The following is a 144,179-nucleotide window of genomic DNA, read 5'->3' as shown; positions in this document are numbered from 1 at the left end:
TATTTAAAATTATGACCTCCACTAATCGGTGCAGGACCCCACACATCTGAATGAACTAAGGAAAAAGGAGATTCAACCCTAGTATTATGAGGTTTAAAAGATTGCCTATGACTTTTTGCTAAAATGCAAGTTTCACACTCAATCTTTTTATTTAAAGGGAAAAGTGTTGGAAACAAAATATGCAAATAACTAACTGAGGGATGCCCCAATCTTCTATGCCACAACCATGCTTTTCTTTCACTGGTTCCATGGGCAAGCATGACAGTCCCACTTTCAGCAACTTCATCAACATAATACAGTCCTCCTTTCTCAGTGTCACGCCCAATGATCCGTCCCGTCCTGATATCCTGTAACAAACAGAAGGTTGGATGCATGAGAACTGAGCAATTAAGTTCTTTTGTCACATGACTTATTGATAGAAGTTTGTGAGATAAAGATGGAACATAAAGACAATTAGTTAAATTGATGTTTGGAGAAATCGTAACAGATCCTCCATTCATAACTTCCATTCTCCCTTTATTAGCAGCTTTAATATGGGTCTTTCTAGGTTTTGAAAAAATTTTAAAATCTGATAGATCGTAGGTCATAGTGTCGGTTGCACCACAATCAAAAATCCAAGACCCATTTGTTTCAGAGTGATCGGATTGGGCCATGAACCCATTTGCTATTAACTTCGGCCCAATTGTCTTTCTTGGCCCAACAGTCGATCCATTAGGGTTTTTTATAAAAACATTTTTATTTTTTGTATACAAAGGTTGTTTTGGAAACTTATCTAACACTTGTTTCCTGATTATATTGTGTAGCTGTGTGTGTGAGAGAGAAAAGCCTCCCTCCTTACCTTCCACCACCGAATAGCCACCCCCATCTATGACTTCAGCCGCCGCTACCCCACTGAATCCCTTCTCCGTCTTTCGGCCATCGCTGCTGCTACCTTCTTTGGTGGGGTTAGCTCGAGCGGTAGAGGTCTTGTTTCTTTCCGATGGGTTGTATCGACGACTTTTCTTGTTTTCCGTCCACCATGGTGGATAACCGACTAGTCGGAAACACTGGTCTTTGGTATGTCTTTCCATACCACATTCATCACATGTGAGATCTGATTTATCATCTTTAATCATGTGTTTTTGTTTATCATTGGACCGATTGAATCGCTTGGTGGCAAGCCCAAACCCGTTTTCTTCTTTCACCATCAGTCCGGTGGCGATACTTTGTGCTCCTTCGACATCAGCGACGGTTGCTCCCAAAATCTTTTGGTGAGCAGCCTCTTTTCGTATGGTAGCATATGCAACTTCCGCCGCCGGAAGTGGGTCGGTTCTAAGAATCTCCCTTTTTGTTGATTCAAACTTCCGATCTAATCCGTTCAAAAATTGGAATAATTTTTGTTCGGATCGAATCCTATTATAGGTTCTGATATCTTCAGGACATGTCATCGGGTTTGGGTCCTGTCGATCGATCTCGCCCCAGACTCCTTGTAATGTGATCCAGAAGTCTTCAAGTGACTTGTCGCTTTGCTTGAGTTCGTTGGCCTTGATGTGCAAATTAAATGCTTGTAGTTTATCTTTTCCGCTGCTGTAGGTAATTACTAAAGCATCCCACAGTTCTTTTGCGGTGGAAAATTCGGTAAGATTCCCGGCTATCATTGGTTCTATGTTTTGAATGAGCCACGAGAATACGATCAGGTCATCTTGTTCCCATGACTCATATTGTTCACTTGTTGAATTTTCTGGTGGTTTTTCGGTTAAGTGTGTCAAAAGTTGTTTTGATCGGCCTCCTATGGCAACCCAAATCATACGGGTCCATAAGGAGTAATTAGTACTATTTAATTTTAAATTGATTTGAAGATTGTCGGTTAATTTTGGATGTTGAGATTGATGTTGTTCTGTAAAAGGTGTGCCAATTGTAATGCCAAATCGTTACCCGAGCCGCCGGTCTCATCGGCCATGGTGGCTTAGGTATTGATTTAGGTGATATAAATTGAAAGAGGGATTTAAGGGTAGATGATGAAGCCCATTGAGGGCTTTGATACCATGTCAATTGATAGAGTTGGAAAAATATATATATTTTCTTAATATAGATGACATACACGAGCCCTATATTTATACAAGAAAAGAAAACATTTTTTGGTAACATAGGTTAAACTAAGACCGACTCTAATTCTTGGACTCGGACCCTTCCTGGACCGATACACTGTTGAGGCCTTGATCTTGTATAATTGGGAGGTGATGATACTAATTCTGATCCCACATATTCTAACATGTTTTTTAAACTATTTGTCATATCTGCAAATCAATGGTTCAAATGGGCCAAACTGGTTTGAACTTGTTCAAATGATTCAAATGGGCTACTAAATCAATTAAAGTACAACTATTTGTTAAATATTCAACTTTCATAATGTCTTTTTCTGATCCAAAAAATGTTTTTGATTGAGGGACAACTAAGAATGACCCATCTCTACTCGGTTTGACCTCTGTTTTAGTTATTGTAAACACAAACTTGTTTTTAGTTATTACTCACAATGTAACTTATTTAATTTCCTTGTTTCTATTATCCTCCAATATCAATAAACTAAAACAGGATTGAGACTTTTTTTAAACAACACATGACACATTATTTGAACGACATGTGTCATATTTAGTCTAAATCTAATCAAATTCCTAATACATGGATACCTTAATTAATTAATTAATAGATAAAATTAAAATTACGAGATACCTCATTAGATTCGATCTCTTATTGATCTCCTACTGCAATACTAATTGTTTCTCAATATAAACATGTCACAAATTTAAACAAGTTCGAGACTATATCTTTATACACCTTTTGTATATATTTTAGACATTTGTGTTTTTATGTGATAAATACCATTGTTTATTATTCTTACTTTCCCTATGCTCCTATTCCAAACGATGTTTTTCCCTGATAATCATATATTTTAGTTGCGATTTATATGATTTTTTCATGTTGTAATGTAGTTTCTATGAATATATGTTTAACTTTGTTTTCTGTAACTTCCCATTATTGTTTTTATGAATGTTGTTTTTTCTTGATGTTCATTATGTTTTACTATCTTATATATAAGATAAGATGCACAATCATCCAAATTACGGCAACTATCCATAACTACAAATTGTAAAATTACATACATATATTGACTTTAATATACTAATAATAAGGTAAACTATGATATGTTCATCCAATCTAAAATCTGGTTTTTTCCATATTGACATCAATTAATCCTTTTCTCACTTACTATTTTTGTTCTCCTAGTTTTTTTTTTTTTTAAAATTGGTGTATTATTAGTATGCATCTTATCAAGTTTTTTAAAAAACCAAAACAAATTACTGAAAAATGCATATTAATACAAACCGTGCATCGCGCACGGGTATTAAAACCAGTATATATATATATATATTGGGAACTTGGTGCTTGTATCATTTAATCACGGCTATAAGTCTGGAGGCCTTAAGCGACCGCCTAATCTATACATACCGTAGAGCCGGCTCTAGTATAGCGGTATAGCCATATTATACCATTGTCTTATATATATATATATATATATGTGTGTGTGTGTGTGTGTGTATTTTTTTTTTTTTTTTTTTTGTATAATTTAGGTTGTCCCCGATTATATCCTTTCTTGGCTTTTCTTTATGTTGAAGCAATATGCATGTTTTTGACAATAAATTTAGCTAAGTCGTGACCAAAATCTTTTTGGGAAACATAGTGTACAAGTCGGTTTACAGATTAATCTAGACGCCCCCTCCACTATTTAATAAATGACCCAACCGTTGTTGTTGAACAAGTCATGAACGCGTGGGCCGACGTTTCTTGACAAGTCGGATTGATCAATGATCAAACACTTACACTCAGTTTAGCATAATCGACCATTATAACTTGGTGAAATTGGAGTTGGAGCTAATGTGACCATGAAAAGGCTTAGAACCCCTTTTCGCACGCAATTTATCATTACCTAACAATAATCCTAAAAATTAATATCAATTTACACATTTGTTTTTCAACCTAGGAACCGTTGAGAGTTCCTCTCCGACTTCTCTCTTAGACGTAGATCCGAGATCGAAGTCTGATGTCTTTTCTTTCAACTTAAGCTTTACTTTTCTATCGAGACTATATTTTTCAAGAGTAAATCTCTACGCCGGAGATCATCTTGGAAGCAGTTTCTCTACCTTGGTGTAGGGTAAGGCTCTCAACATCATTGCTCTTCCAAAACCGGTTGTTGCTAGATTGGGTACCATCGTTGCTGTTTTTGAACCTAAGAGAATCTATTTATATTTGAGTAACATTTCCTATATTTATAGGCGTGGATTATTAATAGAAATTTTATTACAGTCTTAAGTTTCAACACAGTTATACCTGTAAGTTTAAAAATAAAAGTAAAATTAAAAATTTTTAAAAAACAACGGAAAAAAAAGGCAAATTGACGAAATGACTGCTAATATATTAAATTCAATTATTTAATGATATAGATTAGGATTCTCTCATATTAGATTTTATCATTTTAGTCAAAATAAACAAATTAGAAAAACTTATGTTGTGATAAAACGAAGAAAAAAAGAAGTCCATAGGCAATCAAAGATGGGAGCCCAGTGACCCAGTCTCAAGTGATACCCTGTGGCCTGTGGCTGTGATCCTATATTCCATAACTCCACATTTCCATCTCCAAAATCTGTAAACATGAATATAAAAGAATATTAAAAAAAAAAAAAAAAAAGAAAAGAAAAGCACAGGGCGGTGAGTTCCACGTCTCAATTCCAAATGGGCCCCACATTCATCACACCAATCTCCACACCCATTCGTTATTCATTCATAAACTCAAACACCAAACAAATACCATATTCTACTCCACACACTCTCCCTCCCACCTATACATACAAGTTACGACACATATATATACAAATCTTAATCATAATCACATCACAATATATAATAAATAAATACATACATACATATATAAAACCCACCCTCTATCCTTCCCATTATTATTATTATTATTTCCTCCTAACTTCCTATACATCATACCATGATTCATGACACCACCAACACCACCAACACCACCGATGAATGGGTCAAATCCGCAATGGATGACACCCATTTGGTAGTCAACCTTTTAGTCAAACTCCGTCATCAATCTAATTCTTCTTCTTCTGTCACGTCAGCGTCACATAACCTTCAACGTTGGTCGACCCGCCAACGTCGTACAAAACAACAAAATGTTCTTATTTCAACAAACGGTGATAAAACACCGCCACCTAGAGCTAGCCCCACTACTCCTTTATCATCTTACAGTAGCGACGGCGGTGGCGGTGGTGGTGGATGTACGGAAGAATCTAGCTTGCCAAATCTTGACCGCGGTGGTATTTCAAGATCTAAGGTTTGTAATTATATATATAAACTTTATAGATATAGATATAAATATTTATCATGCGGTGGCGCGAGGCGGATTCTTATTGCTATACCTTTTTTTTTGTTTTAGGATTTTTGTCAGATGAAACACAACCACTTGTGTGTTACTTTACCGGTTTTTTTGGTTTTCTGTTTTTTTACTACTTTACCCTTGTCCCATGCATACCTTAGGAATAGTTTAATAATAATAATAATATACATCCAAGGTCATAATTTTATGTACAAATTTATACTTATATTCATAAATAAAAGTATTAATAATATAATAATACTAAAATTATAATTTTTGTAAATTGACAGTTGTCCTTGTACATTAATTGACCAACGAATAGAAGATAGTATTTGAGTTCAAAGGACAAAATCGTCAAAGTATTTTTTTTCCTCCAGAAATTAAAATATCTACACCTACAAATAATAATTATAAAATATATTTTATAGTTATTGTTGAGATAGATAACGCTAAGCTAAAACTTTTATGGTTCAAAAAGTATCATCACAAGTTGCAATATGAGCTAAAATTTGCGATACACAAATTAATATATAACCAAAAACGTTGTAACAAGCTAGATCTTTTTGGTAATTATTATCTTACAATTATTTTCATCAATGATTAGATATTTAGATTATCTTTACTATTATATTTTTTTCTAGGTTTTTATAAAAACCCATAAGTAACTTTTCATAAATTAATAATTTATTTTAATAAGTGACTTCCCTTTGGACCTTGGAGTATGAATCACAAACCAGACGACTTTCCACGTTTTTCATTTTAAGCAATTTCCAAAATTACCCTTTATGTCAAAGGGCATTTTGGTAACTTGCCCAATGTGTTGGTTAGTTCATAAACTCATGACTCGTGTACCCCATCTGTCAAAGTCAATATCCATCTAGATTTTAGTTGAAAAAGACCAAATGCCACTCTCATCAAACATACTATCTTTCATTTTTCTTTTGTCAAAAGAATATTGAGTCAAGGCTATTTGTGTAATTTGGAAATGGGTCACATACAAGTTCTATAAATGGCGTGTATTCGTGGCATGTTTGGTGCGAGTAGTTGTGCACTTTATTGGGTGTGTTTTTGGAAAAATATGGGTTTTGATCCTGTGTGTTGCGGCATTGGGAATTGTGTGCAACTTATCTACTTGTCCATTTTTATTTTGTCAAGTTTAAAAAAGAAAAAACAAAGTCCATGTGATAGGAGTTGAGTATTACGGAGTATTTAATTTGAAAATGTTATACAGTATTTGTCAAAGTTAAAAGTAAAGTTATAACTAATTAAATTGAAGATAATTGCAGTTTATTAAAAAGAATATAAAATTAAAGAAATGATTAATTCCCCTAATAATCCTGATACCATTACCATAAGACAAGTGTATTCCATTAATTTTATCTCCTAATATCATCTATTGATTTTGTCTAATATCTCACTAATTTTATCTCCTAATATCATCTATTGATTTTGTCAAATATCTCAATCATATTATTAGGTGGTTTTGTTATAAGGATTGATCATTTCCTATAAAATTATTTAGACAAATATGAGAATATGAGGTTATAATTTATTTACTTAATGCATAATAAAATTGATGCGGGATGATATAATTATCCCATGAAAACAAATGTCAAAACGTAACTTTAGAATGCATGGATGGATGATATCCCTTTCTTGGATATTATATGTTTGGCATGGATATTTTCTAATGTTTATAGATTATCCAGTTGCCTTCTTTTTAGTATCTTAATAATTAATTAGTTTTAACTTTATATGAAACTGACATTTTATTAATTTATTTGTTCATGAGCTATTTGATTGCACTGCATAAAAAATTGTTATATATATTCAAGATACAAAGCTTTTGTTACATGTATTAGTAAACTATATATATAAACTTTGGGACTATGTTTATAATTGTTCATTTTTATTTTATATATATATTTGCAGTAGTGAATTATATTTAATACCTAGTTTTTTGTGTATATTTTAACAAATTATACATAATATAAAGATGTAAAAATTATTATTAAGTGTCTTTTTGCATTTTACTATAATGTTTGCATTGTGCTCGATATTTAGACTGGTGGGTTACGCTAGAATTTACCCTTTTATGACAATAGATTGGTCCCCATGCCAGTCAAATAAATGGTTCATGAATGACAAGGTTTTTTGTTATCTTTCTATTTTAGAAAAAACAATACTTATATAAAAAGTGTCCTTTTGGGACACATAAATGATACACTTGTTTCATTTGAACTTGTGGTGACATATGCCTAGTTAAAGACTATTTTCAATTTTGATTATTATAAATACAATTTTTCTGCTACTATATATATACTTTAAAGATTACATTCATTTGTTAATTACATGTAGAAAATAGTACATTAATATTTAAACTAATAATATACATGTCGGTATGTTCTAGGTTTATTATATACAACATTCAACATTGACTGTATTTTAAGTATAATCCTAAAGACTATAAAATCAAATCCTGAACATTATGTTTACAAATCTTAAAAGATACAGATTATATAACAATATTCTTTGAAAGATACATTATTGAGTATTTTGTAAATATCTTATTTGTTAAGTATATGTATATGCATAAGTTTTAATCTTTACTGAAATGAATAATAGTCTTCATATCATACTTTTAAATTAAAATTTAAAAAAAAAAAAAGATTATTATTTTTATCATAGTCGCCGCATTTTTCACATATTGAAAATTGTTGTTCTATATCTTTTAAGAGGAAGAACTTCAGAGTTTGAGATATTAGTTCAAATTTTGGTCCTAATTAAAAATAAACATAAAGTTTTTTTTTTATAAAAAAAATGAAATTGGATATATAAAAGCGTATGCGTGTCATAAAAAAAAAAAAGACAAAATTAATAGAATGAAATGAAGAAGAAGAAAGAAACAAATAAAGGACACAATATAAATTGGTGTCATTTGTTGAAACTTTTTGACTCTGGTATTGAGCTACACAACTACACATTGGTTTCTACGTGTACAAGACAAATAATATATCACTTTTCAAACAAGACAAACATTTTGCATGTTGTAGGGTATCCTTATCATCTATCTATCGACGAAATCGAAGATTAAGTGATTAACGCTTTTTCAATTCTTGAGTATTACTATATCATAAAGTATTCGAATAATAAAACATATGTGTTTGTCAGTCTTATTATTTACTTCATGCTAGACGAAATATTAAACAGGGTCTTAATTAATTACTTACATAAACAATGATAATATTAGTATTAGTTACAAATGAACTAAATAATCAAGAATTACAATTGTTTACGTTTTTGTTGTCGTATTTTCAGGTTATTATAGGGCCAAACAAAACAACCCCGACTAAGAGACCAAGAAAGAAGAGGGTAATTCTTTTTATTGATGTGCTGAATGTTTTAAATAGAAACTATTGGTAGCCTAGCTTGTTAATTTATATGATTTTGTCGGGTTATTTCCAGACGCTAGCTGAACTCAAAGAAGACGAGACAACATTATTGAAGGAAAGAAAGCAACTTAAACGAGTACGTAGTATTCTATAATACGAGTTGATTTTGATTTACTTGTGGTCTGTTGGGTATACACATATCTTATACACATGTTGTGTTTCAAATTTTAGAAGAAAAAAGTAAGGGGTTGTTTGGTTCACTGAATTTGAAGGAATTTGGTGGAAAGGAATTTGGAATAGATTAATATGGGAAATTCCGAATTCTTTTTCACCAAATTACTTTTTAATTTGGTGAATCAAACAACCCCTAATTAAGAGTATATTTTAGTGCATGAGTATCTTGTGGTATGCATAATGATAACAGAAATTTTGGACCTGCAATGCTTGCATACATATTGATATTATCTTGCTTAATTTGCAATGCAGCAACTAGCAACTCTACAAGCGACATGTCAGAAACAAAGAGAAGAAAATGCAAGTCTCAAGAAGATGAAGGTAACATTGTAATATAAATACGTACCCTTTGAAATGGATAAAGGTTTGATCATAAATTCATAATGACATACAACACATTTCCATGGTTAAGAAAATTGGTTACATATATGGATAGTCATTCCTATAATGTGTATTGTATGATTGATCACATATAGAAAATTAGATCTTTATACACACTAATTAGGAAAAGCAAATCTTTTGACTCGGATGTATCTGGTCTAAATGAGGTATCCAGTTATCCGTGACCGTTTATGAACCTTCTCCTGGCCACCTTCAAATTTGTATCTAGCGAGATTTGATCTTAGGAACTAAAGAGTTCTTAGATGTTAACCATTAGTTTGCAATCAGTTACTTATAACAAATTAGATGTGGACATAAAAATAGATAAAACAAAAAAGTAGTTGTTCTACTTCTTAGCTAACTTAGGCTTCTTGTCCAACAAAATCCTTTTAAGGCCTTATTATAGGGTAGATATATGCAATTTTGACCCATTTACTTATAATGGGTTAAATTTATAGTATGTATTTATTTTTATTTTCCAACGGGTCAAAATGACTTTTACGTATTCATAGTACCTATATCTAAACACGAATTGGTCAATTTCTCTAAATAAGTCAAATAGGTTGATAGTCACCTGCTCACCAATGTGTACTACCAGGCATCCAGTCACCCTGACCTAAACTATACCAAAAATGGCCCTTTTTGATTCATTACCCGACCCTTCCACTGTGGCAGCTATTCTATAATGAAATAAGTGAGTCAACCTACATATAAAGTTGCATATATATGTGATAGAGTCTAAAATACTTTAGTAAAGACTAAACATGGAGTCATTATACATTTATACTGCATACTTAGTATGAATCATGAGTATGCCTAAATGAATACTCTTAATAATTATAAGTTGTATTTTGGTTTCAGAATGATCTGCAATCAAAAGAATTAGTTGTTCCTGAGGTAAAAGATTGTATGGAAGGAAAAGAAGCTCGTGGGTTCGTGCTCCCTGATCTCAATTTTCCCGCTGGTGAAGATGATTGTTAAAGTAGGCATAGAATAACTGCAGATGAGTATATCGTCAACAAAAGAAAATAAGTTCTAACGTTGATGCGTAGGTCAAGTGTAAGTAGTGGAAAAGACTTCTCGTCCGTATGGTTCCTTAAGCTAATAGAGGATGATAGTGTAGAAAGCGTTTTAACAGATTCAATCTTATATTCTTTGTCGCAGTTCTACTATAGCTCGGTGAATAATCTCTTCTTCCGGGCATTTGTTACTTACTTTTCCTTTATGTTGAATAGAGTTGTGTTACATGTTGTGCCTGCTTATATTTATGCTATACAAGAAAATATGGATAATTTTAGTATCCATTTACTCCATTTTTTGATTTGTTGGTATCTCACTTGGAAATCTAACAATTCATTAACAAAGTCTTATAAACAATATATGATATGATTATGTAGTTTCATGATCTAATTATAGAAATCACTCAAATTCATATTCCAATTTGGTATGTGTATCATTTGATGGCAATTGGTGTTCTGTTTTGATCTTAAAATGTCTTCCGAATCTCCTTTTTTACATCTGGATGCGTTTTAAGGTTTTGATATTTGGTTGCCAAAAACAGAGGCATAAGGTTGACATTAGGCAATGCTATGCATCTAAAAAAAAAAGAAATACAAAAACAATATGCAATCTCGTATAAAGAAACGAGACGTAAAGAGTCTTACTTCTATACGAGAGTACAGAGACTATTTTTAGAGAATAAAAGTGAAGCACATAAAAAACCAATACAAAAACAATATCCAATCTCGTATAAAAAAACGAGACGTAAAGAGTCTTAATTCTACCGAGAGTTCAGAACCTATTTCTAGAAAATAAAAAATGATTGTAAACTTAAAGTAACTAACTTGAGTTAAGATAGTTGTTTGCTTACACTGTAAACTGAATAACATGTAGCACCAGTGGTCTAGTGGTAGAATAGTACCCTGCCACGGTACAGACCCGGGTTCGATTCCCGGCTGGTGCATTGGGTTTTTTCAATTCTAAAATTTTATCGTAAAAAACAACATGGGATATTCAAATTCAGAGATTTTTTTTTGTACTTCAAAACTTAGTCTAGTTTTTATTTTATCATCTACAAACTCGACTTATATGTTATATGGCAAACAACAAGAAAAACGATTCTTTCCTCAAAATAATTCATTTGCTTATTTAAGTACTTTTTACTTCTGCTATTATATTAAAGCTAACATATATTGTGAATAACATATAGATCGATACAATTATATCAACATGCATGGATGACACAAAATTATTATTATCTTTTCCCTCCGTTTATTCTTTTTTACTTTTGCCCCATTTATTGTTACGAAACTTTGTTCAATTTCGTGCCTTCACAAAGTTTTTGTTGAGAATTGTTTATAGAAAATGCAATACCATATAAACATCCATTTTTATAGATTGTCTAATAATCTAACAAACATACATTTGAATAAATCCAAAAACAAACAAGGAATTATGTAAGACTATCTCCAATGGGGATGTTTTTGGACGCCCTTGGGTGCCTTTAGGTGCCTTTGGATATCCTTTGTGGTTGAAGCTTGTCCAAAACTAAAGATTTTTTGATGCATGCCCTTACCCAAGGACATGCCCTTAGGTGTCCTTACTTATATTTTTTTTGTTTTTAGTGGAGTTAAAGGATATGTAAGGATATGTAAAGATGTTTGTATGGTTGGAGATAAAATTATAGGATATTAAGGATTTATAAGAATGTGTAAGGATTTGTAAGGATATGATGTGGCAGTTCAAAGACGCCTAAAGACGTCCTTAGCATTGGAGATAGCCTAATAGCTCTTTCTTTCTTTTGAAGTACAACTTAACCAACATTCAAATCAAATAAACCTTAAGTTTAGTTTCTCATTCGCAACAACATTACTAATTAATTGTATTCACTCTCATTATCACTTCCTTACTAAACAACTGATCCATTGAGGTGACAACATTACACTTATTTGTACTACTTGTCTTCCTTTTTTTCGTGTCGGCTGAGGACGAGGAAGACGTCGACGTGAGCGGAAACAAGGATGGTATCTCGAAGTTAGTCTTTGCTTTAGCTCCTCTCAACCGTCTAGCTGCCGAGTCGTATGCACGTGCTGCTTCCTGTGCGGTATCAAAAGTTCCTAGCCAAAGTCGACACCGCCCTATCTTGTCGCGTATCTCCGCTGACCATCGTCCCCACGGCCTCTTCCTTACACCCCTGTAACTCTTCTCCACAACATCATCGTTCTTCAAAGGCGCTACAAATAATCAGATTTTACACCTTTAATATATTGTTTAACTTAAGTAAAAATCAAAATTTCTTGATACGCCACCAAATAGAAAAGAACACAAAAATAATTATTATTGATGTAAATTATAGATGCATTAATTGTACAAAAATTATTTCCGGCCCCTAATCTTTTAACATAATGTCCCCATATGTGAATAATATATGGAAAAGTAAAGGTGGTGTTGTTATGGATCTAAGTTGGGTGAAATCTCCTTCACATGCTAAATTTTTAATATATAAATATATAATGAATAAATAATGGGCCTCATGTTTTTTATGGATTAAAAAATCAAATAAAACAGTAGGTTTGTTTTCACTGAAGATCACCGTGCATTATAAAAATCATCGTGCATCAATTGTTTTGTGAATTTTCGTGGATCACTTCAACCATGATCTAAAGGTCAAGATCTTGTCTTACCTTGTTAAGTTTTACCTTAATACGTGTTTTACAATACCTAACCCCCTACTCATATAACTAGCTATAGCAATAGACAAACAAAAATGCAATAATAAATTCACAACAAAAATTTACAATAACTTGTTTTAGAAAGTTCAAAATTGTACTATATGTAATAATATAATTATTTTTTGTTGTTGATGTCAAATATTTTGTTTGTTAACTTATCATTGACCTATAAAAAAAAATTATCTCTACAAACCTTTAGATATATGAAAGACAAAAATATATCTTATAGATTAATTTGTCACGTGTAGTGAAATATGTACATGCATAGCTAGCTAGATGTATAATGAATAAAAAAAAAAACACGTACAATTAGCTATGTTGTTGTCGTGATCGCTCTGCTTGATGACATTGCACATAGTAGTTGCATTTTTTCCAAACAAGATATGTTCTCCCACGACGGCCGCGATGCCATCCAGGACCATTGGGCGATCGTACTCCGATATAACAACAGTTTCTGGAGATGGGGTGCCATAATTATTATTTGGATCTAAAACAAAAGAGTAGTAGTTGTTTTCAAACTTAAGAGGTTTCCTTAAGGTTTCGTTATAGAAAATGCGAGTGTTCATTATATATATTGTTTGGAATTTTTTTTGTTTGAATGAAAATGATGTTAATTAAGTTGGATTACATCAAACAGTAGTGTTTATATGTGATATCTTCTGTACTGTATAGTTGCGTTGCAGGAGGATCTAAAGGTGACGAATGCATTTGCATTGGATATAGTGATCGATTGTACTTGCCCTTTATTTATATATGTGGTTTGACCCGACCCGAAGTATCTTGAACAACCATTTAGTTATATCTAACCAAGAGTTTGGAATTCAATTCCTACGGGGTATATTACTACCCTCTAGCTAACTTAAAAAACTTGTATTGATTTGATGTGCTCGCCCTTTTGAAGAATATATAAATCATCAATATATTTTTTGTTTATTACTACACTCTAAAGTCTAAAATACTACGAGTACTTTGTATTTAACATTTTCAGCTATTAATAATTAATTTTTGACATATATATGGATTTGATCACTTATATGTGACAAATAGAAAAGACAGTTGATTTTGAACCTTTAGGATATGATATATCCCTACTATTTTACATTTCATATTAATACCCGATGTGTCTATTGAATACCTTTTAGGGCTTGTTTAATTACTCCGTATTTTTTAGTTTATTAAATGATCTTGGAATAACAAAATATATTTCTATATAAATATTGTTGGTAAAAATTAATCAAGGAATATTGTTATTTTCTTATGTGTTGAATAAAAGAAACATGATCACATCCGCTTCTTACAAAGCTCAAAAGTGGGCCGACGGCCGCTAATTCAAATTTGGTTAGTGGCATGATCGAGAATATCTCAATATTGTTCATCAAAGTATGGGGTATTGGGTGAGAAAGTTTAACGGGAACATGTGTTGTGCAATTTAGATAGACATGAGCCAATAAATTATTTGCGATGCGGCAATTTTAAATTTTATTTTTCATACTTATAAGAGTTACATTCGAAAATATTAAAAAATTGAACCTTAGCTCGATAATAGAAATATGACCCTCAAAGAATTACGTTCCCTACATCGGATGTAGCACTCATATTTAAAGAAAACCAGTTTTATTTTTAATAAATAAAGAACACGCGTGTCTAACAAGGTTCTATCAAATAAAAACGTATTCAATCATGAAATAATTAACTTATATATATAACTATTATATTATTATAATTAGTTGCTTGTGATAAATATACATAATAGTTTGAAAGAAAATAATTTTTTCACAAATAATTACACTATTAATATATACTACACATTTTTACATACCCAAACAAAAAAAGGTTTTTCTTTAACCTTTATTCATTCGGTATAACTAAAAATCAAAACAACTCAAGTTATTTATTCTTCTAATAAAGAGATCTATCTCAAAGCTAATGATTCGAAAATCAATCATTTCTAAAAAATAAGATTATTACTAGCAAGTCAGGGATAAGAGAAAAACCTAAGAATGAATCGGGTTTTCAGCATTTTGAAGTGGGGCAGCTGACCCCAATGTCCCCATAGTAACTCCGTCCATGAGTTTGTGTATGTTGGTACTAATGTGCACCGGGGATCAAGGTATCCCATCCGGTTAAACCTTTTTGCCAATAAAAAACATATTAAATGTGGTGACCTAATTGTTAAAATGATATTTTTATGACTTTCCAGTCAATTCATTCTTTACATACGAGAGATAGTGCCCGTGCATTGTGGCATATCTAATAAAAGAGCATGAAATTTTAAGAACACCCGTACAATTTTTATAATTTATCGATATACGATTTATAAGATAAAAGATTTTGAATTAAAGGAATAAAATAATTTATGGAGGAGAGAGAAAAAAATGAGTGGTTGAGATTTGATGAGAGAGAAAAATGAATGGTTGAAATTTAAGACTACGAGGAGTAGCCCGTTCCCACTCTCTTTTTTCGTGCGTAATGCCCGGAAACGCCCCCGGAACGCCCTATCTCGGTCCCGGGGGGAGTTTCGCCCTCTTAAATAGCGAGCCCCGTCCGATTTTGAACGCATCCGATGGCTTGTCTTTTTGTGGGCTTACTCCCGTTGACTGCCTTCCTTAAGCTAAAAAGATTTAATTGAATTATTATATATATATATATATATATGAACATGACAATAATTTTATTAAAAAGAATAGTTGGTTAATTTTGAAATATTTTTGAGAGTTGCAGGTCATTCACGAAGAAGACGACTGCTCCTAGTTTGTTAATGGGTATGTATTTAATGCAATTTTTCAATTTAGTCCCTGTACTTTCGTTTATATACAAAATAAATATTCAATTTTTAAAAAGTTTTATTTTAAATGCTATTTCCTTGGTATTTTTATTTTTAATATTTTATTTAAATTGTATTAAGTTTATATTTATTTAAAAAAATGTATTAAGTTTATATTTATTTAAAAAAATGTATTAAGTTTGTATTTATTTTAAAAAACGTATTAAGTTTTTTTATATATAATCTAAATAATATAAGTTTTATTTTATGTTTTATGTAACTTTTTTAGTGTGATGTGTTTTTTATTTAATAAAAAGTAGTATGTTTTATTTAGCTTATTTATAAATCATATTTTTTTTTAGAAAAAAAATAATAGGGAATGCCCCTAGAGACATTCCTCCACCCCTAGGGAATGGGGGGAATGCCGCTCATGATTAGGCTTGGACATGTGTCATGCAAGGAGTGGAGATAACCCTCCACTCCTCATAGTCTAAGGGTATTATATGTATATTAGGTAGAGATGTTTAAATTATTGAATAAAGAAGAATGGTAATTTAGGTAGTTTAATTACTTAATTGAGATTTAAAAAAAGAGCAAAATTTTTTTATAAGATAGTATTAGATAAGTTCTAAACAAAAACATCAGCTGAAATAAATTGTAAAAATGAGTCTAATAATTTTTTCTTACAACTTGATCATGACACATTGTGATTTTAAAGGATAAAATTATGATAAATAATTAGCGAATTATAATTATCACTAATCAAGTTATTAATAAGATTATTTGGTTGTTTCTTAAGAGTTATATATCATTTTCCTTTTAAATAGGTCAATTAGGTAAGTAATATGTAGTACGAAATTACTAATAGGTTGACAAAATTCATTCAAAAATGTAAGTAAGACAAGACAATTAAACTACTAGGCCGTATATTTATTGATCGGGTTAACGTCATGGTTACATAAGTTAAGAAAAGATTGTTTTGACAACTTGTTTTATTTAGAGCGAAAGACCACAAACTTAACCGATGGATGTGCAAGTTGAAGATGTGACCATTAGATCTAGATTATGGACCCAATTGCAAAACAATGCTTCTTTGATTCACGAGGTTCATGAGGTACTATATATATATATTTATATTTATATATGTATATCGCTAGCACGTACTGCCGTTGCATGGTAAAGGATCTTGTCCGTACACGAGCTGCACATCCATTAAATCTGATGGCGACTCAAATCTTTTTGAAGTATCTTTTTGTGACAAACCGTTGTTTCAGTCTCAGGGCTTTTACTGTGATCTTTTATTTTTCTAAAAACATCCCTGATATATAGTAATTTTCTAAAATATTTTCAACAAAGACTTATTACAAAAATGTTTTTTCTCTAATGATAAATACATTTTTAGTAAATACTCGTACAATTTAAAAAAAAAAAAACAAGTGTTTGTCTCCTTTAAAAACTCTAAATTTGTAAGCATAAAAAGTTTGTACTCTAATGGATTAAAGCAGCTTTTTTAAAAAGCTTTATGTAGAGATGCTCTAAGCACATCTTCAATCAGGTGATCAAGGACTATATATTGGGGCGACTTGATTAGCCTTTTAAGGGATGTCTTCAAGAGAAATAAGATCAAACTACCCATTATCAACCCTGTTAGATCAAGTAGTTAAAGTATTTGTTTCTTACCTATCGTTTCTAATATGATGCCTTTAGCTTGTTATCACTTTTAGGCGGTGTTTGGTATGATAGAATAAAAATAGAAGAAAGGAAATAAGAAACATTATTTCTCTTGTTTGGTTACACCGGAGAATGGAATCGAGAATGGAGAAGTGAGAATAGTTTACATTCTCTCCATTCTCTACAAAAATTGTAGAGAATAGGTGAGAATGATTTTTTTTAATGATACTATATGTGTTAATATTGATTGTTATTAAAAATTTGTATTTCTTTTGCATCCATTTTCTATTTGTACAAAACCACATAATTCATTCTAATTTCCAAATACTCATTATATTTCTTACTATTTTCATTCTCTATTACATTTCTTATGATTCTCTTTTACCAAACATTTCATAGTTGATTTATCTTTTTTTATTGAATTAAATTTTTTTTGTCTCATTTTCGTTAATTGGAATTTTTATTGTTTGTTGTTGTTTATACTTTACGCAAAGTATCTCTTTTATTTATACATTAAAATAAAATGTAATGTTTCAGAAATAATTTACGTCGTTGTTATTCTCATAAGCACATTATTATAACTCGATTTATCTAAGCTACCACATATCCAATAGAAAAAGAATGAGTTAAAAATCTAAATTTAATGAAAATTAAATTGGAACTGAAGCAAATTAACCAAATTGAACGTTTTCCGTTGATAAAAAGACGTGCGTGAAATAAATAAATTGATACAGTATTTTGTAGACAAAACTAATAATCTAGTTGGAAAGATATCGAAAACAGGACACGAAATCTAGAGAAGGGAAGTACGAAAATCTCCAGTTTTTTTTTTTTTTGAAAGTTACGAAAATCTCCAGTTAAGCAGAGGAACAGAAGACGCAAGATGACGCAAGCTTATTAGCATTTGCACTGCATACAAATCATTTGACATTTTCCTTCCAAAGAAAAAGAAAATTTTCTTTAATTTTTTGTTTCATTTTAGCCATACCCAATTGTATTTTTGTTACGCATAGAGGATATGAGAGACAATTTTACGATATCAGTGGTAAACACCCTTGCCTCTGGAAACAGAGGTCATGGGTTCGATCCTTATCCCATGCAAAGGTTGGAGGGTTTTTTCTACCATTTAGGTAGATACTGGAAGCAGCCTCTCTACTTTGGTAGAGGTAAGGTCTGCCTACATCTTAACCTCCCCCATACACCGTCGAGGTATTGGGGCTCAAAACCCGCAGAAGGCGACACTGGGCAGTTACTTACTTATTTTTTTTTGGAATATAAAGACTGCTCCCGACAAAGTTTCAGACTATTTTAAAGTAAAAAACAAATCTTTAAATTCTCTTTTAGAAGTTTTGTTCTTGTAGTGTTTCTTTATATATGTCCAAGTAACCAATGACTAAAATATACTCTTTAAAACAGATAAGATAGAAAAGTAAACGTAAGTAAGTACACACGGGTTTTGAATGTGAATGACGTCTTTAACGGTGTATGAGTGAGGTTGAAATGAAAACAATTTTATTTTAATTTTACCTAAGATAGAGAGGAAATAGTTGTACATATGTATAAGCGCCGTCCCAATGTATATATTTAGTATTTGAAAATCTAGTGAAAACATTCTTACATCTGTTCGTTCAAGGACGATTCAAACCGGTCATCTTGGGAGTACCAAAATGACTTAACTAATTGGATGTACAGATGAGGTTTTTTGAGTTACTTAGGAATTATGAGACATTTTATGCAACACATTTTTGGGGGTTTAACCTAGTATGTTTTTTTACAGTCGGCACTTCGACATTCCAAAGAGCAATAAAACCAATAAGCATATACTCTAAATAAGTCACCTTTTGGGTAACCACCACCATGTGAATATGTGATGTGAATGGCATACATAATAGTTGGGCCGACTAATATCACACAGATTAGTTTGGGCTTGTGTTGCCAAAGCCCAATTCAAAGTTTATTTTCGATTTACGAGAATGAAGGCTAAAGGTGTAGTGGGCTAGTTTTGTGAAGTATAACTTATTGTATTTTTCAATACCTAACTAAATGTATCAATGTATCATGTATGTATACATGTATTCTAGTACTTGTGCATATTCAAAGTATTGCCTTAGACGTAAGACGTTGTTAATAAACTAAGAAACTCTACGTGTTATGATTACATGTGAGTATTAATTATAATATGGAAAAAAAGAAAAAATAGAGCTATTTGAAACAACTTTCAAGTGGTGGGTATGAGTCAATACAATGTCACCATGGAACATCATTTTTTGTAATTTTCTTTTTGATCACGAGTTTTTCAGTAATCCTCACAGTTAATGTTTTAGAAATGATCTAGATTAGTTGTACTCGTATTTGGTATATCTAGATTTGAATTGTATTTGTAAGCGTCTTATTAGTTGCTCACTAAAACCAACTGTCTTGGATTAATGGTTGGAGCCATTGCCTTTGAAAACAGAGGTCATGGGTTCGAATCTTATGCCCAGCAAGGCTGGAGGTCCCTTTCTACCTTTGTTAGAACTTGGAAGCAGCTTTTCTACATTTGATAAGGGTAAGCCTGTCTACATATCAACCCCTCTCATACACCGTCAAAGACGGTATTGGAATCCAAAATCTGTGGAAGACAGCATTACGAGTTACTTTTTACTTTTTGTTAGTTGCTTACTCTAATAAAGTTTTGACGTTCTAAAAAAAACTATGTAATATTCAATTTAGTTCCGCAGTTCAACAAAAAGTAATATAAGAACTTCGTGTCAAACTGTTATATATATGGTCATCATTGTACATCATCAAGACAAGACAAGATCAAATCAACTGGTGTTGCTAAATCTTTTTGTTATGCTAATGGTTATGTACCAGTGCCAAGGGGCGAGTTATGTACTATGTTATATTTGGTTGGATATTTAGAGGGTATTTCCGATGGTTTATCTGCAATGGAAAGCAAGGGATACGGTTAAGTTATGTATTTTGGTGCTCTAAAGTCTAAACTCTAAATGGATGCTACAAGCAAATAAAGCATCAAGCATAAATTTTTTTGTACGGATGCTACTTTTTTCGAGCCACATGGTGCAAATACAACTTTGTGTTTGAAATTTGTAAAACTACAAAGATCGGTGTCTTAAACATCGGTTTTAAGTTTTTAGGTGCAAAGCCGGTGTCTTAGACACCGGTCTTAGTGGACGAGACAGTTTTCTGACCAAAGTCGGTGTCTTAGGCACCGGTCCTCCCTTTTCTACAACTAAAGCCGGTATCTTAGACATCAATCTTACCACGTGTAGAGTTCCTAGCCACGTATCTTTCTGATGAATTCATAAGCAACCTGAGTACCATTATTTGATTAGAAATGACAATGCTTTTGTATTCTTATGAATTCACAAGCTGCACTATATTTCATTATTATTTTGGATTCAAGTAACTCGCGATTTCAATACTTCACAATATATATGCATTTCATGCAAAGCAAATCTACCACCTTTTATACTCTTCAACATAATATTAAAACTTTCATATATTCAAACACATAAACTTTCGTATATTCAAATACATAAACAAACATTCACTCAACCATGGAAGCAAATTTTCAACCAAGATCCGAACCAATAAACAATGAGCTTTTATGGTTACAAGGCATACAAAAACATCGTTCATATGCTATTTTCAACAATGTTCAAGGAGTAGACGTGCCACTAAAAGCAAGAAGAGGTGATAGAAAGCTTTTGGATCACGTTAAAAACTTAAATGGAGAAATTAATCCAAATGTTTTTCGGTATATTAGAGATGTTGGTTTTGCGGGCCTATTTAAAACCAGGTTCCACTTCTTAGACCATGCTCTTATTAGAGCACTTGTCGAAAGATGACGTCCATAGACGCACACATTCCGCCTTCCCGTGGGTGAAGCGAAAATAACCTTACAATTTGTGGGGTTTACCTATTAACGGACCTGCTGTAATTTGCACATGGCAATCATTGGATACACTTCAGTGGATGTTATGTTGTCATGAATGGTTGGGTTTTGTTCCAAATGATTTAGATGTCAAAGGCGGTAATATAACATCCATTTTTTCATTTTTATAGATAATAGTCTTCTAATACAATATAATTGTTTTTAGGTAAAATTAAAATGACCACTTTAGTACGGCAATTGGATGAAAACTTAGAAAATACGGAAGAGGCTTATCAACAAAGGGCAAGAGTATATATTCTTGCCATGTTAGGAAGACATTTATTTGTTGATGGAGGCCAAAATGAGGTGTCTTTGAACTTTTTAGAGAATTTTGAAGACCTTAGTAGAGAAGGTCAAAAAAGTTGGGCTAGTTTTGTTCTTGCTTATTTGTACAGACAATTATGTACAGCAGCAGAAAACCATGAAACAAAAAGTATAGCGGGTGCTTTTGTGTTGCTGCAATATTGGGCATGGGTGAAAATGCCACACATTTCCCCATAAATTAGAAGCGGAGACAATTATAACTATACCAATTGTTATGCTTGCAGGTATATACTTATACTGATTGTTATGCTTGCAAGTATATAGTAGTTTCTGTTTTTTTTTTTTTTTTAAAAAATGCTAGTGTCTTAAAACCGGTGTCTAATTTTTGGAGAAATGTGTGGCATTCTCACCCATGCCCAGTATTGCAGCAACACCAAAACACCCGTTATACTCTTTGTTTCATGGTTTTCTGTCGCTGTACATAATCGTCTGTACAAATAAGCAAAAAACAACCGTACCCCAACTTTTTTGACCTTTTCTACTAAGGTCTTCAATATTCTCTAGGAAGTTCAAGTACACCTCATTTTGGCCTCCATCAACAAATAAATGCTCACCTAACATGACAAGAATATATACTCTTGCCCTTTGTTGATAAGCTTCTTCCGTATTTTCCAAGTTTTCTTCCAATTGCCGTACTAAAGCGGTCATTTTAATTTTACCTAAAAACATTTATATTGTGTTAAAAGACATATTCTTAATGTATTATCTATAAAAATGAAAAAATGGATGTTATATTACCGCCTTTGACATCTAAATCATTTGGAACAAAACCCAACCATTCATGACAATATAACATCCACTCAAGTGTATCCAATGATTGCCACGTGCCGGTTACAGTGGGTCCGTCAATAGGTAAACCCCACAAAACTTAAACATCTTGTAAGGTTATTGTCGCTTCACCCACGGGAAGGTGGAATGTGTGCGTCACTGGATGCCATCTTTCGACAAGTGTTGTAATAAGAGAATGGTCCAAGATGTGGAACTCGGTTTTAAATAAGCCCGCAAAACCAGCATCTCTAATATACCGAAAAACATTTGGATTAATTTCTCCATTTAAGTTTTTAACGTGATCCAAAAGCTTTCTATCACCTCTTCTTGCTTTAAGTGACACGTCTACTCCTTGAACATTGTTGAAAAAAGCATATGAATGACGTTTTTGTATGCCTTGTAACCATAAAAGTTCATTGTTTATTGGTTCGGATCTTGGTTGGAAATTTGCTTCCATGGTTGAGTGAATGTTTGTTTATGTGTTTGAACATATGAAAGTTTATGTGTTTGAATATATGAAAGTTTTAATATTATGTTGAAGAGTATAAATGGTGGTAGATTTACTTTGCATGAAATGCATATATATTGTGAAGTATGGAAATCACGAGTTACTTGAATCCAAAATATAGTGCAGCTTGTGATTTCATAAGAATACAAAAGCATTGTCATTTCTAATCAAATAATAGTACTCAGGTTGCTTGTGAATTCATTATAAAGATACGTGGCTGGGAACTCTATACGTGGTAAGACCGGTGTCTTAAGTTTTGGCAATAAGCAAAGCAAAATCAGAAACCCGGCCTCTAGGATACCGGCTTTAGTTGTAAAAAAGGGAGGGTCTAAGACACTGACTTTGGTCAGGAAGCTGCCACGTCCACTAAGACCGGTACACCTGCTTTGCACCTAAAAACTTGAAAGTGGAATCTAAGATACCGGTCTTTGTAGCTTTACAAATTTCAAACACAAAGTTCGTATATGCACCATATGGCTCGAAAAAAATAACATCCGTACAAAAAAATTCATCAAGCGTATATGGGAATAACTTGTAAGTGTTTGACTTTTATTTTTTAGAATTCCATCAATTAATTCTCAAGATGAGAAAACAACATGTAACACTTTCACTAGCGGTGCCAAAATGATTAGGGTATGAGTTGGCTAAAAGTGTGGTACATGTATCTTTGTTTGGTTTGGGTGACCAAAGTATTTTAGATCTTTATTTTCTAACTAGGTGATACATGGGCGTTGCCTCGAACTATTTTATCTCTCATTGATTTCTCATATATTATATACACCAAAAAAGATGGCAGAGTTACACGGAAGCCAAAGGTGGTCGTAGCAACCCTATAATGTGTATAAAGTTCTATATTTTCATTATTGTTTTTTAGTATTAGTTTAATTTAAAACTAACTGACCTCCCACCAAAAGATACATTTAAAATCTCATACGTTCATTCTAACTCAATTTTAGATTATTAATATATTTTATACACTAATTGACCTAAAATTATGTCTTTGCCACTAATAGAACTTGGGCAAATGGAATCATAATTATATATACCTAACATGATTATATACACATGTGCTGTGTGAACTAATCATTTATAAATAGTTGATGATAGAAAGTAGATTTATATCTATACTACTTTTATACTATATTATAAAATAAATAGTACTTAATTATTGTGGAATTGATCTAAAATAAGATGGTTTTTAATATGACCTCAAAAAATATACCAACGGAAACACATACTAATCTCATTAGGTTCCATGTATATGTTATAAATAGATTGAAAACCGACATATGTACTAAATTTTATACTCGTACTAAAAAAGAAATAGAACCAATTATTAAAATTTATGAAATTAAATTTTGGAAAAAAACATATAATTAAAAAACGAGATTAAATTTACACAATATATACAATACAAATATTGCTCATAATAATTTAAAATCTTGAATTGTCAAGCTTAATGGACCAATATATTTCAAAAATATCCAAAACACTTAAAAAACTTTCAATAAGTTGTTTTATAATAACAAAAGTTATTATATCAATTTATTTATTTTTTAGAGTTTGTTTACCTATTAAGTCACTATAAATTGTAGTTTGTTTACCTATTAAGTCATCGAAATATGTTTTCTATAGAAATTTAAGCTTAAAGTAAAATATATGAATGACAATTGATGTTAAATCCATCACAAGATATTGGCTTTACATGTGAAGAGAAATATTGCTTAGAATTATTCTAATTTTTTAAGATTATATAGAGACAATGGATATTTCTATAATGATATTATATTGTACAATAAATAGTACTAAAAGAATACTAAAATTTCTATAACTACAAATATTAATCAACTTTAAATTTTTCTAAGAACTAAATAAGGCAATGGATATTTTTTTTTAATGACCTTATATTGTAAAAAAAATAATGTTAAAAGAATATTAAAATTTTTTGACTAAAAATATTGCTTAGAATTGAAAAAATTGATTTTATGTTTTTATAAATCAATAATTTTTTTTGACTAAAAAGAACATATACATATTGAGATCTGAATTTACCAAAACCCATTAATAAACAAAAAAAAAGGAAATGGTTTTTTAGATAAAGAAAAGAAAAGCATACCTGGATGAAATCAACAACAATGATTATGGTAAAAAAAAAAAAATTCTTTGATAATACTCAATTTATGATTGAAAAATTATATATAATATTCATCTAATTTAAAAGTTGAGGTTATATCTTGTGTAATTCCAATATACCAACCTAGTATGGAATCCAAAATAAGGGTTCATTTATTCCCATTATAAAAAATATGTTTATAAAAAATATGTATATGTATGTCTTGTATTGATGTTACTAGTTAATCAGCCCGGCTTTAACCCGGACATTTTTAATAAAATTTTAAAAGCAATAAAAATCTAAAAACATTTATATAACTTTTGTTATTGATATATTATAACTCGGCTTGAAGATATTAAATTGATTAAAACAATAACTATATATATTAGTACCTATTGCATTAATAAAACATAAAAAGACATTTATGATATTATATAAAAAAGTATTTATTTTGTTTTCTACTAAAAGAATAATTTTGTAGACATCATAAATAAAATAAAACATTTTGAAAATAATTAATGAGCAATTTATCTTTAAAATTTTATTAATTAGATATGACATTATAAATAAAATAAAAACATTTTGAAAAAATTTGTAGACATGTCAGATCATAATTGTTTCTAAAAATAATTTAAAAAACAATCTTTCTTTATTATATATAAAGATTAATGAGTAATTAGTTTGTTTAATAGCTGTAGTTTTCCCAAAATGAAACAAAAGTCATCTTGGCTCAAGTGGCAAAGTACTACGTATTCAAATCGGGAGGTCGCGGGATGGCAATGAAGCATTATTTAGTCTTAGATATTAGATGACAACGATTAAATAGTTGATTATATTCTAGATTTGTTTTTTTTTATTGAACGAATTTTTTTTTAAAAAAAAAAAAAGACGTTTCATAAAATATAAAAGGAGCTACCTATAAGAGAAAGCCAATGGAAAAAGTACTTAACCAATAAATAGGATGAAATTTATAGAAAAAGTGCTTGGTATCAATAAAAAATATTGGTTATATAGGCAACAATGAATAATTGTAAATTGACAATGATATTTATTATGTGATGTTAAATATAATTCATAATATTGTTTCCATCTTAAAAGATTTTTAACACATTTAAATGAACGTAAAGTAGATTTCAATAATTTGGTTTTAAATTTTTTGAATATTTTGAATAATAGCATATTAGATTAATTAATACATATGTCTATAATCTATAATTTAAATATATATCTTTATTATAAATAATTTTAAAAAGATATAGAGATGCCATATAGACTATAATCATACATTGTTATAAGATAGGTTAGAGTTGTAGAGGCTCTAAAATCGTTCGGATTCCTATCGTTTTAATAATTATATATATACTAGGTTTTTTACCCGCACAATGTGCGGATATTAAAACATATTCACTAAAAGTTTTATACAAACATTTTTAATTACAAGTCATTTAATTATTATTGTATTTTTAATATCTTGTTTTTTCTTTTCAATAAACATGGAAAAAAATAAAACAAAAACAGAATATTTGATACATTAAGCAATCTAGTAGCATTTATATGAGGTAAAAAAATTTGTACATACATAAAAAGAAAGCAACAATTTGGTTGAAGAAGTAATGTCATATTTTTATTTATAAATGATTGATAACAAAAACTTGTTAGAAAAAAACAAAGTATTGTTTCAAACTAATTAGTAAACACTATTAGTTTTAACGCATGAGCTTAAAATCCTCACCGTATATATAGATTAACATAAAAAAAAAGAACATGTAGACGTCACACGCCTGGATAAATTGTATGAAATTGAATACATGTTACATATGTGAAATAAATATGTCCACTAACAAAAGTGATATTCAAAAACCTGTCACAAAAGATTTATCCCTTAACATCCTCAAACACATGTAACTAGAACAATACTCGTGCGTTGCTCGGGTTACATACTTACATTTATTAAATATATTTTTATTTTATTAATATACCTTAGTATAAGCATATATATTCAAAATAACAGTCCTTAGGATTTAGCCCAACTGGACATTTAATACCCTTTATGTTTTTCAGCCAAATGTTGGTCACGGGTTAAAACCTTTGAAAGGCGTATTGAGAAGTTTTTACCAATGATGTGGAGCATGGGGGTTTTCTCTAGCATTAGCTAGTTCCCTCCAGAAGGGTAGTAGGACTTCCACCGTTAGTCATACCGCCAGTCATGCCCTCGGATTGCCTATGCTGGTGACGTGGTCGATCTCTACCGGACAATGAAGAGGCATGCCGCTGAGTTCAATCAACACTACCGTTAAAAAAACATATATTATATATATATATATATATTCAAAATAACAAAAATGAAAAAGAAAATAAAATAGAACAAATAATCATAAAAAATAAATAAATATAATACTCGTATATTAAGTCGTCTAAACTCTAAAAAACAATGATTCCATTAGCGTTCTTCCCTTTCCACTATAGGATCACCACAACGTTTAAAAAGTTTCACCACATTTACATAGAATAAATAAATCTACGAACGGCGGTAAAGGATAGTATAAAAATGACAAGCCAAGTTGGTGCACGAACAAAGGGAATACAAATTCATTTCTTCCACATTTTATTCATTATTTATTATCTTCAACTAATTAAACACAAAATTAAACAAAAATACACACCCAATGAATAAAAAAAAATCTTGTATCCATGTAATAAGAAAAAAAACTGATTATTACAATGTTGACTTTATGGCAGTCAATGAAAGATAAAATAAAAAAATTGCTTTGTAAACACTTCGCTTGGGTATGGTTCGTCTGTTCGTCCTATATACTCATGTGTTTCCTGTTCGTGTATCATTTCACCATGGCAACAATTACTATACAACATGTCTACATGGTTAAAATTTGTACACGGAGGAAAGTATCGAGTAAAGAATTTAGGAAACAGATAGGCATAAAAACGGATATGTATATAGATGACACATATGACCGTATAACTTGAAACACGTACGTATCGATCTGTACATATAATAGGAGCATAACACGTACTTACATACCAATCAATAACATATGACTTGTATGTATATATTGACATGATATTTTTCTATAGTAATTAACTAGAAAAAATAAACTATATTTCATGAGCATCTAACAACATTTAGTTCAATTCTATTCAGGCGAAATATATATTTCAATCACTTATAAGCACAAAACAAACAGTATATATATGCAAAGACCTGCGGGACATTCATCCGTATAACCGTATTACGTCCACAATCTCCACCACGTCACCATCACCACCATCCTTCTCCTCCTCATCGACACCATCTTCCACCACCACCACCTCTCGTGCATTAACTACCAGTATCCATCACAACCTCCTCCATCCGTTAATCATCACCGCTACCCATAATGTTCCACCACCTCCTATGGTCCTATACCTTCACTATATATCCACCACATACTCCAACATTTCATCACTACTAACTACCACCAACAACCGTTCATCACCACCCTCCGCCATCACCACCTCAGAGAGACCATATCATCTACACCACCACTATTGAACAACTTCTGGCTAGCACTTTTATGTATGTCTACTTATAGCTTGGTATATATATAAATTTAACATCATTTCCATGCATGGAGTACTGTCTATCTTTTCTAATTTGGAGAGATTTTTATATATGTGAATTCAGCAAATTTTGGTATATGGTTGTTGTGGTTATGTTCAGAATTCTCATATATTGGATGTTTAAATATGTAGCACCCTTAATATATTTCTCACCCTAAACTCAAAAGATAAATTAGAAGAATTGTTAGCCAAAAGCAGAAACTATATAATGAATGAAACTAAATAGATGGCTAAAAAATAGGGGCAGTTGTTATTGTATCTTATCTTGCTTAATTCTTTATTCACGTTCACATTATCATGTTAGCTACCTATCCGTTTTAAATGGTGAGTTTATAAGGCTATGATTTAAAGACCTTTAGATCGGATGGATATAATTAAAAGAAAAGTTAACTAACCGGTGGCAATATATATATATACTAAGTCTTTTACTCGCACGATGTGCACGTGGTAAAAAAATTGAAAAAAAAGTAAAGATTGTAAATATTTTTAATATTAAAAACCCGTATAAAACATAAAAAGAAAATGGTTTCTCTACTTGAAATAAGAAAAATGATAAAAACATAAATTTTTGATAAATAAATACTTTTCAAATTTAAAAATATATGTTAAATTTATACCTGTTTTAGTTTTGGTATGAGATTTGATTATTTTTTTTTTAATGTACGTATTTTAATTTTGATATGGGATTTGATTTTGTTATTTTTTCTTATAATTATGTGTATATAAAGTTTTTTATTTAGTTTAATGTACTTGTAGAGAATCCTATGTATATCTAAAGTTAAACTATTATATTTTTAATTTTGTATATCTCTTATATAAATAAAAGAGAATTGTTTTTAGAAGATTTTTGTATGTGTCAAACTCACAATCTTTCTTACAAATGTTTTTAGAAATTATGACATCATATTTAAAATTATAATTTTAGCAACATTTTAGTTTTTTAAAAAATTAATCCATCTTAACACTATCTTAATTATTTTATTAAATTTTCATATAACTTTATAATTTACATTTAAGTCTTGATGAAACTTTAATAAATATAGACATTTTTCTATTTATTTCCAAGTAAAATGAATATTTTGAAGTTTAAAATATATAACTACATTTTTTTTTTACATGCTAGGTATCTTATATAAAATAAATAAATAGCTTGATTTAAGAAGTTTAAGTTAAAAAAATTATCATCAAATATATTAATGTTTATTGTCTAAGCACATCAAATATATTTAATACACAAAAGCTTAAAGATAGCTATATGTATTTGTTTATCAAAACTAAAAAATGTTGTAGTAAATAATCACATAGATATTTCAGAATAGACTCAATCCATTTCGTCGCAACTTCAGCAGGATGATCATATGCTTTTAAAAAACTATTATTAATATGTTCGGGTTGAACCCGGGTTAATTAGCTAGTTAGTCTGTATTTTAATATTTAAATTCTTTTTTGACATATATAAATATGATAAATATTGTAAAAAATTATGGAGATGACACATATGATGTAATCCTAGGTGGCAATGTTTTAAAAATAGGTTTAATTTTGAAGAGGGTTTTAAAATGCTAGGATTCTTACTCTTTTAATATAGATATATATATATATATATAATTATCAACGTGAATTGGATCAATTATTTGGAAAAAAAAAACAAAGCTTTTTTTTCTAAATCTACATAATAAAAAAAAAAATACATCAAACATAAAAAAATATATAATCAAAGTTTTGTGTTAATATAGTTGTCTCCAAAAAAATTATAAAACAAAAGAAGAGGTCAATTGAATAAAGAACATATAAAATGCAAAAAGTAAAAAATAAAACGTAAAAAGTAAAAGGTGAATAATCTGTTTCGTTTCGTAATTATAGTTTTAATATAAAAAATATTATTTAGTATATGTATTAAAAGATTTTATTTGTATAAGATTTGGTATTATCTTTCTCTATAAACATCGAATCTAGTAAAGTATTTGCAATTTTTTAATAATTTTTATTTAATAAATTTTCAAATTAATATGGAGATGCCACATAGGAGAAAGTCCTACATTGCAATATTTTAATATAGTTTTAAGATTGAAGAGGGCTTAGAATGCTTGTTTAACTACTCTTTTAATATGTATAATAGTTAATTAGCTCGGGTTTAACCCAGGTATTCTAAACAAGTTTCGTAAATACATGTCTATTATCATAATGAATCATAGAAAAACTCGTAAGGTAAAAATGTCTATATTTTTAATGGCAAGTTATCAATGTTGCTATAATAAAAAGAGAAGATTCAACCTTTACTACATCATAAAAAAAAAAGTTATTATACATTACGCTTATTTTACAATAGGTTTGATAGTTTTAAAAACTTTTAAATGATGGGACTAAAAATTAAAATTAATAGATATGTCATAATTAGTTAGATATACAATAAATAATTAATAAGAAAAAGTCTAATGATACCAAATAAGATTTTCTAAAAAAATATTGATGTCATCATAATCTTGTTTTATTTATATAAAAGAAAGATAGATATAGATATATATAGATATAGATATAGATATAAATATAGATAGATATGCATGTTTTTTTATAGAGAATATGTCACAAATGGTCCATTTGGTTTGTCACTTTAGCGTTTTGTCCCTTATGTTTTTTTTTCGTTGCTACTGGTCCCTGACTTTTTCGTTTTCGTTGCCAGAAGCCCCTAGCACTAACTTCTGTTATATTTCGCCGTTAAATCCCTCACGGGCATTTTGGTCTATTTTGTAACTGTAGGGACTATTTGTGATAAAAACTTTTTTTAATTAAAAATATACATATATGTAATCTGTATCTTGTATCCCTTTAATATATATCTTTATCCCTTTTCAGATCCTAATCCGCGTTGTCCCTTCCGACCAAATCCGCTATGGCGACAACCATCTCCAATCAGATTCATGACGACGACAACCATCCCCGACTTTTTTTTTGCTTATCACCACCGTTGTAAATCACCTATTCTATTCGAACCCCTATAAAATTATGGAACATATATATGGAACGTAACTTCACTTACAAAGAGAAAGAAAGATGTATAAAATAATTTTGTCACATGAAATCAAGAAAGCATTGTGTGTGTATCTGAATGTTATGTGCGTGCGTGTTGAATTGTATGTAAACTTTGTTTGTTTGAGGTTAGTTTCTATATCCATTAATTAATTAATCTTTGTGGGTTTTGTTACTAAATCTGAAAATGAAAGATAAATCTCCTCCTACTTCTTCTTTTGGTTGATTCTTGCGTTTGGGCAACATCAATCTGTCCAATTTCATAAAGAAATTAGTGGCAGAAAGTTGCACACCATGTGTTCGATTAAATGCCTCAATGAAAACCAGTTTGTTTTCAAGCATTTTTAAAAGGATTTTCAGGTATTAGATATATATTGTTGGTCAGTGGCAATGATTCAATTGGTTTAAATATTATTAAGGCCGAAAATTCTAACTCCAGGTTTTAAAAAATTAGTTTTTATTATTATTATTATTATTATTATTATTATTATTATATTATATTATTATTATTATTATTATTATTATTATTATTATTTGATATGAAAATTTGGAGATGACTTGTAGAAGGATTAGATTTGAAAAAAAAGGAAGCATTATGATCATGTTTTGTTAGATTTTGGCAGTGGTGGTGGGGTGGTAGCCGAAAAAAAGAAGAAGATGAAGAGGAAGAAGAAAGGTGTGTTTTTATTTTATCACAAATAGTCCCTGCAGTTACAAAATGGACCAAAATGCCTTCACGTGCATGGCACGTGTTGGATTTAACGGAGAAAACTAACAGAAATTAGTGCCAGGGGCTTCTAGCAACGAAAACGAAAAAGTCAGGGACCAGTAGCAACGGAAAAAAAAGCACAGGAGGTAAAACGCTAAAGTAACAAACCACAAGGACCATTTGTGACATTTTTTATTTTTTATATGTAAAGACTTGGTCTAAAGATCTGGTCCAATAAAAGCATGATACATTTGGCTAAACGTTTGGTCTGCTCCGCAATAGAGTGAAAATTTTATATTACATGATACGATTTAATATATAAAATGATAATCAGAAAACTTTTCTAAGCTAAAAAGTTTGATTAATTTATATGTTGCCACTTTACTAAAAAAATAAAAAGGCTAACGCGTATTCACTTGCTTCTCAAGGTCGGTTGGAGATTCGGGCACTAGGCCCCCACCAGAATATGATTATGGGCCACTTGGCGGTGTCGAGCCCTTTGGCAGCTTTGATTAAACTTTGATTTTTTAAGTGTAATGACTTTTTTTTTTTTTTCGTATAAACTATTTGGTGCCAAGAATGATAATTTATTTAGGAGAATGTAAAGTGAAACCCACGCATGTAAGTTTCAACATGAACCAAAATGTTTGAAATTTAATGACTATCTCTATCTCTGTATTAAATAAAAAATAATTATTTTTTAAAAGTATTTTTAAAAAAATTGTGATGTGTTAAGTCTATATTTTGATTAAAAAGGTTTTTATTTTAATTATGATTTCATAAATAATTTACAATATTTTTAATTAAAAATAGCTCACTAAATACTTATTTAAAGTTTTTAATCTTTTATTACAAATAAAAATTTTTTTTATAATTAAAATTTTTTATAATTATTATGTTTTTCAATTCATCATCTCCATATCAATTTATAATTAATAACAAAAATTACATGCATATTTTATAGTTTTATAATTTTAATTAAAATGTCTAGATTGAATCCGGGTAAATTCGCTAGTATATATATATATATATATATATGCAAACAAGATTAAAAAACTTACGATCAATTTAAAACAATAATTAAATTTGCTATTAAGGAATATAACGTGTTTATTTACAAATTATAAAAATTTGTTAAGCAAATATGTTAAAAAGAAATGCATTTCGCAATTATATATACAAAAAGAATCATTAATATTGAGACTTTTTTTTAGAGATTATTACTCATGGATGTAACTAACTATGATAAAATATTTATGTTGTGTAAAGATCTCGTGAAATGTCACTTTCAAATCCTGGTTATTGAATGTATCCGGGTATATGTGACAACCATATAAGTTGTCACGTGTAAGTTTTTGATTGGTCAAATACATCCAATAATCGAAATTTGAAAGTTCATTATATGACACAGACATTTTACAAGATCTTTACATAACTTAAACATTTGGTCATAGTTAATTACATCAATTGATAATAATCCTTTTTTTATAAAGACAATAAAACTATACATTATTAATTCTTATCAATAAACCTGATAAACCCAGTCGGGTTTTATTTCTGAATTTTAGATAAAAACCTCTAATATTCCTATAGTATTTACTAAACAATTTCTAATACGAGTACATCTGTGAACTAATGATCACACTTATAAGAAAAGGGGGGAAAAAAAAGTCACATCCATGGAAAAAACTAATTCAAAAAGCATCTCAATACTATAATCATCTATTTGGTCTTCACTTTATCATTTCATCACACAAACACACAACACATGTCGGTCTTACAATCAATCTTTAACTTCATTTGAGTATGTGACCCAGCTCTCCATATCCGCGCCCAACAACAAATATTTCATCCCCACTCGCATTTAAGACAACAAAAAACCACCGCACTACTCACAAACACGCGTCCCATTCACTTTCCTTTCTAGCGCGTAACCGAAAACTCAACTCAACGTTCCGCACCGCCCATAGCTTAACCCACCCGGCCCATTTAGCCGTTGTTTATTTTTACCAACGGCCCATACAATTACATAAATAACCTTCCAAAAGTTTTTAATTTCCATTTTCGCCACTAACTTTATTGTCACTATATAAATCATACCTTATGTTATACTAAGGTTTGCCAAACTCAATACTCAAAATTCCTTTATTTTCACACACTATTATTATCACATACAAATATTTATAACGTTATGGAGAAAAACACTACATCTCGATCTTCTTACAATCGTGGTAATTTTCAAAGATCAAATTCAATATCTAGTCGATTTTGTTCCTCTTCGATTTCTTCACGTCCAATGTCTAGTTTCTCATCAGCATCTAGATCGACGTCGCCTACACGTATAAATATACGCAAAAGTTGCATTACTCCAACTTATTTGGTCCAATTTTCATTGGATCACTGTCACAAGGCTCCTGGCAGCTCAGTTGTCAAGAACATAAGTGACCGTAATAATAATAATAGTATTATTAATAGTAATGGTAACATAGTGTGGAGTCATGGGTCAAGGAAAACATGTTTATGTTCACCTACAACACACCCTGGGTCTTTTCGATGTAGTTTACATAAGAACTCGAATAATGGTGCGAGGAATTTGAATGGAAGTAGTAATGAAAATAATGATTTATCTAATTATCGGTCTCATAGATTGTATGCAAGGAGATCGGCTATGACTAATTCGCTTGTGAGGATTGGTACCGTTGAAGGCGATCTTGTGAAGAGAGCTCTGGCATCTTTAATTCGTCCGTCGTCTCATCAGCAAAGACGACGGAACGATTTTCAAAGGAGGCCTAGCCGGCTCTCCTTGATGTCCAAAGCTGAAGAATGACTTTGCTACATGTATAGTGTATTAGTGTCAAGTTAGACGTTGAAGTTGTATATAATATAGGTTAGAAATTTAGAATTGCCAGTTTTGTTAGCTTATGTTTCCTGTTTATTAGATGGGGAGTGATATTTATACAACAAAATTTAGCAATCTACAACAAAATTACAAACTGTATTACGCAGTGTCTAACTATATAATGCAGGATTTGTTATAGATGGCTATAGTATATATTTACTTTGATATCTCACTATGGATTGGATTCTTGCAGCTATTTATGTTGTGGATCTATCTATGAAATAAATGTTATCTAAGGTTACAAAGTTTGCGGTTTGTTATGTACTGTTTATTTCTTAAGTTAATGAGTTAAATATTTCTTTCTTTTGTTTTTTTGGTAAGGATATCAAGTCAACTTTATCGATATGCTAGATAATATTTTGTAGTCGAAGCTCTGTAAAAATCCTTACAACTTCGCGGAATCTCCACCCATAATTCCTTCCATAGAAATGAAATGTCGTGATTCGAATTTGAAACAGGCTTTACCCATAGAGATGATGGCATTTGTCAACATACGTTTCTTTTAAATCATCCTGTTATCTTATTTTTGTTATGTGTTATAATCAAATGAGTAAGAGGATTTGCTCTAGTTTAACCAAATCAAAGGAATTTTTACAAAGGGCATAAGTTTTAATAGTTGCACATATGTCATGACTCATGACTAAAGTGCACTTAGAAAAATAAGTCTAACATGATAAGTCAATGATCTAAATTAATCGTTAAAAAAGAAGAATTCCACATAGAAATTGATATTTGTCATTAAATATGTGCCTTGTGTTTTTGTCACTCATTCAGTCATTTGCTTGTTCTAATTTTTGTTTTCATAGAACATTTAACAAGCCACAAATTTCTAAAATTACGTAAGATTCTAAAAGAAGTTGCTAGTGAATGCGATTGCGCCTAGATAGGGGAGGATACGTTGACCACAAATTAGAAGACATGTGGCGTGGGAAGGTCCTTGTCTCGTGGCAGGTACTCGTATATTATAAGGGGACCAACCTTGTCTATAGATGACAGACCATAATAGCACTTTCTTGTGCCCAATTATTTTCTATCTTTGCTTCTTTTACCTCTTTTGTCATTTACATTTAAGCAGATATATAACTCTAAATCAATCATTTTCTCTTAACTAAAATTCATTCATTATAGGGATAATGACCTGTGGATGTAGTGAACTATGACAAAATGTTTATGTTATATATTTATCTAATCGGAGGTCTATGTTATGTGACGAACTAACCAAAACTGTCTAAGTGATGCATGTTACCGGGTAATCTATAGGTAGCTGGTTACCATCCATTTTTTTAGGGGATAATGACATGTGGTGTAGTGAACTATGACAAAATATCTATGTTATGTATTGATCAAATCGGGAGTCTTTATTATGTAACGAACTTACCAAAATTGTCTAAGAGATGCATGTTACAGGCTAAAGCCGGTCATCAATTTTTTTCCCTTCATTTTTTAATCTTCGTAATTAATTAATTTATTTAACATATATAAATAAATATAAGTTATGGAAACATATATGTATATAAGTTCTATAATTATATAAAAACTGTAAACACCTTCATATCTTCTGGCCGCCGCCTACCTCCCCATTTTTTCGATCAACCCTAACACAATCATATACCAAAAAATCAAATTTGAAGATATATCAAAGATCTCAAAAATTAAAATCGCATTTGAAGATTACGATCCCTTATAAGATCAAGAACCTGAAACCAATCACTACATATATTCTCAAACATATACACATTGACACACACAAATCTAAGGGTACATACATACAACCACCACAAACAAACAATGAGAGACTAGGGGACGTATTCTTACATGGCTTCTTAAAACATAACTTATAATTGAAATGGGAAAGAATAACTAATTGCTAGATTTTAGTTAAAGCAACAAAACAACAAACTTAAAAGAACGCATTATAAGCCTAAAGCTGAAAAGATCAAATCTCCTTGACCTCAGAATTCATCATTTCTCTTTTCGGGATATTAATAAATAACAAAATGGAAACAAGAAAATACCAGTTCTCAAATACTCGGAAGGAGTTGGAAACAATAAATAACATTCATCACTTAGACAGTTTTGGTAAGTTTATTACATAACATAGACCCCTGATTAGATCAATACATAACATAGGCATTTTGTAATAGTTCACTACATTCACTGGTCATTATCCCTTTGGATGGTAACCGGCTACCTGTAGATTACCTGGTAACATGCATCACTTAGACAGTTTTGGTAAGTTCGTTACATAACATAGACCCCCGATTAAATCAATACATAACATAAACATTTTGTCATAGTTCACTACATCCACAGGTCATTATCCCTTCATTATACTATCATAAAAATCTTCATATATCTTAATGATTGAATGTACATCAAGATGGGTGAAAAAGAAAAAAAAATAAAATAAAATACAACTTTTTTAATTTTAAGCAATCAGTGAGTTGTTAAATACCTAAATAAAGATATTTTGTTATACACTATTAGTTTTTTTTGACATAATAATACATCAAAACAAACTTTTGAGTTTTTTATACTATTTTTATTTTAATGTTAGATGTATTTGATTAGAACTCTATATGTAGAAAATGTGGGCTCATTAACATTTAACCTTGTAAAAAGTAACTATATGCAATTGTAGTTCTAAGCCCATCTGTAAAAACAGGTAGACTCTGGTAGAGTGGTAGACAGTTACCGTCAAATGAGTTGAAAGTAAAGCTGGATTGGATATATAGAGCCCAATAAGAATATTTTCATAAATCTAACAACGATAAAATGATAGATGGATAAATACCGGTCAAGGAACAATGAGAACGTATATTTGGTTTTGTACACAATTGAGTCAAATATTTTTATTATTAACCTATAAATCTTAAGCTTACAAATTTGTATATTGATGATACTTTTGATCGATTTCCGACACTCTTCTTTTTCCTGATGACAATTATACATTTGTCCCGACCAACTTTTCTCACATTAAAATCAAAGACAAGATTTAAAGATTAAGTATGTCTCAACTTAGCTCTCAAGTTTGGATAACTGGACAAACTTTTACTATTTTTTTCAATTAAACATTCTCTTTTTCCTACTATTTTGATACTTCAAGATTAACGAATCTAGCTAGGGGTATTGATGAGTCGAGATATGGGTTTTGTCGATTACAAACTAGTAAGTCTATAAGCCAAACTGAGTATGATTCAGGCTAGTTGGGTTGTCCAGGTTCAAGTATTTGGGTCAGGTTTTGATTGACCCAAATAAGATTATATTTGGTTCATATTCCATATGAACATTCATATACCGAGTATTAGTGTTCCTGCTTTATTAAGATCTTTTATGTTGAATTTGTTTCAGCACAGATTCATATTCTAACACAAAGTTGTCATTAACATGGAACATATTTGCAGGATTTGGTATCATATGTGTTAAGGAACATAAATATGTACTCCCTTTCAAGCATTGCAGTTCCTAACAATAAAAACATAACTCTGGAAAGTAAGCCCATCATAGCTTAATGCTTATAACTCAAATTTTACATGATAAAACATAGAAGCCGTTCGGAAAAAAAAAAACATATACATAGAAGGCTTGTAGCATGAATTCAATACGGCACTAAAACTCATAGATTGTCGTGACAATGATAATATTGGCGATAGTGACACCCGATGTAATTAGAAGGACGAAACAATTTTATCGTACAATCTACAACAAGCGTCAAAACATTATACTTGAAGAAATTATCCTAAATTATCACAAGAACAAAATTTAATCAGATGAAAAGGTAACATGCTGTTACAGTATATGTATCTAACTCAATTACATCTTCTGAAAGAATATCCTCTGGTATAAGAAGGGCAACTTCACCAGTTTGCCCAAAAAATGGCTGTCGCTGCAGTTTTGCCCGGTATGTGATACTTATATGCTCTGTCCAAATCGAGTGTAGCCCGATGGAAGTATATATCACAAAGCCAGAATAATAAATCACTTGGATTTACTTTGCATACTGTAAATGTTGCCAACAACTCCAACAACACTAACCATGACTGCTAAACTCAACATCAACCAAGCCAGGAACCTCTCTCGGCTAGTCAAACCAGGACCTTGACTGCTCAGCCGTAGTGCAATAAGAGCTGGGAAAGTAAATCCCAATGACACAGCTGTGGTTGCACCAGTGAACTTGAAAGCAGTCCATATACTTGGGATCATTGTGGATCCAATGTACACGAGTGCCAAAAGCACAAATGTCAAAGCTAAACATCTTTTTCTACTTTCTGACAACGGGCCTGATCCGTTAAAAGCCAACTCATCAACTGTTTGTCTTAAAGAAAAGTGGATCACCGGAAAGACAAGAACCAAATGAAACACATACCCAACACGAACAATGTAAGTTAAAGCAGTACTAAACCGGATCCCAAGTGGTTTGTCAAAGTTAGTTAGAATATCAGATTCAGTATCTTTCCCAAACAGAAGGTAGCCTGCAACGGCAGTCGACATGTATATCATAACGCAAAGAACAGTTGTTAGGCGTCCCACTTTATTCATCTTTTGAGGCGAACGGTCTTCAAGCTCATTATATATAGGTTGAACATTAAAATGACAAACATACGCATTCGACATTATAGGAATCACGACTAACAAATCAAGAATCGCCTCTTTTGTCCCAAAATCCGGTGTCAACCTAGGAGGTTCAATTTTACCTTCAACAAGCTTTATAAACGCAACAACAAACGCCACAATCACAAACACTACCGCCAGTGCAACAGAAGCAGCCGAAGTAGTACTCAAAGAATCAATCTTATCCAACACACATAACGGCGCAAGACAAACAACCACCACAATCAAAATCACTAACTTCCTATGATCCCAAAAACCATTCCCTAACCATTGATCAAAAACACCAATATGTCTAAGAGAACCCGACATAACATCACCAATAATAATCAAATAAACAACCAAAACACCTGCATTGTTAACTATAATACAAATTTCCGACAATATCCTAGCCGGTTTCCCTAACGCTTCTTGAACAACTTCACCATAAGAATTAGCCTTACATTGAACAGCAAATCTAATAAGAAACTCAACACTAATTTCTGACAAAACACCCATTACAAATATCAAAAAAATACCAACAATTAATCCTAAAACTTTCATAGTAGCAGGAAGTGCCATAATTCCAGCCCCAATAACAGAAGTAGCTAAATTAAACACAGCCCCATAAATACCACTACCAGAAGCAATATCTTTTTTAACAATCACAAGTGGCAAATTATCAAAATCTATATCTATATCTGTATCTATATTATCATCATTTTCATCATCTAAAAAATGGGATTTTTTTAGCCCATAAGTTTCTTGATCTTGTAATTGCAATTCAACAAAAGAATCTTTTGGAATTTGCTTATAATTACTACCCATTTTGATTTAGATCGACACAAGTAATGGGTATGAATCTTTTTGTAAAAATACTCAAGATTTAAGCAAAAAGCAATGAACTTGATTGAAATTTATATATAAAAAAAGGTTTAAAATATACAGATACTTACAAGATTAGAGGATTAATGTTATTATTAGGAATAGGAACGAATCGAGATCTCAGGGTGCTTGATTTAATGAACCAATGGATGTAGGAGAGAGGAAAATAATGGAATTTCTTTTTGGTGTTTGAGAAAGCGTTTGCTTTGTGAATAAACAGTCGGTTTGTTGACTTTTGGTAATTAGACTTCTAAGCTACTATTTGGGCCGTATAAATTAGTCTTAGCCCAACTTCAATTAGGATTTTTTATTTTTATGATTTGTTGGTCGAATATTCACAGTTAACGACCACGAAAAAAAAATTGACAACTGATAAGATATTTGTTTTCTCACAAAGTTATAGATAGGTTCGAGGTGGTCACACATATTCAAGGTTGTAAAGATACCAAGTTGGTCGACTACTTAAAATAAACTTCTGACTCCCCACCTCGTTGAGTCGAGTCACGAGTTCTCCAACTTTAATACGGACAAAATGATGATAAAACGTGAATTTATCAACTAATGTAACATTTAATTTTCAAGTTTGAATTATTATGTTAATGTTTATAAACAAATATGTTTAAATTTAAAGTTTAGAATATATTTTTTAAAGTTCTATTACATATATAATTTCAAAAATACTTATATTAGTATATAAAATTCCAATCCGAGTTCCCCTGAGTCAAGTCCGAGTCTCCAAAAACTCATGACTCCCCCTTCGTCGAGTCGTGTCCGAGTCATGAGTTTCTCAACCTTGCATATATTTAGTTTTTACTTATGATAAGTTTGAGTAAATTTTCTTATCTGAATCTTTATATTATAGAGGTTTTCCATCGATAAATTTAACTTGAGAATCTATTTTACAAAGGAATATCTAGCGCAAACCTGGTTAAGACAATCTATGTCAAACTTCTCGATATTCGTGAATAATTCACACAACAAAATAAGGAGAAAGAAAAATAGTATACAGAGTATTATTAAGTACACATCAATACAATAGTGTGAATCGAGTTAACTTGTTCTTGAATTACTCAAGCTCAAGCTCATTGAAACCGAGTCAAGTTTGATTTATTAATTTTTTCGCTCGAGCCAAGTTATTGAACTCGAGTAGTTAAGCAAGCGAGTTTAGAAAAAATTTATTTTTGAGCTGACTCGTTTAAAAATCATTTAAATATTTAATAAGTGAGCCAAGCGAGTTAATCCAGCCTACCATTACATGGTTAAAATACTCATTATATATCATGTTAATAAGTTGATTGGAACGGAAGACCTCCAAACACACTATGTAAGTGAGTTTTACAAGTTTTTAATTATTAGCTTAGTTTATACATGATCATAAATAAATTTATTTGAGTTGTTTATATCTTAACTTCTCTCATACAATGAATATGATTTTGTGACTCAAAATTCGTAGAAAACGAAGTTGGGTGTTATTTTTTTGTTTAACTAGTGTCATAAGGAATTTTGATTTTGATGTAGTAGAGTTCAATTTAATTTAGTTTTGTTTGATTTAACAATGATCGTTTGAAGTTACAAAGAAAATAACGTGAAAGAACAGTCCTTTTCAATGTGTCTTTCATAGAAAGAAAGTCTTCCGAAATCCGAACTCCCAAGAAGGAAATTAACAACTTACACTTTATTCATTGATGTAGCCTCGTCATTATCACTCTTTCTTTCATTCAACCAAAAGTCTTAGAAATTTGGGTGGTGGTCTTTGTCAATCAACATGACAAAAACGTATTCTTAAATTTGACCAAATTATATTTATATTTCTTTTTTGTTTACAAAACTAATTAAATCGTTCACACATTGGTTAGGCTAATTGTTATCGTTATTTTAATACAAAACCAAATACAACTACTAAGTGTGCTACTAAGTTACAGGCTTAATACATCACATTATATTAGTACGATAATAATAGTATAATAATTTTTAATCATCCATAACAATATATACTTTTTACAGTTCTACACTATATAATATAATATGTACATTTATTGTGATCATTAGCAGGATCAGAATTAAAAGTGACCTGTGTAACAAAACTTGATATAACTAGCTTTGTATCAAATTAAAATAACGATAATAGTTATATTGTTATGAATTTTAGCAATGTTTAAAGATTTTTGGGTATTTTAACGGTTTTTAAAATTTTTGGGCACCTTTAGAAATTTTTTTTTTTTCATTTAGTTGCATAATTACGTATTTGTAAGTTTTATTATTAGGGGAAAAAAAATTCAAATGTGTAGAGTTAGTTTTATTAAATAGTGCTATATTTATTTGACCTTAACACTAATAACAAAAAGTTATTTTGTAAAAAAAAAAATGAACTACACATAAATAAAATAGATTAGTTACCTAAGATATCCTTATATTATGATGTGTATTTTCCAGTCTTAAATTTATAAACATGAAATACCTAGCTACTGACTACTACACACTTGCGGGCAGTGAACCCGTTCGTATGCAGTATAGTTAACTTGGTAAATCTGAGGTCGAACACAAGAAATTTGTAAGCAATTGTATAAATAAAGTGATTCATAAAAGAGGGGGGGTTTATGACCGAATTGCCACTTCGCAAAATTAAACTAAGAAAATCGTTTACCGGGGCAAGGATCGTCCTAAAACGATAGTAAAAATGATTGTATGAAAACAATGATAAAAATGACACCAACTTGGATCAGCTCACATGTCAATCATCGGGTCTAAACATTACTTGCATTTGTTGAACGACTCAAAAGATAGACAAGACGAACTTCCGTTATACTTGACACTTTAATTGCTTTAAATATAGTTATCGCTTCCGCATTTAAAATCTATTCAAAATAATTAAGCATTAAGATCCTGAGTTGATTTTTACGATTTAACTTTCAAAAGCTTTCTTCCGAACTGCTTATTCACCTAATCGGAGTTCTCTATCATAAGTGTTTACACATTCAAAGTGAATTTAACTGTTTAACATCTTTATCGTTGATTTCTTCCGAACTCCAACGACTTTAGGTTAATTATAGACCGATTAACCATTTCATAAACCAATTGACAATGACATAGATTTTTTCCGAACTTTTAATTATAATTATCAATCAATATATATAAAAGATTAAACAATATTTAAACTCAAATAAATATGGATCTTCGATTAAACATAAAAACCTTATTCAACAATTGCAAGTAACATTCAAATCGACCCTATGACATGCTTACTACCCAAGCGGGTGCAAGAGATTTAGCTACTCATAATTAAAACACAAGGACAAACAAATAGAGAAGAAATCGTATTATACCAAACGATTGAAGAATATCCGGTAGCAATGATGATTACAATCCAAAGTTGAAAAGATGAAAAACCCTAACAACTCGTTTGCTCAAAAGTGCTAATAACAATGAGAAACTAAAGAAAAATAAGCCAAAGATTCGTCCATAATGCAGAACCCTAGACGACTATATGTACAAAAATCCCGTGTAATGCCCGTTACAATCATCACGACCGTTACACGCTTGCTAAAACCATGACGGGCGTTTCCCAGATAAGGGTCGTTACATGTCTTCATAATCCACACGGCCGTTATGTCCTTAACGGCACGTTTCAAGAATTTCAGGCTTTTTCCTTGTAACGGGTGTTACATCGGTAACGGGAGTTACATCTTCTAGATTTCGTTTTCTTCGTCTTTCACTTGATTTCGACCGAATCCTTCTCCCGTTTCTTCCATCAAAATCAACCAATTCATTCGTCTAATCATTTTCCAACCTGAAAACACTTAACACAACCTCAAAACATCAAAAGTTGGATATAAAACTATACAAATAACGAATAACTTGTTCTAAAGTCACGTGAGAAATGGTATAAAATATTGAACATCATATTTTATGTAGTTCTGCCACCATAATAACTGTTATATAGTTTTTTTTTGTAGAGTGAATCATTTGCTCGTAGGGGGGTTTGTGGTTTGGTTTTTATCCGGTTTAACCGTGAACCGAACCGTTTAAAAAACCGAAAAAACCCAAACCGGATTTGAATTTGGTTTTTGGTTTGGTTTGTAACCGAAACCGAATTGTATAATTGGTTTTTGGTTTGGTTATGAGTATATGATAACAAATTTGGTTAAACCGAATAACTTATATTATTATTATGTATTTCAATAATTATTTAATCTTTATCTATTTTATATGGATCATTATTAATATACTTCATACATTAGATGTTTTATTTGTTTATTATATTCGTTTTTTGTAAAATTTTGAAAAGATTGGATGGAAAAATAATAAAAAACTTGAAGATCAAAGATTGAAAATATTTAATGATGATGATAAAAAAGAATTTATTTGTTCCAGTATTTTCTAAGACTATTTTTTTTTTTAGGATGATTGTATTACTTATTTATTCATTTCGTGTTTGAAGTCTAAATTTATTACTTTGGTAAAAAATTGAAATTACGAACCTATTTGTGTTTTTCATATTTGGTCTTTTTGGTTTTAAACCGAAACCGAACCGAATTCTAATTTGGTTTTCGGTTTGGTTTTTCTATTTTGAATTAAGTTTTGGTTTTGAAAAATAAAAATAAAAAAACCAAAAAAACTCGAACCAAATAAACCGAATAATCGAAAACCGAACCGATAAATATCCTTATTTGCTCGCAATATGGGATATAGCTTATAATTTAGTATGATATATTTGTGAAAAGTATGTTTTAACTTTAAAAGTGATCAAATAAAATTTAAGCGAAGTATGTTTAAAATGTGCACGTGCCACCATTATACTAAATTTATTTTTACGGTGTGTCGCATATTAAATATGTCAAAGAATGTGCATACCATAAACATACAGGTTTGAAATTTTAGATACATTAGGGTGAAGAGTATCCATGTCAAGATATTAAATTTTGGCATGAAAACACCCTCTAAAATGGTGCCACATAGCTTAAAAAATTCCATGTTAAAGCATGTCAAAACAAATACAAATCTATGCCGATTTTGTGAATGAATATTGATTGTGTAACACTGTATCGTGTCACTTTGTGATTAGGTATTACAATTACTGTAAATTCTTCCTTAACATTAATGGTAGACATCCATTAATTTTCATGCCATATGCCTTGCAAATTTGAGCAACAATTAGCCTAAGGGTAAGGAAATTAATTGTTTACATTAATGTTTCTGGTTCGATCCTCACTTGGCACAAAAAATAATTTCTTTAAGGTATCAAAACTAATGAAGCCTAAACCCACCTGTGAAGTTTAAATACGCAGGTTCGATCATTTGAGGTGCTGATATGTCCATTTATATGCATATTTTCATATCGTTTCTAAGTCGTTTTAAGCTTAATTATGTGCAAATTATATGTATATTCGATGCTTTGATGGTATTGTTAGTGATTTCAGGCTTAGAACAGGTACATTGGTTAGAAATGGCATTTGGAAGGTTAAAAAGATGCATTAGGATGATTCTTGGACGAATACGAGTGAAGACGAGTTAAAAAATACAAGTTTCGCGAAATCTAGAAGCATATGCGGCGCATAGATGTGGTATGCGGCGCACAGAAAGTCGAGATTTTGGACAGGGAATTTGGCAATTGTGCCTGTGCGGCGCACAAAGGAGGCATGCGGCGCATAGCGGGTATTAAAAGTCTGAAATATGGAAATTGGATGGTTTGTGCGGCGCATGATGGCTTTGTGCGGCGCATAAAAGAGGTCAGCTGAAGGGATTTTGATTTTTCACTATAAATACAAGACCATAACCCTCCCATTCGATATATAATCACCTCTAGTCGATTTTAGGGTTCTTGGGGCTATTCTCGGTAGCTTTTTTGTCCATCAAGGTCTAAGGGTTGTTCGTGAGCTTCAAGGCATTCGGTTGTCGATTTTCTTAGCGTTTACTTGTTTTCTACACATTGGTACAATATGTTCTTCTATATTTTTACTCTTTGTGCTTTAATTTTGATTATGAGTAGCTAAATAATTCGTCATCCACTGAGATGAAGTGATACATTGAATAATGGTTGCATAAATCTTTTGAATTCAAGTTGATTTGATTTAACGTTGTGTCGTAATCTTAGCTTATTAATTCTTTGTTATTTAACTCTTAATTGCGGATAGTTTTTGCATAATCTCAGTGGTAACTTAGGTTGTGTAGAAGTTATTTTGATTGCTTGGTTAGAAGCAATTGTTTCTATGACGGGTACGGTAGAAAATAATTCATAGTTAATAAGGGTTGGGTACAATCAATAGACACAATTGTTATATAAATAACCAAAACAATTAGTTGGCTAGGAAAGTTATGAAAGGCGTCTTGGGGTACCGGTCTTAGTAATGGAACTAGTTAATTAAGAGAATTGAATAAAGTAACGAACTTGACGGGTACGGGGTGAGTCTTTGTTTAGTTCTCGGTTATAAATCAACATATTTGAATTGGTTCTTCAATTAATATAAAAGCCAAGATGACGTGGTATCTTTAAAAAACCAAACTCTTTTTAACTACTTAAAATTCGCTAGCTTTTTGTAGTCTCCGTGGAACGAACCTTTACTTACTTTAATCTATATTGCATACGAACGGGTCCACTGCCCGATTGTGTGTGGTATTCGATTCGGAGTATTTTTAAGGATTTTAATTTAACTAGATTTTCACACATCAGGTGCCCAAATCATGTGAGGTTGAAGATAAATGTATTGTACCGACATCATATGACTTAAACGGGGTGAACCGATAAATATCTAATTATTATACCAGGGTTAGGATTCTCTAATTCTCTCCATCACCCTTTTTTATATTTGAGCTACATTGGCATCACCATGCCGACTTTGAGATGCCACTTGCTGACTTTCGTGCATATAAATTTTAAAGGTCAAATTGTAATTTCGTTACATCTTAGAATATATTCATAGTTAATTATCATGCGCATGTGATGATATTATAAAATTTTAACACAATACGTTATAAATTTACTTAATTTTCTTTATAATGTTTATTTTATGTAACATTAGTTTTTGTCTATCTTTTTGGAAAAATATATATATGTGTAACAGTAACGAATACAACAAATGAAAGCACAAAAATGATGTCTTTTTAGAGTATGAAAAGCAGCCAATGAAAGATCAAAATGCTAGAGCATCTATATCGAATTAGTCGTCTAGGGATGACAGAGATCACATGAAAACCCTATTCTACAGGGGATTATTCCAAAAGTACCCCAACAAATTATATATATACTAAAAACTTATGTAAATGTATAAGTGTTTTATGCGTGAAATGTATAAGCATTTTAAGCACATACTAATTTTCATCAAATTTCGTTTTAACCCCTTAAATTTTTACCAAACTTCGTTTTAACCCTTAAAATTTCTATTTTTTTAACTTTTATCCCACATCAAAGTTTTCGCTTTCATTTTCATGACACTAAACTTTTAAGCTCTCATGTTTTTATCAAACAACTTTCACACAGTTACGGGTTTACTTTTGAACATTTGGTATTTTATTATTTTCATTTAAATACTTTATGTGTAGAATGTACAAGTTTTAACGTTATGCGTAGAATGCACAAATCCTTATAGCACATAATAATTTTTACCATTTTCAATTTAACCTCCTAAACTTTCTATCTTTTAACTTTTGCCCCATATTAAGGTTTTTGTTTTTATTTTCTTGACACTAAATTTTTGGATTTTCATGTTTTCATCAACTAACTTTCACCATTTGGTTTTGACTATTTTTATTCGTCTTTTTCTATACATAACATCTTTAATTTGCCCCACATCAAAGTTTTCGTTTTTATTTTCTTGACACTGATTTTTTGGGTTCTCATGTTTTCATCAAATAACTTTCACATGGTTACGATTTCACTTTTTAAATATTTGGTTTGACTATTTTCATCCATTTTTTTATATATAACGTTTTTAAATTTGCTCACATTAAAGTTTCATTTTTATTTTCTTGACACTAAATATTTGGATTCTCATTTATTATTACTAAAAAGCTATATGAATGTACAAGTACGTTATACGTGGAATGTACAAGTTTTCTATCTTTTAACTTTTGCCTCATATTAAAGTTTTCGATTTTATTTTCTTGACACTAAATTTTTGGGTTTTCATGTTTTCATTAAATAACTATCACATGGTTACGATTTTACTTTTTTTGTATAGAAAGCGTAGCCCACGGCAACACGCGGGTACTACAACTAGTGTTATACTATATTCCCATAATAGTTCTTGGCCTACACAACTTTTTTTTTCCTCTTGCTTTTCCAAAATTTCACATATTTATTTATGCTGAAGTGTTAGTTTTTTTCTTCTTTAAAAAAGCAGAAATCCTTATATATACTAAAAGACAACTGACTTAATAGCTTATTAACCAATCACAAAGTTCAATTTGATAAAATTCAGATTTGATGATATCATAATTATAAATATAAAACTTATATAATTATCTAATTAAAATATATCCACAAATAATTATAATACCACATACGAGTATTATGTTACAAAGATATAATAAAATAAACAATAATAATATCAACATATAATTAGATAACTATAACTATTAAAGTTATCAATATCATAATTTTTTTTCTTCACCGTCGTTAGAAACGAAAGCCAACAATTGATCTTTTATTTGATGATTATTTATAATTATTAATTATTTTATAGTAGAAAGATTAAATTAATGGGTGAGCTTTTATGTGAAAAATGCATATTTTAATCTTAATCTTGATCTTGATCTTAATCTTAATCTTAATCTTATCTTAATATATACTATAAGACAGTTGAACTAATGACTTATTAACCAATCAAATCGTTCGATTTTATCAAATTGACACTCGCTTATGTCATCATGTAGATAAACTATAAATTAAAAATTCTAATACTAATTATCCAAATATATTATTATATTAATATTTATATTAATTTGTAGAAAAAGTCTCATTAATTTACACTTTTTTGTTTTCCATCAATAATTTACAATTTTTAGCCCTGAATACTTAAATTATATTTATTTTTAACCATCAACTTTAGAGGATTTTTTAAAATTTACAATTATAGTTAAGAAGATTTCAACATAATCTCTCAATAAAAAGGTACATATTTTATCCTTTTCTATATATTAACTTTGTGTATTAATTTTTAAAGTTACAATTGTCACTCAAATTAAGAGTCCTAATTATTATCAAAATAATATATAAACAATCATAATTGTTATATAAGTATCATAGAACAGATGATTGAAAATAAACCTATTCGTGTTATAAACCCGTATCATCATCAAATACATATACTTGAATGTTAAGTACAAAATTAGACGTATGTTTATATTTTAATTTTTAACTATCTTTCATAATAGTATCACATTATGAGTAAAACTGGTTTGAAAAAAAATTCTATGATAGAGAAATTATTATACCATGTGCCTTGTGGAATGACTACGGCAAACAATTCCATGAATATGTCTCGGCTAATAATGAAAATGACGAACATGTAATTATGGTACTACAACTTGCAAAGTATAACACTTGGAACAGTGTATTTTCAAAACTATAAACTTTTATGACTTAAATATATGAAAAACTAATATTGATAATATCGTAAATCCCGTGTCCAGTGTTGGACACGGGTCTAAAATCTCGTATATACTATAAGACAGTTGAACTAATGACTTATTAACTAATTAAATCGCTCAATTTTATCAAATTGACTCTCGCTTATGTCATCATTTAGATAAACTATAAATTAAAAATCATAATAATAATTATCCAAATATATTATTATATTAATATTTATAATAATTTGTAGAAAAAGTCTCATTAATTTACACTTTTTGTTTTCATTAAAAAATTTACACTTTTTAGCCCTTAATACTTAATTTATATTTATTTTTAATCATCAAATTGAGAGGATTTTTTAAAATTTTCTAAAAAAAGTTACAAAAAGTAATTATTTAATTTATTTTAGGTTACAATTGTCACTCAAATAAAGAGTTCTAATTGTTATCAAAGAAAGTAAAAACAATCATAATTGTTATTTAATTATCATAAGACAGGTGATTGAAATGATCCTGCATCATGACAGCATACGTATACTTGAATGTCAAATACAAGATCACAAGTATAGTTATATATTAATTCTTAATTATATTTTCATAATAATATTACATTATGAGTATAACTGGTTTTAAAAACTTCTATGATAGGGAAATTATTTTAGCATGTGCCTTGTGGAATACCTATGTCAAACAATTCCATCAATATGTCTCAGCTAATAATGACAGTGACGAACATGCGATTATTGTACTACAACTTGTCCGTTATAAAACTTAGAACCGTATATCTTCAAAATTATAAGATTTTATAAATCAAATGTATGAAAATCTAATATTTATAATATCATAAACCCCGTATCCAGTATTGGACACGGGTCTAAAATCTAGTTACTTATAAATGACTAAGGGTTTAACATACATTATTACTCGTGAAAACATTTATAGTCATTACATATAGGTTTTGGGTTCGACTATCCGAAATGACATACCTATAAGATATTTTTCTTAAATTGTTCTACTACCACATCATGCCCCAAGTTGCTTGGGTTTATCAGACTTTGAGAATCAAATGTTCGAAAAGCCATCAACCATGCCAGTTCAAATTAATGATTTATTAGTTATTGAAATTTTATCTTTGATATAAAGTAAGAATTTTTTTTTATTATTATTTTTTTTTGATTTTAAGATTGAGAAATACTATACAAATTATAAACAAATTAGTACAAATTAATGTGTCACCAATAAAATGAATAAAGATAATTTAAAATGAGAGATAAACTCTACATGTAATTAGTCAATATTTCACATGAATTTTTAAATATTTATTAGTAATTTATTAATTCGTAAGCCTAACATTCTTTATTTTTATCCTTAAATATAGTTACTAAAAAAAATATATTTTCATTATATTTTTGTGTGGAGTATTTATATAGATATACTAGATTATATTTGTCCGATGGACAACGACATCGTAAATAAAATTAATTACTAATTACGTAATTTGAGCGTAACTTTATCAAATGATAAATCAAATTGTATACAAGACCAAATAAATTTAATAAAAGATATTAGGATTTAACACTCTATAAAAGTTGATTGTATTATTTACCCATAAATTTTAGAGTAAAACTAAAAGGATTCTTAATGATATTATACACTTATTATGAATGTAAAATCTGAAAGGAACATAAAGTAGATTAAAAAATAATAATAATAAAAGAGAAAAAAAAGATATAAAAGTGAGGAGAGGAAATATAAATTAAATAAAAAAGTAAATATCAAAAATATGTGTGAAATTGATAAGGTGAATATTTAATTTAACATTGATATTTTACAAAGATAGATTAAAATAAGAAAATATATATCTTACAACCTAAGTAAAAGAGGAAGAGAGTGAATGAGAAATACAAGTTTCTTAAATGAAGTCGTAATCTTTATATACGATACCACCAAAAGAAACTTCCTTCCGCCCATCTTAGGCGTTACCGAGGGAATTGATTGATCTGGCACAAACTATCTTCCTACTATTTCAGAGCTCTATCCCTTTCTTTCTACCAAACCCCTTTAGCCGGGTATCCAAATAAATATCCTTATCAGACAAGGTTACTCCGGCACCTCACCCCATGAGGGCAATCATCCCCTTGTTTTCATTTGCACTAAGTTACTTACGGATGTATGCATGCAGTTCGAGAACACTTTGGGGTATATTGGCCCTCAGACACCCGAGAGACCCCCACAATTGAGTAAGTAAGAGGACTCTGTTTAGATGCTCTCTTTTCATCCCTATAGGGATTGATTGAAAACTATTATACTAAATGATATTGTGCCAATTTAAGTTTTAGGTTGACTTTTCGACTGGGACATCATCTACAGCTGGATACAAAATAGATTGAGCCTCTATGGATATCAATTGGTAAATATTATATTTTAATTATCAATAAAATCCAGTTTTATATTATACACTTACCTCACTATTTCACTATCATTTGATCTGGAACACTTGTACCGTTTCAAAAACATGACCAATTTCAAACCATCAATCCACAAAAGTACACACATTATATTCATATAAAAAATCTTTAGTTTTATTCATTTTACAACAAACTGAAAATATGACTGGTAGACGACCAAACGGGTCATTCACATGCATCACCTAAAATAATGAAATGAAATACTTCATACAACCACGATAATCACATTGCAAGTAAAATAATCTAGTCATTTCAACATTATCACTAGCACCACTATTCCAACTATTACATAATTCACATTGTTATTGGAGTTTTATGAGTTTCTCAATTATCATTATTAGAATAGATTCGTAAACCAGGTCGACTGACCCGTTTTCAATTTTGAAAAGTTTTGTTAGGTTCTTTTTCATATTATTTCTTACATCTTAATCTTATCAAATATAATCGTTCTATAATTTCCAAATTCATTTCCTTATTATAAAAATGGCTATAGATGTCAAAACCATTTCTCAATGGGTTTAGTATCTGAAAACGTAAGGAACTTTTACACATTTTTTCTTGTATGAATGAAACTTACATTTGGTGCTTTGTAGGAAGAAACTTTGTAAAACTGTTCAAATTACGTAACATTTTTATATGCACAAATCAGAAACTTACACTTGGCAGCTCATATCTTTTGCCACGTATACAATTTTACATTATTTGAACAATTTTTGAAAGTTTATTTCTACAATGCACCAAATATAAGTTACATTCATACAATAGTAAAAATATAAAAATTTTTTTCACTCATAAATACTAAATCCTTTCTCAATATACAAGATTCCTAACAAGTAATGGTTCCCATATTATCATATGATCTCTCACTACACTTTTTTTAGACGTTATCAAAACCGATATATAATTATAAAACACTTAAAAATTATCAAATAGAACATTAAAAAATTATACATCATACAAGTCATATGATAGTTCATGATAATTCATATGAATTCATCTTTAAACAACAATCCAAAGAAACATAATCCAAAAACATAAACCAAATTTTAATCCATAATAATCCAGATAATATTCTTCCTAATCCAACTTATCTTTGTAAGGTGGAGATTCCAAGCCAAATTACAAAATACAAATACTCAAAAGACAAAACTGCCCGGCTTCATACCCAGACTACTTTTATTTCCATTATCATAAGAAAGACAAGTTATCAAATATAAAGTTGATAAGCACACTTACTTATCACCCACTTTTGTTTCCCATCTCTAAAAAATTCCCACCCCTACAATAATGTGCCATTTTTTAAACCTTTTTTTTAAATCAAAATTTAATTTAATTTGTTTTTTGCACGTTTAGGGTTGAGAAAGAAATCATGAAAGAGAAAAAAAACCACACACACAAACACACACATATATATACAAGCGTGTGTATATATATATATCTATCTTCTATCTATATCTGTATAAATATACATAAAAAGACTTTGTCTAAGTTCTAACGTCAATCTTGTTTTAAGGTTAAATTTCTTTCAACTCATTTTCTTAAAGTTTTTTGCTTTAAAGTTATTGTTTTATTTTTCTCATCTTTTTGTTAAAAAAATGTAAAATTTCCAAACATTTTAACTAAAGATCTGTGTTTTGGTGAATGGGTCTCAATTATTTTGCTATAAAGTTGCTATCTTAAATTAATTTGTCATTTTTTTAAGCTCATATTTGTAAAAAAATTGTGAAAGTTTGAAACCTTTTTACTAATATTACATGGGTTATATTTTTAGATTGAAAATCTTAGCTGTTTAAAGTAATAAAACTTGGTTAATGGGTTTAAAGTATTTTACTTTTGATTAAAGTTGCTTACTTTTCACTCATTTGTTTAATTATTTTTTCACTTTTTTTTTTAATAAATATATTTGCAAGTTTGAAACTTTTTAAGAAATACTACATGGGTTTTGCAGTTTTGTTAGATTGAAGATCAAGTTGTTTCAAAGGTTTCGTTTTTGGTAAATGGGTTTATATATACACGTATTACTTTAAAGTTGCCTACTTTTCACTCATCTATCCGTTTTTTTCAATAAAAATTGTACAAGTAATTATTTTTTATTATAAAATCTACATGGGTATGATGTAATTCACTTTAAAGTTGCTAACTTTATACGAGTATATGTTTTTAAAAAAAATAAAATTTTGCATTTTTTTTAATAAATGGGTTTTGAATTCTTTTTTTGCAGGTGGGTTAGATTGAAGATGAAGTTGTTTTAAAGATCTAGTTTTTGGGTATCAAAAATATGTTTTATTTTATTTTACTTTAACTTTATTTGTTTCTGAATCTTGAAGTTTGTGTCAATAAATGTTTTCTTTTTGTGAACATGGTCCAACTAATATTAAATAAATAAATAATAAATATATATATATATAATTGTTAAGTTTGGGTAAATTTTTCTGTAGCCGACCCTGTTTCTTTTTTCTTACTTTTCAAGTGTTTTTTTTTTACAGATCTGAAAGAACCCTAATTTTCAAGATTTTGAATTTGGCTGCAAATGTCCTCTCTTAGTAGAGAACTTGTGTTCTTAATCTTACAGTTTCTTGATGAGGAAAAATTTAAAGAAACTGTTCACAAGTAAGTTTTTTTTTTCTATTTTTTTTGTTTTACATCTTTGTTTTGTAAGTATTCTTAATATTAATATATCTATTATATAAATTTATCTGTATTTTGCTTGGTTATGGACTTATGGTTAACACATAGTAAAATGTTGTACCGACAGTAATAATTATTTGAAGGAACCGGTTACTTCTATGTACAAAATTTTACCATCTATAGTCATATGGGTGTTTGGATGTAGTTTTTGAAAGTGATAACTTGATATTTGCATTTTTATAATGTTGAATTTAATTGTTTTACTGTTAGAAAAGTAATTATTATACATAAGGAAGTAGTTTGACTCTAAATAGTTAGATATTATGCATGTTGGTTAAGTACTTTACAAAGGGAAACTAAGGTTGTCATATTTAGATAATTAGTGATTTTGACTGATTTGACTTGAGTGTGCGTGCATGTGTTTTGTTGAATTTATCATAGGTTGGAACAAGAATCAGGGTTTTTCTTTAACATGAAGTACTTTGAGGATGAGGTACAAAATGGGAATTGGGATGATGTTGAGAAGTACCTTTCGGGCTTTACAAAAGTCGATGATAATCGGTATTCAATGAAGATATTTTTTGAAATCAGAAAGCAGAAGTATCTTGAAGCATTGGATAAGTAAGTTTTTGTTCAATTTAATTTGGAAAGAAAGGTATAGTATGATTCTTTATTGTATCCGGTTTCTTTTTTAGGCATGATCGTTCCAAGGCTGTGGAGATTCTTGTAAAGGATCTTAAAGTTTTTGCTTCATTTAATGAAGAGCTCTTCAAGGAGATAACTCAGCTATTGACATTGGAGAATTTTAGGTACTAAGATTTTGATTTTTTTGAAAAATAAGTTGTTTGGAATGGTTTGATCATTGGTTTCTTTTATTGTTGTAGGGAAAATGAGCAATTGTCAAAATATGGAGATACGAAATCAGCTCGGGCTATCATGTTGGTTGAGCTCAAGAAGCTTATTGAAGCAAATCCCTTGTTTCGTGACAAGCTACAGTTTCCTAACCTTAAAAACTCGAGGTTACGGACATTAATCAATCAAAGGTATGTCATATAAGCATTTCAAATTTGAGACGATAATGAATATGGAATGTGTTTGTTCATGTATCTAGTACTGAAGTTGCTTTGTTTTTTTGTTGCAAGCTTGAATTGGCAGCATCAACTTTGTAAAAACCCAAGACCAAATCCTGACATCAAAACGTTGTTTGTGGATCATTCGTGTGGACAACCCAACGGTGCACGTGCTCCATCACCCGCAAATAATCCATTGCTTGGACCATTACCTAAAGCTGGCGGCTTTCCTCCTTTGGGTGCACACGGGGTTTGTTTTTTCCTCTTAATACTGATTCTTCTTGGACTTTATATTTTGGAAATTATGACCCAATTGGTATATATTAAATTTGCAGCCCTTTCAACCTACACCAGGTCCGGTTCCAACCCCGCTTGCTGGCTGGATGTCTAATCCTCCGCAAGTATCTCATCCAAGTGTATCGGGTAGTGCAATTGGTCTCGGCGGTCCATCTATGCCAGGTCTCTTGCTATTATATGATAATAAATATGATTGATTTACTTCATTAAAACTTGTTATAGGAGATGTAGTGTTTGGAGTTGTAATAATCATTTTTGATGGCAATGTGTGTTTGACAAGACTTCATAGTTAATATAATGGCTGAATAAGGGCGTAGAAGTACTAGTAGTCTATCCATTTAAAATAATTCAAGTTACTGGCTTGCAGCTATTATCAAACTGTGTTATTTCAAATGATAATCGGCAATTATTGAATTACATATAATTACTTTCAAAACATATATAAAACACCTACCAGGAGGATGCTTTATACTATCTGTTTATTGACCCCATTAACGCAATAACGCCTGCCGTTTTGAAATTTACAGCTGCTTTGAAGCACCCAAGGACTCCTTCCTCAAATCCTAGTTTAGATTTTCCATCTGGGGATTCCGATCACATGAGTAAAAGAACAAGAAACATGGGCATGAATGAGGAGGTGAATTAAACTGAAAACTGTCATCTCTACCTAAGCTTATACAAACATATGTTACTGATTTTTCTGGCTATTTTATCCTTCCTTCATAGGTAAGTCTGCCAATTAATGTGTTGCCCGTTTCATTTCCCGGGCATAGTAGTCATACTCCAGCTTTCCATGCACCCGATGATTTACCAAAGACTGTTGCAAGGACTCTAAACCAGGGTTCATCGCCTATGAGCATGGATTTTCATCCTATTCAACAGACATTACTCTTAGGTAGTCATGTGTTTTTGATTTGGTCAATGGCCATATTGCAGTACATAGTAATATTCTTTCACTTCAGTTATAATATGGCATCTAGAAATATGGTATCTAGACTTAATAAAATTGTTACCAGACCACCAAAATAATCAGTTGTTTTTGGTGTCTTCAAATTGGGTATTGACTTTTGTGTACATTGATATTATTGTATCAGTTGGAACAAATGTGGGTGACATAGGATTGTGGGAAGTTGGATCCCGAGAAAAGTTGGTTCTTAGAAATTTCAAAGTTTGGGATATCAGTGCATGCTCAATGCCTATGCAGGTTCTAATCATTTGGCCACCATTCTGTTCTTGTATCATTTTATAGTTTTGACCTTATTTAATAAATCTGTTTGTTTTGAGGAATTTAGGCTGCTCTTGTAAAAGACCCTGGTGTCTCTGTGAACCGTGTAATCTGGAGTCCAGATGGTTCCTTATTTGGTAAGCCCCTTCTAATTCAGTATGTTGATCTCTTGTCATAGGAATTAATGTGAGCATATCTAGTAGATTACAAACCATCTGATTTCACTTTTCATATGATCAGGAGTTGCATATTCAAGACACATTGTACAAATATATTCGTACCATGGGAGTGACGATATTAGACAACATCTAGAGGTTCGTGTTTGATCTTAAACATTTAATGCATAGAAGGGGAATGACTTGAAAGTTGCTCTAAATCTACTTCAATGTATACAAGCTTTTAAATCGTTTTAATTCACAAATTTGATAACTCTTGTACTTCTATTGTTTTTTTTGGTCTTCATATACGTTATTTTAAAATCTGACATAAGTTTTTGTGGTCTACCCGACCCAACCAACTAGTACTGAAAGATGGTCTATTTCAGTTTTTCAGGTTGAAAACATTTTGACCAGTTACGCAAATCCACCCATCCTGGCATCCTGCCACCATCAGTATTTCTTTTGCATAAAATGATGACCGATAGTTTCTTTCCTTACAGATTGATGCCCATGTTGGTGGAGTAAACGATCTTGCATTCTCTCATCCCAATAAACAGCTTTGCGTGATAACGTGTGGGGATGATAAGACCATCAAGGTTTGTTTGACATAACAATTGTTTATCGTGACTTATACACTCTATTTGTTAACTTTGTTAATCAAGATTGTGTTGTTTATAGGTCTGGGATGCTGCTACAGGTTCACGACAGTACACTTTTGAAGGTCATGATGCTCCTGTTTACTCTGTATGTCCTCACTATAAAGAAAACATTCAGGTAACTTGTTCTTGTTTCCAGTTGTTGCTGGTTTTGTGAAATCGGTCATACAGGCAGGCCATTGAACTTTTCTTCTTCATTTTTTTTCCAGTTCATATTTTCAACAGCTCTTGATGGGAAGATAAAAGCGTGGTTATATGATAACATGGGATCTCGGGTTGATTACGAGGCTCCTGGTCGGTGGTGCACCACAATGGCGTACAGTGCTGATGGGACGAGGTTTGTTACATTTATACCAGAGGCGGACAAATGGGTTGGTCGGGTTATGGGTCATGACATTTTTGGGTTAGAATGGTTAGTTTCTGGTATAAGCCGAAACAGGCTGGGTCGGTGTGACTTGAAACATTTTTTTTTTTTTTGACATTTTTTGGATTAATTATGTGGGACTGTTGGAGGCTAGGCTTTCAACACTGAAAGTACTGTTTGGATGATTTTTCACCACTTTAACCTTGTTACCTTTTATGTCAATTTTTTACTTAATCTTGACCCACTTAGAGACACTACGGTATACACAGCTCTATTTGACCCATTTATTCGTAATATGGACATATGGTCGAAATTTCCGCCTCCACTGTTCGATAACTATGTTGAGGTTATATGTCCTGTTTATCCCTCCAGGTTGTAACTTTTGTTCTTTTTTTTCTATTAAAATCCAGACTCTTTTCCTGTGGGACGAGTAAAGACGGGGAATCACATATTGTAGAATGGAATGAAAGCGAAGGAGCTGTGAAACGGACCTATCTTGGTTTTCGTAAACGATCTCTAGGTGTTGTGCAGTTTGATACAACCAAAAACAGATTTTTGGCAGCTGGTGACGATTTTGCCATTAAATACTGGGATATGGATAATACCCAACTTTTGATGAGTGTTGATGCTGATGGAGGTCTTCCGGTAATACCATTTTTCTCAAAGTATAGAAAACTGTGCGATATCTCATTTAGTCAAATCTAATATGTTGATGAATATCAAATGAAGGCAAGCCCACGAATTCGATTTAACAAGGATGGCGCACTATTGGCCGTTTCTTCAAATGAAAATGGAATCAAAATCTTGGCAAATTCTGATGGCCTTCGATTGCTTCGAACTTTTGAGAACCTTTCTTATGATGCTGCTTCAAGAACACCCGAAGCTGCAAAGGTTGCTGCTTAAGATCTACTAAAACAATTGATATCACTCGATTTTTGCATCACGAATTACCTTCTGAATTTCTGATATTCGTTTATTTTGTTATTATGTTTTGCAGCCCACAATAAATAATACATTATCGGCTGCGGCTGCTGCCGCTGCTACTAGTGCTGGGTTAGCAGAGCGGGTTGGATCTGTTGGCTCGATTTCTGGAGCGGTAAGTTTTTGAATAGAACTTAAGTGATATTTACATGATTCTTTAACGTAAATCTATAAATGTATCAGTTATGGCCAATTACATACGAGAAGGTTTATTGGGTTATGTTTCTCTAATGGGTCAAACAGGCTAAGAACTAAGGATAAATAATTACTATGAAGGATACAGAAAATGAATCACATGTGTCAAGGTGATCATAAGTCATCCGAAGGCATTCAGATGCATAAACCTTCAAAATTGCTTTCTTGGAAAATATTAGATTAATAAAGTACTAATGTTATATGTAATCATATCCAACGCATAATATATGTAAAAAATCTAGATATTAACAAAGAATTTTTGCGTGTTGACCTGACCCTTTTTGACCAGGAAAAAATTACTTAGTTTGATCAGGAAAAGGTGGCCCATTTCGACCTGAAGATTTGATTCTTTGCCTAACTTGGCCTTTTTTTCTTTCTATATGTGAAATCTGATTGATTTGAAAATTGTATATATCGTTATGCTAGAATGGAGATACCAGAAACTTGGCAGATGTGAAACCAAGAATCAATGAAGAATCAAATGACAAATCGAAGATTTGGAAGCTTATGGAAATAAGTGAATCTTCTCAGTGTCGGTCATTGAAACTCCCTGAAAACATGAGAGTAACAAAGGTACGTAATGACAACGTTCTCAGTAAATTAGTAGTATTTATAGAAAAGATATAAGCTCCCTTATTGCTTACCTTTTTATGTTTTCAGATATCAAGGTTGATATATACAAATTCTGGAAGTGCCATTTTGGCATTAGCCTCAAACGCTATTCATTTATTATGGAAATGGCAGCGTAATGAGCGTAACTCAAGCGGAAAGGTGAGACTGATGGTTATTCTTCTTCTTGTTTGGATATCCTTTTCCTAATTGATTATCTGGTTATTAGTGCTTTGGATTATGAGTTATATAGCTACTTTATCTGAGACTAAACCAAGATACACCTATTTGCCCCTCTTCAAAACTAGTCTGAGTAAATTTTACTTCTGACTAAACGTCTCCTTATATTAACAATAATCTTTATGGCCATTATGTATAAATTCCTCAAATTATTAGATTTGCTAGACACCCAAGCACCTGGTTATTAGTGATTCCTTGATGCTGGTTATTGAATATCATAAATTTACATACATAATGCAAATCCAAGCGCCATATGAGATGAGGCTAGTAGTAGAAGTCTTTCTTAATTCTTGATCCTTTTTGCAGGCAACAGCTGCTGTTTCTCCTCAGTTATGGCAACCTTCAAGCGGGATTTTGATGACCAATGATGTGGCTGACATGAATCCTGAAGAATCTGTGTCCTGCTTTGCTTTGTCCAAAAATGACTCTTATGTGATGTCAGCGTCAGGAGGGAAGATTTCTCTCTTCAACATGATGACATTCAAGGTAATGATGTATTTGTTTTTTCATCCTTTCGGTTTTCCGAAATGGCATGAAGGATAAACTGAGATCAACCCGACTTATTTCTAGTATTGATCTATTGCAGACAATGACAACGTTCATGGCCCCGCCACCAGCAGCAACATTTCTTGCTTTCCATCCTCAAGATAATAACATTATTGCTATTGGTATGGATGACAACACAATCCAGATCTATAACGTCCGTGTGGATGAGGTAGATATTTTTGCAAGTCTGATTAATTAGAGGTGGCAAGTTCGGCCATTCACTTATGAATGGTTGGTTCGGGTTGTGTTTATAAAGCAAAACATCAGCTTAAATTGAAATGGTTAATGGGTCGAACGTGTTGGAAGTTGCCCGAAAGTATATTTGTAGTTCATAAATCCCCCTAATACACTATGATTTAAATATGATTAGTTTTGCAACCGTATGAGAAACTGATTGTTTTTGTAAAACTAAAAACATGGGACAAAGAAGTTCTCTGGGTCACATTGATTGCGCTTCGGCGGTACCAAAAGTTATATACCTAGATATGAACCCATTGTACTACCATCTCATCTATTTCTGATAAATCTATATGCCTTATGTTAAAAAAGTTTTCTTCTGTTTTGATTTATCATTTATTTAACATAGGTCAAAAGTAAACTTAAAGGCCACTCGAAAAGAATCACGGGTCTTGCTTTTTCTCATGTGCTCAATGTGCTTGTCTCATCTGGTGCAGATTCCCAGGTTAGTAAGATCAAGAACATCACAATTGCTTCTTTTTTATAGTCTTTTCTTAATATCTAGGCGAGTATTTATGACAATATCTATTAAATTTCTTCTGTATATTTGGTATTCTTGTTTTTACTTTTTAGATTTGTGTATGGAATTCTGATGGATGGGAAAAGCAAAAGGCAAAATACTTGCAACTCCCCCCAGGGAGGACAGCAGCTGCACAATCTGACACACGGGTCCAGTTTCATCAGGATCAGATCCACTTTCTTGTCGTCCACGAGACACAGCTTGCTATATACGAAACAACAAAACTAGAATGTGTTAAACAGGTGAGGCTTCAGATCGCCATCATACTTTGTTAGAGGTGGCATTATACAGGGTTGGGTAACTTATTAAACAGTCCAGGACGAATTGGCCTGCAAGCATTTCTTTTATCTTGTTAAGTAATCAATATCTTAAACATGATTGTTAAAGCTATTAATCTTTTTTGTTAATCTGATATAAGAGGTTGTAAGCAATTGAAATCACTTTGGGTGTTTTGATCTGTTTAACCCATTTGACAATGTGGTAAGAGGGGGGGGGGGGGGGGGTTGGTTGGTTAATGGGTCATAATTGTAGTACGGGTTGGGTTGACCCAAAACATGTCCAAATCTTATATATCATCTTATGTTTGTGTCTTGTCTGTGACATTATATGTTCCTGATCAAATTGTTGTTTCTTCAGTGGGTTCAACGTGAATCTTCTGCCCCGATATCACACGCCACATTTTCATGCGATAGTCAACTTGTGTATGCATGTTTCTTGGATGCAACAGTGTGCGTCTTCACCGCTTCTCACCTCCGTCTACGATGCCGCATTAATCCTTCTGTTTATCTTTCTCCTAGTGTTCTCAGGTACATACCCTCCAAAGAAGTTCAATACTTTGACCTCCTTAACCACCATTTTCATACCTTTTTTGTTTCATGCAGCAATCTAAATGTACACCCAATGGTGATTGCGGCTCACCCACAAGAACCAAATCAGTTTGCACTAGGCCTTTCGGATGGTGTGGTTCATGTTTTCGAGCCACTTGAATCAGAAGGCAAATGGGGGGTCCCACCACCGGCTGACAACGGGTCAACAAGTAATGTAGCTGCCACTTCACCTGCCCGAGGTTCTGGATCAGAACAAGGGCAGAGGTGATCTCTTTGGGTCCCACAACACGAGTTTTTTTAAACACTTGTTTTTTGCTGGGGAGGGAAGCTTCAAAAATTTAGGGATGATGTTGGTTGGTGTTTATTGACATGAGGGACTCGTAGATCTAACTTGGTGTGTGTTTGTAAGGTACATTGTGAAATTATTTTTAGGGGTTTTCAAAATTTTAATGGTGAAATGTTTGTTTATTTTTCATTTTATGAATCCACAAAGTTGTTTCTTTTTGCGGGGGTGCTAGCAAGGGTTTAAGATAATACACTAGTGGTACATAAAAATGGTGAATTGTTTGTTTATTTTTCATGTTAGTCGTACCATTTACTACTAATATATAGTATAAGATTTGCCACATGAAAATACTAAAATTGAAAGTGGTACATAAAAATGTTTCTACAATCGTCATATGATTTGTTTTTGTGAACTCCAAAGGTAATAAAGAATTTTATAAAATACAAAGGAGGTATGTCATATTCCAGGTAAATTACTAAATATGCGTCAATGAATGCAAAGTTGAGGAATAGTTTATTTTTCATCATGAATTTTATGTAAATGGTTAATACACATTCAAATATTTTTGGTGACAACCCATTTTACGATCATCAAATTATTCTACTGTTTTAGTTTTTTTTTTCTTTAAATAGTTTTTGATCAAAATTCAAAAGCACTCTTCTAGTCTTTAATGTATATTGCAAATGATGTGCAACCTAGATGTGTAACTGGTTAGAGACACTTCCGGTTCTATTTAGGATTTTGATTTCAATCATTAGGTATGATAAATTTTGATATTTTTCCCTCCGAATATTTGTAACGGCTCTTGTCAATATCTCAATGTCTAAGGTACGCGCAAGACTTTATATTAAAAGGTGAAATTTTCTTAATGTCACATACTGATTGAATGTTAAGTCTTTAATGTATATTCGTTTTATTAATACAACAACAACAACAAAGACCTAATCCCTGAGCGGAGTACGAGGGAGGTGGACTGTAGATAGTCTTACCTCTACTAAAAGGTAGAGAGACTGTTTCCATAAGAACCTCCGGCCACAAAGAGGTGAAAGTCGAAAAGAGTAAAAAGTTTAGTTATCATACCTGTCAGTCGACAATAGCAAAGAAGGAAATACCTGTTTGTTGAGTATCATCTGACTACATTAAGCGTAGGGAAAGTAGCAAACATGCAACCTAACATATGTTTATTTTAATTATTTATAATTTTTCGGGAAAGAAAAATTCTTGATGGTTTAGTTTTTTTTTTTTGGAAAAGTAAAATTTCTATTAGAACTTACCCCGGCAAAATGCCGGCGGTATATATGTACAACAATTTACATGATGTTAAAATTACACCAATCTTCCCACGTAATAGTTTTGTGTTTCGATCTCGTACTATACCATAAAAATCCTAGTGCTTTTATATTTTGAATAGTCTTCAAATCGTTTCTTTTAACATTGTCGAATTTGATATCGTTCTTTGCCTTCCATACACATCAACAACTTATCATAACAATTCCTTTAATTGCCTGTTTCTTTTCCTTGCTTCTTCCGATTTGCTCGTGGTAACCCAAAAGATCTTTTACGCCAAATACAAAGAAAGGATTCGATCTACACCACTGGCTGATGGCATGCCAGATTCTTGCTGCTAATCCGCATTCACAGAGTATATGCTTGACAGTTTCATCCCCTTCTCCGCACATTGCACACGTTAGATCCCCAGTGAAACAGTTCTTGGCCTTAAGGGCAGTCATGGTAGGCAGGCGATCCAAAGCAGCCTTATCGGTCGATATTAGCAAAGAAAGAAATACCCGTTTATTGAGTATCACCTGACTACGTTAAGCGAAGTATGTAACCTAACATATGTCGGTCGACCTATGGTTTAGTGACATATAAAAGTAGCATCACTTTATCCACATCAAGAAAAAAAAATAAAAAAATGCAATACGAATTAAATTCGTTGACCAATATCTGGATCTTGGTCAAACACATCAAGAATCTTGCCCAACAAAAGCCCTAACAAACCACCTGTCCCAAAACCCATATACACTGCAATGGAGACGGAGAGGCTGTGCTACGGCGGAGCTACGGTGGCAGAAGCCTTCAGTTTGATGGTCCAGTCTTCTCTGCTTGCCCATAAGTCCATTTGTTGTCTTCTGTTTTTGGTATATATAGACACCACATATACATATATCATTACTACTACTATATATAATCTTTTTTGTACATTATTTTTGAGTGCTATTTTTATGGGTGTGTAAGTTAGTTCATGTTGCTTTTTAAGTTGTTTAACTGAGTTGACCCATTAACCGATATGTTGTTGGTTCTAGTTTAGTGTAGATAAATTGTACAAAAGTGTGGATATTTGACTTCCAAAGAATGAAAAATCTTAGGTGGTTTGTTTATGATGAATTCTAGACGATCTTATGACGATTTATTATTTATCAAGCGTTTGTTAGCAAGGTTTGGATTGAGTGTGGGATGAAGGTCCCATTTAGGTATCTACTTAGATACAGCCGTATAGGTGTTTAGGGCTGCAAACGGGTTGAGCTTTTGTGAACAACTCAAGCTCAAGCTTGTTTGGGTTGAGTTTAAGTCCAAGCTAGAAATGGATAATGAGTATTAGCTCTTATCGAGCGTTAAGTAATAAATGTATGTAAAAGAAGTATATGTAGTTAGTAGTTTTAAGTCATGTTATTGTTGGCATTTACCGTTTTTGTAGCTTTTGAAAGGGTTTTGATTTGTAGTCGTGTTTTGTTTTCACTTTTATATGTATTTTAATTTTTAAATACATTTCGTTATTGGATACATTTTTGAAAGATAATTTGGAATAAGTTTGGTTATCGAATGTAGTTTTTATATTAACTATTTGAGATTTTTGAGCTGAGCTCGACCCTTCTTGAATCATTCTCTAGTTCGATTTGAGCTAGCATCATGACGGGTGGTCAATTTATCGAAAATACTTGAATCTAGGCTAGGATTGTATGCAGCCCTACACCTAGTTACTTAAATAACGAAAGGTTGTGAATAAGTGGGTACTTGTGTCTGTTTTGGCCTTTTGGGTTTGGTGTTTTTTCTTAGTTCTAATTATAACTGAATCAGGAACTTGTAGTTCCTAAATTGCACTTTTTAGATCTCTTAGAATTTAGCTTTTGAAATAACATTTACAAAATACTAAGAATTGTCTAATTTCAAAGCGTATTTTCATTAATAATTAGATATGGGTAAGATTTTTTTCTTTTAACTGATTGCGAGAATTTGATTAAATCTTGTGGCCCACTTCAAGTTCACTTACAGAGTTGATATAAAGTTAGTCAAGTAAAGTCGAGAACAATCAGATGTTGTCTTACCAATTACACAATGTATGATAACGTTGGATAGGATGATAGAAGTATAAAACTGCAACATTTTTGATTAAGATCATATTTGATAAGGTTCTTTAGTTAGATTAATTTATGATGTTCATGGCTATGCCTTCTCTGGATCTTGTATAGTTTTTCACTTGATGGCTTATAGCGGCCATGTAAATTTCAACAATAACCCGAGTGTTCTGCGTTAGCATAGCTTTTTACTTGTTATTTTCTTATATTATATTGCTTTCTCGTTTCAGATTAGATCATTGGCCAACAATGCTGATGCTTTAACTAGACTTCTTGAATCAGAGAAGAGGTGTGATGCATTTCTTACCTTCTTTTCATTTGTGGTCTGCATCTTCTTATGAGTTTCTTAAGCTGGATTTGCATTTGTGCAGGTTTCCATTTAGTGACCTTCACGACATTTCAAGCCCTGATGCTGAATGCAAAGACAACGGTGAAACAGATGACGATAGTGATGACGACGATGAAGATTCTGGTGGTGATGATGATAGTGATGACGATGATGCTGAATATTCATCTGGAGAAGACGATGATGAGCAAGGTGATCCCGATAGTGATTCTGATGCCAATGACGACGATGATGACGACGATGATGAAAATGACGATGATGATGATGACGATGACGAAGATGATGATGATGAAGACGACGAAGATGAAGACAACCAACCGCCTTTTAAGAAGAAAAAATAGGGAAACAATATTGTTTCCATTATGCTCATGTATTCTGTCATCATTTTAGTATTCGAGGTTTAACCAGGACAAAACATTGTTTTTGCAATCTCTAATTTTGTTCTCCCTCAAGCAGCAGAAGCAAATCAAATATTTAGCTATCATTCTTTATTCGATAATGGATGTTGAATCTATTTGGTATTCATGTTATGTTGCTGGGCCTGTCTTTTGCTCAGAGGTGCTGGTTTGAATACAGTTTGATCTGGGGTTCAAGTCTGAAACTTCCTGCAAGATCTATTCATATCCTTGAGGCTATATCTGTTCATTTGGTGGCACATTTGGAAAGCTAGAGACAATAATCTCTATAATAATATGCTTGGTTTGTCTAGTAGCATTGATATCAGTAACACCATTTTGTTGGCCTTTTTTATTGTTTGTGAACCGGGACAAGAAAAATCTTACGAGATCGGGAAGATTGGAGCAGAAACCAATCTTCTTTAGCTGTTGGATGAATAAGTATCCTTCTGCCCTTGACTGTTTGGTAGCGAAATTGGCTTGGGTTTCTTGGAGCATTGAAAATAATGGCCTTTGCTTAATAGGCATGTAGTTTTCATCTTTCTTTCGAGTTTCAAACTTTCAATGTTGCTGTACATGTTCTTTGGTATCTTTCATTTAAGTTTTTTAAAGTTTGAAAAGTTAGAAAAAAAAAAGACAATTTGTTTTAGGAATTGATAAATACAATTTCGTACATAAAAAAAAAATAAAATATAACTTTCATATCAAAAATTCATCCTTAAATTTTATAATAATAATACAACTATTTTATACACCTTAATCATAATCTGAAAGGATTCGTTTAACAAAACTTTTTATTTTATCAAAGATTTTTTTATTTTATCAAAGATTAAAGATAAGGATATATCTATGTTAAAAAACTACATTGTTGATTGTATTTTGTACCCATTGATTCAAGCTTTTATAGTCAAACACAACCTTATTATAAAACTAAACATATTTTATGATAAGACAGAGAATACTTTAAACAAAGCACATCCAAAACACCTCTCACAAGACAAGATACATTTTATTCATGTTGATCTAATTTATGATCCAAAAATGTTCTATTTGTGTTGCGTTAAAAAATTGTCACCCTTCTTTTTTCAAGTTATTTATTATTATTTTGAATAATATACAAGGACCAATCTAAATTTTTTTTTAAAGGTGAATTTCGCTTGAGAACTTCGTGTCGCGATTTTTTTTAAAGGTGACTTTTTTTTTAAAGGTGAAGGCACGGCGATCAATAGGGGTAAACCCTGTCTCCTCAGACTTAAACCTGGGTATACCCAAGCCAAACCTTCATAGAAAGACTTTCTATGTACTTCCCAAGTCTTGAACCAAGACCTCATGCTTATAAGACAGGTGCTCAACCACTTGACTCAACCACTTGAGCTAACTAGGAAGTACGGACAATCTACATATATCTACATATATTAAAAGACATATCAATATCATTCCATGTATTTCCCTTAGACCATCCTCATCCATAACCCATCCTATACGTTAAAAAAAATATTTTCTTTCTTTTTTATCTATCCAACCCATTATATTTCAAACAACAACCCAACCAAACTATCCTTTTTAAATAAATAATACTTTTTATATTTTTTTTATTCAAAATAATTCTCAATACTATTATTTCAAAAAAAAAAAAAATTTTATCATTATAAATGAAACTAAATCAATCATCTGAAAAGTATTTGTGTTTATTAGATATATTAGATATTATAATTAAGTAAAAGAATCTATGGTATTAAAATATAAATTAAGCTAGAGTACATATACGTTAAATTGTAAACAAACATGAAAATACATATATATATAAATACAAATAATAATCCAATTGGTTAAAAGGTTGTTTATGTTGAAATGAATCGCTGTTGATAAAGGCGGAGGTAGTACCTATCGGGTAAGCCCTCGGGTTTGCCGACCATGATCAAGTACACCACTGCCGGTGGTCGGGTAGCTTTTGGGTAGGAAAATTGGGTACAAATTCGAGTTGTGAAGCTGATCGTTGGGTTCAATATTTTGACCGTTTGAAAGGTAGCCCCCCTTTAATATTAATAGATTTGGCCGTTTCATAAGGGAAAAAAAAGGAAAAAGGTAAGAAGTTGTATGCAGAAGCGATACCAGGAAGAAATTTCAAAGGGGGCGAAATTAAAAATCCGTAAAATATAAATATACAAGGGGTCAAAATGTTAAAAACCTATAAGAAATTTTTAAAAATAAATAAAAATATATGACAAAATCTAAATTTGGAGGTGGACATTTGTCCCCTTTGCCCCCCATGTGGTACCACCACTCGTTGCACACGACTTACACGAAGAAGAAGAAGAAAAGCTGAAAAGATATATCTATACTGTAATCATAGTTGCAAAGTTTTCATAATGGCCCCTGAACTATCATAATATTTATGACTTTTACATGACCATTTTGAAAAGTTTCTTTTTACCCCTGAACTGTTATTATTCATTATTTGTTGTTTTATTATTATTATTTACTATTATTAATATGTAATGTTTATTTTTAATGAAATGTTTTAAATTAATATATTTATGTAGTAATAAAAATAAAAAAGAAAAACAAATTGGGTTAGAATTGGGTATGTTATGCCTAGAATTTGGGTAATAATTGGATAGTTGTGAGTTGGAAGGTTTTGATGGAAGTATGAATTGAGTAGATGTGGGTAAGGGATGAGTACTCCTACCACCCAAAGGAGTTGGTTGATAATGCTTGAACATGTATTTGTTTTGAGTGCATATTTATCTTTTGTCGGTCTATATGGATTGATTACAAGTTGAAATATGGTTAGAGCGCTTATGTAATTTGTAGTCTTAAAACTATCCGGAGCAAGACTTCCTTTTAAAGCCCATCCTAGAGACATCCCACGACACATGACAGTCTAATCATCAAGGGGCTTTCTCTCAATTTTTGTTGGAGCAAGGCTTTACAAAAGAAAGCCCTTTTTGTAGGCCAAGTTTGTCTTTAAAAAATGTGGACAAAACAATTACGTGAATGACAAATTTGAAGTATGTGGTCAAAACACAGCTTCTGAAATATTGACGGAGGCCAGCTAAGAAAGCACTTAAAATTTGGACTAATCACACAATAACAACTCAATGGAAAAAAAAAGACACGCATGATACTAATTCACGGCAACACGTTTTGACCAAAAATATGTTCCTTTTCACCCCGTCCCATTCTTCACGCCCCATTCTTTTTCTCTCTCCAGAACGCCCCTCATGACAATGTTCCGGACATTCTCAGACGTTCCAAAACTACAAAAAAAAGTAAAAAATGACACCTTGTTCCGGAGAGCCTAACGTGGACAAGTTTATATTTATATTCCCACGTGGCATGATATGCTATTCATATTCCCTCTCAAACATTAGTGGGTGAACCGACTAAGTCGGTTGGTGAAACCTTTTTAACATGTTATTATTGAGTTTTATTTCCGACAGAACAAATAATTTGCATCCGATGGGGATGGTCTTTTAATAGTCGGTTTCTTCGGTTGCTTAAAACAACATAAAATCAAGTCGATAGTCACTACATATTTTCCGCTAAATCGCTGCTACAATTAATACCCGACTTCCATAAACGCTAATCGACATACATAATCATGGTATGCATCTATTTTATCAATATTTATATTGTTTTATTTATTTCAGTTTCTAATTTTATTAGGTTTATCTATTTATATCTTGAAATTGGGGATATTTTATATCCTTATAATCTGGGTATTTGTTTTTTTCTTTTTAATTTTGTTTTGATGTTTTAATTTTCTGCCTTGTAAATGTTTGATAAAATTCCTGAATGAGTTTCACTTTTTGTGTTTGTATTAGTTGTTAGGAACTTTGGTGTTAGCCCTTTAGGCGTGTGGCTCGGTTAGGTTAATCTCGAACTAGAGGACTTCGCGGAATATGGGGAAAGTTGTATTGCTGGTTTTAAAAGCTTTTGAGTCTTGGTGTAAACATATCGAGTAAATTGATTATGTGTAAACCCGAGAATCTGTTTGGATGTTTAGGGGATCAAGACTTGTAATGGTTTGACGAAATGCGTCAAATCATCATTAGGAGTTTTTTCATCCATTTTGTGGTCCTTGCAGTTAAAGCCTCGAGATGAGTCTAGAATGCGTAGTTTTGTTTAATCTCTAGAGTAGCAGTTGTATATTTTATTTCTAGCTTGTAGCTAGAAGCTTTTATTATTATATTTGGCCGGCAAAAATAGATATCAATAGGAGTCTTTATGTTGCTTAATCTCTGTTTATATTATTAGTTGATGACATGGTAAACGTACAGTAGCTTGAAATTATATTTTGTAAAATTACGTTGCTTGCTTATATGCTTTAGAGTTCCTTCCAGGATATGGAGAACGATGATGATTATGAGGAATATATCCCGGTTGCAAAAAGGAGGGCCATGGCTGCACAAAAGATTTTTCAACGTCAGGGGCAACCTTCAATTCTTGAAGACGAAACAGAAAAGGCAAAACAAGTGGAATTGAAGCCGAGTTTGCTTGTGAAAGCTACTCAGCTTAAGCGTGAACAGCCTGAAGTCACTCCTACTGAACAAGCAGTTCAACAAGAAAAAGAAATGATGGAAAATCTTTCTGATAGAAAGACTTTAATGTCGGTTCGTGAACTTGCAAAGGGTATAACATACTCTGAACCTTTGCCGACTGGTTGGAAGCCCCCTCTGCCCATAAGAAGAATGTCACAAAAAGCGTGTGATGGTATCAGGAAACAATGGCATATTATTGTTGATGGTGATGAAATCCCACCACCGATTAAAAAATTCAAAGATATGAGATTTCCCGAGCCTGTGTTAAAAAAACTGAAAGAAAAAGGGATTGTGCAACCTACACCCATTCAAGTTCAAGGATTACCCGTTATTCTATCAGGAAGAGATATGATTGGAATTGCATTTACAGGGTCAGGAAAGACATTGGTATTTGTGTTGCCAATTATTATGATGGCGCTGCAGGAGGAAATCATGATGCCAATTGCTGCAGGGGAAGGTCCATTTGGGCTGATTGTATGCCCATCAAGAGAGCTAGCAAGGCAGACGTATGAGGTTGTGGAGGAATTTTTAATACCCTTGAGGGAATCTGGATTTCCAGAAATAAGACCTCTACTTTGTATTGGAGGTGTTGATATGCGAACACAGCTGGATATCGTCAAAAGAGGTGTTCACATTGTAGTTGCTACCCCTGGAAGGTTGAAGGATCTGCTTGCCAAAAAGAAGATGAATCTTGACAATTGCAGGTAAGCACTCTCATTGTGTTAATTTTATAGGGCTAATTGATTGAAAAGGTCTCCAACTTGTCCAAAATAGCTTTACTGGGTGTCTGGGTCTAAACTAAAAAACTCTATTGTAAGGAATAAAACCGGCAAATGCATATTTAAAGGGTCCGTGTTCAGTACCTGGTTACCTAAATTTCAAATTCATTTTCCTTTTTATTAATGCCTATGTGAATATTCCATGTCATTTAATCATATTTAATCATTTTTCATGTCATTTAATCATATTTATATTCATTGTGTTTTTTCAAACAAAAAGGAAAATGAACTAGCTGTTTTTGGTGCCGAATTTGGTTAACGAAACATTGCTTAAATTGTTAATCATCCAAACCAAAAGACATACTATACCACTTATGGTGGTGGTGCCAATGAACTAGCTGATGGTTACAATAATGGAACCGTCGAACTGGTTTAGGTACCGAAATCTGTGGTTATATCATCCACAGATTTGGCCATGTAATCACATCATCTTATTATCAACATCAATAATGAAGGTGTATTGACATGTCAGATCCTCCATCACTGCTTTCACAGCCAACCTCATCACCCCCGTCGCCATTTCCAGCCACCATCGCCGGCAAATGTTTTGACAATCGGATCTGAACATATTATTGAATTTAAAAAAATGCAAAACATGAGCATGTTTTTATATGAAATACAGATCTGCTCTTTAAATGGAAAAAAAACCCGGAACAAAAGGATACCAAGTATTTTGAGCAAAAGAGAAGATGGGTTTTGGTGTGTTTTACTAGAAACCGATAATAACCAAGAAAGAGTGGTGTTGGGCTGCTGTGGCGGCGCGGTGGTGACCTTTAGGTGGTGTGCCCCCGACGGCGCAACGTAGGCGTTGGCGGCAGAGGTGGCATCGGGTGGTGTTGGATGGTTGTCCACTTGTCCTTTATTCCTTAGATGATGATGAAGGCTATTTTTGTAGCGTCTGGAGGTGTATTCCATTTTTCTGGCGAAGTGAGGCGATGGTCTGACGGTGGAGGTGGCCAGAGTCAGAAAAAGGGGAGGAGGGCGAGAGATGAGTATCTGCAAGTGTTTTTCTTATACATATACATTTATTATACATATCATATAATTAAATAAGTTGGGGGTTAAGTGGGGTCCCAAGTGTATACATGGGTGCCAAGTAAGCAATGACCAACTTCATAATCATACCTTAGCCCGTACAAATCCTTCATAGGTGTTTTACCGGTTTTGTTCCCTACAATAGAGATTTTTTTAGTTTAGACTCAACAAAGATATTTTGTACGAGTTGGAAATTGGAATACTTCCCAATCAAATAACCTTATTTTATAATGTCTAGAATTAGTGTAGAACCTTAAGTTGGGAAAATTGGCAGGTTGGGCGAATTGTTAATTGGTGAAATGGGTAAATCTTTAGTGGGGAGATTAGGTGGGCCGGTTACCTTTTTTTTTTCTTTTCTGTAAGTGCACCAAGAAAAGCCTGTCAGGTTTAGATGCAAAAACAAGTTTTTAAAATAATACTTAATCTGATTAATTTTTTAACAAACTAGTTTTGGAGGTAGTAAGCATTTGGATGCATTTTGAATGTGAACCCGTTTCTTTTTTACTTATATATCTATGTATATCTATATTTTTACATTACGAGATGTATGCCCGCGCAATGCGGCTGCGATAGCGGCGGCTGTGGCGTTGACGGGTGGTGGTGCCGGTGGTGTCGGAAGCGGTGACGGTGACAGGTGGTGGGGTCGGCGGCAATGATGGTGAATGTTAATATATTTGATGTTAAAGGTGTAGTTTTTTAAGGGTTGAGGAGTTTATGTTGTAAATTATTTCATCAAGGTTATTATAGGTATATTAGGTAGAGTTGTTTAAATTAGTGAACAAAGAAGAGGGGTATTTTGGGTAGTTCAAAGTTGTAATTTGAGAAAATGGGGAGGGGTTGATGCTTTATATGAAGTATAGATAAAACATTTGTTCCCTCCAATTTTTTCAACCAAGTAGTTGATAAACCCAAAATACCCTTTTTTTTTTTCTCTAATTCAAAGATTTACTTAAGATACCTATAATACCCATAATGAAACTATTTACAACGTACATCCCTTAACCTTAACTATATGTCTATACCACTCCCTTTTACATCAATCACTTTTACATTAATAGTTTATTTATATTCATATAGCCCGTTACCGATATATAAACCCAACTCGACCATTCGTACCATTGCAAAAAGGCAGGCTGGGTAATTTGTAATAGTGGGTAATCGTTTAGGGTGATAGGTTGGTTTTGTCCAATTTTTAGAATTTGGCTGTATTTTCTGTGACCAGTCAGTTCCAAGGGTCATGACATTAGTGCTTCAGTTGCTATAGTTTATTAGTATTAACATGTTATTATTACTTCAGTTGCTATAGTTTATTAGTATTAACATGTGATTTTGTGCAGGTATTTGACTTTAGATGAGGCTGATAGATTAGTTGATCTAGGATTTGAAGATGACATTAGAGAAGTATTCGATCATTTTAAAGCTCAAAGGCAGACTCTTCTGTTTTCAGCCACAATGCCTGCCAAGATCCAGAATTTTGCTCGAAGTGCTTTGGTCAAACCCGTCACAGTTAATGTGGGTCGAGCAGGAGCAGCAAATCTTGATGTTATTCAAGAAGTTGAATACGTGAAGCAAGAAGCAAAGCTCGTTTACCTCCTTGAATGCTTACAAAAAACTCCTCCACCTGTTTTAATATTTTGTGAAAACAAAGCCGATGTCGACGATATTCATGAGTATCTCTTGCTTAAAGGAGTCGAAGCAGTTGCCATCCATGGTGGAAAAGACCAAGAGGAGAGAGAATATGCAATTTCATCTTTCAAAGCGAGTAACAAAGATGTTTTAGTTGCTACTGATGTTGCTTCAAAGGGTCTTGATTTCCCGGATATCCAACATGTCATAAACTATGATATGCCTGCTGAAATTGAAAATTATGTGCATAGGATCGGAAGAACAGGGAGATGTGGGAAAACAGGAATTGCAACTACTTTCATCAATAAGAATCAAAGTGAGACTACTCTTCTCGACTTAAAACATTTGTTACAAGAAGCAAAACAAAGGATTCCCCCTGTTTTGGCTGAACTAGATGACCCGATGGAAGATCTGGATGCAATAACTGATGCAAGTGGTGTCAAGGGTTGCGCATACTGTGGTGGACTTGGTCACAGGATAAAAGATTGTCCAAAATTGGAGCATCAGAAAAGCCAACAGATTGCTAGCTCTCGGAGGGATTACTTTGGTTCCGGAGGCTATAGGGGCGAAATATAGGTCCATGCAAATTTTCTCAACTTCGTATGAAGGTTACTTGAACCTTGTTAGCTAAATTTTGTTAGATTAAATATTGTGTTCTTATGTATGCTAATGTTATAAGGTATATGTTCCATTTGTGTAAGAGATCACTGATGTAAACTGTGTGAGATTTAAGTTCTGATTCAAGCAGTGATTAACAGGTGTATGTTTTGATAGTATTTGAATGAGCTTGCACGTATACTGGAAACAATACAATACCAAGATGTCAAACTTCAGATTTACGATTCTAACTCACAAGCCGTTGATAATCGTGGGATTCATGGAGTCAAATATTTCTTTATGTTGATCTGTCAGATGGTTTTATATAATGATCGCATTAAAAGATGTGGGTGGTATTGCATGTCATTAGTTAATAAATTACTTCCGTTTCTTAGAAGTCATTGATGTCATTATTCTCTTAATATTCTCTTAATATGTGAGACTAAAAGTTTTTGTTTTGCAAATGCTTGAATTAGTAACTCTATATGCTTCAAATTTGATGTGACATCCAAAATGACAACTTGAGTGTTTTTCGTTTTTCTATCATGTTTTACGGCTAGGACGGCTGGTACAAGAACTCGAGGTCTCGAGGAAGCCGGTTATTTTGATTTGAATGCTGGAATATATGTGAACGTGGGTTTGCACACTTTTTTTGTTGGAGTTTGCACAGATTTGTAGTCCTTTTCATACCAATACAAGGACGCAAATGCATGGTCCTGTGTGGCTTGAAAAGGATTACAAGTCTGTTGTTGGGGTTTTATATATTTGGGTCTGATATTGGTAATAGGTATGGTACATCTTGAAGAACTTGTTCTGTTCACTTACTGATGCTTTTTTAGGGTTCAGGGAATAAAGAACTTGGGCATCTCCAAGTTGCTTTTACTGGTTACAAGAATATATATACCCTTTTGGTATTCAGGAATATATTATTTAGGAGTTCTCATGGTTTTTTAAAAAAAATGGTTCTCAAAATAAGGAAACTATATATATATTATATATATATATATATTGCGGTAGATCATTTATAACTCTTGGGGACATGTTTGTGATCTGATCACAAATCAGATTATAGTTGACCAGTTGTACCTATAGGAATGCCATTGGTTACAACCAGGTTACCTCTCTTTTTTCTGTTAGCAAATTATCCATCCATCCTCTTGCCAACACATTTTATCATATGCCAAAAGTTGTGATATCGAACCTCCTGTGTCATCAACATTTGCATTTGAACGTACTGCTGGTCAGCGAAATGAAGTTGTTTTTGTTGGATGACTTGCACTAAAACACAGTGCAAGGATTAACTCTCACTAAACAAAAGTCAAACTTTCAAAAATTGAGAGTTGTAATTGCCTTAGTTATTAGATCAACTGATCAAGTGTGATTTAGTATAAAAACAGATAGCTTATCTACTTTTTAAAAACTAAATATGAAAATTTTAAACATGGCACAAAAAATTTATATCATAATATAAAATAACGTTTCATTAGGGAACAAAAAACTTGTTCAAAAATAAAATTAAATCTAGTATCGAAAATTAAAAAGTCGTCAAAAGTATATCGAATTGCATCCCTGATGAAAGAGGACGAAATTTTAAGACTAACCATATTTTTTTTCCATCTAACGATTTACGGTTTGTGAGATAAAACATTTTGAATGATTTGAATAAATTTTTTTAATTTATAAAAGAGAGAGAAAATAAGATAAAATGAGTAATTCAGAATTATTCTCGTTTTTCTTTTTATTTGTGAGTTCCTCTTCTTTTTATTTGTGAGTTCCTCACCCCTTTATGTTATAATGTTAGATACATATATGGGTTTTTATATTTATCTTTTATAAGGCCCGTCAAGGTTTATGGTAACGGAATCCCAATATATCTATACTTTTTATTAAAGAAAATACCTCTCATGTTGAAAGTTATATGGGGAAATGTCTAAAATGCTCTCCCATTTAATATTTTCATCTACCAACTTTAAAATATGTAATATATTGATTTAGCACTAAAATATTTTCACTTACACTACCTCTTTAATTTAATGATTAAGTTACACTATCAATCCTTTATCTTTTGAAATAACTCCATTAACCCTTTATATCAATAAACTACACCAATTAACCGACGACTAATCTACCACCAACTACCACTACATCATCGACGTCACGACCACCGCCGCATTGCGTGGGTAACGTGCTAGTTTAAATAAAAGAAGATGCACCTAGCATTGCGTAGTACGCACGTATTCATTCATATTCCTAACGTAAAAGTAAAATCAAAAGTCATGTTGATGTCGGAATATATGCCTCTAGAAGTTCGGACGAAGATCTTGAAAAGACTTCCTTTAAAGTCATTGATTCAACGCCGATGTGTCTCAAAATCATTCAAGTGTTTGATCGACAGCCCCGGTTTCATTGCTTCTTACGGCGTTCGTCACCCTCTGCCCCATCGTTTTATTTAAAGGAAAGAAATACATGGTGTTCCTAATCAGCATAAATATGACAGTCTTGTTGATGAAGATCATCGTCGTTTGTACAATGATTCTTTTATTCGAGCCATCTCTGTTCCTCACTTACTTACTTGAATGTTCACCAGGTTATCCTTGTGTAGTTGGCAGCTCTCACGGTTTGTTGTGCTTTAAGATAATTGAAAAGGATTATAATTATGATTACTCTAACTTTAATATTAATGAGATGGTTGTTCTTTGGAAGCTTTCAATATGGAAACTCATTCGTATTCCAGTGCCTGATTTCCCGAATTATAACTTTAGTATTTATATGAGTGGGAATTCTAACTATGGTGATGATGATGTTGTTGGTTTTGGGGTTTGTCCTGTCACTTTTGATCCTACTATTCTCAAGATTAAACGTATTGATTATCGGTCAGAAGCAAAAGATAAATGCCTCCTTTGGAGAGTTAGAGTTTTTACTTTGAGCAGGGGGACTTGGAGTATTCTATCTACCGGTCTTCACTGTGAGTCAATTAGACTTAGAGGGTCTGAGGTTGTTATCGATAAGTTTATTTATTGGGTTGCTTTTGATATGCTTCATTCTAAAGATGGTCAATCACCTTTTCTGGTCATGTCATTTGATTTGACCGCCAAGGAATTTAAAGAGATAAATCTCACGGATTGTTTATCAAACCGACTTTGTAGAATTCAAACTATATCTGAGCTACGGGAGTCTCTTGTTTTGATTGAATACCATAAAGAGAAAGGCGTATCAGTTTGTTGTCTATGGATGATGAAGGAGCAAGGTGTTAATAGATCGTTTACAAAGCTATACAACATCAACGTGCCACACTGCCACATGCCAAAATAAAGACATTACTAGGATTTAGGAATACCGGTGAAGTGGTGAACTTATACTGGTAACAAAATGACAAGGATCTGATGGCAACCTTTGTTGGATATTTTAATGTAGTTGGGTTAATGGTAATTTAATCATAATAATACATCATATAAGTTTGGTGGTGCGGAGTGCACGCTTATATGAATTTATTATGATCTTAGGGGCGAGGGACTGGGGTCTGGGGGCAGGGCTCCGGGAGCGGGGTCCAAGTGGCAGAGCCCCTGACATTAAAATTGCTATAACGTCTCAGAAAATTAATTATCAGAATTTAAGGGACTTGTTTTGCCAATCTTGCAAAGTCAAATTTAACTGAGACAGTTAATAGGCCCTGATTCTTGATTATGGTCATTACGAATTCACATAGAATTCTCTCCCCGTTTTTCACACAAAACTCAAATACAAATCATACAGAAAATTATGTAATCACTGATTGTATCCGGTTGAATAATTTGGGGTGAACCACCGAATTGATTCAATCTGAAAGCGTATCGCGCCTTCAGTGATTGTATATTATCCGGTTTTATTCATTGTTTACTGTAATTCCCCAACAACCTTGAAATATACGATCCCAACTCGGAAGCCATCCATGTACATGGGATTGATGGAGTATATTATTCATTCTTTATGTGTTCTTATATGGAAACACTGCTATTGCAAAATCAGTTAGATGGTTTTATTTATTCAATCAGCATCTGATCACAAATAGATGATGTACTACACCAAGGACGGACAACTTGTCATTACTTATGGTAGATTAAATTACTTTCGTCTTTAATTGATGTCATTATTCATTTCAAATTTCAGACTTTCTAAGTTTTCATATGGCAAATGCTTGAATTATTAATGCTTCATGTCTTAGTGCTGAATGATCAAAATGATTCCATATGCTTCAAATTTGATGTCATATCCCGAATTGCAGCTGGTGTGTTTTTGTATATGGGAACAGTTAATTTTAATTTCTTTGTATATCGTCTTTGTATATTCATACAGATTTGTCTGAGTAACAGAAGTTCAAATTAATAAGATAGAATGACTCTTATCTTTACAACCTGTAGTTGGGCATATCACATTCTTAACCATTTGGATGCCTGCAGCGGTTAATTGGTTTAGTTTGTAGGTGTACTTGTTTGGTGATGCTATACTCAACGTCATTTCTTGGGGACGTTTTCGTCATCTGATCACAAGCCATATCATCTAAACCATTTGAGTAAGCATGACATGGTACAGTATGACTCTTTTGGTTTTTGTGAAATGAACCTACTATATGGAATGTTAAAGTTTAAAATTTTCGGTTATTGTCATTCATACATCCATTGCAAAGATTGTTTAAATTTCTGCAAGTATGTCACATGATGAAACCGAATGATTTTATATTTGCTAGTGGTGATCTCGTTTCCAGTAAACCAATCTTATGACAAGACAGTTATGTGCAATGAAATTATTGTCATTCTGTTGTGGGAACCTTAAGATGTTATTTAGCCTCATTGATGATAATTGTATGCTTATGGTTTAGAATTTGCCCCAAGTTGGTGGCTTTGATACTCAATTTTTTAATACCAGTGTTATTATCCAAACAGTATTCATATGTTTTTCTGATCATAGTTTCATACAGATTGTTAATGAAGGGCATACATAGTTTTGCCAGAAGTGTTTCTCGCTAACCAAACTTGACATGTTCGTCCTCTATGATGAAGTTTTGGTTAACCCAATTTGACGCATCCGATTCTATATAGAATCCTCTATTATCCAACCCATCCATTCCGTCTGTTTAGCCCTAATCTACCACTAGTCTTGAATCCACAGAACCAACCAATTCTAGTAAAAACCGAAGTCTTGTCGATCAAGTGTAAGTTGGATTCTTATAAAACCGCCATGACCATTCACTGATCTGTTAAAGTTGGTGAAGGAAACGCGGGCCATATGTCAAGCCCGAAAAAGATTATTACAAAACAATGGAGACAAGCATTAAGCTGCGTTTGGGCCTTCTGCAGCATTTCAATTTTCGAACTAGCCTCAAATGTAAAAATTGGTTAAAATCATCATTATATGATTTGATTCTATCTTTCTCACCTTCAAACATTGAAACAAAGATGTATTTTACATTGCATTTATTTCAAAACACCAACTCCGAAATTTGCATTCAACCTACAGTTTGGCATCAACTTGGTTTTAATACAAAATCAAACCAGTTTATGTTTATATCGTTGTGGTTCTGAGAAATGTCACTACAGGTTACTAATTTCAGAAAGCCAATAATAACTTGGGACCAATTTCTGCATTATATATATAGTCTAAAGATAGATAAACTTTTTGGGACCAATTTCTGCATTATATATATAGTCTAAAGATAGATAAACTTTTCTTTCTTATAGAACGCTACTGCATGAAACAACCAGCAGAATCCCACCCTAAGTTTCATCTAAACCAAACCACTACTAGAAAATGAAAGAGAACTCGAGTCTATATCTGAAGAAACTAACTTTTTTCAACATCATCACTGGCATGACTACCTACGGGCAAATTAGGTGCTAAATAGATGTCTGCAGCCTATAGCTTAAAGAGCAGACCACCATGAGTAGCAAAGAAAGGTGCAAAGACGAGCGATTCCACAGCCATGAGCTTGATAAGAATGTTGAGTGATGGACCTGAGGTGTCCTTGAGTGGGTCCCCAATAGTGTCACCGATCACAGCAGCCTTGTGTGGTTCAGATCCTTTTGGTCCAAGGGTCCTTGCGTGTTCTGATGCACCAGCCTGATGGGCAATTGAAATTGGTCAAAATTTTAAAATGTAACTCGAGGTGTTAACTTTGACCTGCCTACTCATCAATAGGTTGATTCGGGTTCAGTTATACCTCGATGAGTTGAACAGGTGGCATTAAAAATTTCTTAAAAGAAAACGGGTTAAACTGTAGTGATCACCAAAAAAAAAAAAAAAGATCACCCGGAGTGTGTTTTTAATGACATAAACTGGTTCATGTTTATGTGCCAGTGGACTGTGATCCCCAGATTAGTTGGCCAAAAAACCCCAAATCTCGATTACCCGCAAATAAAAAGCCTCCATAGATCATTTTGTTTAGCAAGTTGGACAATTATGGAAACAAAATGATCTTTGTTGACCGACTATAAATTTGCAGAAAATCTAATATGTAAGGCAAAATGGGTTTTTGGATCCGACCCATTTAAATCTACAAAAAATAAACTGATTTAACCCATTACCCAATCTGCCAATTTTTGCCGCATCAAGTAATAACCATGGCTTAATCTACATAACTGTAGAAAAACAATTAACTCTTTGGGAAGGAACATAGAAGATTGGGACACACATCCAGTCCCAATGCATATAAAGTTTATCCATTTGACTTGAACCATTTGACCAATTACCCATCCAGTTTGACCACCATGGCAACAACAAAACGGATAATTACCTCAATATACTTCTTGGCATTGTCCCATGCACCACCAGTATTCGAGGCAGATATCGCAACCTGTATACCAGAAAAATCATAATTCATAAGTTATAAGTAACCATCAATGTTAATGACACAACATTTTTACCAAAGATGTAATAATTACCTGGACTCCAGAGACTAAGGCACCAGCAAGGACACCTGAAAGTGTTTCGACTCCAAACAATGTCCCAACAATTAGAGGAGTTAACATAACAAGGGCACCAGGGGGAATCATCTCCTTGATAGATGCATCAGTCGAGATCTTCACACACGTTGTGTAATCTGGTTTCGCAAGACCCTCCATGAGGCCTGGGATGGTGTTGAACTGCCTACGGACTTCCTCCACCATTTTCAAAGCTGCACTACCCACACTCTTCATGGTCATGGCTGAAAACCAATATGGAAGCATGGCGCCGACAATCAAACCTATGAAGACCTTCGGTGTCAAAACATCAACTGTTTGGATTCCTGCCCGACTGACAAAAGCACCAAATAGTGCCAATGAAACCAATGCAGCAGACCCAATAGCAAATCCCTATAAGATCATATATACATATCATCGGCACAAACGAAGTTTTGTTATAGAACTAAAGTTTATAGAAGATAACCAATCACCTTCCCAATGGCGGCAGTGGTGTTCCCAGCAGCATCAAGGGCGTCGGTCCTCTCACGGATTCTGTGACTCATGCCTGCCATCTCCGCAATGCCGCCAGCATTGTCACTGATGGGACCATAAGCATCTATAGCCAATCCAGTTGCAATGGTGCTAAGCATTCCAAGAGCAGCAACTGCAATCCCATACATGGCAGCAAAGCTGAAACTAACAAAGATACTGATAGCTATGGCAAAAATGGGAATGATGACCGATTTGTATCCCAATGCAAGGCCAAAGATAACATTTGTTGCAGCTCCAGTCCTGCAGGAATCAGCAACATCTTGCACAGGACTGCAGAAAGTTAGAAGAAAACTGAATTAGCAATCATAATAAAAAAAATTAAAATCTATAGCTAAATGTGTAAAAGTTGAAATGGGATTGGGTTGAAATGGGTCACCTTAACTCCGGATTGACACAAGCAGGGTCAAGTTGATATGAAATCTCGTCTTTTTTCTTTAAAAAAGATGATTTGTAGCAAAATCAAAGTTGTTACGATATTAAATCTTAATCTTCAAATAATAATAACAATATAGGTGGTTATGTGCATTCAAATTACACTAATGGCATTTTCAACAATTTTGACCCGTTTGAGATAAAAACACGGTTCCAACTGACCCCCTCATTCATAAATGAGTAGATATTGTCACTGATAGCTCTAGCTGCAAAACAACATACCTGTAAGCATTGCTGGTGTAGTACTCGGTCACGAAACCGATGATAAGTCCAGCCCAAAGGCCAACACATACACACAAGAAAAGTTGCCTGCATACATATATACCCCATCCCCAGTAAGATATAAATCAATTGTTCAATAGTGCAAACATAACTGAATCAACAAAAAGAACTTATGCTTACCAGTTGTACACAATCTTTTGAGAACCAAAATTATATATTGTGAAGGACGTCGGAAGCCCAATGAAGCTAACAACAGCAATACCAGCAGTCATAAGGATAGTGGAGATTATAAGCTGATTCTTCAATGCCTTTTGGATTTCATCAACAGCTTTGATTTCAAAGAAATCAGTTGCAAATAGGGTGGTTATCAAGCAAACAAGAATTCCCACCGAACTCACAAGCAACGGGTAGCACATTGCAGTGAAATCATGCTCAATTCCAAATGATGAAATGGAAGCAACAACAAGTGCTGCACAAGATGATTCTGCATACGAGCCAAAAAGGTCTGATCCCATCCCAGCAATGTCCCCAACGTTATCCCCGACATTATCTGCAATGACCTACAACAAAAACAGAAACTTTAAAAACACAAAGTTTGTTGCTGAAACTACAGGAAAGGTGGCCTCTCAATCCTTCACTTATTGGTTGCTCTGAGTTGGTAAAACAAGTCAAAATGTCACTACATTAAGCCTCCTAAATTGTTATATTCCAAAAGTTAGATTTAGAGCGAAACAACATATATATTTGTTGACACGAATTATTAATAAAGACTCCTTTTTTGGATGACAAAATATGGTTCGGGTGAACCAGAACCTAAACTGTACCAAAAAGTATCTGTGTTGAAACAAAAACTCAGTTTTAATAATTCATTCTAAATGAATATGAGTATGAAATATGAATATCACTTACTGCAGGATTTCTTGGGTCATCTTCTGGAATGTTCCGTTCCACCTTTCCAACAAGGTCAGCACCAACATCAGCAGCCTTCGTATATATACCGCCACCAACTCTTCCAAACAAAGCCATCGAAGAACCGCCAAGCCCATAACCAGTTATAGCCTCAAAAAGTCCTTCCCAGTCATCACCGTAGTACAACTTGAAAAGATTAATCGCAATGTATAGAACCAAAAGCCCGTTTGCAGCAAGAAGAAACCCCATTACAGCACCTGACCTAAACGCAGTAACAAATGCTTTACCGACACCTTTTCTAGCTTCTAACGTTGTCCTTGCATTAGCATAAGTAGCTATTTTCATACCAAGGAAACCCGAAACAATGGACGTAATAGCCCCAAGTACAAAGGCAATAGTACTAAAGGCAGCAGTTGCAAGTGCAGGCTTACACATTCTAGTAACATCATAGGTACATTTTTGGCTCTTGGTGCTGAACCCCTCAACAGAACCCAAGAAAACGAAGATCAAAATCGCAAAAACGACCATGAAAACGCCAACATACTGATACTCGGTGTACAAGAACGACGTTGCACCTGTTAAATTTGAAACAACCATTAACCAGCATTGTATGAGCAAGAATCATCAATCAAATCAGTAAATTGTTATTATTTAAATGATTGTATCATACTAATAGATGCATATTAAGTATTTTCAACAAAAATGTACCATTTACTAGCATTTTAGGGCCAGAAATTTTGGCATAAATTCTAGTCCAAAACCGTAACTTTAGCATAAGTACTATATATACTAGTCCAAACCAAAAGTTAACTAACTAATTTACCGGACTTGCTTATTATAAATGATTTATCTAAAGTGCTTTTATACATGATTTAGTATTGTATGTATCTTTCAAATCTTACCTTGTCATGTAGTACTAAACTTTCAAAACATACAATTAGGTCATTTAGTACATAAATGGGTAGTAGGGAAGAACATAGTCAGAAGCTAGAAAATAGCTTCGGGTTAAAAAGAACATTAATTAATACATCCTAGTCAAAAGAGTCGTCCTTCCTTTTCAAGATATGTGTTGCTACATTGGACGATTGGAGTACTGTCCTGTAGTCGTTCCAAAAATTATAGTGCCACTTAATTTAGCAGACTACCACTCTTGAATAATTTGATACATTATAACTAAGCTTTGAAAGTTGAGTACATGATTGGAAAAGCAAAACACGATTTTCACAAACTTCGTAAATTACACAATTAAAACCAACTGAGTTGGATCAAAAGATTGAACCCTTGACAGGTAGAGGTCAAGGGCTCAATCTTCATGCCCAGCAAGCTGGAGGGTCTATTCTACATTTGGTATAACTTGAAACAACATCTCTACTTTTGGTAGTGGTAAAGGTAAGCCTATTTGCATCTTAACTTCCCCATACACGGTCGAAAACGGTATTGGGACCCAAAAACCGTTGGGGTATTGTTATTGTTTGTAAATTACACAATTTAGTGGATGTTAAAGTATTTCCAAACCAATTAAATGATGTTCCTGGCACGAAATTTCAAACTTCTTTTTTTCAAAACTGCGTTTTTGAAATAGACAGACACAAATAGACCACTTAATTAGTTATTTATGTGGTTTTATCAAAACACTAATTTCTCATGATTTATTTTCTATAAACACCATAATCACAAAATTAGATAATCTTTGAGACACCCAATCTCACAATCCTCTTAAAGTACATAAAATATCCAAGTCATCATCATATCACATGTATATCAATCCAAAACCAACCAACAATATTAATCATAAAAATTATACCACTCTATAAAAAGATAAAAAATAAATGCAAAGTAATCCATACCTTCAGAAATGGCATTTTGAATGTCAGCACATTTAATAACAACATTATAACCATCAACACCATCTTCTTGATCTTCTTGAATCAACAATTCATCCTCATAACCATTTGATTTGCCTCTACTAATATTCTCACTTGGTGTCACTTTGACTTTTGACACTAAAGCCCATTGTAACAACGAAAATAAAATACCCACAACCGCACATACCGGAATTATTATCTCCGTTGCTAATGTTGTCAATATTGCCGGAGCCATAGATATATATACTTTTCCTATATATAGATATATTAAAAACTTCTTTAAAAAAATTTAACTAAATAATTTGTTTAGTAAAAATTAAAAAAAAAAATTTATATAGAGATATAAGTTGTTTGTAGAGTGTGTACTTTATCTATATATATGTTGTATGGAATGTGCAAGTATATAAATAGAGTGTATAAGGTGGCGGTGCATGGTATTTATATAGTTTGAAAAAGGATGAGAAAATTGAAAAAGAAAGAATATAATAAATGGATAAGGTGGACACATAAATCATATGCAAGTGTTTTAATGTGATTGGGTTGTTTTTTGAGGTTGTTCGGTGTAGTCGGAGGATTCATCGGACGGTTTAGGATTTTTAGATAAGTTATGTGAGATTTTGATTATGACTTTATTGGTATCTTTTTTTCCTTTCATTTTTGTGAAAATAAAATGTTAATTCTGATTGGTCAGTATCGGTCGATCCATCATGTCACAGAGATATGGACTTCTATCTAATTGGATGAGCAGGTCCATTAGGCTTCCTAATTAGTAAAACTTAGGGCTTGTTTGTTTTAAGTGAATGAATGGAGAAAGTGACTGAATGGATATACATTGTTTGTATAGATTAAGTCAATATAGTTATTTTTTGGTTTATTAAGTCAAAAACAAACATATTTTCTTGACTTAATGGATTAAGACAATTAAAATTAAGTCATGGCTTTTTAATTAAGAGTTTATCAAACACCACCTTAATCTAGAAATTTTTTTATATTTTTATCTTTTTCATTTATATTCTAGATAAGATAAGAAATAAAGTATCATTTATATGGTTACTTTGGTAAGATACAAGTATTTCTTATTATAACTCAGTAGTTAAGCATTACCTTTATATACTGGAGGTCTTGAGTTCGAGACAAGGAATTTACAATTAAAGTCTTTCAGCGAAGCAGGTTTGAGTCCTGCAGAGGAAACAGAGTTTTATCTTAATTACATGTCGCGCTTTCGAATGGTTTAGTTGGGGGTTTTTCTAACTACTAGGTATTAAGAGTGAATGAACTTTCTAACGCAGACCCGGTCAAGACAATTTAAATAAATCTCATGTGCGAGCAAATAATCCACACTTTTCAAAAAAGAAAAAAATAACCTTGGTAAGATACAAGAAAATATATTAGATTTAGGGTATACGCAAATGAACTTACATAACAAATGATATATTCACTTAATAAATCAACTTGATCTATTTAATTACATTATAAATATAATTCATCAATTCTTTAACTTGGTTATCTTTGATTTTAATGTCATGATCAAATAATTAAGATAAAATAAAAATGTTATATCTTATACTAGTGAAATATTAATGAGATAAGACTATGATAATTAAAATCTTTTAATAACCTTTTACATCGATTATTTACATCATTCGACACCTTATCTACCACCGACAACCGACTCCACCATTACATCGTCGCAGCCACAACCACACCGCATTATGCGGGTAACAGGCTAGTTAAATATAACTCATATAGCTAACAAAATCCTTAATTTAATGGACTTTTAAAATGTATAAATATATTTCAAATCTTAAATTTCAAATAAATATTTACCAAAAATATAAGATAAACTCATTTTTTAAAAGGAAGAAAAACTATACCAAATATATTGCAAATCCCATTATTTATGGTAGCTTTAAGGCAAAAGTTTATAAAGTCGTCACTGGTTTGGATTTCTCTTATCTTCTTTCAAAAAGAAAGCACATTATTCTTTGGCTCATTTTAAAGAAAAGGATATCATATAACCGCAAATTTTATGCCTGACTTCTTGCGACGATTGTTGTTTTAAATAAATAAAAAATGAGTTTTTAATAAATAGTCAAGTACATTAATTATAAATTTCAAGATTTTAATTAATTAAAAGTGTCCAACTTATCTCTTCATGCGAACATGTGACTATGAGAGAAAGACAATTTGGTAAAGATTGAAAAACAGAAAATTAAAGGAAGAATATGTAGCAAAAATAAAGACTCAAGGTACCTAGACGCGCGTTCTATGAGATAAAACTTCATATTATTTTGTGAATTTGATCCATCTGCTTATCCACTTCCAGATATATCAAACATGTCATCGGTGGGTGTGGTCAACTAAACTTTTTCAACTTATTTTAGGTTTTAAATTTTATTTTAATAAGCATAACTCTTTTGAGTGGTTTACAACTACTAGATTTATTTTAATTATAACTCTTTTATTTAATTCACATAATATTTTTGAAAGGAATAAAATAGGTTGAAGAAATTAAAAATTGATTGGAATGAAATTTGACCGAACATTTTTTATTTTTTTGAAGATATAAGTGTCAAAATGAATGAGATTCCTTCCTCTATCTATATGGAATAAAGATTCCATCAAAATGGACTTTAATTCCATTTACATTAGATTCTATCATAATTTATGAATCAAATGCGACCTAATCAACTTTGAACTGTAAGCCACAACTTCCGTATTTAATATTGACCACCAAAGATTCAACTATGATACTTAAACAACACAATAAAGGAGAATACCGATTTGGCGATTAAGACTCATCATAGATTGATATAAATCTAACATATGTCTTCTACATTCTCTCTTATTTTGATTTTACAATGTGTTTTCATTCTCTTTACATGAATATCTTAATTCTTAAAGCTTTATATTTGGAACCTCGATCATTTTTTATTACACAAACAATGGAAGCTAGACCTTTGCAACATGAAAGACTTATACGAACCGAACTTGATCCATGACATGTTACACTAAGAATGGAATTGGATTAAGCCGAGCCACAGGAATACAAACCAAAGGGTTTGCTCTAGGAAGAGTGATCCCAACTCCCTCTTCCATGTCAACACTAGTAAGATTTCCGTCTTTCTCACCCTTCCAGTCAAAACACTGAATCATGGCACCAAGCGTTGTGTGTATCACCTGCAACGCTAGTGACGTCCCAGGACACATTCTCCTGCCACTACCAAACGGTAACAAGTGAAAATGTTGTCCCCTCACATCCAAGTTGTTTTCTTTGAATCTTTCGGGCCAGAATTCAAGTGGTTTTTCCCAATGGTTTGGGTCTCTACCGAGGGCCCAAACGTTTACAAAAACAGCAGTGGATGCAGGAATATGGTAACCTCCTACTATGCAGTCTTCTGTTGATTGCCTAAAAATAATTGGGCCCGTGGAATGGAGCCGTAGAGTTTCCTTGACAATCAATTGGAGGTAGGGAAGGTTTGGTATGTCAGACTCTTGTAAAAGTCGGGTTTTGCCTACAACTTGATCAATTTCTTCCACCGCTCTTCTCATTATGTTTGGATGGTTGATAAGTTCTGCTAAAGCCCATTCTACTGTAATTGCGGAAGTATCTGTTCCTGCAATTATCATATCCTGAAAAGACAAAAATATATAATTTAGTATTTTTGACATACAAAGCCCATAACTTATAGATATATCATCTGTTCATGTTACCAAAATGAAGGCCTTAATGTTCTCTCTAGTCAACTTAATCTCCATGCTCGTATCTTCTGCAACATCGAGTAAAATGTCAAGCAAGTCCTTGGATGATGCCCCTGAATCCAACTTTCTTGCCTCTTCATGTTCTTTAATGATCCTTTCTATCAGTTGGTCGAATCTTCTATGAATATCCTTCATCTTTTTCCCAAATCCTTGCAAATCTAGATTCTTAAGGAACCAAATGTAGTCTGATATGTTAAATTTACCCGTAATCTCTGCTATCTCAGTAACCAATTGATTCATTTCCCCTGCATCATCTACATTATCTGAACACCTTTCACTCATAAGCATTCTTGATATCACATTGTTTGACATCCTCACAAGCTCCTTATCAAGATCCACCGATTTCCCAACTTTGGAATTTTTAGATAATGATTTCATAAAACGATTAATCTCATCGCGCCTAACTGGAAGAAGCAAGTCAAGTGTAGTACCATTTAAGAGCTGTGACATGACTATTTTCTTCATGAACTTCCAATAAGATCCATATGGAGCAAAAGCAAAGTCTTTTGACCCGTAACTTAAGTAAGCTACAGCCGAGTTTTGAGGTCTATCAAGAAAGGCATTTTCATTTGTTTTAAGGAATTCTTTTGCCATTTCTGGTGAACAAACGACAACGCAAGGTACAGAGCCTAGAAAGAGGCGGAAAACTCCTCCATATCGGAGAGAAATCTTGTGAAAAGCTTGGTGAGGTATCGGGCCAAGAAGGTGCAGATGGCCTATAATGGGAAGGGCAAATGGGGTCGGTGGAAATCGATGCTTAGAACCAGTAAATTTACATAACACCAGAATTAAGATGGTAGAAATCAGCCATAAGATAATAAGGAACAAGTGCTCTTGGAAATCAGCCATAAGTAATGTGTGTACTATGGCTTTTAGATCTGAAAAACCAATACATAAAGTTTCAACCTTTCTTTTTCTTGTTTTGCAAAATGCATATAGTTTATAGTTTATGATCAAGAGTTCCATAAATATGTATAATGTCCCAAACGTTACAAGAGATCAAATTAAAAAACTAGATAATGTGAAAATGACAGCTCAAACTAATGCAGTACAATAATTAATCATCAATAACATTATGGAAAATTTTAATACAAAATGATCTTGGTCCACATCAATTACAAGTGACACTGACATGTTTTTTTTTCAAGTAACATGATGACATTATTTGCTATCAATCTATCATATAATGGGGACGATGAAGTTGTTGGTTGCTGTGTTTTTAATTCTTTTTTCCTCAATTATCACGTGGTGATCGAGTTCATAAAGGCTACTAGCTAGTAGCATATATGATTTTCTCTCATAAAATGTCTCAATTCATAATATGGGTCTTTGATCATCATAATGGACCATTGTGACACTTGGTTTTGTTTGTAGGTAACAATTTTGCAAGTTGTGAATTGGTGCTACTCAACTTCACCAAGCTGGAAAGATATGGCAAGAAAAAAAACAAAAATATCAACCACCAAAATTTTTTAGTCGGGTGATTCATGATTGAACTGTATATGAAATTATTTACAATGAAGTATTTGATCATTATTTAAGAGAGAATATTCGTATTATAAATTTTGATTTACCCACCATATTGTACAACTTTTATAATTTACTATACTTATCAGTAAAATACATGCATGATAAATATATCAATTATTGTGATACGTATTACTCCTCATATTTAATAAAAGTTTTGCAGTCATATATAATATTATTGTTGTGAGTTATGACAAAAATTCAACCCATATTGACAGGGCCTACATGTAGTTATAAAATCAACCAAAACTTGTGAAGTGCTTACTGCTTACATAGTAAAGTTTTGCACAATTTCTTACAAATCACCAAATTAAAAAAAATATGGGGTTGTGTTTATAAAAATGAGAGGATTGAGTAAATGATAAGAATCAGTAAAAATGATAAACATTACTTATATTAAGTGTGTTGATTGTATTTGGGCATAATAAGTATATTTGTGTTTAGGATCTGAGATTTGAGTTGTATAGAGATATATGGTTAAATTCTACATATTTTTAGTCACAAATTGTACAGTCATTTTTATATTTTAGTTATTTTGTATGCTTATTGCATTTAATTACGAGTACTTTTTAGTAAAATCTTTTACATCTGGACATTGTTTACTCGTTCACGGTTCATGTACAGATAGAGATATTATCACAAGCATGTATTGTTTATTATTTTATTTTTTCATATACTTTTTTACATTTTCTATATAAACACATTAATGAATGGCAAATAAGTCGCAAGCGGCAGATTAAATTGGTGGGAGATATGTGAACCTTATCCAACATATCATGAAAAAGTGATCCAAGAACTTTTATAAAATACATATTCAAAGTCATGTGACCATCACATGGAATACATCGTGATTTTTTATAGATATTCTTTTCATCGATAAATCGTGACATTCTAACTTGATAGCTCATAGTCAGATTATTTAAATCGGATTATGTTATCATGAGTCGAGCAATAATGTCAGGAAAAAACCCCGCAAACTCCCCTTAGAGCAACTTAAGGATTAATAGAAATAAAATTTGCATTTGACAAAAAAACATCGAGTAACTAATATAACGGACTAAAATTACCTTAGAAAAATAGGATGAACTTGACTAATGAGTCATTGGCCACATTCTCGTTTATTACTAACGATTATTAACTGTTATTGCTAATTGTAAACTTTGTTTACATACATGTGGATCCGAAGGTTCATTTGCCAATTTAGTGATTTCTATATTCCTTTACTTAATGTTAAATCGAAGGAAATATTTCTAACATATATTCAAAATTTCTACCAGATTATTTGAATCATTGATCAGATGAAAACAAATACAAGACCCAAATTACACGTAACTTTCTAAAGAGTTATTAAATTCAGGGTCTCATAAATTATACGTATCAAAATATCGTTACTTTCTTGTCACAGATGACTAACTTTTATCAAACTTTAATATAAAATCTTATCTTAAAGTCAACCCTTGACTTTTAAGTTGTATATATCGAAAAAGTGGATAAAAACAAGAAATCCTAAAAACTCTCTTCTTCTACTAACTTATAAATTCAGGATTCACACTCTCTATCTAAAATTTCAACAAACAAACAAACAAAAAAAAATGGCAAAAAAAGAAGCATTCATTGGATCAATAGATCAAGGAACAACAAGCACAAGATTTATCATTTATGATCAAAATGCTCAATCCATTGGATCTCATCAAGTTGAGTTCACCCAGTTTTGTCCACAAGCAGGGTATGTCAAAAAATCATCAATTTCAAATCATTTATTTATTTATTAGTATACTAGGGGGCATTTACATATATCCCCGAGTCAGTATATATCTTTTTTGTATATAAAAAGATATATATACATGATAAAGATTGGATCTTTTTATGTTTGATGTTGTAATTCTTTACAAAGATTCATACCCATGAAAAAAGTTTTCATCTTTTTCATGTTTTTTGAAGTAATTCTTGAAAAAATAATACCCATAAAAAATAATACCCATAAAAAAGTTTATCTTGCGGTAAATTTTTAAAAAAGATTCATGCCCATGAAAAAAAAATCCCATCTTTTTTAATGTTTGCTGTGGTAAAACTTCAAAAAGATCATGCCCATGTAAAAAAAATATTACCCATTTTAATGTGTCTTTTGATATTTATAAAGAAGATTCACACCCCTTTTTCGTGTGTCTTGTGATATTTTATAAAAAAATCTCATCTTTTTTAACTTTACCATGGTAAAACTACAAATAGATACATGCCCATGTCAAAAAAATCTCATCTTATTTTTGAAAATATTTATGGCGATAATTTTACAGATGGGTTGAACATGATCCAATGGAGATACTTGAAAGTGTGAGGATGTGCATATCAAAGGCCATTGATAAGGCAACTGCTGATGGTTATAATGTTGATAGTGGTCTTAAAGCCATTGGTATTACTAATCAAAGGGAGACTACTGTTGTTTGGAGTAAGTCTACTGGTGCTGCTCTTTATAATGCTATTGTTTGGATGGATATTAGAACCAGCTCAATTTGCAGGTACATTCATATTTTTTGATTTACTTCCATCATTCTCCTTTTTTTTTTTCTTGTTTTTGTTTTGTTTTGTTTTGTCAATCCTTGTTATTTGAATCATATCAACTTTGATTTTATTTAAAGTTAGTTAAAATGTATGTGGGATAACCACTAATCGTTTCCGAACCCTTTATGCTACCCTAATCTACTGGAGGTTGATATGTCATCACTGTTGGTATATTATTTAGAAACTAGTTGTAATTGGGAAATTTAGATGATCACCCTTTTCAAGAAATTAGGGATGGCAATATTGGATTGTGAAGAAATGTTGAATAACTGAATTGTATTTTTTTCTTTCCTAAATATTTTTCTGTTTACTTATTTATTACTTGCAATATAAGAATTTATATATATTTAAACCACTTTGTTTTTGTTGAAATTCTTTTTTGAGTTCTTCAAAAGTTATTTCCTTGTTGCTGATCTGGATCAAGAATCAATCTTGTTATGATTGGGATGATCACCCTTTTTGTTGAAAGTTTAGGTGTGGTAAAATGGGTTTGTTTGGCCGTTTCAATGTCATGTTGGGTCATTTTTATAATACGGGTTCTATGACCAGCTGTTGTTCTAAACTTCTAAACTTGCTTCTTTTTGCTGAAAGCAAACCAGCAAGAGTTATAAATGATAGTGCTTATTTTGCTGGTTAGATATTGTATAAAATGCCATTTTGTTATGATTGGGATGATTACCTATATATGGAAAATAGAGATGTGAAAACAGGTGGTGGATTGGGTGGTACTAGTCAAAATAAGTAGGTTAGAACAGATTACTAGTTAGGTTGACCCATTAAAACTTCTTTTGTAATATTTATATAAGGTATTAGATTATATATATAGTTATTTGTTAGGATATATCTAATCTAAAAAGAAACTGAAATACTTTGTAGAGGCTGTAAATAATACAACACGTATATTTGGGCAGAACCATATTGATCTGATTTATCAAACTGAACCGAAAATCTTTGATGGAATGCTGTTATTTCCCTATCAAACTTTATCTCTTGATATATATACATAAATATACATATTGATCTATTTTTAAATTCTTTATGTTGCAGGAGACTAGAAAAAGAGTTGTCAGGAGGAAGAACACACTTTACGGAATCATGTGGATTGCCCATAAGCACATATTTTAGTGCACTCAAGCTCTTGTGGCTATTGGAAAATGTGGATGCTGTGAAAGAAGCTGTAAAGAAAGGGGATGCCCTTTTTGGAACAATAGATTCTTGGTTGATTTGGAATTTAACCGGAGGTGTTGATAATGGTTTACATGTCACCGATGTCTCTAATGCATCAAGAACCATGCTTATGAACTTAAAAAAACTTGATTGGGATGAATCCACATTGGAAACTTTGAAGATTTCTAAAAACTTGCTACCAAAAATTGTAAGTAATGCTGAAGTTATTGGTGATATAGCAAAGGGATGGTTGATTCCTGGAGTCCCGATTTCAGGATGTTTAGGTGATCAACATGCAGCCATGTTGGGTCAATCTTGCAGGAAAGGAGAAGCAAAAAGCACTTATGGAACCGGTGCTTTTATACTCCTTAATACCGGTGAGGAGGTGATTAAGTCAACCCATGGTTTGTTGACCACTTTAGCTTTTAAGCTCGGGAAAGATGCACCTACAAATTATGCTTTAGAGGGATCAATTGCTATAGCTGGTGCGGCAGTTCAATGGCTCAGGGATAGTCTAGGGATCATTAGTTCGGCTAATGAAATTGAAGCATTGGCTGCACAGGTTGACTCAAGTGGTGGGGTTTACTTTGTTCCAGCTTTTAATGGATTATTTGCACCATGGTGGCGTGATGATGCCCGTGGTGTATTAATTGGAATTACAAGGTTTACAAACAAGTCTCATATAGCTCGGGCTGTCCTTGAAAGTATGTGCTTTCAAGTGAAAGATGTGTTGGATTCAATGCATAAAGATGCTGGTGAGAAGGGGGAAACGAAAAATGCAAAAGGGCAATTCTTGCTTAGGGTAGATGGAGGTGCCACAGTTAATAATACATTAATGCAGATTCAGGTATGTTGTCATTAAAAGTGGCAAAATGGGGCTGTTCGGATGGGCTGAGTAATGGGTCAAAATGATTAACTAAGGGTATGGTGGAAATGGTTTGTGTCGGGTTTACTTGAAATACTCTTGCCCTGCGAGTAGTTTCCATATATTTAAAATCGGCCAAAAAATTGTTAAGAAAATCTAGTATTTAAGATAGAATCAGTTATCAAAAGTAGAATTTGGGTAAATTTCAACCCATTTGACCCATTTCATTGTATGCTATTGTTTTATTGTACCCCTCCAAAGATAAAATGTAGCCTGAATCTCACCCATGTATAAGTGGATTGGTCGAAGTTCCCATTTTTAGTTTGGTCTTCTTGTTTTCTTAAATTTGATCATCAATGTTTATAATTTTTTTTCACTGAACTTGCAGGCAGACTTATTGGGCAATCCTGTGGTGAGACCAGCAGACATAGAGACCACTGCACTTGGTGCAGCGTATGCTGCAGGCTTAGCAGTTGGAGTTTGGACAGAAGAAGAGATATTTTCAAATGGAGAGCGAATGAAGAAAGATACTACTTTCAATCCTGTTTGGGATGATGATTTGAGGAAGAAGAAGGTGGCCTCTTGGTGCAAAGCAGTTGAAAGAACTTTTGATTTGGCTGATCTGTCTCTCTAAACCAGCAATCTGATCAGTTTAACACCTTTTCTCTTTGAAAGTCCTCTTAATTTTCTTATTCTTATTTCTGTAAGAAACATGTTGCTCCATCTTTGTGCAACATGTGTCATGGTACATTATTAAAAGTGGTGGTTCTTCTTGTTGAATTTTTACGACTATGTTTCTTATATATTTTTCAGTTCATTGAAAAAAAATCCACTGAAACTTACTTGCCTATTATCAATGTTACAAAGCATATACGATATCAAATAGGGGCCATAATATTCTTCTGGATTGTTTTATATATACTGTCCAACCCTTTTCCAAACCTGTATTCAAAACACACATACTTCTACATTTTGTCTTCACCTCAAACTTTTAGTTTTCATTTTTGCAAATCTATATTTCTTCTCATTTTCTAAAGGTTTTGCTTTATATTTCTTTTCTAAGTCGATTAATAATAACATTTACATGAAAATAGAAGACACGTGTATAAAGAAGGCAGAGGATCAGCAAACTGTGCCGATCATCAATTTTGTATAGCATATTCTAAGTCGTTTAAAAACTACGTCATAGATCTTGACGTGATGTTACTATGCATGACAGGACCCTAACAAATAGATCAATGGTCTAAGGTGGGAGAAAACCAAAAGCATCGAATGCAAACGGTATAAACACATATTGGTTATTAAGACACATCTTCTTGTGTTTGACCATACACACACATCTATACACTACATACGCTGATACACCACCCACATATAAAGTTTTCCAAGCTACGCCTATCCCTATCCGGTTCATGAATGGGTGTCAATGACAGTTAGATAACCATCCATCATTTAACATTTTCATATGCAACCTTTATATTTGACACATATATATATATACTAAACATAAACATATTTAACCCAAAGTTTAGATTAACCATCAACGTTTTCCTTAAACTAATCTTTGGTTTAAGGAAATTCTTCAACTTACTTTGTCTTGCTCTTTACAACACGATTGGTTCTTTATTATCATTAATAAGATAAGTTTCTTCTTACTTTTATTTCTGTCATTCTATTTCTAACATTCCCAAAATAAATTACTTGCCTTATCTTCATTGTGCCACACATGTTTTAGTTCTTGCACCATATAAACGAATCTTCTTTTTGCTTTCTCACGTTTCTCACGAAAGACATCTTATCTTACTTGAAACAAAGTGCTTCTCTTGCTTACTTAAGGCAATCTCGAATAGACAGTTTGTTTGACCGGACAAATTGAACATCGGTTTCCAATGTACTTCTAGTTTGTTACTCAGTTTGCCAAACCAATTTGACAAATTGAGTTTATGGGGCTAACTTTAGTTTTGAATTTTTTTTTAAATGGGCATTTTCAAAGGTGTTTTGTCAAATAAGTTTTTGAATATATATATTTTTTTGAAATCGTTTTTTTCGCTCGAGCCCGGTATTCGCAAAACCGGGTTCAGATTTCGAAGCTCAAAACCGGTATTAGCATTACCGGTTTTGCAGTGATGTGACATGTTGTAGGGAATCTTTGACCGGAACAGGACCACTACATAAAGCCCGAACCCAGCTTTGGAAAACTGGGTTCGGCCCAAATCCTAACACGTGGTGCGACGTGGTGAAACCCTACTTAAATTTGTAAACCTAATCTCTCTATATATTACATGTGATGTATCTACAACCATTATCAGTATTCTAACAAATATTTTGAGATAATACTCAAACACTCGACTATATTTCTAGGAATAATGGCATCTTCACATTCAACCCAATTATGGTTTAGTTAAGATGCGATGATTGTGTATCATTCGTAAATAAATCCTTCAAAATGCAGATCCATCAAAAAGAAGAAGTTTTCCTTTTTTTCACGTAATGAGTTATTGAGAAATTTGTGATGTCACTTACAGTTGTTTTGGTGTTTCAAAACAAGACTTCAAACTGCAATTATATTAATGGTATGAATTTAAGGGTGTTCCTTTTAGAATTTTAATTACGGATGATAATACTTTGACAATGATTTATCATCTGGGTGATGCGCAATTTGAAGTGAAGTTCGAGCCTACTTTTACAAACCAGTTGTTAAGCTTGACTCAAAGTCAATGTTTTTTTCAAGCGGGTAACCAGTCAGAAGATAACGAAGATGATGAAGACAGTGACGATGATGAAGACAATGAAGACGATGAACATGTCGAAGATGATGAAATTTCACCAATGGTTGATGAATCTGGTGATGAGGCACCTTATACAAGCGATGATACCATCGACGGATATAGCGTTGATGGGATGTATTTGGAGATGATGAAGGGGCACATGTAAAAGGTCCCTTGGAGCAACAACAACATTTTAATCTTGACAATGATGATGAAGATCGTCTAATGCCACTCAATGAAGTTCAAGAAGATGTGGTATTTTGGTCGATAGAAAGAAATGTGATAGAAAAAGGAATGGTTTTTCAAAGCAAGGCGGAACTTGTATACGTTATTAGGCTTTGAAACATAAGAGAAAACAGAGAAGTTATTGTTCAAGATTAGAGGCCACAGTTTTGGAAAGCACAGTGCATGACCAGGGAGAAGAATTATCGTGGTGTTATGGACCGGGTCCCCTGTAGGTGGGTTGTAGTTGGATCTAGCATAAACAGTTTAGGATTGTTATAGATCACAAAGTGGGTCAAGAGTTACAATTGCTATGGAGAAGTGATACCTAACAACAACTGATGTATGCCAACAAGTATGATAGCTTCTAAAATTTTGCCCCAGGTGAAGGAGGATTTAACTTATCAAGTCAAACACATCCATGCACAAGTAAAAAACAACTTTCAGTGCCAGATGTGACCTACGCCAAGGCGTTGAATGCAAGAAGGATAGCAATTGAAAGGTTGTATGGAACTTGGCCAAGTAACTTTGATGCATTGCCCAAGTATATTGCTGAATTACAATGTGCTAATCCAGACTCTAACCAGTTCAAGCCATATACAAACATTCAAGTTTGTATTTTGGACATTTGGACCGGTAATTAAGACATTCCAACGTTGTATTCCAGTGATCTTTGTCGATGACACTTATTTGAAACTGCAATGTGTTTAAACTGTATGAGAATGGGGCATCAAGTCTTTATAAATGTATCTTATTTTACCTAAAACTTGCATACATATTTAACTTTCAATTATTACTATTGTATGTATAAGGCCTCATATGACTTGTAGCCAATGACATAGCACCGATATTGATGATGTGGCAACTTATACGGTAGCCACGTGAACAAGAAAATACCAGTTACCGAATGAAAAAGTCATCTATCTATACAATTGCCAATAATAAAATGTTTGATGCATTAAACAACAATCTTAAACTTTGATACATTTAAACAAACTAATCCCCTTAATAAACAAGCAAGCTCAAACACTCCCTACTTCCCTAGTCCATAAATATAGTACCAAATAATATACTAAGGTTATTCATCTAATCTAAAATACTACTAAATAGCAACTTATTTTTCGTTTGTCGTCTTTATGTGACAACTTACCAATTTATGTCTTGCTAAGACTATCACACTTTCAAACCATGGTCCCTTTTCAACAAAAATAACTTCTTGTATTATACAATATCGAGTGGCTTATATAGCCGTTACACACACACTAACGGATACTAATAGAAACGGTTACAAGGTTACAATCACACAAGTTTGCACCCTCAACTATCGTATATGTACAGATTACCCCTTACGACCAATATTGTCTTATTATTGTTTATTAATTCTATTATTAGGATATTAAATACTAACAATTCAGCATGTTTACCTTCTGCTCTTCAACCAGCCTCAAGACACTCTCATCAGCTTTTTTCTGTTCCATGGAAGCCATATGCAGAGAAGTGTTTTGCAGATCATTCTGGATTGAAACACATAGAAATGAATCATATAAGTTGATTGTAAATATAAGTAGGATTAGCATGTATAAAAACTCTGCAACCTATGAACATCAACTTGTGAATACGATTACCTTTCTTTTATCTTCTTCTAGCTTCTGTTTATCGCGTTCTGTTTTGGCCTCACTCATTTTGAGTTTCCTGCTCCAGTCATCAAGCTTTTTCCTACGTTTTTCCAAATCTGCATTTAGCATTTCCTGTTCATCTAACACCCTTTTCACGTGCTCCCTGGCAATCCGCTATTAGCACTTGAGGTGGAAATTTGGAGCCCATAACCATAATGGAGAACTGTTTTGAGATTTTATATCTAATAAGTCAAACGGGTTAAGCCAAAGCATCTGGCTGGAACGTTAGCAGTTTAAATGGGTTGAAACTTGAAAGTCAGCTGAAGTGTATTTTCAAACACATAAAAACCTCCAAAATAGTTTTACAGATTGAAAGTTACATCACTGTATTCGAAAAGTTGGATAGAGGACTCAAGACGAAAGCAACGGGGGAGTAACAAACCTTCATAAAAAGCTTGATGAAGGTTGTCTTATTCCTCGAGCATCCTACTCAAAGACTTGGTTTTTTGACTTGCAAATCATCAACATTTTCTTTTCTCATGTCAATTTCAGTTGCCAACTCCACGACCGCTTTGTTTCTGTTTTCAACAGCTTCTTGAACAAGATCAGAAATCGTTTTCAGAACTCTATTAGCACGGAGATTCTCTCCTATCGGCCCTTGAGATTCAAAGTCACTCGCCCGAGCTATCCATACATAAATTCTAGAGTCATTAGGATTTTCAGAGGCCTTCCATTCTTTCTTACTGTGATGGGCAGCTTCAAATGACTTCTCAAACTCCATTGCATTTTTAAAACCAGTCCAATCATTATTAAATCCCACCAAAGCTTGTCCGGCCGTCTGTTTATGGTTGTCATTGATTTGTTAATTATATCATTGTCAAGTAAATATGGACACTTTTCATCAGTTTTTGATGTCTTTTGGTTTTTATTGATTGTCTAATGCGTGTATAATTTTAGCACGCCAAGCCCGGACACCTTATCAAGTAGAAGCCTGTCAATTTTGTCAGATAACAAGAGTCGACGAGGCAGAAAAAGAAAGTTAGTATCTATGTTTTCCCATTATGCCAGATATCTTTTCTTATATCACCCGTGTCTTTCTACTTATGCAAAATGTTTGTCCTTATCACAGATTTGGTACGTGACTTTGCGGGTCATCGATGCCGGTCTTCAAGTTATCTGAAAGTGCTACGAAGTATAAGTGTCACAACATAAGATAAAGTCGAAGGTGTTAAATAGGTCTGTGTATTTCTTTTTGTAGCTATGATAAATGAAAATTTTATAATTAGTAAATTGTTAAATACAAAATACTTGGCATTTCTGTTTATTTTCTAAAAAACTAATATGTTTTGAGTGGTCAGGGGATTAAGGTCTGCTTCTGTACCAAGGGCCTAAGAGAGTGCTTGTAGATGTACCTCTTCACAACAGAAGAGTCGCCCAAAGCTAACATCAAAGTTTGATGACCATACATGCTCGACTTTGATGACCTTTAAAGGAACATACATGCTAGAAAAGGAAATTCCTCAAGCCCAGAACGGTGTTACACGTGTAGGCGATGAAATTTTCAAGCCTTTAGTGGAATAGCAGGGTGTGAAGTCAGTTTTTCTAGTTTTCTTTTTGAGCCGCTTGTTAATGGGGTAGGTATTTACAGTTGGTGGACAATATGTTAAGTCTTGGAAGTTTCTTCTTTCAACATCATCATCGTTTTTTTGCTGGAAACATTTGTAAATGCTAAATGCTTTGATGGTTGAAATAGTTGTGTTTTCGTTTGCTCAGTTTCCAGTTTTCCGTTTCCCCTTATCACTTCCAAGTCTGTTTTTTTGTGGTCATCAGTTCTCCTGTGCTTAATGTAGTGCTGTAAACAAGTCCAAAGCTTTATCTAGTTATTTGAGCTTGGACTCGATCCCGGTTTATCTGAGTTGGGCTTAACCAAGCCTTGGGACTGCATTGCCACAACCTACATAATAAGAAAATCCCAAAATTTGGGGCAATGGCAACTCAGTTTCATGCCCGCCCCAAAAAGCCATGGCATTTACAAATGCTATTATAGAAACTAACTTGATATGCATTTAAACATCAATACCAAGCATATACTTAGATCTCAAGGTTAACTGTTACATATTCTTTCTAAAGACCTGACAAGTTTAAACATCTTAAAACACCATAATAGTACTTAGATCTCAAGGTTAACTGTTACACATTCAAGACCTGACAAGTTTACGAATCATAAAACACCATAATAGCCTAAGCTGCACTTACTCCGCTGTGCTTTGCCACATTATGAGCCTTGAATGCAGTTTTGCTCTTAAAGTCCCCACAAACGAAACAAACAACATTAATTTAATTAACTCGCTTTGTAGGAGTAGAATTCTTGTTTTGTAATATAGATAATAAAATCAGCAAGACTTATAATGAGGCTGCTGTTATATCAAAATACAGTTTTTAACAAGATTCCATGAAAACATGATAGTATTGAGACATTGACATTGTACGCGACATTTCTTAGACTATATGTATATATATATATATATATATATATAGGGGAAAGATAATTTGAGACCAACTAAAAAAAGTCCAAAAAAGGACCATTGATTTTCGTAAGTTACACACCACCATCATGATCTACTATGATATACAAGACTTTTTTGTAAAAACACTAAGACTTTTAAGCGACGGGCCCACAGAAAAATCATGTGTAAGTTAACTTACACACTTACACATGATTTTTTTATGGATCCATCGCCGGAAAATCTTAGTGTTTTTACAAAAAAGTCTTGTATATCATAGTAGATCATGATGGTGTACAAAAATCAATGGTCCTAGTTGGTTCTAAAATAAGAGATGGTCTCAAATTATCTCACTCCTATATATATATAGGGGAGCCTTATTTTGAGAACCCATTTTTTTGTAAGAACCGTAAGAACTCCTAATATTTTTATTGGATCACATGTTTTTTTTGTTCATTCACATATGAAACGTTATAAAAAAATATGTTGCAGAAGAAAATTTTTTTCAAAACCTTACATATAGTCGTTTGTCACATGTGAACAGAAAATGTTAACAAATTCATTCACAAGTTCATAAAAAGCTACTTTGAAGGTTTCATAAAAAAGTTTCTTCTACAACATACCTTTTTATATCATTTCACATGTGAATGAGCAAAAAAAACATGTGAACAAGTATATTATCCAAGAGTTCTCATGGTTCTTACAAAAAAAATGGTTCTCAAAATAAGGAAACTCTATATATAGATATATATATATATAGAGGAAAGTTATTTTTAGTACAAGGGTTTAAAAAAGTACAAAAAGTACAAGGTATTTCCTCCTTTTTCTTCCTTCTTCCTTCCATCTCCGACCACCACCACCACCATGATCATCTCCGACCACCACCATGATCCTCCGGCGACGGCGACCATCTCCGGCGAGAGTTACAGATGTGTAACTAACTTACACATGTGTAAGTACAACTTTTTTTTAGCATTTTAGGGTCTAAAATTTCTAGGTTTTTTCCTTCGCGAGACAATCACCACCAGCCACCATCATCTCCGACCACCCCAACCACGGCGCCGGCGCCGGCATCAAGGGCTTCGCCCGTACCGTAGCAAACCGTCACCATCTCTTGGATCGCCGCCTATCAAATCCATACGATTCCCATATGCGTCCCTTGACGGTCAGCTTAGAACGGATGAGGGCCTCTGGCCCGTACCGTATCCACCCGAAAACGCACCTGATTCTCGCCGGAAAGTTAACTTACACATGTGTAAGTCTCGCCGGAGATGGTCGCCGTCGCCGGAGAATCATGGTGGTGGTCGGAGATGATCATGGTGGTGGTGGTCGGAGATGATCATGGTGGTGGTGGTCGGAGATGGAAGGAACAAACATGTGTAAGTTAACTTAGACATGTACTTTTTGTACTTTTTTAAATGCTTGAACTATAAATAACCCACCCCTATATATATATATATATATATATATATATATATCAGCAGCTGCAAGTATACTTTATTACCTAATCAAAATGTATAGACAGAAAATTGTTGCTCATCCAGTTGATTTTATAAAACTGCTGGTTAAATAATAAGAAACGAGTCATATATTTCAAGAATAATCTTAGTTTCGAGCTTAAGCGCATTATTATCTTTAGTTGTTTTTGGCAATCTGCTACTTAAAGGAAACATTGCATAGGTACTCATATAATTCATGTAATCATTTTCTTTACCCATATTGTTCTGTACCAATTTCTTAACCCATTTACGACAGTCCTTGACTCGACTCAAATTGGCTCAACCGATTTCATGGTATAGTAAGTCTAACATTATTATACATACTACTACCCATTTAACCCCGATAACGATAGCTAAATATTTATCACAAGACTCAATTATGGAGTGTATAAGAGTTGTCCAATAACCAAAGAGGCTACCTGTTACATTGCTGGCAGGAGAATTCAGTCTCAGCTGCATTGCTGCTTGCACTAGAAAGTTCCTGTAACATTTGTTTTGGCAACGGGAAGTTATTTATATGATAAAATTGTTTGCCAATAATCAATACGATAAAAAAAAAGGCTGACCTTAAAGTATGCATCAACAGCAGCACAAACTCCCATGTGATTCAAGGTATTAGATACTCCAAAGAAAGTATCAGTACACAAGCATTTAAACCAGTCACTCTTACTCTTCAATTCACATTTTCTTGCCAAACGCACGTACTTTGGTTCTGCATGGGAAAAAAAATACTCAGATTATTGTGTTTTGAAATCGTAAATAATCTGTTTTAAATGTTTGGCAAAAACTTAAAAAAAATTAACTATTTGCGTTTGTTGGGCCTTAAAATGCCAAAATAAAAAGCAAGTTCTTCCTTGCTGCAACAGAATGTGGAAAGTAAAATTCATATTGTTTTACCCCTTTTACCAAATTACCCCAAAAAATACCCCATAAATTTCTAACACGTAAAACATAACATGTTTCACAGTTTTTGAGTGTATCAAGGGATCATAATAATATGCAGGCAAATCAGGATCCTCTGTTTTTATACACATAACCATCGGTGTATGATATATGCATAACCTTACTTTTCTTGGCCTGTTGTTATACAGATGAGGGAAAGCAATCCTGTACTCGGTCCTCAAAGGTGAACGGATGATAAGTTTATTGATATCATTGAACTCATTCCAATCCTCGTCACCCTTCTCCATGTCACGGTACAAGGGTTCAAATTTTGGACCACCTAAAAAACAATGGAAGTGGTTAGGAGATGCTCAAACAAGTCATAACAGCGATCAGTAAGTTCAACAAACACTTGACAGGTATGTACTGGTGACATACAGCAATTAGCCAGGATAAATGACGGAGACGTAATCAGATAAACATACCTGGTATGCACATGTTAAGAGCTTTGGCAGTGAAAAACGACTCCATATCAAACAGGTAGAAGTAATTCCTATCAATAAGATCAGATAGCAATTGTCCTGCTAATCGATGAAGTGTGGCCCTGATAGGAAGTGAGAGATGCCACTTTCTATAACTTGGTCCATTAATAAATTTGGTCTTCACTAGAGGCTTATGGTCATAGAACCAAGTATATACAGCAGAATCTTCTCATCCAACTCTAGTTGAATGGGTTCCAAAGGATCCACATCCAGAAGATTGTCCGTATAATCCAATGGAGGGTCCTCGTCATCAAAAGGAGGAAAACGCATTCTCTTGAAATGTCTTTGATCCCTCTTCTCCCTCTGCTTCATGATCCACATGGTCCCCCACTGCACAAGTTCATAAAGATCGATTTCTTTCATGAGAATGATATTGGAAAGTAAAAATAAGTTACTGTTGAACACCCTTTTACTTGTGTCTTTTCCACTTCATAGAACTATTACTTTAAAGAAAAATGCCATACCTGAGCAAGATATATTGGTTCAACAACCCATGGAATCTCATTAACAAATGTGATTGCACCAGTGATGTGATATAGCACTTTAACATCACGGACCTATGTTAAAAAAAAAATCGGTAAATCATTCAGGAAAAGACAGATTGCAAAACAACTCATAATATCAGGAAAGTTAAGCGGCCAAGAGAGATGATATAACAGTACCTGTTCCCAGGGCATGGGCATGTTCTCCAGAAGCTTGTAAACTGAGGAACAAAGTTAAGAGTCCCAAGGTATACACGTTTTCGATACTTTTTCGATGACATATCACCATGATCCCTATAAACAAAACCATTTTGCAAATTTAGATGATCCCAACAAAATATAGCAAGAAACTGCAGCTGGTCAGTTCACAAACAGAATTCTGATATAAAAATAATTATTAAAAGAAAAAAAAAAAAAAGAAGCTGAGAAGCAGAAAGACAAACATAAAACGATATGCTTGCAATCTAAGCAATCCCCCAAAATCAAAAAACTAAGCTCCAAATACATACGCACAAAGTAGTGAAGAAGTATGAAATCTGCTCTCCTAAACCTACTTTCAAGTTTCAACAAGTTCACATCAGAAAAATAGCATCCCATGTGAGAAACACAGATTGGCAAACCAGGGTTCACACAGAAAACATACATCGAATCACACTATGTTATAAATGATGTAACAAAGAACATGTGTAAATTTTACAACTTACACATGTGTAAGCACCACCCACCATCATCTCCGACCACCACCATGATTTTCCGGCGACGGCGACCATCGCCACCATGACTTACACATGTGTAAGTTATATGGATGCAAATTAACCATCATCTCCGACCACCGCCACCATCATCTACACACTACAAATGCCACACACACACACACACAAACACACACACACACATATATATATATATATATAATTTTTCAATCAGTGCTTATTTCTATCTGGTTAATGAATGGGTGTCAATGACTTATACATAACTATCTGTCATTTTATATATACATAGACAACCTTTATATTTGACACATATAAATACTAGACACTAGCATACATTTCTAACTTGACATATTCAACTTAGAGTTTAGATTAACTATCAACATTTTCCCTTAAACTAATCTTTGGTTTAAGACAGGTTTTCGTTGGCTCTTTATTATCATTAATGTGATTAGATTTTTTTTTTTGCTTGTCTTTATTTTTGTCTTTCACTTCTAACATTTCCTTAAAAAATAGTTGCTTACTTACCTCTTCCTGCTTGTGATTCACATGTTTAAGACTATCTCGAATGGAGAGTTTGCTTGACTAGACAAGTTTGCTAGTCAGTTTGCCAAACCAATTTGACAAATTGTATTTTTGGGGCCAACTTTAGTTTTTTATTTTTAAGTAGATATGAGTATGTATTTTTTTTTTTTTAATTTTAAGTATGTTGGATTGGAGACAATGAGTTCAGTATATTAATATAGTATGCTAGAATAATTTTCTGATGCGTTGCTAAGTTAATCGGTCTGTGTGAGAATATTGACATTCTTTAGAATCAAAGTTGAATCAAATTTAGTCATGATAGGCTCTTTAAAGACCCGTTGAAATACGAAAAATTTAGTTAAAAGGCCCTAGAAATAAAGGTTAAAGGTGAAATTTCAACAAATGGTTGGTGGGCACCAAGAGCATTTCAAAAACAGTACCCCGATTCACATCTTGGACATAAGGAAGAAGATGATGTTGTGGGGGTATAAGGAAGCAGAATCAATCTCGAAGTAGAAAAAGGTTGTTGGCAGATTGGAGATGTCAGTGGAGCATTTCATCGAACATGTGGTAGGCAATGGAAAACAACTAATAATAAAGAGTTGATTTTAATCTTATTACACATCAATTCTTTAAGAGACCTGACCTAGTTACGGAAGAGCATAGAGGGCTTCCTTACTAAATCATACAGAAAGTAATAGCATTTATACATACATTCTTCAACAAAGTCTAGCCACCTTCGACGCCAGTAAGGATTCATGTAAAGAACCGCAGCAAATCCCAACATGACCACAGACCATGTGGCATAAAAGGATGCCATATCAATATCGTACCATTTTTCAGTGCCTTCTTCAGCTGGTGGAACGATGATCGTCGGTGACTTGGTCGTAGTCGTGCATTGCTTCTCTAGCGGCTGCCCGCAAAGAAATGGGTTCCCTTCATAGCTTGCACTGGAAAAGGTACCAAACTGTGCTGTCAAGTCTGGGAGTCTACCTGATAGATTGTTGTTGGAAACATTAAAAACAGCCAAGGAGTTCAGCTTAGTTAGTTCCGATGGAACTTTGCCACTCAGACGATTTGAAGAAAGGTCCATGCTTTCTATATTCGAAAGATTTGAGAACGACACTGGGATGGGTCCAGTCAGCTGGTTGTGAGAAAGGTTCAAAACGTGAATCTGGGTCAACCTCCCTAGTTCCGGTGGGATTTCACCTGTGAGTTTGTTGCACGATAGATCCAACCCTGTCATGTTATCGAGGATCTTACCTTTGTAGGGGCGAGGCATGCTTTTTATTGTAAACTCAGCTATGTCTTCTGTTTCAAACGTCTCCACAAATTCGCCAAAATCAACTGAAACCCCAAAACCCAAGCTGGAAATTAATTCCTGTATGAAAGCAGGGTAAGTTGCCCCAGTAATATTTTCAAGGCAGGGAGGTATTGAACCAGAAAGGAAGTTGCTAGATAAATCTATCAAACTCGCATTACGTAACTGGCACAACTGCTTTGGAATCGACCCCCTAAACTTATTTTTTCCCAAAAGAAGGATCCTCAAATTGGATAGTTCACCAAGAACCTCAGGAATACTGCCTGACAAGCTGTTGTTTTGTATATCCAAAGTCAAAACACTGGTCAAATTGCTAAACGAAGCTGGTATAGATCCAGTAAATCTGTTGAAACCCAAATGTAGATGCTTCACAAATTGCCAACTTAAGCAGGACGGGATGGGACCTGAGAAACTATTATATGAGATATCGAGAAAAGAGAATGAAGCTGTTCCACAAGGAAACTGCCCCTCCAACTGATTGTTTCTCACCAAAAGTTCCACGATAGAATGGTTGCTTATCCAACCGGGTATCATACCCGAGAATGAGTTATCGCTAATATCCAGAAGATACATATAAACGTTCTCGCCAAGCACACTTGCAATCTTCCCTGTGAAAAGGTTGCTATCTAACTGAAGCCTCGTTAAAGAACCGAAGCTTAAGTTTCCCGATAGTACCTCTCCCTGCAAGCTGTTATCTGATAGTTTTAATTGCCACAACTCCGAAAGATTTGTGAGCAATCCCATTGGTACTTCTCCACTCAACTGATTATGAGATAAATCCAGTGCCTCTAACCGACTCAATTCACCAACGGAAAATGGGATAACACCATCTAAAAAATTCCTGGACATATTTAACTGAGTTATACTGGGAAAGAGCTTTTGTATATCGCTGGGGATAGTACCTCTCACGAGATTTTCAGAAATATCCAACCACACCATTCGGTCGTTCCTTAATAATGACAGCATAGAAATATTACCGTCGAATGAGTTGTTCCTTAGAATAAGAAATTCCACGGCAGTATTATTTTTTGTCAACCAATTTGGAAAGTGTCCCTCCAAGGAGTTGTGCGACATGTCTAGGAACTGTAACTTGTGCTGGAGAAGTAGAAAACTAGGAACACCACTTCCTTTTGGCCTGTTAATATGGCAATTCGACAGCACGAGAACTTTCAACTGGAATGTTGGAATCCAACCTTTAGGCTCTTCTGTTATGACCACAAACTTGTCGTTGTCGCTTTTAAAAGCAACTACCTCAAGCTTTGTATGATTGGAGAATAAGCTGAAGGAGAATGAATCTTCAAACTTGTTATGACTAAAATCTACGTGCTCGAGAGATGTGAGATTAGCGAACAGAGATGGCGGAAGTGATCCCGTGAATAAATTTGAAGAAATATCAAAGACCTTAAGAGATGATAGCCTGTTGAAACATTCAGGCAGGCTACCACTGAACATGTTGTCACTAAGATCGAGCTCATGGAGATTCTTTAAGTCACATAACCCTGTCAAAATATTTTTTTTAAAAAAAGACTATGGTTAAGCCTTTAAGAGTAAACACGACATACATTACATTTGCATATCTTAATTAATGCATTCTTTAGATATGTTACCAGTTTCAGGCAGCGATCCATTGAGTGCGTTGCCAGCGAATGAGATGGCCCTAAGAGAAGACAATGACTGTATTGTCGACGGGATACTTCCAGAAAAGCTGTTTTGACTCAAATCTAAGACCTCCAGATGGTGAAAAGATGCCAAAGCTATATGACAGGCAACAGGAAAATATTTCTAATCATTTATGATTGATGGTTCAAGTGGATTAAGCTAATTATTTCTGATGGGTAGGTAATTAGTACTTGACTAGTTTTATTTAGGCAGTGGCACTCTTTAAATGAATTATTGATGTAAGGAAAAGTGTTTACCTTCTATTGGTAGCGTTCCATTGAAATTATTACCTCTCAAGCAGAGGATTTCCAAGTCAGGCAAATGGGGCAGTTCTGAAATTAGATAAAAAAAATTAAAAAAAAAAGACACGAGGTAAATCGATAATAAATACAATAAGCAATAAAAAGGCTGTCAATCATATGTAACGATGGAGTAAGTTTTAATTATTGCATGTACCCGGTGATACATTCTATGATATGACAACCATATATATATAGATGTCATGCCAACAAAATTAACGCCAGACACGTACTATCTCAATATGTGAGAGTTAGAGATGCATGATGATAACAACATTTAGAGTTGAAACCATATTTGGATACATTTGAAACAAATCATTACCAAAGGGTATTTCTTCTTCGAAATCATATCCAAAATTCAAAGAAAGAATTCTTAGGGATGGAAAAGCAGCGATGGATCGCATGACGTCTTTTTTGAAGAAGTTATCATCCAACATCAATCAAATTAAAATAAGATATAGAATCAATTTGGCGATTTTATTTTTCTACCATCATAATAATGGAAATAAAATGAAAAAACTTGCAAATAACAGCAAGCTTAGTTCAAATATAGTTAGATAAAGTAGTTTGATTATACTTATCATACAAATTATACATATCTACTAACAAACTTATACACAAAAAAGATGGTCTGGTTTTTCTTGTTTGACCCGAACTGTTGAACTGGTTGAAACGTGAACCGTTCTCTAACATGGTTCAATGTTCAATCCCGCTCTGAAAACATTGTTTATCATATAATTTTAGTAGTGGTTCAAGATCTAGTGAAGCTATCAAATAAATCAAAAATATAATATAATGGCCGGCTAATTAAATAAGAAGTACAGTAAAATTAAAATATGTTGTCACATAAGGACAAAAACCTTTAGCTGTAAATGTTACGTCATCATGTATTAGACTCAGCAATCTATTAGTCACAATAGTAACTTGACCGAAAATTTTATATGGAATCAGGTAAAAAAAAAACCAAAGTGAAAAACTCAGCAATCAGGTTGTTATAGTTGACGGAAAAGTTGAAGGGGCAAGTGAAAAACTAGTATGTATTTTTAGACGATAAACCCAATAATAATTTTGACACACCTTCGGTAGTACTCTATGTGAAAAAGTATTATTTTTCCTTGTTGTAAAGTTAAAGAATAGACATGAAGAAAATATAATGATTTATGAAGCTAGAGATAAAACTCACCTTCGGTTGGAAACACAGATAACGGATTATAACTAAGATCTACTTCTTTTAGCGATGAAATGACACTTAAAGATGTGATAATCGTTCCATTAAATTGATTGTAAGCGAGAGATAGAGTTTCCAAACTCTTCAATTTAGAAATCTTCTCTGAACCTCCTATCATAACACATGTATGGATTTATTAGTGTAGAAATAAATATTTCTAATCAATTAACCAATACTCCACCATTAATTACCAAAATTTCTTTCTAAAAACTCCTCATTAGTTTTATAAGCAAAGGATTACAAAAAATAATGTTCAAACAAAGTACAAAATCATGTATTAGTTTTTAGATTTCTCCAAAATTTCAAAGAAAACTACTGTATAATTTATGGGAGAAATCAAGATGGTATAGTTAAGCATGTGCATTTTTACTATATTAGTTCCCATAATTTTTTTTAATGAGAACTTTCTTTTCTCCCAAAAAAAGAATCAAAATTCATAAGCACGGTGTATAATTTTGCGGTGTTGTAAGAAAAGTAACTGTTCAGTGCCGCCTTTCGTGGGTTTTGAGCCCCAATACCTCAACGGTGTTTGGGGGAGGTTAAGATGTAGGCAGATCTTACCTCTACCTTAGTAGAGAGGCTGCTTCCAGTTTCTACCTAAATGGTAGAAAATGCCCTCCAACCTTTGCATGGGATGAGGATCGAACCCATGACCTCTGTCTCTAGAGGCCAAGGGTGTTTACCACTGATCCAACCATGCTGCTTTTTGCGGTGTTGTAAGAGTACGTATCAAATTCCATTACCTGGCACTTGGAAGGTACCATAAGAGTCGCTCCCAGTGAGATCCAATACCACTAAGTTTTCCAAAGCTGCCAATATTGATATATCTGCAAAAATGTATAACCCTCAATCTTCGGAACGAATGGATATAAACTACGAACCCGAATTAATAATTCAACACATAGTCACCTACATTGATGTATTTGCGCATTCCTTTAGAACAATTAAAGCATCAATTATCATGTCAATATGTCGTAGTATAGTCAACATATAGAGCTCTCAGTTTTGACACGCGAAACATGTTAATACAACACAACAACACATGGTTAAACCATAACAACTAATTTATTAATGGTTTCACACGGTAACATTGTTAAATATCAAGGTATAAGAATTAAAAAAATTAAAAATGGTGAGTTACATAAATATATTTTTAGAAACAAATAGAACCATTATCAGTTATTAAAAAAAAACAAACAAAGAAAGAAAATGAAGCCAAACCATCATACGTATGGTATACCGGCCAATAGATACCGGTTACATTGGTTTGGTTTAGTATTCTCCTATCAGTCACACGGTCCGGTTCGGTTTGATATACATAGCAATTTGGGTTCCAGTTTGGTTTGAGTTATAGGGAGAAACTGGGTAACCACGCCGTAAACACCCTAACATTATTTAAAATTTGTCGGCCCATATATTCCAAAAAAAAAACAACGAAATTAAGGAGTTAGAAATATCCTTGTTTTAGAAAGAAAAAAGTCTGGCCTTCATAAGAAACTCTTCAGTCCAGGAATTTGAAAAAGGTGTGATCCACTATAGCAACTTTAATTTATCATGAAGTATTGTTCCCAACAAAATTATTACGTAATTAACTAAGGTCTTACCGTTTTTAACTTTTGTTCCACTTTCTGCTTTGCTTGATGACGGATAGTTGTCTTTGGCAGTGCAACTCATATCCAAAGTTTTGAGTGAGGTGACTCCACCTAATGAAGGAAAGAGGCCGCTTCCAATACTATTATAACTAAGATTGAATGTCTCCAGTTTTTTCAAACTCGACAACCTTTCGGGTCCTGTAAAACAGTCAAACAAATTAAAAGTTATAATATTTCTAGACAATTATGATATAAAAAAATGTTATCTAACATGTTAGAAGTATTGGTAACTTATTATGGTAATCAAGAAAAGAATGATCGAGCTGGTCATTGTATTGTGGGTTAGTTTTGTATAAGCTATGTGTGTTAAAATAGATATTTGTTGTTTTTCATATGGGTTTCAATGTTGCAACGTATGAAGAAAAACAACAAAATATGCAATGTATTTTCATGTTTGCTCGTTAGGGCGGACATAACAGTTCATCTTTTTTGAGATGTAGAACACCTTAGAGATCGGTGATGGTGGGATATCAGTTGTCACCGGGTGTGAATTGGATGCGGGAAACAGCCTACATGCATATAGTTCCGAGGTCTTGACGAACAATAATGCTGGAACTAATTAACACTATCATCACCAGGCCGGCAACACCTCCGACCATCACCACTGTGAGGCGATGTCATACCACCACCAGATTCTTTGTCTACATCTTATTTCTTTTTTATTAGATTTATTTTTGTTTGTGTTGCTGTTGATGCTAATAATATATATGTAGATCTTATCTCTTGTTTGTTTGAGTTGAAGTCGTTACTGGTGGGTAAGTGATGAGATGATAGTTATTTTTCTTGTCTGTGAGAAAAAAACATATATATATAGTAGTGTAGTAATTATTGGACAAAGAAGCGAATGATACCTGTGCTAAGTATCGTGTCGTCAATATGATTTAATGACAAATCGAGACTTCTCAGTTCTTTAAAATGAAGAAAGAGAGAAACATTTAACGGCCATATTTTATCACTGTGGTAGGAGTACCAATCATCTGTAGGTTCACCAATCATGTTTCCCAAAGACAGGTACGTTACATGCCCGGTGGTCATGTTACACTTGACTCTCTCCCAATTACAGCATTCGTTGCGTCTACTACCACTGGTATTTCCATGATCAACCCAAGTGGGAAGAAGATTAATAATGCCCACATCATATTTGTAGCAAAAATCATTCAAGGAGGCTTTGATATCTAGAAGTGCCTTTCTTTCTTCTTCTATACAAACACCTTGTATCTGTCCAACCATGAAAATTGGTAGCATCATCATGCATACAAAAAACCCATACAACCATGGTTCATGATTGCTTGAAAAGCAACTCTCCATTTTATATAGTAGAATCAAATAATAATTAAGGGTGATGTTATTGTTGTTTGGTTATTATATAGGAAAAAAATCCTTGTATATATACACAATGACCAATAGAACTTGTGTGGGACGACCATAATATCGTATTTTCTCTATTTCACAAAAAACTTCTTTTTTTTTGTTTTTTATTTTAAAGGTGTGGATTATTCGCAACGGAGAGTCTAGAATATGTTTTCTTAACCGGGTTTGCATTAAAGAGTCTCCTCATCTCGAATACCTAGTAAAATGAGAAACCCCCAACTATAAGAAAAATAAGCCTTTTAGCATATACTTATATTTAATAGTCTTTGAAGATATAAAAAACGTTGTCAATCTATTCATATGAATAAATTACGAGTATATACTATTATTCACAAGTGAGACAAATCTATTTAAGGTTAGTTATGAAGTCTATAATGAAGTCAAAGTCATTTAAAATATATGAAAATGTGCATGTAACGTGTAACTTGACTTGTCAATAAGTCTTCAAGTCAATGGTCAATTCTCGTCAATTAGACTGATCTAACGTCCTCCCGCTACTTGTTCTAGTTGTCCATTTTAGAAAGATAAGATATCACTGGAGTGGCTATTTCTAGTTGTCCATTGTTAGAAAGATAAGATTTCACAGGAGTAAGAAGCACTCCTTATGAGAACTTAGAAAAACAAAACACTACTAAAAATTTGGCATTCTTAACTTTTCTAACAACTAAGATTGGATAAGAATAGAAACTGCTTCATGACTGATCAAGTGAATATGTGGTTAGGAGTTTTCATAGAAATACTAGTTACACAATACACCTTAAAAATGTCATCAAATCGATCAGGAGTATGATTCACGTACTTCGAGACTTTTGAACTCTCCGAGTTTTCCAAGTCTTTGATAAAACCTATTGTTTGTGGTGTTCAATAGTTTTCTTCAAATGGTTAAACATTGTCAACCTTTTGATAAAAAAAAAAAAAAAACCTTTGTACCCACTGATGTCAAGGTTTTTAAAGATTTTTTTCTTAAAAAAAGCTTTCATCAACCTCCATTGGAGGTGCTCTTATTAGTTGGATATTTAGGAGGGTGATTGGGTAAGGAAAGATAATTAGGGATAAATTAGTCACATAAAATTATTTTTTGAAAATTAAAAAAAAGTTGCTCTTTGATAATGACATATAGATGTTTTTTTTGTTATTTTTTGTTGTTCACAACTGAACTTTTATCCGCGTGTAAAATTGTGGTTATAATCCATCTTTTTTAATATCCCTTACCAGATTAAACTCGAACATAAATTAAATAATACAATAACCGATATTTACATAATTATTCATGTTTTATAATTATATAAAAAACTGTTAAATTATGATTGATACAAACAACAAAATTATAATTCATAAATAAATATAAAAAAAATAACAGAACATCCAATACTTCCAACAGTTTGACAAAATATAAACAAATCTTAAAAGCATGACATAACTACATAAGTAAAAGGAGACATATTTCATTGGAAGAAAAAAAAAAGAAAAGCTAAAAAGGTGATACTTCTCGTCCATGAGATAGGATACCATGGTTTGTCATTTGAGTTGAATGGAAAAGGTATTGTCTTCCTCTTCATCACCTACCAGTTCCTCCCACACATCTCTCTATCTCATCCTCTTTGTGATCTTCGTTCTTCATCAGGATCAAAAGTTGAAAGTCAGGATCAGAATATTTGATTCAGCTTGCTTGTCTTTATATGTTTCTTCTTCTTCAAACTCGTCACCATCATTATCATCGTCATCACATCATCACCATTTACCAAGTAAAATAGAAAAAAGTTCAATACTAAAATAATAGATTAACTTAATTTGTAGTATAATGTAGGGTTATTTACTTGAAAAGTCACTCAACTTGTTCCAAATACCTGTTTTGAGGTCTAAACAAAAAGTTCTCTATTGTGGAGAACAAAACCGGCTAAAATGTCTTTTGTGGGACTGTTAGAAGGTAACCGGTTAACTTTGATTTTTAATTTCATTTCTCAATTTTCTTTTCCCAAATAGTTATTACATGTCATTTGTTATTTTAAATAATATAAAATAAAATTAAAATTAGTGATTATCCCTTGCATATCTATATATATAATTATTATAATTAAAAATCAAGAAATGGTGATGGTGGCCGGTGGGTGTTGGAAGTTGCAATCTATATATATACGCACACCATTGATAAACTTACAACGATCAAGGATATCCATATGGAAGTTAACCAAAATAAATATGAAAATAGGATATTTGATGGAGGTGATGGCACAGAGGAGAACTTGCCGGAAGTTCGCCGGAAAAAACAATAGCCACCAAAAATTAACAAATCAGGAAAGTGAAACCGTGAACATGATCACAATCATTTTGCAAATGTATAATGAATCAGAAAAAAATAATTAGCATATCTAAGAGAGAAGGCGACCAAGATTTGATTGGAATCCGCTAAAAACGAGATTTGATTGTTGGTGGGTTTTGCTAGAAATCAAAAATAACCAAGAAGGAGTGGTGTTGGGAGGCTATGGCAACGCGGTGGTGACCTTCAGGTGATTCAGAGGCGACAACGCAACGTGGGGTAGAGACAGAGGTGGCGTCGGGGGGTTGGATGGTTGCCATTTTGTTGCTTAGATGATGATGGAGGTTATTTTTGTAGCGTTGTGAGATGTACCCCGTTTTCTCGATGAGTTGGGCGGCGGCAGTGGGGGTCGGAATCAGAAAAGGGGGATAGAATACAGGGAGAAGATTAGAACGTGCAAGTGTTATCCCTACATTATATAAATCTCACTTCAAAATTTGTTAGTTATTGCCTATGTGGCATGCTTAAAAATGCAAGAAAGCCCATAAATCATTACAATATTGCTCCTTGGAAGGTCTACGGATTAATTACTTTTATAAGAAGTTCAAATTTTCGAAAACGGATTAGTTATGCTTTCAAGAAGTTCAAATTTTTGAAAATTTGAATATGTAACCGTTCGTGTATTGCTTGTGGCGGTTACTTCCTTGCATGTCTATGTCTATATGAGGCCGCTTCCATTCAGTTTTAAGGCATTCTAAAACGTAAACACATAACAGATCAATTTAGCATGACTTCACTAAACCATGTTTCAATTAAAAATTTGCGTCCAAATAATAAGCCCTGTACGATAACGGTCAGAATTTGCAGCTATGGAAGCAACCTCTATATGGAGATGTTAATAACATAGGTAGTATTGAGATGATCCTGATGGACGAACATGTAAGTATTCATTGTTTGTGAACTTTTTTTTTTAATTAGATTACTTTTTAACATAACTTTCTTTCGAATTTATAACTAGCTTTTTAACATTCTAATGTATAAACATTTTCATTTTGACAGTTTGATAAAGTGGTTGTTGTTGCAACAATCGGTTTTATTCCAACCGACCAGTTATGGTATTCAATGGAATGTGTGAACTGTTCTCAAGAAGTTAAGTTGACCGATCTCTACATGGATGCAGTCGACATTATTGATGCTTTAAGGGACAACAAAATGTGGATTTGTTGTTCATGTAACAAGGAAGGAGTTCTCATCAATCCTAGGTATATATTTATATTTCGTATTAAAACTCTATAATCATTAAGTTGTGTGGTAAAATTGTATCTCTGTTTTTTTTTTGGTAGGTTTAATGTGCAAGTTAGGATTGTAGATGTCACTGGTGCTATTGGAGTTAAAATGAATGATCAACAAATTTCAAATCTTATACAAAGAACAACCTATCAAATTTGTGATGAAAATTATGAGGTATATTTGGTTTATTTTAGTGCTAAATAAGACTTTTCTATGCATTTTAAGTCATTAATTTTTTTTAAAATGGTCATTAGTTGTAATAGGAGTACATTTACTTCGCTATATGCATGCTTGAACTGGTGTTAAAGAATTTTTTAAGGTTATAGCGTATCCACGTGGGTCTATATATCAAAGTGGGGGAAAATTTATAATACCTATCACATCCAGGTAACCAACATAATCCTTCTTATATGCGCCTACTATGGGCAATCAATTTTATAATTTCTATCCGGCATGCAATGTATGCGTTTTAAGCCCTCTTGTATCATTAATAAATCCCAAGGTATATCTAGCATTCTTCTTATTTAAATTATAACTCATAAGAATATTTTTATTATGTCCAACTCAGTTATATTTATTCATTGATACAATCTTAAAATAAAGTTTACAAAAAATTATTTAGGGTTGTCCGTGCATCGCACGGGGTCTAAGCACTAGTATATGTATATATGTATACACAAAATCCTTTCAAAGAAAAGACACTACAAACAATATTGCATTTGTTCACACTTTTAGGTGAGTGTGAACAAATTAAAAATTTTGTCACGCTTTTTAGTGTGTAGAAATATATTAAATTAAAAGTGTATGGAAATTTATCCACACTAAAAAGTGTGTATAAATAAAAGTTCACACTTTTTAGTATGAACTTTCATAGTTATTTTGTCATACCTCATTTGTTCACGGTAACTTTTTTAGTTACCGTGGACAAATGGAGTGTGACAAAATAATTATGAAAGTTCACACTAAAAAGTGTGAACTTTTATTTCTACACACATTTTAGTGTGGAGAAATTTTCACACACTTTTAATTCAATATATTTCTACACATTAAAAAGCGTGACAAAATTTTTAATTTATTCACACTCACCTAAAAATGTGAACAAATGCAATATAATTTGTAGTGAGATATAATACACAAAAATGCATCTATGATAGACGTTCATAATTCATACACCCTACAACACAATATAAAATTTAGAAAAGCAATTGAGAAATGTTAACCGACGAATGGGTGTATGTCAACATGGAACTTTTATATACTGCAAGTGTACTGTGGAGGCCAGGTAAGCTAGCACTAACCGGCTCCATATCATGCTTTAGTCGGTACAGTTCCATAAAAGACATTTTAGCCGGTTTTGTTTCCCACAATAGAAGACTTTTTTGTTTAAACCCCAAAACAGGTATTTGGGACAAGTTGGATGACTTTTCAAGTAAATAGCCCTATAATGTAACTCAAATACACCCTACATTGAATATATAAGATATAAACACAACTTACATGGTCTAGATACTAAAAATCATACAAAATTTGTTAAAAAGAATCAAAACTTGTTTAAAAGATGTATCAATATATTTGGAAAAAGATGAGGTTGTTTGGACCTTTCCATATCAGCTATTCCAAATTCACATTTATTTAGTGATAAAGTTAAATACATATATATTATCGAAACTCCCTAATAACACTTACCCACATATGTATTTATAAAAATATTAAAAGTACCTCAATTCGAGACATTTTTTCAATGCTATAATAAGAGGAAAGATGAACTGATAGAAAACAATGGTTATATTCTCTATGGCATTGGAATAACATGAAGTTCATATGCACGTTGGTGGAGATTGAGTCACATGCCGACAATTCTTGAATTGAAGTAATGAGACACTGTGACGATTACCCCAATGATATGTATTTTGATAACTAAACAACCAAAAATATATAGACTTGGATGTGAAAGTTGGCAGTTTTATTAGCAAACTAACGAAAGAGATTAAAGAAGATTGGTGCACACAAAAAATGTGATAAATAATGGATTTAACTGGAGGTGTTGATAATGGTTTACATGTCACCGATGTCTCTAATGCATCAAGAACCATGCTTATGAACTTAAAAAAACTTGATTGGGATGAATCGACATTGGAAACTTTGAAGATTTCTAAAAACATGTTACCTAAAATTATAAGTAATACTGAAGTTATTGGCCATATAGCAAAGGGGTGGTTGATTCCTGGAGTCCCGATTTCAGGCTGTTTAGGTGATCAACATGTAGCCATGTTGGGTCAATCTTGTAGGAAAGGAGAAGCGAAAAGCACTTATGGAACTGGTGGTTTTATACTTTTTAATACCGGTGAGGTGGTGATTGAGTCAACCCATGGTTTGTTGACCACTTTAGCTTTTATGCTCGGGAAGATGCACCTACAAACTATGCTCTAGAGGGAGCAATCGCTATATATAGCTGGTGCGACAATTCAATCGCTATCATACGGGTTCATGATTACGTAAATATCTAGAAGGATGTTGCACAGTTTTTGTGTTCCCAGTCCTACTTTCTTGCCGAACTTTAGGAAGTCTTTAGGTTGCACGGGGGAATAAGTAACAACCTTACCTAAGCGTCAACAGAGTCTTTAGGTTGGGTAACCATCTGTGAGAAAGTCAAACTACAACTATCTGTGATGCTTTTGACAGTCATGATAGGCTCTTTACAGACCCGTTGAAATGCGCAAAATTTAGTTGAAGGTGACATTTCAACAAACGGTTGGTGGGCACCAAGAGCATTCCAAAAACAGTAGAACGATTCACATCTTGGACAGCATAGAGTATGTTGAATATGATGTTGAGGGGGTATAAGGAAGCAGAATCAATCTCGAAGTAGAAAAAGATTGTTGGCAAATTGGAGATGTCGGTGGAGCATATCATCGAACATGTGGTAGGCAACGGAAAACTAATAATACGAGTAATAATAATAATAATAAAGAGTTGTTTTTGAGATCTATTTGGATATAATAATTAAACGAGAGAGTATTTTAAAAATAGAAATTATAGTCATTGAAATAATTGAAGTACCACAGAAGTCTTCTTAGCGCTATGATAGGCACGACATGATATATATAAATGTATTACAACCAAAGGGAAATCATGTTTTAATCTTATAACACATCAATTCCTTAAGAGACCTGACCTAGTTACGGAAGAGCATAGAGGGCTTCCTTACTAAATCATACAGAAAGTAATAGCACTTATACATACATTCTTCAACAAAGTCTAGCCACCTTCGACGCCAATAAGGATTCATGTAAAGAACCGCAGCAAATCCCAACATGACCACAGCCCATGTGGCATAAAAGGATGCCATATCAATATCGTACCATTTTTCAGTGCCTTCTTCAGCCGGTGGAACGATGATCGTCGGTGACTTGGTCGTAGTCGTGCATTGCTTCTCTAGCGGCTTCCCACAAAGAAATGGGTTCCCTTCATAGCTTGCACTGGAAAAGGTACCAAACTGTGCTGTCAAGTCTGGGAGTCTACCTGATAGATTGTTGTTGGAAACATTAAAAACAGCCAAGGAGTTTAGCTTAGTTAGTTCCGATGGAACTTTGCCACTCAGACGATTTGAAGAAAGGTCCATGCTCTCTATATTTGAAAGATTTGAGAACGACACTGGAATGGGTCCAGTCAGCTGGTTGTGAGAAAGGTTCAAAACGTGAATCTGGGTCAACCTCCCTAGTTCCGGTGGGATTTCACCTGTGAGTTTGTTACAGGATAGATCCAACCCTGTCATGTTATCGAGGATCTTACCTTTGTAGAGGCGAGGCATGCTTTTTATTGTAAACACAGCTATGTCTTCTGTTTCAAACTCGTCCTCAGAGAAGTCTGGACGAAAATCAACTGAAGCTCCAAAAGAGTCTCTCGAAAATCTGCTCTGTATGAAAGCAGGGTAAGTTGCCCCAGTAATATTTTCCAGGCAGGGAGGTATTGAACCAGAAAGGAAGTTGCTAGATAAATCTATCAAACTCGCATTACGTAACTGGCACAACTGCTTTGAAATCGACCCCCTAAACTTATTTTTTCCCAAAAGAAGGATCCTTAAATTGGATAGTTCACCAAGAAACTCAGGAATACTGCCTGACAAGCTGTTGTTTTCTATATCCAAAGTCAAAACACTGGTCAAATTTTTAAACGAAGCTGGTATAGATCCAGTAAATCTGTTGGAACCCAAATGAAGATGCGTCACATAATGCCAATTTAAGCAGGACGGGATGGGACCTGAGAAACTATTATATGAGATATCGAGAAAAACGAATGAAGTTGTTCCACAAGGAAACTGCCCCTCCAACCTATTGTTTCTCACTAAAAGTTCCCTCAGATTACTCATGTTGCCTATCCAATGGGGGATCATACCCGAGAATGAGTTGTTGCTAATGTCTAAAAGACCCATATTAATATTCTCGCCAGTCACACTTGCAATCTTCCCTGTGAAAAGGTTGCTATCTAACTGAAGCCTCGTTAAAGAACCGAAGCTTAAGTTTCCCGATAGTACCTCTCCCTGCAAGCTGTTATCTGATAGTTTTAAATACAACAAGTTTGAAAGGTTTGTGAGCAATCCCGTTGGTACTTCTCCACTCAACTGATTATGAGATAAATCCAATGCCGTTAAATACCCCAAGTCACCAACGGAAGATGGGATAACACCGTCTAAATAATTTTTGGATATATTCAAATATATTAAACGGGGAAAGAGCTTTTGTATATCGCTGGGGATAGTACCTCTCACGAGATTTTCAGAAATATCCAAATAAACCATTAGGTCATTCCTTAATAATGATGACATAGAAATATTACCGTGGAGTGAGTTGTTCCTTAGAGTAAGAAATTCCAGCACAGTATTATTTTTTATCAACCAAATGGGAAAGTGTCCCACCAAGGAGTTGTGTGACATGTCTAGCACCCGTAACTCGTGCTGGAGAAGTAGAAAGCTAGGAACACTGTTAATATGGCAATTCGACAGCACGAGAACTTTCAACTGGAATGTTGGAATCCAACCTTTAGGCTCTTCTGTTATGACCACAAATTTGTCGTTGTCGCTTTTAAAAGCAACTACCTCAAGCTTTGTATGATTGGAGAATAAGCTGAAGGAGAATGAATCTTCAAACTTGTTAATACTAAAATCTACGTACTCGAGAGATGTGAGATTAGCGAACAGAGATGGCGGAAGTGTTCCCGTGAATAAATTTGAAGAAATATCAAAGAGCTTAAGAGATGATAGCCTGTTGAAACATTCAGGCAGGCTACCACTGAACATGTTGTCACTAAGATCGAGCTCATGGAGATTCTTTAAGTCACATAACCCTGTCAAAGTATTTTTTTTTAAAAAAGACTATGGTTAAGCCTTTAAGAGTAAACACGACATACATTACATTTGCATATGTTACCAGATTCAGGCAGCGATCCATTGAGATAATTGTCAGCGAATGAGATGGTCCTAAGAGAAGACAATGACTGTATTGTCGACGGGATACTTCCAGAAAAACTGTTTAGATTCAAATCTAAGACCTCCAGATGGTGAAAAGATGCCAAAGCTATATGACAGGCAACAGGAAAATATTTCTAATCATTTATGATTGATGGTTCAAGTGGATTCAGCTAATTATTTCTGATGTGTAGGTAATTAGTACTTGACTAGTTTTGTTTAGGCAGTGGCACTCTTTAAATGAATTATTGATTTAAGGAAGAGTGTTTACCTTCTATTGGTAGCATTCCATTGAAATTATTACCTCTCAACCTGAGGATTTCCATGTCAGGCAAATGGGGCAGTTCTGAAATTAGATAAAAAAAAAAAAGACACGAGGTAAATCGATAATAAATACAATAAGCAACAAAAAGGCTGTCAATCATATGTCAACAATGGAGTAAGTTTTAATTATTGCATGTACCCGGTGATACATTCTATGATATATATGACAACCATATATATATAGATGTCGACATGCCAACAAAATTAACGCCAGACACGTATTTGGATACATTTGAAACAAATCATTACCAAAGGGTATTTCTTTGAAATCATATCCTAATCCAAAATTCAAAAAAAGAATTCTTAGGGATGGAAAAGCAGCGATGGATCGCATGACGTCTTTTTGGAAGAGGTTATCATCCAACATCAATCGTACCAGCTTGTTGTTTATGGTACCTGCATATATATTAATTTATTTGAATTGTTAACGAGGTTAGTTAGAATACCTAATTAATCAGAACAACGGCTGAAACAATTTTAGTTAAGTTATTATCGATTTGATTATCGACAAATATGTACCAACTTTCAGGATGAGTGTTTACAGAGTTTATTCAAATGAGTCAAGAGTTTAATTAGCTTTGGAGTCAAGGAATACTTGTTATTAAAAGCCAGTTATTGGGGTGCACGTATCTAATTTGCATGCATAAATGGGATATATAAATACATAGAAAGGGAACTTGCAAAGAACATATAACCATTTGATGTGAGTGACTCAAGGTGACAATAGCTCAAGTCAAGTGACTCCAACTCTCTAAAGCTAGATAACTCTACACAAAAGGAATTTCAAGTTAATTAATAAATAATAGCGAACGTACGGATGGTGAATGCGAGATTTAATGATAATGAGTACTATTTCATGACCAATAATTAACATGCCTTGCATAGGAAAGGAACTTCCCAAATTTGTAGAATTAGAATCGCTAAGATCAAGATTCTTGAGGGACGGGAGGAAACTTAAACAAGATATAAGGCTCTTGTCAAGATGGGTTCTTCGAAGTGTTATAGTTTCTAGCATTTCCAATCTTGATAAGCTCTCACAGCCTGTAAAAAATAAAAGGAAACCTTGGTCTTGTTAGTTTGTTGCTAGCATTGAAGATATATATGTAGTATTGAAGTTCCACAAACTACAATGGTTAATTAAAATAAGATATAGAATCAATTTGGCGATTTTATTTTTCTACCATCATAATAAAAATAAAATGAAAAAACTTGCAAATAACCGCAAGCTTAGAACAAACTAGTTAAATAAATAGTTTGATTATGCTTATCATACAAATTATACATATCTACTAACAAACTTATACACAAAAAAATGGTCGATCTGGTTTTTCTTATTTGACCCGAACTGTTGAACTAGTTGAAACGTGAACCGTTCTCTAACATGGTTCAATGTTCAATCCCGCTCTGAAAACATTGTTTATCATATAATTTTAGTAGTGGTTCAAGATCTAGTGAAGCTATCAGATGAATCAAAAATATAATATAATGGCCGGCTAATTAAATAAGAAGTAAATTACACATTTCGTCCTTTAAGTTGGCACGTTTTTCACTTTTCGTCCTTTAAGTGAAAAAATTACAATTTTGACCTTAAAGTTAGCAGATTTTTTCAATCATCGTCCCTCGCCAAACGTCTTTAAGTTTCAGCCGTTAAGTCGGACACGTGCAAAACACGTGAGGGACTGAAACTGCAAAAAAATGAAAAGTTCAAAGACAAAAACTGAAATTTACTTTTCTGTTGTCATCGTCTTCATTTTTTCAGGCTGACTTTCGTCGGAAAATTTAAAATACCGATATCTCACTCGTTTCTTCGAATTAGACCACGAAACCACCACCAAACATCTCAAAATTAATTTCCACACGAATTTTAACAAAAAAATCTTAAAATGCCAATGTTTCATGAAATGTAAATGAAATTGTAACCAAGACCCAGTTGACCAAAAAAAATCAACAAACTAGCATGGAACTTGTACGAACTACCGAAACGAGATCCAATGAATCGGTTGTCACACCCGAATTCTTTGTACCTCAATCTACTAATCTAACTATTGTAACAACTTAATAACCTTAACGATTGACTAGTAAACTATATCGAAATTCTTACGATGAAACTAATATCTAACTAAATCGCCAAAAATGAAAGGTAACGAATTGCTATAAAACTTAACACAACACTAGATGAATATGGACTAATGAATGAGGCACACCATTGGTGTCTTAGTGAGGAGCACATACACCTAATCCAACATAGACTTATTTGCGAAAACAGAAATATTGCATTCTTGGAATAAGCTAAATCGTACAGAAATATTGCTCAAAATCCATGTTATGGGTATTTTGAGTTTTCCAGCAAGTGTTGAATCTGAAATCTTTTGGTTAGGATTCGTGTGAAAATTAATTTTGAGAAGTTCGATGGTAGTTTGTAACACCCCAAAGTTTTTAAGGTAAAGAAATTAACCTCTTTTTATAGTTTTGACATTAAATTAATTTCCTAGTATTTTATTTTTGAATATGGGGTTTATTTAGTTGGAACTTTGGCGGATAGCGGGTAATAATACCCACAAATTTTAGTTGGGTCGTGGCAAGCTAGGAAGGTGCCAGCCAACTTCTTTTTTTTCCTTGACTCACACTTCCACCTTGTTCTTCAATTTTTCCTTCATGCAATTCTTCTAGTTCATTTCAAAAATTAAGGCAATTCTCTCTTTAATTCAAGAATAAGAACATCCATATTAATCATCACCATCAAGTAATCTTCAATTAAGAATTCAAAAGCTAGGGTTTGGTGTGGTGGCCAAAAATTGAGAGGAAAAAGGGGAAGAAATTGTGGCTTGAAAACCCTAATCTATTGTCTTCCATTGTTGAGGTATTGATTTCCCCTAAATTTAGTTTCTTCTTTCTTTTGAATTTAGGGCTCATGAATGAACCAAATTGGGGGGTTTTGCTAGAAATTGAATTATGGTTAATTTTCCCCAATTCCTTAGTTAACCTAGTTGTCATTGAGTTATATGATGTGTTTGATTATGAAATTGATAAGTCCTATGTGATAATTTGAGTTTGTGAGAAAAGATGAAATTTTGCTATTTATTGGAATATGGATGAAAATGGTAGGATGAACTACCTAATGTTGTTGTTAAAGATGAAGGTAACTCAATGACAAATGGGTTGGGTTTGGGGTTTAGAAAATGCTAGTGATTTAGAAAATGCTAGTGATTGAGTATTACTAGGTTGAGTTAGTCAAGTGTGAATGAAGGCTTATGCATTTTTATGATATGATCATAGGTTGAGCTTGTGAGCATTATCGTTTTAGCATTATTGTCCTTGTTGCGGAGGAGATGAGTATATTTGCATACCTTTATGTATATGTTGGATCAATTGATCACACATGTTGAAGCCTTTTGTCCATGGTGGTGTCGACCACCATGTTGAAGTTTATTTGTCCATATGTGGTAATTGATGCGGCGTTAGCCCATGTGGGGTATAGTAGTTGTTGAGGCCTAAGAACCTTCGGGGCCTAAGAACCCCGATAGTTGATCTATTGAGGCCTAAGAACCTCCGGTGGCCTAAGAACCCCGATAGATGATCATGATTATGTATTTAGCTTATATGGATCCATATATGTGTTGTTAGCGTGCAAGGTGAATATGTAAATGTGACATGATGATGCCGTAGGTTACATGTGAAAGTCCTTGTACTTTGCCCTCCTTCGAATCCATAGATGTATGCAAGTATATTCACTAAGCATTCGCTTACGTTTTAGTTGTTTCCTTTTTATAGGTGGTTCCGGAAGAAGGAACTAAGAACTTGTTGATTTGAAGTTGAAGTTGCTTTTGGAAGACTTGGAGGTATTGCCATTCATGGAAGAATGGTATTTTGTGTAGACACTTAGATATCCCACCTCATTATGGCTTTTGACACTCTTAAATGTTTTGCTAATCTTGTTTTTGGTAAATTTTTGGAATTATGGTCATGTTGGGTCTTATGGTTTCAAGAGTAAGTATGGTTGTTTTGTTTAAATTGTCAACTTAGGTAAACGACCCATTTGGTTGTGTTTATGGATGTTGTTTCAAATAAATATCATAACTATGCTTGTAAATGGGTCAAATCCTTGTTTGAACTAAAAAATGTTGTAATATGAGGTTTGGTTTTGAGTTGGAAAAGGTTGCAAATTGAGTTAATAGTCAAATTTGATGTTTGGTGTGTGCAGTAAGAGTACAGACGCAGACACGGCTGACCGTGCTCATCGTCTGCAGTATTTCCTCTTGGTGTTCAATTTTTGAGAGCACGGACGCAAAGCACGGTCGACCGTGCTTGCGGCCGCAGTTCCTCTGTCTTCGAGCAAAATTTTTCCGAGCGTCATCCGATGTTTTCAAGGTCTGAAACTTATAGGATATGTTTATTATAATATATTAAGGTATTCTAATTTGTTAGATTTTGAATTTGAACATTTCAAGTTTTTCACTTTATTTTGTCTAAAATTTTTCTAAGTATGGATTGGTAAAATAAAGTCGACTTGTACAAAAAAAAAATGGCCGAGTCGAGTTGTGTTCTTTCATAGTTTCGTGGTCTAGTTCGAAGAAACGAGTGAGATATCGTCATTTTAAGTTTTCTGGCGAATTTTCTAGACGAAAGTCAGCCGGAGAAAATGAAGATGATGAAAATAGAAAAGTAAATTTCAGTTTTCGTCCCTGAACTTGTCATTTTTTGCAGTTTCAGTACGTATCCGAGTTAACGGCTGAAACTTAACGACGTTTGGCGAGGGACGATGATTAAAAAAATCTGTCAACTTTAAGGTCAAAATTGTAATTTTTTCACTTTGAGGACGAAAAGTGAAAAACGTACTAACTTTAGGGACGAAAAGTGTAATTTACTCAAATTTGTATATGGAATAAGGTAAAAAAAAAAGACTTTTTATCTGAAAAGTACCTTAACTTGTCACTTTTTACTTTATTGAGGTTCAAACAAAATTCCGTCCTATTGTAGGAAAAAAACCCGGCTAAACCATCTATGTTGGGTCTATCATCAGGTAGCCAGTCGTTTTTCCTTTTTAATTTTATTTTGAATTTTTTTAATTTAGTCATATTAATTACATGAGGGTATTTTAGTCATTTTCTCATCAAACACAAGTACACAACCTCTTTTAAAGATCTAAATCTTAATTATAACCACCATCATCATCATTATCGATCTCTGCTACTTCTCTCTTTTTAAATCAAAACCAAATAAAACATACAATATCAATATGCTCCTCTCTCATCTCTAGAATCAATCATATAAGTATACAACACCAATCCATCCATCATCTATACATATGTAAAGGAAATGCAGATCGAAATTGATGATAAAAGCCATCCATATAAATGTGTATCTCTACATCTATATATGTGCACATCATGTTATTATCCCTGCCAAGAAACTCACCGTGGTTCCCTTTTTCCGACCAAACCCACCACCGCACTGGTTGCCCTAGCTACTTTTTCCGGCCACCACTATCCGACGCCTGCTTTTCCGATCACCCTGTTGCTGCCCCCGATTTATTATGCCAAAAAGATAGCAGTGGGCTTCTCAATGTTGTTTATATATGGTACATATCTATAGTGATACTAATGTATAGATGTATAGATACTGATTTATGTATAGATAAATAGATACGGATGAATAGTTACAGATCTCGCTGTTATTAGAGCAATTTCAACATCATCAACAAAAGAAGGAAGTAATCTCATGTGGGTAGACTGGAAAAAGGAACGAACTCGAACAATCGTCGGCGGAGAGACGACCAAGAACGGAGGAGGTTTTGTGTATTTTGAGATATCACAATAACTAACAAAGATCTAAGCTTTTTATTTTCTTACTCTAATAAAGATCTAATCGGTGGTATTGTTTGTCGGTGAAGAAGGTTAAATTCTTGATATGAGGATGATGAACAACAAAACAATACCCACTTCCACTTTTTTTTTATATATTATTTGCAATTAATCTGATTCTTTTAATTACTCTTCAAAGTGATGTATTAATATGTTAACAATTTTTAAATGGTTGGCTAGGTTTTTATAATTTTTGTTATAGTCTTATGTGTTGGATTTTATATTTCGATGATTTACTAAAATTTGGAGTGTCATCAGAAACTGGAAAGAATCACCGGAATCTGCTGCTGGTTTATTTAATCATCGAAAACTGCTAGTGTAAATATTTTATTTTATTATTATATATATTCACTTGGATGCCAACTGGGCTGAAACCGGCTCCACATCATCTCTTAGCAGGGAAAAACCCAACATAGTTGGTTTAGCCGGTTTTTTTCCCCACAATAGGACGGAATTTTGTTTGAACCTCAATAAAGTAAAAAGTGACAAGTTAAGGTACTTTCCAGATAAAAATCCCTAAAAAAAACCAAAGTGATAGTAGGTTGTTATAGTTGACGGAAAAGTCGAAGGGGCAAGTGAAAAACTAGTATGTGAAAAAGTATTATTATTTTTCCTTGCGGTAAAGTTAAAGAATAGACACGAAAAAAATATTATGAACTATGTAGCAAACGGATACGACAAAGGGGCACGAGAATTATACGGGAACGGGGAACGGTAAAACTAAAAAAATTAAGATACGGGTACGGCAAAGATACGACAATAAAAAATATAAAAAAATGAAAATATATTGATTTTATATGGAGAGAGACTCAAGATGTATAATTTTATGATATATGTTAGATATTGACCGATGATCACGGATGAAATTTTTAGTAATCAATTCTGGAATAGAAAAATGTTGATGGTCATCTCAGTTGTATAATGTAGTTTGTTTGTGTTTTGGGGTATGCATAGTCGCAAGATAACAGTCGTTTTTGGAATAGAATAAGCTCATTGAAACCCTAATATTAATTAGATATTGTATGGAAGCTTTACATAAATGTTTCGGTATATATGGAAACTTCAAGCAAGCGTTTCGTACGAGTTTTCAAAACGAGTACGTCTACTTGTTTGGAGTTTCGGTGCATTATAGATTATGAAGCTAGAGATAAAACTCACCTTCAGTTGGAAATGCAGATAACGGATTATTACTAAGATCTACTTCTTTTAGCGATTGAATGGCACTTAAAGACGTGATAATGGTTCCATTAAATTTGTTGTCACCGAGATATAGAGTTTCCAAACTCTTCAATCTAGAAACCTTCTCTGAACCTTCTATCATAACACATGGATGGATATATTAGTGTAGAAATAAATATTTCTAATAAATAGTTACTCCACCATTAGTTATCAAAATCTTTCTATTAAATTCCGCATCATTTTTATAAACAAAGAATTAAAAAAATAATGCTCAAACAAAGTAGAATCATGTATTAGTTTTAGATTTCTCCAAAATTTCAAAAAATATTATGATTTATGGGAGAAATCAAGAAGAGTGTATAGTTAAGCAAGTGCATTTTACTATACGAGCATGGTACCCGCGCAATGCAGCGACAGTAGTAGGGAAGGCGGTCTGCTTTATTAGGGATTTTAGGTAGTTACGTAATGAAAAAAAAACAATAAAGTCCAAGGACAAATAATGTATTTCAAAGATAGAAATATTTAATGGGGGGGGGGTGATTTTGCTTTATTTGGGAGTAGAGATGAGATGGTAGGTTGCAAGAGATGTAAAACGTCCAAGGGCAATTTGGGGTTTTCAAAGGCAGAATTTCCTAAATTAAAAAAGGTTTTTTTGTGTTATTAGGTAGTATAGATTAGTTCCCAAAATTTTATTTTAATGAGAACTTTCTTTTCTCCCAAAAGAAGAATCAAACTTCATATTTGTATCAAAAGCACGGTGTATAATTTTGTGTTGTTGTAAGAGTACCTATCAAATTCCATTACCTTGCATTTTGAAGGTACCAGAAGAGCCACTCATAGTGAGATCCAATACAACTAAGTTCTCCAAAGCTTCCAATATTGATATATCTGCAAAAATGTATAATCCTAAATCTTCAGAACGTATGGATATAAACTACGAACCCAAATTAATAATTCAACACATAGTCACCTACGTTGATGTATTTGTGCATTCCTTTAGAACAAAAGCATCAATTATCATGTCAAACATGTCGTAGTCAACATATAGAGCTCTTTTGTTTTGACACGAAACATGTTAATACAACACAACACATGGTTAAACTGTAACAACTAATTTATTAATGGTTTCACACAGTAGCATTGTTAAACAATATAAGAATTAAAAAATTAAAAACGGTGAGTTACATAAACATATTTTAGGAACAAATAGAACCATTATCAAATATAAAAAAAATAAACAAAGAAAATGAAGCCAACCCGTCCTACCGGCCACTCTATACCGGTTTCATTGGTTTGGTCTAGTCTTCTCCAATCAGTCACACGGCCTGATTCGGTTTGATATACATTGAAATCTAGGTTGCAGTTTGGTTTGAGACTTTGAGTTATAGGGAGAAATTGGGAAACAGGGCCGGAAACACCCTAATATTATTTGCATTTTGTCAGCCCATATACTCAAAAAAAAAAACGAAATTAAGGAGTTAAGGAATATCCTTGTTTTAGAAAGAAAAAAGTTTGGCCTTCAAAGCTTCATGGAATTTGAAAACGGTGTGATCCAACCCCTTGAGAATTTAAGCCATTAGGGCAACTTTAATTTATTATGTAGTACTGTAGGACAGTTAATTGTACTTGAATTGGTTCCTAATAAAATTATTACGGAATTAACTAATGTTTTACCGTTTTGAATTTTTGTTTTGTGTTCTGCTTTGCTTGATGACGGATTGTAGTCTTTTGCAGTGTAACTCATATCCAAAATTTTGAGTGAGGTGATTCCACCTAATGAAGGAAAGAGGCCGCTTCCGATACTATTATAACTAAGATTGAATGTCTCCAGCTTTTTCAAACTCGACAACCTTTCAAGTCCTGCAAAACAGTCAAAAAGAAGTTATAATATTTCTAGACAATTATGATATAAAAAAATGTTATCTAATATGTTGTATTGGTAACATATTATTTAGAAGTGTTGGTAACTTATTATGGTAATCAAGAAATCAATGAGCTGGTCATTGTGGTTTATTGAGGGTTAGTTTTGTATTAGCTATGTGGTGCATTAAAATAGGATTAATTGTTTTCATATGGGTTTCAATGTTCCAGGCTTGCAGCGTATGAAGAAAAACACCAAAATATGCAAAATGTATTTTCAGGTTCCTGAGGTTAAAGCTGGTACAGGTCACACGAAAAATATTAAGATATGGGTCAAACACGAACACGGCTTGTTAACTACCGTGTTATTTTTTCCAAACACGAACACGACACGGAAATTAACAAACATATATCAGAATAAAGATCTACAGTGTAAGTAGATTTGTGATGGTTTCAAGATCTACAACATCAATAATTGAGATTGATCATGTTAGGCTAGGCCCGGTTCCATGACAAAAAATCAAGTGGGCCAGTTAATGATCCAAATTGTCTGAGAAAAAAAACATACATAGTAGTATACTAATTATTGGACAAAGAAGCGAATGATACCTGTGCTAAGTATCGTGTCGTCAAGATGATTTAATGACAAATCGAGACTTCTCAGTTCTTTAAAATGAAGAAAGAGAGAAACATTTAACGACCATATTCTATCATCCATGTAGGCGTTTTTAGCAATCATGTTTCCCAAAGACAGGTATGTTACATGCCCGGTGGTCATGTTACACTTGACTCTCTCCCAATTACAACATTCATTGCGTCTACTGCCGCCGGTATTTCCATGATCAACCCAAGTGGGAAGAAGATTAATAATGCCCACATCATATTTGTAGCAAAAATCATTCAAGGAGGCTTTGATATTTAGGAGTGCCTTTCTTTCTTCTTCTGTACAAACACCTTGTGTCTGTCCAATCATGAAAATTGGTAGCATCATCATGCATACAAAAAACCCACACAACCATGGTGCATGCTTGCTTAAAAACCAACTCTCCATTTTATTAGTATCAAATAAAAATAAGGCTGATGTTATTGTTTGGTCATTATATGGAAAAAATCTTCTATATATACACAATGACTAATAGAACTTGGTGCGGGACGAGTGGACGACCACATTGTTGTTTAGTATGAGTATATTTTTATAATTTTTTGAGTTTAGTGATTAAAAATACAAAGTGTGTCAACTTCAAAAACCAAAAGTGTAATGTACCCTTGATATACCAACTCAAATTGTTAGCTATTTTTTATATTAATCAGAATATCACTATAAGAAAAATAGTCTTTTAGTATATACTTATATTTAACAGTCTTTGAAGATATAAAAAACGTTGTCAGTCTACTCTGTTAAAATATAAATGAACATGTAACGTGTAAGTTGAGTTGCCAATAAGTCTTCAAGTCAATGGTCACATCCATTACACTAATTGTTGTCGTCCATTTTAGAAAGATAAGATTCCACTGGAAAAAGAAGCACTCCTTATGACAACTTAGAAAAACGAAACACTACTAAAAGTGGCATTCTTAACTATTCTAACAACTAAGATTGGATAACAATAGGAACTCCTTCGTGACGGATAGGTCCATTTTTTTTTACTCATTAAATGTTGAACGTATATTGACCGATTGTATTAGGTAAAAAATAAATAATAGACGTTTATTTTTATTTATTAAGTCAAAAAAGCACATTAATTTTGACCGAATGAAAACTAATTAACTATATTTTAGAAGAAAAAAAAAACACTACAATGCGGTTAGGAGTTTTCATAGAAATACTAGTTACATAATACACGTTAAAAGTGTCATCAAATCGATCAGGAGTATGATTCACTTACTTCAAGACTTTTGAACTCTCCGACTTTTCCAGTCTTTGATAAAACGTATTGTTTGTGGTGTTCAATATATGGAACATTGCATAATACTCTACAAGTCATCAAGTCAATGCTTAAGAGATAGTAATAATGGACAACTTAATGCACCCCTTGTAAAAAGTGATTGCCTCAAGTCCTCAACCACTATTCTTATCATAATGTTGGAAAAATAAAATAACGATTTAGTATGTTTTAAAAAGTTACTGAAACGAACGATTTAAGAATCGGGTCAACCCGAACTGGATTAACCCAAAGCGGGTCGGGAGATTGGGTCAATTATGGTCGGGTTTTTGATTTGATAAATGTTTTTAAAAAATACTAGTCAGGTTTCCTATTGAATTAGTTTGACCCGGTTCAAACAGTTTTTTTTTTTATTGTCATGGAAATAAAAAAAGACAGGAAGTAAAAATAAATTAGTATGACAATGCTAAGTTACCACAATAACGTTAGAGAATGTTCAATCCTAAGAACTTTCACCATTGAATGTTGATCAAACCTTTTGTACAGGCAACTATAGTATATCTTGTTCTCCATTTCTGGTAATTTAGCTTCAACGCAGATACATGTATTACAAACATAAATCATGTGCTTTCTTACGCCATTTACTTTGTACCATTCTCTTCTAGAATCATTCAACTTGAATACCTCGATGGGTTCTCCAATCCCGCCCATAACGACATGTAAAAGATGTTCGTCACATTTCACCAAAAAATATTGTGTCGGCGATCCGCTATACCATGTTGGGGGTTGGGCTATTAAAACTTCAGAAGATATTTTATTTTCGCCCAAAATTTTAAGAACCCTTAGTTCCCCTGTATCACACAAATGATGGATATCACCGTCATGAGATATTGGAAAACCGACATGCGACTCTAGTTCTGGACATACCTCATAGATATGCCAAGATGGTTCTCCGAATACATAATGGATCAAATTTTTTGACCTCACAAATCCAACCACCTTACAATCAGGGGAAGTAGGCGGAGCTGAGAACCATAAGTTTTTTAAACCGTACAGCATGCGCGGAAGTTCCCGGAGATCCTTTGTGAAGGGATTAAAAAACACTGGAAAATAATCTCCAGTTTTAAACACCAACCAACCAAACCTGGTATAGCATATTGTTTCATCAGCAATGGATAATTGTGAAATTCTCGCAAAATAGTTGTCACCCAACAGCGGATCCGTGAAAGTAATAACACCCCGAATTTGGTCTACAACCATCAGCCAAGGTGAAGCTAGTGAAAAATTATGTGATGCTGCTTGGTTGCGCCATTGTATTACAGGTGCTGCCTAATGACAACATTTGCATGTAGCACGAAAGTTCATGTATTCCATGCCAACACAAACCTTCATAAGTGTCTCCAGAACATCAAATGGAACAATTAGCAAGGGAGACTCACTAACTTCAACCTCATTGTCTGTGATAAAGCTAATCGTCTTCTCATCCTCTTGTTTAGGATCAACCATGATTTTGGCTTCTCTTTGGTCATCTTCTAACCTACACAATATGATTTTGAGAAACATTATTCCAACACATATATATATGATAACACATAAATAAACAGATAGAAACAATAGAAAAAAAAAAAAAGCAATGCGAGCAAACCCACAATGACATGTGGCTTGTTGGCAGCACCGAAAAGGGAATGGGAGATGGAATGATAGTTTAACTGTTGAGGTGATATGAATATATTAATTTGTCCATTTTGTCATGAATATTTATATACCCCCTAGCTCCGAGCCAATTATAGGGTTGTAAAAAACAGAGTTATCCTGTGCAAGATCCACAACAAATATGCGTTCTTTAAGGTCTTTCGTTTCTTCCCAGATTTCTCGAATACTTTTCAAATCACGCCAGGTTCTGATGCATTCCAAAATCTTCCATTTTATACTAGTCATGTCAGCTTTATACAAAAAACACATCCCCGGGTGTTTTGTTAGTTTCCCTACGAAAACCAACTGCTATGTAAAACAACTATGTAAGATATCCTGTCAGAAAATGAAGGTGCTTGGGACAACGATCCGAAGGAGGAAAAGGGAGTTCCCCAGACCAAAATACCCGTACCACAATTTTTATATCCTTGAGTGCAATTTCAACACGTACGACAAACAAAGAATAAAAACTGTCTTCACATATAGCATATATATGACCATTGCAACAAGTTAGGCTACGTAGTGAATGCCCACCAATTGCTACCTTGAGTTGATATGCGTATGACTTCTCAGTCCATCTTGGCTTTTTTCTACGGTTTTTTAATTTTTTAGGAAATAGTTGACAACATACAAAGGTGGGCTTATTGGTTCTTGTTAACAAAATAACTGAATTTGGATTATCAGGAGGGACAGACAAACAAGATTCTCGGAGAGAATCATAATCTCCGTCTTTCAAAAGCAAAGGAGGGAGAGATATGGTGTAAGAAGTGGATGAGGGATTCCAAAGAGACCACATATTATTGTGTGGATGGTTAGATAGAATTATCCACCCATGGGAACACCCTCGGATACGTTTCCCTGACAACTCAGGGATTCGAGACTGATATTTAAACAACAAAGGGTTGTCTAAGGCGGAGAAAGTCTGGTAAGTGAGATCTTCAAAATTTTGAACACCAAGCCATGGATATTTTGCATATAAAGGAGTCAAATTAATATCATCACTACAAAACCCCTCGTGTTTATTCTGCTCCATCATCACCATCGAATCTAAAAAAAGATAATGAAATTAGATTCCGACTCCTTTTCACAACATGGAATCAATTATTTTTATCAAACAAGCAATCGACTTTTATCAACTTAAAAAACCCCAACTTTTTATCGAATAAACAATGAAAAGACTCAAAAACTATTATCAAATAAGCAAGTTAAAAAACCCTCGTGCTTATTCCGCTCCATCATCACCATCGAATCTAAAAAAAGATAATGAAATTAGATTCCGACTCCTTTTCACATGGAATCAATTATTTTTATCAAACAAGCAATCGACGTTTATCAACTTAAAAAACCCCAACTTTTTATCGAATAAACAATGAAAAGACTCAAAAATTATTATCAAATAAGCAAGTTAAAAGCTAAAGTTATATCAGATTATATAACTGAAAAAGAGTCAAACATTTATCAAACAAACTAAAAGACTTAATTTTAATCATATAACAGACTCACTTTTTATCAAATTAGGAGCTAAGAAACTCGATTTATATCAAATATACAACTGAAAAAGACTTAAATTATCAAGAAAGAAAACTAAAAGATTCAATTTTTGTCACATAAGCAACTAAGAAAAATGACTTAAACTTTTATCTATTAAACAACTAAGAGTGTCGATTTTTTATCAAACAAACAACTGAAAGACTAATTATTAATCAAATAAGCAACTAAGAGACTAATATTATATCAAGTATACAAGTTATCAAACAAACAACTAAAACACAAGGTTGAGACCCCCTTCCAATTCTAGTGTTACAAACTACTTACAATAAAACAAGCAAACAAGACCAGTTTGAATCTATTTAGCTAAACCCGTTCTCTTGGCTAAGGTTAGTGGTTATGGAACAATTGCAAGACCTTTAACAGATTTGCTTAAGAAAGATAGTTTACATGGTAAAGCCTCTCGCGCTTTTAAGAAATTAAAATGAGTTTTTATCAGCCAAGCAACTAAAAATACTCAAATTATATCAAATAAACAACCAAAAACAACTCAAATTTTTATCAAACAAACAACTAAAAGATTCCATTTGTATCAAATAAGCAATTAAAAATCTCAAACTATATCAAATACACAACTAATGACAACTCAGATTCTTATCTACCAAACAACTTGAAGATTCAATTTTTATCAAAAAAGAAACTAACAAAATTACAGTATATCAAATATATGTCACAAGGACTCGATTTATCAGATAAGCAACTAAAAAAGTCAAAATTATAACAATTAAATAACTAAAAAAACTCAAAGTATATCAAAAAAGCAACTAAAAAACTCAAAGTATAACTAAAAAAATCAAAGTCAACATAAAACACATTAATGAAATCATGAAAAAAGACAAATAAAAGTAAATGTAAAAGCAGATATCCAAACAGACCCTTAAACTTTTTTCAAATTATACTGTGTTTCTTAAACCTAAGAAAAATATTAGATATACGATTACCTTCACAAGTCATATCATCAATCGGCGACGGTGGAGATACTCGGTGGTAGTGTTGCAGAAGGAGAAACAAGGAAGATAATCAGGGGAAAATTATTGGGAGAAAAAAGCGTGCTTTTTTTTGAGGGTATATTTGGGATTATTAGTCGGGTACTTTAGGAGGGTGATTGGGTGAAGGATAATTAGGGGTAAATTAGTCACATAATATTATTTTTTGAAAATTAAAAAAAGAGTTGCTCTTTCATAATGAACTAGTTTTTATGCCCGGACGTTGCCCCGAGAAAGATAATGACACGTAAAATTTACAACTCATGGTAAAAAGTGACTATACAAAAGTATCTTCAAACTGAAATTAGAAAAAAAATAACTAAACATGTAAAAATTATAAAAATAACATATAAGAATATATAAGAATAATAACAACTATATTCATCCATATAATGCATGACATTCTTACAACAATGATGATGATATGTAAATTTTGGGATGAGGAAGAAAAAAAACAAACAAACAAACAAAAAATATTAATTTACGTATATTAAAAGAATGTGTAAAGGAGAATAAAACCAAATGTTAACGAAAAGTAAGTGTGAGAATCGTAATGTTATAAAGTTCGAAAGTTAGTAAGAAAGCCAAACAAACGAATAAACAATTTTCAGGAGTAAAACTGTAAATATGTGATATTTGTGTGGCAAAAAATGAGAACATAAAGTTTGTTACTAATAAAATGGAAAGAAAAAAAAAGTTGAGGGAGGTTAAGTGTTAAAAGATAAGAATTATAAGGGTAAATTAGAAAAAGACTGGAAAGATATGTATGATATGATGTATTAGGTAGTTGTATTTTATGCAAATTAACTTGTAAAATTCAAGTTAGTTTTTAGTATATAGGTAAATATATATAAGGTAAAATTTATTAGGCCCACCAAGTAAGTATTTAGGACCCATCAACTAATTTTTAGTATATTATAGAGTGATGTGAATGCAATAAAAATAGTAGCTTGTGCAAATAAAGATGTACTTTTAGCTACAGTTGTGAATGCTGACAAAATTACTTTTTATTTGCTTAAAAACCCTGCAATAGAAGTTGTACTGTGCGCAGTAGTTATAGTACTATTAGCTACAGTAACTATCACTCACATAACCGACATTGGTTTTTAGTAGTATATATATAATTAGGAGTATGCCCTCATGATGCAGCAGTAATGGTGCTAATGATGGCGGTGTGGTGGTAGTGGTGGCGATAACGGATAATGATGGCGGTGGTGGTGGTGGCGACATGAGATGTGTTTTAAGGATAGATACACCATGGATAAGTTGAGGAAAAGAGAGTGTGAAAATTGTTGAAAAGAATAATTAGGGGTATTTTGGGGAAAATGAAAAAATGCTTAATTTTATCCACTAGGATTATAGATACGAGCTTAGGTAACACACATTGCGGTAGAATTTGATAATTACTTTTTTAGATGAATACATTGGATACAGAGTGTATAAAAAAATATAGATTATGAGATTCTGTCGATTGTTTTAAAATCATATAAAAAGATCAATTTTAATTAAATTAAAGTTAATTACAAATTGATAACAAAAATATTGAACTAATATAATAAAGAAAAACAATGCAATACAATATTTATACATACACTAGATAGTATTGTAGTGCGTGAAGAGACATTTTGAAAACCATAAAGATGCTGAAAGGGAATTTCTGGAACAAAAAATATGTTTAAAGACTTAAATTTAATATTCTTTATAAGGGGATGTTTGGTATGATGGAATGGAAAGGAAAGAAAGAGAATGAGAAAGACTTCCTTTGTTTGTTTACAATAAAGAAAGGGAATGAGAATAGAGAAAGGAGAATCAATTCCATTATCTTCATTCTCTACGAATTGTAGAGAATGGGAGAGAAAGGAATTTTTTTTTTTCATTTTCAAGATGTTATATGTATTAAATTTATTATTATTAAATTTTTTTTTATGTATCCATTCTCTAAGGTACCAAACAGCATAATTCATTCTCTTTCTAAATACTTATTCTCTTTCTTATTATTTTCATTCTCTATTACATTTCATTCTCTATGATTCTCTCCTACTAAACATCCAAGGGATTAAAGATAAAGACTCAAATCTCTTCTCTCTATATAACTAAGAGAGGATATGTTTTTGCTTAGTTGACAACTTGACATTTATAAGAGCATGACATGTAAGATTTTATATGATTTGTCATTTTTTCATTAATTCTTTAATTTTAAGTTGCTATGTGTTTATCCATGTCACTTAAAATATTCCTAATAATTAATCTTAATCATTAATAATTATTAATTCAAAAAAAATAAATTCTTCAGCGGTGCCAGCCGTGCAAATCTTTAGTAATTTTAATAATTATTTATTTTAATTTTAATTTAGATTTTTAATATATAATAAATCCCAATCATCATCATTAATTATTAAAAAATAAATTCATCTCAAACATGTGCAAATCTTTGGTAATTTTAAAAGGAAAAAGAATCCCGGAAGATATGTAACTTGTCATCTTTTATTATTATATGTATGAATAAAAAATTTTAAACGTTTTATGAAATTAATCTGTTAAAATAAATAAATCATGTAACCAACCGGCTAATTGGTGATGTGAACAAGTTACCTTCCACATAATCTGCCACGTATATTACAATTTTCGTCCCTATGGTATACTGGTCAGTTTTTTTAATACAACAAATAAAATAAAGAAACATATCCTAATAAATGTTTCCCGATATTCAAAAATTATCAACAAATTACATGTTTTCTCCATCATCATGATCATGAAACAAATTCATCAACATAAAAATCATCATCAATCCTAACAAATTCATCATTCCTTTAAACTATTTAATCAACCCCCCCCCCCCCCCCCCTGGACCTACTTTCTTTCCGACCGTTAGGTTGCACCAGGGGAAGAAGTAACAACCTTACCTAGGGGTCAATAGAATCAGGTTGTCGATAGTTATTATCAAATGCTTGTGAGAAAGTCAAACGACAACTATGTGTGATGCTTTTGACAGTCATGATAGGCTCTATAAAGACACGTTGAAATGCGAAAAATGTAGTTAAAAGGTCCTAGAAATAAAGGTTAAAGGTGATAGTTCAACAAACAATTGGCGGCTACCAAGAGCATTCCAACAACAGTATAGAGTATGGAGAAGATGATGTTGAGGGGGTATAAGGAAGCAGAATCAATCACGAAGTAGAAAAAGGTTGTTGGCAAATTGGAGATATCCTTGGAGCATTTCATCGAACATGTGGTAGGCAATGGAAAGTGAATA

The 144,179-nt window shown here is 32.9% G+C and overlaps 12 protein-coding genes and 1 non-coding gene across 13 annotated transcripts; 8 read left to right on the top strand and 5 right to left on the bottom strand.

Moving 5' to 3' along the window:
* The first annotated feature begins 5,061 nt into the window (after positions 1-5,061).
* On the top strand, positions 5,062-10,743 carry LOC122608205. Its single transcript, XM_043781292.1, has 5 exons — positions 5,062-5,383; positions 8,744-8,797; positions 8,891-8,953; positions 9,304-9,372; positions 10,294-10,743. The coding sequence occupies exons 1-5, from the start codon at positions 5,090-5,092 to the stop codon at positions 10,411-10,413; spliced, it is 600 nt and encodes a 199-aa protein (XP_043637227.1). The 5' UTR covers positions 5,062-5,089; the 3' UTR covers positions 10,414-10,743.
* A 581-nt stretch (positions 10,744-11,324) lies between these two features.
* Positions 11,325-11,395, top strand: TRNAG-GCC. Its single transcript has one exon. It is a non-coding gene; the product is annotated as a tRNA-Gly (tRNA).
* A 23,355-nt stretch (positions 11,396-34,750) lies between these two features.
* On the top strand, positions 34,751-35,689 carry LOC122608704. Its single transcript, XM_043781797.1, has one exon. It carries the CDS (start codon positions 34,797-34,799, stop codon positions 35,430-35,432), a length of 636 nt encoding a protein of 211 aa, XP_043637732.1. The 5' UTR covers positions 34,751-34,796; the 3' UTR covers positions 35,433-35,689.
* A 3,408-nt stretch (positions 35,690-39,097) lies between these two features.
* LOC122607615 (amino acid transporter AVT6E-like) lies at positions 39,098-40,934 on the bottom strand. The gene has a single exon (XM_043780628.1). It carries the CDS (start codon positions 40,917-40,919, stop codon positions 39,483-39,485), a length of 1,437 nt encoding a protein of 478 aa, XP_043636563.1. The 5' UTR covers positions 40,920-40,934; the 3' UTR covers positions 39,098-39,482.
* Positions 40,935-55,232: 14,298 nt separating this feature from the next.
* On the top strand, positions 55,233-64,039 carry LOC122606640 (protein TOPLESS-like). Its single transcript, XM_043779478.1, has 26 exons — positions 55,233-55,278; positions 55,498-55,621; positions 56,081-56,260; positions 56,335-56,448; positions 56,524-56,682; positions 56,782-56,959; positions 57,045-57,168; positions 57,534-57,643; positions 57,733-57,901; positions 58,101-58,210; positions 58,299-58,368; positions 58,472-58,545; positions 58,890-58,985; positions 59,068-59,163; positions 59,255-59,382; positions 59,820-60,054; positions 60,139-60,300; positions 60,407-60,505; positions 61,012-61,158; positions 61,246-61,356; positions 61,741-61,920; positions 62,021-62,149; positions 62,567-62,662; positions 62,791-62,979; positions 63,374-63,543; positions 63,619-64,039. Exons 2-26 carry the CDS (start codon positions 55,542-55,544, stop codon positions 63,830-63,832), a joined length of 3,420 nt encoding a protein of 1,139 aa, XP_043635413.1. The 5' UTR covers positions 55,233-55,278; positions 55,498-55,541; the 3' UTR covers positions 63,833-64,039.
* A 1,724-nt stretch (positions 64,040-65,763) lies between these two features.
* LOC122607999 (phosphopantothenoylcysteine decarboxylase subunit VHS3-like) lies at positions 65,764-68,036 on the top strand. The gene is made up of 3 exons (XM_043781080.1): positions 65,764-65,991; positions 67,437-67,495; positions 67,578-68,036. The coding sequence occupies exons 1-3, from the start codon at positions 65,881-65,883 to the stop codon at positions 67,891-67,893; spliced, it is 486 nt and encodes a 161-aa protein (XP_043637015.1). The 5' UTR covers positions 65,764-65,880; the 3' UTR covers positions 67,894-68,036.
* A 3,346-nt stretch (positions 68,037-71,382) lies between these two features.
* On the top strand, positions 71,383-76,707 carry LOC122607524 (DEAD-box ATP-dependent RNA helicase 35). Its single transcript, XM_043780513.1, has 3 exons — positions 71,383-71,554; positions 72,294-73,195; positions 75,643-76,707. Exons 1-3 carry the CDS (start codon positions 71,552-71,554, stop codon positions 76,505-76,507), a joined length of 1,770 nt encoding a protein of 589 aa, XP_043636448.1. The 5' UTR covers positions 71,383-71,551; the 3' UTR covers positions 76,508-76,707.
* A 2,311-nt stretch (positions 76,708-79,018) lies between these two features.
* Positions 79,019-79,840, top strand: LOC122607233. The gene has a single exon (XM_043780168.1). The coding sequence runs from the start codon at positions 79,019-79,021 to the stop codon at positions 79,838-79,840; it is 822 nt and encodes a 273-aa protein (XP_043636103.1).
* Positions 79,841-82,126: 2,286 nt separating this feature from the next.
* Positions 82,127-87,743, bottom strand: LOC122607663 (pyrophosphate-energized vacuolar membrane proton pump 1-like). The gene is made up of 8 exons (XM_043780682.1): positions 87,405-87,743; positions 85,558-86,132; positions 84,829-85,208; positions 84,649-84,735; positions 83,934-84,264; positions 83,443-83,853; positions 83,295-83,354; positions 82,127-82,621 (listed from the first exon to the last, which is right to left on the bottom strand). The coding sequence occupies exons 1-8, from the start codon at positions 87,655-87,657 to the stop codon at positions 82,418-82,420; spliced, it is 2,301 nt and encodes a 766-aa protein (XP_043636617.1). The 5' UTR covers positions 87,658-87,743; the 3' UTR covers positions 82,127-82,417.
* A 2,487-nt stretch (positions 87,744-90,230) lies between these two features.
* On the bottom strand, positions 90,231-92,103 carry LOC122607666 (cytochrome P450 93A3-like). The gene is made up of 2 exons (XM_043780685.1): positions 91,137-92,103; positions 90,231-91,055 (listed from the first exon to the last, which is right to left on the bottom strand). The coding sequence occupies exons 1-2, from the start codon at positions 92,031-92,033 to the stop codon at positions 90,429-90,431; spliced, it is 1,524 nt and encodes a 507-aa protein (XP_043636620.1). The 5' UTR covers positions 92,034-92,103; the 3' UTR covers positions 90,231-90,428.
* Positions 92,104-94,232: 2,129 nt separating this feature from the next.
* On the top strand, positions 94,233-98,150 carry LOC122606802 (glycerol kinase-like). The gene is made up of 4 exons (XM_043779658.1): positions 94,233-94,437; positions 95,006-95,227; positions 96,318-97,284; positions 97,691-98,150. Exons 1-4 carry the CDS (start codon positions 94,304-94,306, stop codon positions 97,934-97,936), a joined length of 1,569 nt encoding a protein of 522 aa, XP_043635593.1. The 5' UTR covers positions 94,233-94,303; the 3' UTR covers positions 97,937-98,150.
* Positions 98,151-109,664: 11,514 nt separating this feature from the next.
* On the bottom strand, positions 109,665-116,554 carry LOC122607232 (receptor like protein 21-like). The gene is made up of 7 exons (XM_043780167.1): positions 116,063-116,554; positions 115,164-115,349; positions 114,303-114,386; positions 113,515-113,670; positions 112,622-112,767; positions 111,981-112,155; positions 109,665-111,872 (listed from the first exon to the last, which is right to left on the bottom strand). The coding sequence occupies exons 1-7, from the start codon at positions 116,517-116,519 to the stop codon at positions 109,699-109,701; spliced, it is 3,378 nt and encodes a 1,125-aa protein (XP_043636102.1). The 5' UTR covers positions 116,520-116,554; the 3' UTR covers positions 109,665-109,698.
* A 6,656-nt stretch (positions 116,555-123,210) lies between these two features.
* On the bottom strand, positions 123,211-135,868 carry LOC122607231 (receptor like protein 21-like). Its single transcript, XM_043780166.1, has 10 exons — positions 135,427-135,868; positions 134,632-134,817; positions 133,762-133,845; positions 132,937-133,089; positions 126,794-126,985; positions 126,613-126,684; positions 126,167-126,313; positions 125,865-125,939; positions 125,556-125,702; positions 123,211-125,472 (listed from the first exon to the last, which is right to left on the bottom strand). Exons 1-10 carry the CDS (start codon positions 135,866-135,868, stop codon positions 123,305-123,307), a joined length of 3,666 nt encoding a protein of 1,221 aa, XP_043636101.1. The 3' UTR covers positions 123,211-123,304.
* Positions 135,869-144,179: the final 8,311 nt, after the last annotated feature.

Source organism: Erigeron canadensis, chromosome 7, assembly GCF_010389155.1.
Source record: "Erigeron canadensis isolate Cc75 chromosome 7, C_canadensis_v1, whole genome shotgun sequence".
In the NCBI taxonomy this organism is placed as follows: domain Eukaryota; kingdom Viridiplantae; phylum Streptophyta; class Magnoliopsida; order Asterales; family Asteraceae; genus Erigeron; species Erigeron canadensis.
The sequence above is the reverse complement of the archived record's forward strand: the minus strand, read 5'-3'. Positions and strand labels throughout refer to the sequence as shown.

Excerpts from the sequence above, each read along its gene's own strand:
- LOC122607615 (XM_043780628.1), bottom strand. The coding sequence starts at position 40,919 with ATGGGTAGTAATTATAAGCAAATTCCAAAAGATTCTTTTGTTGAATTG.
- LOC122606802 (XM_043779658.1), top strand. The coding sequence starts at position 94,304 with ATGGCAAAAAAAGAAGCATTCATTGGATCAATAGATCAAGGAACAACA. Across the intron at positions 94,438-95,005 it reads CAGTTTTGTCCACAAGCAGG|ATGGGTTGAACATGATCCAA; the intron begins GTATGTCAAAAA and ends ATAATTTTACAG. Across the intron at positions 97,285-97,690 it reads ATACATTAATGCAGATTCAG|GCAGACTTATTGGGCAATCC; the intron begins GTATGTTGTCAT and ends CTGAACTTGCAG.
- LOC122608205 (XM_043781292.1), top strand. The coding sequence starts at position 5,090 with ATGGATGACACCCATTTGGTAGTCAACCTTTTAGTCAAACTCCGTCAT. Across the intron at positions 8,954-9,303 it reads AAAGAAAGCAACTTAAACGA|CAACTAGCAACTCTACAAGC; the intron begins GTACGTAGTATT and ends TTTGCAATGCAG. Across the intron at positions 9,373-10,293 it reads CAAGTCTCAAGAAGATGAAG|AATGATCTGCAATCAAAAGA; the intron begins GTAACATTGTAA and ends TTTTGGTTTCAG.
- LOC122607524 (XM_043780513.1), top strand. Across the intron at positions 73,196-75,642 it reads ATGAATCTTGACAATTGCAG|GTATTTGACTTTAGATGAGG; the intron begins GTAAGCACTCTC and ends GATTTTGTGCAG.
- LOC122607233 (XM_043780168.1), top strand. The coding sequence starts at position 79,019 with ATGACAGTCTTGTTGATGAAGATCATCGTCGTTTGTACAATGATTCTT.
- LOC122607232 (XM_043780167.1), bottom strand. The coding sequence starts at position 116,519 with ATGGAGAGTTGCTTTTCAAGCAATCATGAACCATGGTTGTATGGGTTT. Across the intron at positions 115,350-116,062 it reads CGACACGATACTTAGCACAG|GACCCGAAAGGTTGTCGAGT; the intron begins GTATCATTCGCT and ends ACTGTTTTACAG. Across the intron at positions 114,387-115,163 it reads TGGAACAAAAGTTAAAAACG|ATATATCAATATTGGCAGCT; the intron begins GTAAGACCTTAG and ends ACATTTTTGCAG.
- LOC122607999 (XM_043781080.1), top strand. The coding sequence starts at position 65,881 with ATGGAGACGGAGAGGCTGTGCTACGGCGGAGCTACGGTGGCAGAAGCC. Across the intron at positions 65,992-67,436 it reads TTTGTTGTCTTCTGTTTTTG|ATTAGATCATTGGCCAACAA; the intron begins GTATATATAGAC and ends TTCTCGTTTCAG. Across the intron at positions 67,496-67,577 it reads CTTCTTGAATCAGAGAAGAG|GTTTCCATTTAGTGACCTTC; the intron begins GTGTGATGCATT and ends GCATTTGTGCAG.
- LOC122607666 (XM_043780685.1), bottom strand. The coding sequence starts at position 92,033 with ATGGCTGATTTCCAAGAGCACTTGTTCCTTATTATCTTATGGCTGATT. Across the intron at positions 91,056-91,136 it reads ACATTAAGGCCTTCATTTTG|GATATGATAATTGCAGGAAC; the intron begins GTAACATGAACA and ends TTGTCTTTTCAG.
- LOC122608704 (XM_043781797.1), top strand. The coding sequence starts at position 34,797 with ATGGAGAAAAACACTACATCTCGATCTTCTTACAATCGTGGTAATTTT.
- LOC122607231 (XM_043780166.1), bottom strand. The coding sequence starts at position 135,868 with ATGGAGAGTTGGTTTTTAAGCAAGCATGCACCATGGTTGTGTGGGTTT. Across the intron at positions 126,986-132,936 it reads ATCTGCATTTCCAACTGAAG|ACCAAGGTTTCCTTTTATTT; the intron begins GTGAGTTTTATC and ends CAAACTAACAAG. Across the intron at positions 125,473-125,555 it reads TGGATCGCTGCCTGAATCTG|GGTTATGTGACTTAAAGAAT; the intron begins GTAACATATGCA and ends ATACTTTGACAG.
- LOC122607663 (XM_043780682.1), bottom strand. The coding sequence starts at position 87,657 with ATGGCTCCGGCAATATTGACAACATTAGCAACGGAGATAATAATTCCG. Across the intron at positions 85,209-85,557 it reads ATGACCCAAGAAATCCTGCA|GTCATTGCAGATAATGTCGG; the intron begins GTAAGTGATATT and ends TTTTTGTTGTAG. Across the intron at positions 83,854-83,933 it reads CCACTGCCGCCATTGGGAAG|GGATTTGCTATTGGGTCTGC; the intron begins GTGATTGGTTAT and ends ATGATCTTATAG.
- LOC122606640 (XM_043779478.1), top strand. The coding sequence starts at position 55,542 with ATGTCCTCTCTTAGTAGAGAACTTGTGTTCTTAATCTTACAGTTTCTT. Across the intron at positions 59,383-59,819 it reads TACAGTGCTGATGGGACGAG|ACTCTTTTCCTGTGGGACGA; the intron begins GTTTGTTACATT and ends ATTAAAATCCAG. Across the intron at positions 60,055-60,138 it reads ATGCTGATGGAGGTCTTCCG|GCAAGCCCACGAATTCGATT; the intron begins GTAATACCATTT and ends TATCAAATGAAG.